This window comes from Castanea sativa, chromosome 8, assembly GCF_040712315.1.
Source record: "Castanea sativa cultivar Marrone di Chiusa Pesio chromosome 8, ASM4071231v1".
NCBI lineage: Eukaryota > Viridiplantae > Streptophyta > Magnoliopsida > Fagales > Fagaceae > Castanea > Castanea sativa.
Window position 1 is genome coordinate 43,212,930 of NC_134020.1, and position 144,179 is coordinate 43,357,108.

General features: G+C 35.8%; 5 protein-coding genes and 1 pseudogene across 21 annotated transcripts in view; 5 read left to right on the plus strand and 1 right to left on the minus strand.

The window, feature by feature from the left end:
- The first annotated feature begins 12,240 nt into the window (after positions 1-12,240).
- Positions 12,241-33,200, plus strand: LOC142606371 (uncharacterized). Its single transcript, XM_075777735.1, has 10 exons — positions 12,241-12,410; positions 22,067-22,409; positions 22,524-22,571; positions 22,775-22,813; positions 22,923-23,004; positions 23,128-23,147; positions 23,282-23,342; positions 31,271-31,533; positions 32,900-33,007; positions 33,138-33,200. The coding sequence occupies exons 1-10, from the start codon at positions 12,241-12,243 to the stop codon at positions 33,198-33,200; spliced, it is 1,197 nt and encodes a 398-aa protein (XP_075633850.1).
- A 3,541-nt stretch (positions 33,201-36,741) lies between these two features.
- Positions 36,742-54,215, plus strand: LOC142607530 (vacuolar protein sorting-associated protein 41 homolog). Of its 2 annotated transcripts, XR_012839344.1 has the most exons (20): positions 36,742-37,205; positions 39,321-39,590; positions 39,679-39,858; positions 40,065-40,325; positions 40,986-41,118; positions 41,208-41,298; positions 41,669-41,771; positions 46,939-47,042; positions 47,116-47,209; positions 47,306-47,461; positions 47,579-47,641; positions 47,854-47,919; positions 49,778-49,978; positions 52,095-52,172; positions 52,248-52,367; positions 52,454-52,534; positions 52,642-52,727; positions 52,900-53,025; positions 53,256-53,337; positions 53,440-53,495. XR_012839344.1 is itself a non-coding variant. In XM_075779068.1 (19 exons), exons 1-19 carry the CDS (start codon positions 36,936-36,938, stop codon positions 53,884-53,886), a joined length of 2,886 nt encoding a protein of 961 aa, XP_075635183.1. In that variant the 5' UTR covers positions 36,742-36,935; the 3' UTR covers positions 53,887-54,215. The 2 variants fall into 2 exon arrangements, 1 of the variants encoding a protein (XP_075635183.1); XM_075779068.1 differs by lacking the exon at positions 52,900-53,025 and having other exon boundaries at positions 53,440-54,215.
- A 9,869-nt stretch (positions 54,216-64,084) lies between these two features.
- LOC142607493 (uncharacterized) lies at positions 64,085-74,479 on the plus strand. Its single transcript, XM_075779008.1, has 9 exons — positions 64,085-64,490; positions 64,909-65,095; positions 65,191-65,324; positions 65,958-66,070; positions 66,194-66,437; positions 72,345-72,497; positions 72,645-72,724; positions 72,822-72,871; positions 73,940-74,479. The coding sequence occupies exons 1-9, from the start codon at positions 64,098-64,100 to the stop codon at positions 74,074-74,076; spliced, it is 1,491 nt and encodes a 496-aa protein (XP_075635123.1). The 5' UTR covers positions 64,085-64,097; the 3' UTR covers positions 74,077-74,479.
- LOC142607494 (uncharacterized) lies at positions 64,455-71,569 on the minus strand. Of its 16 annotated transcripts, XR_012839333.1 has the most exons (8): positions 71,172-71,569; positions 70,962-71,019; positions 69,817-69,905; positions 68,491-68,542; positions 68,278-68,398; positions 67,745-67,809; positions 67,142-67,219; positions 66,715-67,025 (listed from the first exon to the last, which is right to left on the minus strand). XR_012839333.1 is itself a non-coding variant. In XM_075779012.1 (6 exons), exons 1-5 carry the CDS (start codon positions 71,204-71,206, stop codon positions 68,282-68,284), a joined length of 336 nt encoding a protein of 111 aa, XP_075635127.1. In that variant the 5' UTR covers positions 71,207-71,569; the 3' UTR covers positions 66,715-67,809; positions 68,278-68,281. The 16 variants fall into 16 exon arrangements, 3 of the variants coding, with proteins under 3 accessions (XP_075635127.1, XP_075635125.1, XP_075635124.1); XR_012839329.1 differs by lacking the exon at positions 66,715-67,025 and adding an exon at positions 64,455-64,573 and having other exon boundaries at positions 67,142-67,809; XR_012839332.1 differs by lacking the exons at positions 66,715-67,025; positions 67,745-67,809 and adding an exon at positions 64,460-64,573.
- Positions 74,480-100,374: 25,895 nt separating the features above from the next.
- On the plus strand, positions 100,375-114,383 carry LOC142606372 (uncharacterized; annotated as a pseudogene).
- Positions 114,384-143,697: 29,314 nt separating this feature from the next.
- Positions 143,698-144,179, plus strand: part of LOC142607131 (uncharacterized) — a 6,233-nt gene continuing 5,751 nt past the window's right edge. Inside the window, exon 1 of the mRNA XM_075778556.1 lies at positions 143,698-144,103. Coding sequence (XP_075634671.1) covers positions 143,738-144,103 — 366 coding nt within the window. The 5' untranslated portion in view covers positions 143,698-143,737. The remainder of the gene's footprint in view (positions 144,104-144,179) is intronic.

The window sequence follows — 144,179 nt, forward strand, 5'->3', positions numbered from 1 at the left end:
GCTGATAATCCAGAGAGGTTCTTCCAGGTTGGCATACTTTTGCCACACCAAGAGAAGATCGAATTGTTAGAATTTCTGAAGGACAATATTGACGTCTTTGCGTGGGATCCTTACGAAGCTCCAAGCGTCGATCCGAGCTTCATTTGTCATCATTTAAATGTCAACCCAGCTGTTGTTCCGAGAAGGCAGCCACCTCGGCGCTCTTCCAGAGAACATTCCGAGGCTGTGAAGGAAGAGGTGCTTAAACTCAAGAGGGCTGGGGCTATCAAAGAAGTTTTCTACCCCGAGTGGTTGGCCCATACAGTTGTTGTTAAAAAGAAGAATGGAACGTGGAGGGTATGTGTGGACTTTACTGATCTGAACAAGGCCTGTCCCAAAGATTCGTTCCCAATGCCGCGTATTGATCAACTGGTGGACGCCACTGTCGGACATCCTCAGATGAGTTTTTTGGACGCTTTCTAAGGTTACCACCAGATTCCTTTGGCATTGGAGGACCAGGAGAAAACTGCCTTCATTACTCCGATGGGGAATTATCATTATAAGGTCATGCCGTTTGGTTTGAAAAATGCTGGGGCTACTTACCAAAGAATGATGACCAGGATGTTCGAACATCAGTTGGGGAAGACTATTGAGGTGTATGTGGACGATATGGTGGTAAAGAGCAAGACGATACCTTCACACGTGAGAGACCTAGCTGACACCTTTCAAGTGTTAAGAAAGTACAAGTTGCGCCTTAATGCCTCAAAATGCTCTTTTGGCGTTGGATCTGGAAAGTTTTTGGGGTACATGATCACTCATAGAGGCATAGAGGTAAACCCAACACATGTTAAGGCTATTCAGGACTTGCAGCCTCCTCGGAACCCAAAGGAAATCCAGAAATTGACTGGGATGATTGCCGCGTTAAATAGGTTTATCTCTCGGTCAGCTGACCGATGCCGTCCCTTCTTCCAATTGTTGAATAAATGGAAAGGGTTTCAATGGACCGAGGACTGTGTGTTAGCTTTCCAGCAGCTTAAACAATATCTTTCTAGGCCACCCATTTTGTCTCGCCCCGAGGCGGACGAGGTCTTGTTTGCTTATCTGGAGGTGGCCGTACACGCGGTCAGCCTGGTCCTTATCAGGAATGAAAGTGGGGTGCAAAGACCAGTCTATTACGTTAGTAAGTCTTTGAATGAGGCCGAGGTGCGCTACTTGCTCTTGGAGAAAGCGCTTCTGGCCATAGTTCATGCCACGCGGAAGCTCCCTCATTATTTTCAATCTCATACGGTGGTGGTTCTGACCCAATTGCCTCTCAAAGCAGTGTTACGCAGCGCCGACTACACTGGTAGGGTAGCAAAGTGGGGAACCATTTTAGGAGCTTTTGACGTTAAATACAAACCTCACACCTCGGTGAAGGGCCAGGTCCTCGCTGACTTGGTGGCAGAGTTTACTGAACCATTGGCAGAAGAGACTCTAAAAGAAGCACGCATGGATGGAAAATCAGTTGGTGTGATCAAGGCCGCAGGGCCTTCGCCTTGGAAAATGTATGTGGATGGGGCAGCTAATCAGAGAGGGTCTGGTGTGGGACTTGTTCTGATATCCCCGGAGGGAATTATCTTTGAAAAATCTCTAAGGTTATCATTCTCGACCACTAATAATGAAGCCGAATACGAAGCAGTTCTGGTAGGCATGAACATGTTACATAAACTGGGTGGAAAGGAAGTCCATGTGTTCTCGGACTCTTAGTTAGTGGTCGGCCAGGTCGTGGGGACCATGGAGGCTAGAGACCCAAGAATGCAAGAATATCTGGCCCAGGTTAAGCGTCAGCAAGCAGAGTTTGACTCCTTCGTCTTAGCTCACATCCCTATGAGTGGGAACACTCATGCCGATTCCTTGGCTACGTTAGCAACGTCCTCGGCTCAGGACTTGTCCAGGATTATCCTTGTGGAGGATCTGCTAGAGCCCACTCTTATCCCCGCCAGGGCGGCTCGCGTCCATCTAATAAGGCCTGGACCTAGTTGGATGGACCCGGTCGTATCTTTTCTTAAGAACGACATCCTCCTTGAGGACAAGTCTGAAGCAGAGAAGGTGCGTCGGAAGGCGCCACGTTTTTGGCTATCCGAGAATCAGAAGCTATATAAACGATCCTTTTCAGGATCGTACTTGTTGTGTGTGCATCCTGAATCAACGGAAGCATTACTGGAGGAACTGCATGAGGGAATTTGTGGGAGCCACACTGGGGGAAGGTCCTTAGCCCATAGAGCTCTAACTCAGGGTTATTGGTGGCCCAACATGCAGAGAGAGGCCCAGGACTATGCCAGAAAATGTGATCAATGCCAGAGGTTCGCCCCTAATATTCATCAACCTGGTGGGTTTCTTAATCCTCTCTCTAGTTCTTGGCCTTTTGCACAATGGGGATTGGACATAGTGGGGCCATTTTCGAGAGCAGCAGGAAATAAAAGATGGCTTCTTGTGGGAACAGACTATTTCACCAAATGGGTTGAGGCCGAGCCCTTAGCAAATATCAGGGATATTAATTCCAAGAAGTTTGTCTGGAAAAATATTGTCACTAGATTCGGTATACCACACACACTTATCTCCGACAATGGCGTTCAATTTGACAGCAAGGCCTTTAGGCAATATTGTGGTGACATGGGTATCATAAATAGATACTCCACCCTAGCATATCCTCGGGGAAATGGGCAAGCCGAGGCCGTTAACAAGGTCATAGTCAGTGGGCTTAAGAAAAGGTTGGACAATGCGAAGGGCAGATGGGTAGAAGAGCTCCCTCATGTTCTATGGACGTATCAGACCACACCGCGCAGGTCCACGGGAGAAACGCCATTCTCTATGACTTATGGAGCCGAGGCGGTGATACCTCTGGAATCTGGTTTTCCCACCTTAAAGACGAGCTCCTTTAGCCCGGAGAATAACAATGGACTCCTGGAGAAAGATCTTGATTTGCTTGAGGAACGACGTGAGGCAGCTATGGTCCAAATGGCTTATTATCAACAGAAGCTAAAACGGGGATATGACGCCCACGTGAAGCTAAGACCACTTGCACCTGGTGATCTTGTACTAAGGAAAGTTGTAGGCACTTCTAAGAACTCAGCTTGGGGTAAGCTAGGACCCAACTGGGAAGGCCCTTATCGCATTGTTTCAGTAGCAGGCATAGGGTCGTATCGGCTAGCTGACCTAAATGAAAGAATTGTACTACGTCCGTGGAATGTAAATAATCTTAGAAGGTATTATTATTAATAAAAGGGGTTTTTGTCAGTTAATATTTCAAAGTTATGAGTACCTTTGACACTTGCAGTTACTGTTCTTAAGAATCAAACAGAAACTTGGTTAAGTGTAGTCCTCGGACCACAAACCTTGTGGAAATTGATGTCTTGTTATTTGTTAAACAGAACCTTAGTTATGCCGGGTCTTCGGACCTCCTACTTTGGGAAAATTAACATTTGAAGCTACTGTTCTTAAGAATCAAACAGAAACTTGGTTAAGTGTAGTCCTCGGACCACAAACCTTGTGGAAATTGATGTCTTGTCATTTGTTGAACAGAACCTTAGTTATGCCGGGTCTTCGGACCTCCTACTTTGGGGAAATTAACATTTGAAGCTACTATTCTTAAGAATCAAACAGAAACTTGGTTAAGTGTAGTCCTCGGACCACAAACCTTGTGGAAATTGATGTCTTGTCATTTGTTGAACAGAACCTTAGTTATGCCGGGTCTTCGGACCTCCTACTTTGGGAAAATTAACATTTGAAGCTACTGTTCTTAAGAATCAAACAGAAACTTGGTTAATTGTAGTCCTCGGACCACAAACCTTGTGGAAATTGATGTCTTGTTATTTGTTAAACAGAACCGTAGTTATGCCGGGTCTTCGGACCTCCTACTTTGGGAAAATTAACATTTGAAGTTATTGTTCTTAAGAATCAAACAGAAACTTGGTTAAGTGTAGTCCTCGGACCACAAACCTTGTGGAAATTGATGTCTTGTCATTTGTTAAACAGAACCTTAGTTATGCCGGGTCTTCGGACCTCCTACTTTGGGAAAATTAACATTTGAAACTACTGTTCTTAAGAATCAAACAGAAACTTGGTTAAGTGTAGTCCTCGGACCACAAACCTTGTGGAAATTGATGTCTTGTCATTTGTTAAACAGAACCTTAGTTATGCCAGGTCTTCAGACCTCCTACTTTGGGGAAATTAACATTTGAAGTTATTGTTCTTAAGAATCAAACAGAAACTTGGTTAAGTGTAGTCCTCGAACCACAAACCTTGTGGAAATTGATATCTTGTCACTTGTTAAACAGAACCTTAGTTATGCCGGGTCCTCGGACCTCCTACTTTGGGAAAATTGACATCTAAACTTATTGATCTTAAGAACCAAATGGGAAATTGGTTAAGTCTTGTCCTCGGACCACAAACTTGATTAAAGTTAATTTCTTATTGCGCCTGGAAATTAGTGTCTTACTGGTCATTAACTCGGATCTTAAGTTCTATATCTTTAAGCGTTAAGCAAATTTATATAAGGAATGGTCCTCGGATCTTACGTCCTACTAAAAACAATGCTACACATTATAAGGTTTTAATCGTTATATGAGGTCTCTCTTTTTTAACCAAGGGATTGTTTAAACATATTAGCCATATCACTTTTTATTAAGCTTTTAATAACACGCGAATGATTGCGTGGAGGTTATGATTGTGCAAAAGTTGAAGTTAGATTTGTTTGCTCTGCCCCTTTTTGACCATGTACTAATGGCAATCTTTATGACCAATATAACAAGAATAAAGTAAAATGGATGCGACATAAGTAAGAATCAAACGAAATAGTTCTTCATTAATCACTTAAAGGTACATTACATATTTAATCCAGATGTAGAAAAAGAGAAGTCCTAAAGTTAGGTCCTATGCTTTTGGAGGGGGGTCTTGCTGAGAGGTACTGGTGGCCTCGGTCTTTCTCAACTCCAGCTCAAAGGGAGTCAGGACTTACTTTCCTTTGTTTGCTGTCTTCGTTGGAAGGACGTTGGGTTCCGCTTTCTGGCTCAAGTCCTTCTCTGCATCCCCGCCTCCTTCCTTCTCTTTGTTGGAACCTGAAGGTTCTGTAGAATCTGGAATTAGCTGTGGGACCATCGGAGGCAGAGCAGGGAGAGTTGACTCAGGGGTAGGAGTAGCAGCAGCTCTTCAAGCTCCTGTATCTCCGGGGAAGCCAAACGTTCTCGGACTTCCTCAAATCCGAGGATAGAGGAACTCACGACTACGTTTAGGGCTTCCCCCAGGACTTTCGACGCAGTACTCCGGCACGAAGCCGCGAAGGCCTCTGAGGTGCTCCTCGGTGGTTGCTACCCTTCCTCGTAGCTCGTCTCTGTTGGCGGCTGTAAGAGCGATGGAATGAGGGCGCTTCTTCCTTCATCGGCCGCAAGTTCCTTTTCCAAATCCGAGCGTTCCCTTTGGGCTCGGGAGAGCTCATCATCTTTTTCGTGAAGGAGCTTCTTGCGCCCTTCTATTTGGGTCTTCATGGTCTTCAGATTCACCTCGGCCCCATTCTTCTCTCTCTTTAGATCAGCCACCTCCGAGGTAAGCTTCTCGTTCTCAGCAAGGGCTGTGCCCAAGGACTTCTCAGTCTCCATCCTAATCTCCTGCTCAGTTCTGGCATTCTTCCGAGTGTCATCTATGAACTTCTCGGCTACAAAGACCTCCTGAATGGCCTGTAACAAAATATGATGGAATCAGGAATAGTAAAAAACTTATGAGTATTCTTAAAAGTGGAATCTTCCTAAAAGGATTAAACTTACCAGCGCTAGATCCCTTTTTAAAGAGAGGAATAGTTGTGGCTGGCTCATTTTTTCCAAGGTTTCCATGTCCTTGGGCAGCAGAAGAGGGCGCTCCAACACTTCGGCCAAGTGGTGGGCATGGCCTTGTTGAACCGCCCTTATACTGGATTGGCAGGAGATGGGTGCGCCATCTAGTCTTAGGTCGGGGGACCAGGTGGTCGGTGCTCGGCGAACTTCGGCCTCGTCCCTGATTTCCCCGCTTTCAACTGAGCGGGCCCTACCCTTGCCTTTGTCCAGCTTCTGCTGCTGAACCGGTGGGAGTTGTTGTCGTGGTTTCTTGGGGTCCTTGCTGATCGTCCCCTCGGTCTCCCCCTTTCTCTTCTTTTTGGGATCCTTGGCTGGAGGTTTTGGCTCAGCTGGAGGAGGGGGAGGTGGCAAAGGTTAAAGAGCTTGGGACCCCCCCGTCTTTCTCTCCACAACCTTCGCAGCTCTATTGGTTAGGAGACCGCTTCATCCTGTCCATATCCTCCTCGGATTCGTCCTCTGGTTGGGCAACGACTAACCACTGCAATTCCGAAGCCTCGGTGGCTTCTTCTTCCTCGTCGAGTACGACGAACGGTTCCCTCGAGGTCTCGGTGTCTTCAAGTTGGAGCCCCTGTTCTATCTCCTCGTCTAGCGTGTGTGAAGAAGACACACCTGCTCTTACGGAACAACGGTGCACGAGAGTGCACGGCGAGGGGATTGCCGCAATGGGGCTGTCCGTATAAAACGGTGTTAGGGGTGTCAGGGAGATCGTGGTCGTCCAAAAAGTGGGGCCGGGCTACGTTTATCTTCCTTCGCCTTCGGTCACCGGCTACTATGGCGTTTTCTATCTCCTGGAAGTCCGAAGAGATGGGAGTGTACCCTAGAATCAGATGAGCCGCTCTGAGTTGTAGGTCCTCGCTGACAAACACCTCGGAGCGCAGTACTCGGTTAAGATCTGCAACGTTGCAGTGGCTTAAGCGTGGGCGCACGTGTCGCTTATCTGCGAAGGAAAACACCAAATCAAACGAACATGGTCAGATTCACACAACATAGCGTATGCTCTTGATAATAGCTTTTTATCATCATACCAAGACATTAATCAGTTTTTTGTGTAGGTGGAGATTGAACCTTAGATCACTTATACAATCATCAGAGACTTTACCAGTTGAGTTTTTAATTGTCATACATAGTGTGGGGAGTAAAAGGGCCCAAATGGGCATGTGGGCCTTTGGGCTATAACATGAAGGGCCGACCTGCTCCAAGGTTAAACTCTATGAGTCGGCCCATACGCCGAGGGTCTGAGGATACAGCCGAGGACGAGATTCTCCTCGGAAAAGCCCTGGAGAGTTCAAAGTTTCATTATTAAAGTCAAAGCACAACTCTAGAGAGACCAGTGGTTAAAAGGGGACATCCTGAATCTTCTAGATGCACCGGTATTAAAGAAAATATCAAGAATAAAGGCTGCCACCTCCGCATTAAAGGCTCTGCACCTACCTCCTTGGCCGCATTAATGGGGAGGTGACCCCTGAACAGTGAGGTGGAAACTTCTAGTCACTGTTCAAAAAGTATCAGGGAAGGCAGTATAAAAGGGGGGTAAAGGCCAAAGAAAAAAGGGAGAGGGAGGAGAAAAACTAAGAAAAAAATTAAGAACTTGTAATTGTGAAGGAAGAAAGAGAAATAATAAATAAATAGTTCTCGGCTTGAGTCCGAGGAGACCCATTTGTCATTACCGTTCTTTATTTACTTGTGTTTGCTTATAAAAGCCTGTTATCAAGATCCCAACGTTTCTAACATAGGTTTCAAGCCGACACTCTACAAATCTTATTGTTTAAGGCTCATTGGGCCTGAGCCTGTAACTGTTCTTGGGGCCAGGTGCAATTGTGCACTTACACATAGTGTAATACATTGTAAATTGTAATTTATTTAAAAACCTTTGTTAATTTATTGTTAAAAGTATAATAAAATTCCTATAGATTTTTTTTTTAGAATGAAATTCCTATAGAGTTGTATGCCTATATATTCTTCTAGTTATTTAAATTTTAAGTTTATAACAATATTATTAAGTTTATAACAATATGTTCTTCTCCCCTCTCCTCGTGTATGTGTTAAAAATATTTAATATTCTAAAAAAATTGAAAGAGAGAAAAGTGTCAAAATGTTAAATAACAACAAAATTATATTTAAAACAAAATACTCAAGTATAATCCGTTTCATTCATGATGTGGGTATCTTATCTTTTTAGGGTTTTGGCCTAATAGCATGTTTCTAAAATATGTAGAATGAGAAGAGGCAATCACATGGTCACTAAAAGAAAGACAAATATTATAATTTTCAAGACTAAAAACACTCGCACCAACCTGAATAAAGGCTATGTTTAGCCAAAATTTTACATAAGTGAAAAACACCCCACATTAGGCCCAATAAACTAGCCGAAAAAGAAGTTAGCAATGAATAGCACCTCGCCACACTTAGTTTGATATTGTTCATCACCAAACTCATTTTAAATTAATCCCCCTCTCTCTCTGTCTCTCTCTCTCTCTCTCTCTCTCTCTCTCTCTCTCTCTCTCTCTCTCTCTCTCTCTCTCTCTCTCTCTCTCTCTCTCTCTCTCTCTCTCTCTCTCTCTCTCTATACACAAGGTGTCAACAAATATGCAATGTAACTCTTTTTTAAAAAATTTCATTACAAATTAAGAAAGAACACCTATTTAAACAAATTTGTTTGAAGATTCTACCTATATTGTAATAACTATCTAATTTTTTACCAAATGCATGCAACAAGTATGCAACCTAAATTTTTATTTTATTATAATTTTTACTAGTATGTAACCCATGCAAATGCATGGATGTATTTAAAATTAAACATAATTTTTATTATAAAAATATAAATAATTAGTAAAATCTATATATGTGCGTGTGTGTATTAATAGACAAAACTTAGAGAAAATCCAATTAAATTCTACAACTGAAGTTCAATTGAAGTCTAATTTTGCATCTTGTGTCCTAATATTTTTAAAGAGAATTTTATTTCTTAATTTTGGAGTCAAATATGGGACCGCATCTAAAATATCCATTCAATATATATATATATATATATATATATATATATATATATATTAAATTCTACAATTGAAGTCCAATTTTGCGTCATGTGTCCTAAATTATTTATTTTTAAAGAGAGTTTTATTTATTAATTTTGGAGTCAAATGTGGGACTACAACATAAATATCCATCCAAGTGAGTTATTTCATATAAAAGCTATGCAAGCCCAGAATAGTCTCCCTCAAAATAATGGGGTCACAATTTATTTATAAGTGGGATTACTCTCGATCCTACCATTTAGGCCCCAAACATGCCTTAGTTCCTCCCGAATTTTCCTAGTGTATTCTAGTGTTTCGCTCTCTATCTCTCGTATTCTTACCCTCCTTCTCCAAAAATTTTCCCACCTTTTCGTTGACCTCTACCCCTTCTTATAGTCTCTTCCAGTAAGGTGGCCATCATTATCTTCTCCACTTATGCACACATTCCCATGTTCATTAGAATCCTAAGGGATCCTCACAAATTTAAAAAATTCCTTTGGAACTTGTTTTAGACATTGAATAATGCTCGGGAGCGGATCCCTTCTAGAAATATCTGTCCTCGGTTATCGATCTTGTCGAGGCTACATCTTGCCCTGACTACCTTTGTTGTCGGTCAACACCCAGCCAATCTCTTAGGGACCTCTTGAGTGCTGTCCCCCTAACACCCGGTCCTTATTTTGGGGTCAGGCCCACTGTGATAAAGTCCAAGGCTACCCCCCGTGTGTATCAAGCTTAGATTTCTTGATGGGCTTAGGCTTCATGATGAGCCTTATTCAAGTGGGCTGGCACGACTCCCCAGGCTCGACTCCACACACAATAGCCCCCTCACGATCCTATTTTTGCGTAGCGGGGATAGGATCAGGGTCTTACTGCCTTATGGTCGGTGCATTTGCTCTTGTCTACCCTAAGAAGGATGGCGGTTGTATTTCAGGGAGACCAATAGTCTACCTTTTAATGCGATGGACAGGATAGCTTGCTCTGTTCGAAAAGACGTGGCAAGATCTGAGATATCTGACGGCCCAAATGATTTGACGCTTCACTTACCAAGGCCCTCGTGAAGCGAAATGATGGCATGCATTTATTGCCATTGGACAGTTACCATTAATGACTCTCGTTTCTATAGATACCAACCACGACCTCTATTTTTCTTTCTTTTCTTTAGTTTCTGTTCAGTTTAGAGACATACTCCTTTCTTTATTCATGAGCCCTCATCTTCCTTACAAGACTTCTCTCTTCCACAAGAAATCACTCTGTAAGTTTCCTTCCCTTCAATTGTCTTAACTTAGATTCAACAAAATGCTTTTTGCTTACCTTTTGAAAACTAGGGAGAATGTTGAATCATTCAGAGTTAGGTATAATATTCCTCGTGACGTTGAAATCTCGTACTGTCATGAGGAAGACACAATAGACCAAAAGCTCCCCCACATAGTATTCTTCCCTTTGATGTCCATTCTTGAGGGCGGGGTTAAGTTCTCAATAGACCCTTTACTACTTAAGACTCTTAGTTTTTATGGCCTCAGCCTCGACTAGTGTCTGCCCAACTTTTATAGGGTAGTTAACTGCTTGGGTCATCTAAACCGTTTGTATAGCCTGAGCCTTACCTACCACGATATCAATTTCATGTACTCCATTTGGGGGAGTTTAAAGCTCAGGTACTATCTCCAGACCTGAAGCACTATGGTCAAGTTGATATCTTGCCTCCCCGATTCTAATAGGAACTCAGTAGGAGAATATGTGAGGGTGAACTGCAGCTGGTTGAATGGTGAGTTGACTTGCTTGACCTCACCTCATCAAATAGGTCGGTACTTTCTTCTCCCAAGCCCCGAACACATGTGTCTAAGTATCTTTTACTACTCGGATATTATTATCTTATTATTTTTTACTTATTATTATTGTTTATATATATATATATATATATTGAAGCCTTTCCTAATTTTGGTTCTTCTCAATTACAGCTTCCAAGAAGTTTCGACCGGACATTAGCATCATGCGCATCCAAGAACTCAAATTTATCCTTCACTCAGAGATATTCGCACACTTTGACGGGAAATTAAAGGCTTCTCACCTAATCCTACGTTGTGTGCCCCCTACACAAGCTACTAGGACTCGTCGAGCGCCCTTACAGCCGGCAGCTTGCTACTGTCTTATCTAGACGTTTGGCTATCTAGGTTTTTGCTGCAAGGTCTAACTTTCGGGCAAGCCAGGCATCTTGGTCCCCAACTGGTTAGACACAATTCTCTTGAACCTATACAGGACAGTTCGGGGGATACTGTTTCCAAGGTCGGGCAATGCACGTCCCTTTGGAAGTGTCAGTTTCAGGAGATCCTACCAAAGAGGATCCTGTTCGTGAGGTCCTAAGTCCAGAAAAGTCCACCCTATTGACCCCAAATAGTAAAGATGGTTCAAAAACGGTGTATGGCCCTGGACCATTGGTTCCCTACTACACGAGTTTGGGGGGTCAACCCGCCGCACATTCCACTCCTCAGTAAACCACAACTCCTGCCTCCCAGAAATGGAAGAAGCGTTAGAAGGGTGAGAGCGGCGCTACGGTTGGGGGCAACACTTCTCCTACCCAGCTTCCCACTCCAGCCACCAGTCGGGCATCCGTTCAAACAGTCGAGGAGACTCTTTGGGAGACCCAACTCATTACCCAACCAATCATAATCGGCTCTCAAGTTGCGGCCTCTTCTTTGGGCTCTGCGACTGGGTGGGAATGCACTTTCCACCTCAAGGACAAGGTCCTTCCCTCCAATTCCTATGTAAGGACATAGAGGAATGGAGAGGAAGGCCAAGTATCGAACAGCCTCGGTTAGGCTCTACTGCTTCCTATTGATATGGAGCACAACTCGGGCTACCGAAACAATGACTTGGTGCTCAAATTGAAATGGCACACCATAGCGGTAAGTTTTATATCCACCCAAACTTTAATTGTTCCGCAGGCTCAGTCTTTTTTGTTTCTTTTGCACATCTTTACATTCACAAATGTCACCAATCGGACCTGAATAACCCCGTTTTGATTGTCCGTTGATTCAGGCTACTCAATTGACCCACGTGGTGGAAGGTCAACTGAAGGATGCACAGGAGGAGGCTAACAAAAAGAAGGCCCTGAAACAAGTAGCTGAGGCTAGCCTAAATGAAAAGACCCAGGGTTGAACATGATGGAGAGGCGGGCAACTACCGCCGAGAAGGCATTGAAGCTAGCAGAGCTTAAGCTCGCTGAGACTGCTAGCATCCTCTCTACCTGGGATAAAGAGTTCGCCGACCTTAAGGGAGGGGAGAAGGCGCAAAAGCAAATCTACTACAACAGGGGTTTCAAGGACACTGAGAATTTAACTGGTCTGGTAATTTTCCAAGCCCGGCAGTTCGGGTTCATGGAGGGCTAAATGGCTGCGGTCAATGCCATTAGGCTCCTCGATGACTCCCCCTACAGGAGCGCTGACCAAGTCCTACTGCCCGAAAACCCTGTGGTAGAAACTCAAGCCGAAGAGAAGGGCGAGGACAGCATCGATGAGGAGGAAGGCTTGGAGAGCCTTGAATCTAGGGAGCTGTCAAGGCAAATTGACTCCCACGTGTTGGTACTGGACGACGATCAGCACAAACCTTTCGCCAACCAACCCTTCAGCCGATCAAGAAGCCCCTATGTCTCTTCCTCTGAGCACCGATACCCCCAGAGCTTAAACTTCTTAAAAGTAGATCTATTTTTTGCTATTTTGTTTTGTATTATTTTTTGTTTCCCAAGGCAGGTCAGTATCCGTGTATTAAACTATCTTTCCTTTTTAGAATTTGTATAAGACTGATGGTTTTGAAGTTTACCTTGTTTTAATACAATTATATGAGAAGAGACAATGCCCCTTACTTACCTTTATCCCGCTCTTACTAACATGGTGCTGATGTTAATGTTTTAAATTTTATATTGAAAATTACTTAAGTGTAAACGTTGGGTGGCACAAATATCCGAACGTTTAGTAACAAGATTAAATTTGAAATTAACATTTAAAAACTTGTCTAAGTGTCATCCCTCGGTAACGCTGTATGTTGTTTCAATTACTCACGGTACGCCACTTCTCGTGCACCTTTATTAGTCAATATCCGGTGCATGTCTAAAATTTGGGGCATTCCTCGATCATTAGCCAGAAATAAGGACATTCGGCAATTGAAGAACAAGTTTATGTCCTAATTTGTAATCTAGACCGAGTACAGCAAGGTTTCCATCTGGTCGGTGACCGGAGTCAGGTCGAGGCTAGATTTCTGTTCTTATAGATTCGTTGTAAGGTTTCCATCTGGTCGATGACCGAAGTCAGGCCTTAGCCAAATTTCTGTCCTTATAGATTTGTAGTAAGGTTTCTATTTGGTCGATGACCAGAGTTAGGTCGAGGCCAGAGTTCTATCCTTATAGATTTGTAGCAAGGTTTCCATCTGGTCGGTGACCAGAGTCAGGCCGAGACCAGACTTCTGTCCTTGTGGATGTGTGGTAAGGTTTCCATCTGGTTCGTGACCGGAGTCAGGTCGAGGCCAGATTTCTGTCCTTATAGATTTGTAGTAAGGTTTCTATCTGGTCGGTGATCGGAGTCAGGTCGAGGCCAAATTTCTGTCCTTATAGATTTGTAGCAAGGTTTCCATCTAGTTGGTGACCAGAGTCAGGCCGAGGCCAGACTTCTGTCCTTGTGGATGTGTGGTAAGATTTCCATCTGGTTGGTGACCGGAGTCAGGCCGAGGCTAGATTTCTGTCTTTATAGATTTGTAGTAAAGTTTTTATCTGGTCGGTGATCAGAGTCAGGTCGAGGCCAGATTTCTGTCCTTATAGATTTGTAGCAAGGTTTCTATATTGTCAGTGACCGAAGTCGGGCCGAGGTCAGACTTCTGTCCTTATGGATGTGTGGTAAGGTTTCCATCTGGTCGGTGACTGGAGTTAGGCCGAGGCCAAATTTCTATCCTTATAGATTGGTACTAAGTACATGCCTAGACGCGCCTTTGCTCATTCCTACTTTACATAGAGTTATTTAGCTGGAATTCATATGCTTTTACTGTCCTTGTCAGCTTACAAATTAAAACACTAGTTCCATACAATGCGTTACATTTACTAGTATTATTTCTTTAGATTGTAGACATTCCATGGTCGGGGTAGGAGTCTTTCTTCTAAGTTTTCCAAGCAATAGGCTTCTAAGTTTTCCAAGCAATAGGGTCTTTCCCAATTAGGGGCCAAATTTTCAACACTTTGATCTTTTGCACTCCCGATGGCCTTTCGTAAAACGAGATCCCCTGGCATAAACTCCTGAGGCCTGACCCTTCTGTTGTACCCCTGAGCTAGCTTTTGTTAATAATCAGTAAGTCACACAACTACCATGTCTCTCTACTCCTCCAAGGTATCCAGATTCCCGACCATGCATTCATTGTTATATTCCCACACAAAGCCTGCAACCCTAGAACTTGATAAATTAACTTCAACCGGTATAAATACTTCGGCTCTGTAGGTCATGGAAAAGGGCGTCTCTCTTATCAACCTCCTTGGAGTTGTTCAATATGCCTATAGTACGTTCAGTAACTCTTTAACCCAGTTTCCCTTCTCGCCTTCCTGTCTCTTCTTCAAGCCATTCACAATTGCCTTGTTCGTCACCTTAGTCTGTCCATTACTCTGGGGGTATGCTGGCGATGAGTATTTGTTAGTTATCCCGAGGCTAGCACAATACTTTTGAAAAACCTTACTGTCAAACTGCAACCCATTATCGAACAACAATGCCTAGGGGAACTCCAAACCTTGTCACGATGTTCTTACAAACAAATTTCTTTACATCTACATCCTTGATAATCGCCAAGGTCGGCTTCCACCCATTTGGTAAAGTAATCCATGGCCACCACCATATACTATTTCCCGAGGCTCGAGGGAATGGTCCTATTATATTGAGCACCCATTGGGCGAAGGGCCAAGGACTAACAATTGGGTTGAGATTTCCTCCTGGCAGGTGCAACATAGATGCATGTCTCTGGCACCAATCACATCTCTTAATGTATTCAATTACTTCTTATTGCATATTCAGCCACCAGAATCCTTGAGTCATGGCTCGGTGTGTGAGTGACCTACCCCCCGAGTGGCCACCACATACTCCCTTATGAAGCTCGGCCAACAACTTGGCAGTTTTGCTGGGATGAAAACACAAAAGGTATGGTCCTCCAAATGAACACCGGTACAACCTCCCATCTTCGGATAGCCAAAAACGAGCTGTTATTTTCCACACATTCTCAGCTTCTTTCATATCACTCAGTAAGGACCATTGGACAAAAAAGTTGTGTATGGATCCAACCAACTTGGCTCTAGTTCTAATGAAGCGGCTACCACTACTTAGGATTCTATGCTCAGTCGCTCTAGCATCTCAGCAGTAATTATTCGGGGTATGCAATCATCTAAGGAAGACGCCAGTGTGGCTAGAAAATCGGAGTGACTGTTTTGGCTTCTTGGCACTTTAACCACACTAACTTTCTAGAGACCAACCCGTAAACTTTCAAACATCCATAAAATATTACGACATACGGTGATCCCTTGCCTCAAAACTCCCCTCGATTTGACTTACCACAAGCCTTGAGTCTGAGAACATCTCCACCTCCTTTGCTCCAAGACACTTCGCTGCCTGGAGCCCCGCGATAAGGGCTTCATACTCTACTTCGTTGTTCAAGGCTTAGAAGCCTAGCTTGAGCAACCTTTCCAACTTAACTCCTTTGGGCAATATCAACACTATCCCGACCTCCAACCCCCTCACATTAGAGGCTCCATCCACGAATACCTTCCATTGGCCCATTTTGATATGACATATTCCCACCGAGCTCGAAAGAGGGGGTAAACTCAGTCAAAAAGTCTGCAAGCACCTACCCTTTAATGGAATTCCTTGGTTTATAGCTTATGTCAGACACCCCCAGCTTCGTTCCTTACTTTGCTATCCTTCCCATGAAGTCTAATCTTCTCAACAAGGACTGCAAAAGGCCCTCGGTTAGCACCCATATTCTATGAGTTTGGAAGTAATGAGGTAGTTTTCTTGTGGCATGTACCAGGGCCAGAGCCCTTTTTTCCAATGGAAAATATCGAGTTTGTGCATCCACCAGAGTCTTGCTAAGGTAGTACACGGGCTTTTGGATCCCCTCATGCTGCCTAATCAACACTGAATTGACAACGTGGTTAGACATCGCTAGGTACATGTACAAGTCCTCTCCCAGGTTGAGTTGGGCTAGAATAGGCGGGCTGGCAATATAGGATTTCAAATCTTTAAATGCCGAGTTGCACTCTTCTATCCAGTGGAATCCTTTCCGCTTCTTTAGTAGTTGATAGAATGGTCGGCATCTGTCCACCGATTTCGACACAAATCTATTCAGTGCAACGATCAAACCTGTAAGCTTTTGGACCTCCTTTGGATTATTGGGCGGGCGCAACTGTTAGATGGCTGTTATCTGATCGGGGTTCACTTCTATGCCCCGAGTAGTAATCATATACCCCATGAACTTGTCCGATCCCACCCCAAAGGCACACTTCTTTGCATTGAGGCATAACTTGTGCTACTTAAAGATATCGAAAACATCCTGTAAGTCCAATTCCTCCCTCGTCTTTACTACCATGTCATCAATATAAACCTCCATTATCTTACCGATCAATTCCTTGAACATACGTGTGACCATCCGTTGATACGTAGCTAAAGCATTCTTTAACCCAAAAGGCATCACCGTGTAATAATAATCATCTCAGGAGTTATAAAGGCAGTCCTTTCTTGATCCTTAGGGGCCAGAGTTATTTGATGTTAACCTTGGAATGCATCTAAAAAGCTCATCCATCGATACCCGATTGTGGCATCCACTAGTTGATCTATCTTCGGCACCAGGAAGGGGTCTTTTGGACACATTTAGTTCAAATCCATGAAATCAACACAAACCCTCCACTTTCCATTCTTTTTCTTAACTACCACCGTATTAGCCAACCACTTAGGAAAGAACACCTCCCATATGGTCCCCGACAATTAACTTTTCCACTTCCTCCTTTACCGCTTCCACATGGGGTTTTGTGGATCTCTTTGGTCTTTATTTCTTAGGCACAACTTTGGGATCTACATTCAACTTATGCATAATAAAACTCAAGTCTACCCTGGGTACGTCGAATGAGCTCCAAGCAAACACATCCAAGTTCTATACTAGCGTTAACAAAATTTCCACACGATGCTTGGTGGATAAGCTTTCCCCGATTTGGAACCATTTGTCAGCATATGGCAAAACAAGTATTTGGACCAATTCCTCAATGCTGTCACCCCTGCCGAGCTTTCAAGCTTCAATAATTACTATAAAGGCTCACGCTAAACTTGTTTCTTCTGTTTAATTTCATAGTTAATTGCTGCCACCAGGCACTACTTGGCTATCCTCTGATCAGCCCAAACCATTGCGACATCGTCCTTCTTGGGAAATTAAAGTTCCTGGTGTAAGGTCGATGGTACTGCCCCATGGCATGGATCCAAGGTCTCCCTAGGATCACTATGTAGGGTGAAAAGGCATTAACCACGATGAAATTAACATCCACTTCCTTTCCTTCGGTCATTACCGAACAGCTTTATCTGCCCCTCGGGGGTCACAATTTTTTCATCAAACCCCACAAGCGGGTATCATATCTACTCAAATCCTTGGATTTCAGCTCCAATCCCTTGTAAAGATCAAGGTACATTATCTCTACTCCACTCCCTTGATCTACCATGACCCTCTTTACCAAGAAGCCTCCAATCCGGAAAGTTACAATTAAAGCATCATCGTGTGGTTGAGACGTTCCTTTCAAATCTACTTCACCAAAGGTGATCGGTACGGAGGCCATCCAGGGTCTCTTATTAGGTCGGTTCGAGGCCTCTGCTTTAAATGGGGATACCGTGTTAAGTACTCCCTTCAAGTTATTCAAGTTTACACCTCAAGACGTTACATGGATGACCTCAATAATTCCCAATGGAGGTGGGAGGGTTTGGTCGTTTCGACTTCCAGACCCTTGTCCTACGTTCGCTCTTTCCTGACCAACTAAAAACTCCTTAAGATGCTCAACCTTCACCAACTACTCTAGAAGGTCCTTCAGCACACGACATTGCTCGGTAATGTGCCATTTCTCTCGGTGGTACGTGCAATATAAACTATGATTTTTCCTCGTCAAGTATCCACCCATCTTTCCCAGCCACAGAAAATAAGGCTCGTTCTTGATACGCTCAAGAATCTTATATACCGATTCCTTGAATGTAGCATTAACTCTCTCGACGCGCTGTTCCGAGCCTTCCCTAGGGGCCCATGGTTTTCTCTGTTTCTCTGCCAAAAATTTTTAGGGCGATAATCTTTACGATACTACGATGACGCTAAGGCTGAGGCTTTACCTTTACCCTGCAAAAGGTCGTCTTTTAGTCTCTTATACTTCTCGATTTTCCTCATCAACAGGTGCATGTCTTTAGGGGGCCGTATAGTTAGTGAGTCCCTCAACACTGACTCTTCGGGAAGGCCCATTTGGAAAGTGTTGGCTGCCACTTGCTCATTCCCCCCTCCTATCTCATTATAAAGTTCCTAATATTTTTTTGTATATGAATGGAGGGTCTCACCACTTCTCATCCTCATAGACAACAAAGAACCTATTGGTTGAGGAACTTTGCTACATGTTATAAATCGTGCTCCGAACGCTTGAATTAATTCCCCAAAACTACGAATGGACCCCTTACTCAAACCGTTGAACCATCTCATCTTTGTTGGCCCAAGGCTAGACGGGAACACCTTGCACATCAACACATCATTATGAGAATAGAAGGACATCATCTATATATAGTGACTCACGTGCTCCGTTGGGTCTATTTTCCCATCATAGATGGTGAATGGTGATCGCGCGAACCGTCTCAGCATCTCAGTACGTTTGATCTCATTAATGAATGGTGATCTGGTTGCCCTTCTCAATGCCCGACTCATTGCTTCCAAAGTGGCGTTACGATACTTGTGCCTTTAGGATTCTTGATAACACCCCCAGTCTCACGTGTTTGGTCTCTCAATCGTGGCAAACCATTACCTCGAGACGACCTATCTGAAACATAATTTGAATCATCAAACAAGCCCTCCCGATCTTTCCTGTGGTTCCAGCCTCTCAACTCAATCTCCAAATCATTAACCTGCTTTCTTAGATTCTCGAACTCCCTAAAGTGGTCACTGCGATAAGGTCACTCGGAAATATTCTACATAGTTCGCTCCTCGTGGGAAGACCCCTCGTCAGAATCTACCCTCGTTTCCTACCCATCCTGCACGTGTAGCTGTTCCCTACCACACTCCCTTTCCCACCTATTATGACCCCTTGAGGAGGCCCCTGACTAATTCACGCATGCTGATCCCTCGCCCTCATGTGGACCTTCCATGATTAGGAGGCACCAAGCACGTTCAAAGCCTCAGATGGAGTAGGATCCCCATAGATGGCGCCAATTGTGCGAACCCAGAATAGTCCCCCTCAAAATAATGAGGTCATAATTTATTTATAAGTGGGATTACTCTCGATCCTACCATTTACGCCCCAAACATTCCTTAGTTCCTCCCGGATTTTCCTAGTGTATCCTAGTGTTTCCCTTTCTATCTCTTGCACTCTCCTTCCCCCAAATTTTTTCAACCCCCTTTTCTCTGACCTCTAACCTTTCTTATAGTCTCTTCCAGTGGGGTGGCCATCATTATCTACTCCACTTATGCACACATTCTCATGTTCATCAAAATTCCAAGGGATCCTTACGAATTTAGAGGATTCCCTTGGAACTTGTTTCAGACGCCGGATAATGCTCGAGAGCGGTCCCTTCTAGAAAAGTTAGTCCTCAGTTACTAATCTTGCCAGGGCTACGTCTTGCCCTGACTACCTTTGTTGTCGGTTAACACCTAGCTGATCTCTTAGGGACCCCTCGGGTGCCGTCCCCCTAACACCCAGTCCTTATTTTGGGGTCAGGCCCACTGTGATAAAGTCTGGGGCTACCCCCGCGTGTATCAAGCTTAGATTGCTTGATGGGCTTGGGGCTTCATGCTGGGCCTTGTTCAAGTGGGCTGGCACAGATCCCTAGGCTCAGCTCCCCATGTAAAACCAAAGAGTTTAGAATTAATGAACATAAAAAAATTAAAAATTGACAATTTACATTTTCTACTTAATATTATTCTTATAAGACTTTTTAAAAGAGTTAAAAAAATATAAGAATGACTATCAATAATATTTAAATTATATATGTAAGAATTATATTATGTATCTTACTATATATCTTTTAAGTATATCTATGTATATGCATGGGGTTACAAAAAAATATAGTATGTAACACATGCATACATATAGATATATTTAAAATAAAACAAAATTTTTATCATAAAAATATAAAATAATTAGTTAAATTATTTAAAAAAATATAAACATAATTAGTCACATATTAAAATTCTTATCTAGATTTAATACTACTTATGATCATTTTTTTTCTTCTAATTTTTAATAAGATAGAACGTGTGATGATCTTTGTTGTGTTGTGGCTTTTATTGAGTATAAGTGATTGGTTTTTTTAAAATTTAAAATTTTATAGTTCATTAATATTAGATTCTTAGTATTTTGCCCTCATTAATTTACTTAGAACAAAATTTTAAAAACTTAAGTGGACACATGACACAAACTTAAGTGGATAATTATTGTGTGATCTCCACTTAAATTTAGAAATATGGCCCAAAATTGGATTCTAATTTCATATTCAAATTTAAATTCTTGTGAACTTTACCTAAATATATATTACAAATTAAGAAAGAAAATCTATTGTAACAAGTTTGATTGAAGATTCTACATTTATTGTTTAACTATTAATTTTTTTTTTTACAAATAACTACTTTTAGAATTTTTGGAAATAAATTTGTAATTTTTTTATCACACATTTAACATAAAAGTTACAAAGAATTATATATATTTTAATAAACATTATTTTTTTAGGAGAAAATATATTAACTTTATGTAAATAAATTATCGAATATAAATTGAAACCAAAGCTCAAAGGTATCCTAAGTTTTATTTTATTTTATATATTTATTTAAGGAGATTCTTAAATTAATATGTTGATTATAAAATATACACTAGTTGAATATTGAATAGTAAACCCTAAAATGAAAAAACTCCCCCAAAAAGAAAAAACTCCCCTGCGTTTTTTTTTTTTGCATTTAACATTATTTTTGAAATATTTTAATTAGTTGTCATGTTTGCAAAACTATGTAGCAAACTAACATTTCAAGGCTCTAAACTCGAGTTCAATGGTTGAACTTGAGTTTTTAAAACTCGAGTTGCATGTGATGGCAATCTAATGTGGAAAAAAATCCAAGTGAAAATCGAGTATATAAAACTTGAGTTCCCCATTCTCCATGTTCCACAAATAGACCTCTTCTTCTTCTTCCTCAGTTCTTTTTTTCTTCCTTCCAAATCTAATTCTTCTTCTTCCTACCTGATCTAGTCCTTTGTTCTTCTTCCTCTCCTCTTCTTCTTCTTCTTCCTTCCTTCCTTCCTAATCTGGTCCTCTGTTCTAGATCTGATTTGATCTGGTCCTTTGTTCCTCTATTCTTCTTTTTTTGTCTTCTAGATCTTCATCTATAGAAATTGAGTCCTATAGACCCAGGTTTACTTTTTACAAACTCGACTCTATAAGACTCGAGATTAATGTGACAAAAAACCTCCAAATCAGCAAGTGGAACTCGAGTCTTTGAGACTCGAGTTTCATATTGAACTCAAGCCAAAAAACTCGAAATGTTACTTTACTGAATTTTTTCTAACGCATGCTAACTAACTCTATTGTCTCCCATAGGCATGTTAGCCTGCAAATTATCTCCCCTTTCTTTCACGTCACCCGTGCTATACCTAGCTGGCACCACCACCCTCACGTACCATCGTGCCACCCACTAACCACCATCGCAGCCTCTCTCTCCAACTACTCTCTCTTAACCCTGACTGCGTCGTCACCCACTCCACTGCCCAGTAAGTTTTTTTCTCTCTCCGTGATATTTCTAAAAAGCCCTGTTTGATGCACTAAGAATCAAATTTTCTCATCAAAGTAAGGCACTCTTTTTTTGTTTGCTATCTGAAACTGGCTTTAGCTCTGAAAAACATCACTATAGGTGGTTGTTTAAAAATATAAGGAGGTAGGCCATGGCAGTGGAAACCCAAGTGTCATAGCCAATTGTGGTTCCGAGGAACAGAAAGGTAGGGAAGAAGAAGGCCTTTAAGGGTAAGAAAAAACCAAAAGCCATGATGTTAGATGGCATTGTACAAAACAAGCCTAAGAAGATTGATAGGAAAATGAAGAAACGTTTTCGAAAGAGGGCAAGAGATTACAATTCAGATAATGATGAGAGAGATGTAGGTAGTGATGGTGAATCTGAAAAAGAAGAGGAAGAAACAGAGGACATGGATGTGAATGGCGATTATGGGGTTTTTAATGATGAAGAAAGTGGCAAAATTCAACCCGAAATCACTATGTTTTTGGAGGGTTCTAGAGCATTCAAGAGTATTATCATGAGGTATGTGCTTGAGGATGCACTTGTAAGCTAGGCTTGCTGTTTGATTGGTTTGTTAAATAGCTTCTCTTTTTCTTTTTCTTTTTTGTAAATGTTTTAATACATGGGATTTGTATAAAAAGGTTTGCCTACTTTGCAGGGTCTGGTGTTGTCAACACATAAGAAGCTCATTGTGGAGAAAAAATTTGTCAAATAGTATGTTTTTATAAAAAAAATATAGGAAAGTAGCACACGGATGAAGTTAATTAGTTCAATAGACTATTTTTGGAACTCGAGTTTGACAAACTCAAATTCAAAAAACAGTTTACTTAACTAATTAATTTCAGCTGCTTGCTATTCACCAATTTTTTTTTTTCTAAAATGGTATTATTCAGTAGATTTTGCCCCAAGCAAAAAGTCAAGGGGGAGGCCAAGAAGGAAAAACACTTGGTAAGTTAATCTCAAAAACCAATTGGTTATGACAATCATACGTGTGTCTTTTTAATTGTTATCTATCAGATGTCAGTGGTTGCAAATGAGTTTTTAAATTTTAATTTAGGTGGGAGAAAAGGGGCATGTGAAACCTGCAAATTATTTGGATTTGCATAAAAAATTGCTGATAAGGGTTACTACAAAAGGAGGTACTGTGTTTATGTATGTTAATTAAGCTTTATGTGACAAGGGCACTAGTTTTATCTAATTAGTTACGTGCTATATAACACTAACTTTGTTCATGTTTACTATGTGTGTTGCTGGAGTTTCAGTGGTCAAGTTGTTTAATGCTGTAAGTTTTCTATGAATATTTAACCATGTTCCATTTTGTCTTGAGTTTGATTTTTTTTTTCAACACTGTTTTATTTTATTGTTTCTGTGGCTGTTACATTTAGATCTGACCTTCTATCCTTGTATCTTGTGCAGGTCAACAAGGCACAACATGCTCAGAAAGGTTTGGATCCTTTGAGATATAAAGATGCAAAAGGTATGCTGATAGCCTGATAGATAACACAGCTAGACGTTGAGATCCCCCTGTTCCTTTCCCTACCATCTTTCTCAGTTATCTGTGTAAAGAAGGAAAATTGTTGAAGAAACTAAAATCATATTGATGTTTAGAGATTACAAAATGAAATCAGTTACCAAATAATTAACAAACTACTCTATTTATATACTTTGAAAACAAGGGCTTCATTCCCGCCTAAATAACTAACAAACAAACTCCTAACTATTCAACCAATCAAAGCTTGACACTTGTTTCCTCCAATCAATGCTTGACAGTTGTTACTAATTTCTTCTTCTTTTTGGCATGTGCAACAGCTTTGCTACCATCTGTCGTTTTCTTCCTTTCTTCATTATTGCATTTGTCATTTGCTATATCATGTCATTTATTGACTTTTTTATCTTCAACACTCCCCCTCAAGTCCTGAGTTGTAAACTCAGTGACTTGAAGTGAAAAAGTCCCCTTCACTTGCTTTGGCACAAATATATCCTTCAATCCTAGCTTTTCAGACAGTTTTGTAAATGAACTGAAACCTAAAGCTTTGGTGAAGATGTTAGCTACTTGAGCATTTGTAGCTACATGAAAGGTTTTAATCATCCCTTCTAGAATCTTGTCTCGAACCAAGTGGCAATCTACTTCAATATGCTTGGTGCTCTCATGGAAAACTGGAATAACAGCTATATATAGTGTTACTTGATTGTCACAGAACAACATAGCTGGTTTAGGATGTTCAACCTTCAAATCTTTAAGTAATTGCAACACTCAAGTTATCTCACATGCTACACTAGCCATTGCTCTATACTCAACTTCTGCTGAGGACCTTGAGAACACTTCTTGTTTCTTTGATCTCTATGATATCAAGGATTCTCCAAGATAAACTGCATAGCCTGTTAATGATCTTCTTATATCAGGGCAACTAGCCTAGTCTGCATCACAAAAGGATTTAATATGCAAATCAGAGTTACTAGGGAAGAAAATCCCTTTTCCTGGTGACCCTTTTATGTATTGAAGCACTCTGTGGGCTGCAAGTAAGTGAGGTTCCCTTAGCTGTGAAACAAACAGGCTTAACCTATGCACAGAATAGGTAATGTCAGGTCTTGTTAGAGTTAAGTACAACGGCCTTCCAATTAACCTCCTGAATTGACCAGGGTCCTCAAGTGGCTTGCCTTCATACTTAGACAGCCTTAAATTCTGCTCCATAGGAAACTTTACAGGCTTAGAACCAATGAAACCAGTATCCTTCAAAATCTCCAGGGCATATTTTCTTTGGTTCAAACTTATACCTTCATTAGTTCTAGCTACCTCAAGTCCTAAGAATCTTAGTGAACCAAGGTCTTTCAAGCCAAACCTGTCATCAAGCAACTTCTTTAAACTAGCAACACATGCTGGGTTATTCCCAATGAGCAGTATGTCATCCACATAGACTAACAACACTATAAAGGAAGACCCTTGAGTATGAGTGAACAAAGAGTAGTCTAATTTAGAGTGAACAAATCCCATGTGTAGAATAGTGTTTGAAAATTTCTCAAACCATTGCCTTGAAGCTTGCTTAAGGCCATAGAGACTTTTGTTTAATTTGCAAACCATATTCTATTGAAAAGAAGATGAAGAAAAGTCTGAGGCAATGAAAGAAGTAGTAGTATCTGAGGTACAATGAGGGAATATAAAATCATCCAGATAGGAAGCTGAAGACTGAGATGAAATGACATATAGAAAAATATGCTTATAAAAAATTACATCTCTAGAAATGTGAATAGAATTGGATTCAAGATCCAATACCTTGTAGCCTTTTATGCCATAGGCATAGCCTAAGAAGACACACTTCCTGGCCTTAGGTGCAAATTTATTTCTATTGTGAGGTAAGGCAGAAACAAAACACAAGCATCCAAAACATCTAAGATGATGGTAGGAAGGTGGAGAGTGAAAAAGAAGCTCATAAGGGCTTTTATTCCCTAAAGATTTTGAGGGAATTTTGTTGATTAAATGTACTGTTGTTAAAACACAATCTCCCCCAAAACATAAAGGAACCTTGATTTGAAATTTTAAAGCTCTTGCAATATTAAGAATGTGTTGATGCTTCCTCTCAACAACTGCATTTTGTTGAGGAGTATCAACACATGATAATTGGTGTAAAATTCCATTTGAGTGAAATAAATCTTTTAAGTAAAATTCAATACCATTATCACTCCTAATGGTTTGAATTTTGCTATTGAACCATAGTTGCAAATTGCGGAAGGGAAACTTGAGTTTCAAATTTATGTTTAAGAAGATAAACCCAAGTGCATCTAGTGAAATCATCTACAATAGTAAAAAAATATTTAAAAGCATCAATAGTACTAGTAGCAAAAGGACCCCAGAGGTCACAATGAATCAATTCAAAAGGTTTACAAAATACATGAGTACTAAGAGTAAAAGGAAGCCTCTTTTGCTTTGAAAAATGACAAACATCACAACAAGGTTTTTTATTGGAAACATCAGTATGTACAACTTGCTTCAACAAATGAAGTTTTGAATGAGATGGATGACCTAGTCTAATATGCCACAAATTTGAAGGAGAAATGTGACTAACAGCAGCAACAAGAGCAGATGCAGTTGTTCTAGAATCTGAGTCTTTCAGCAAATACAATCCATTGTGTTCCTTACCCAGACTAATCATGCTCCATTGAGCAAGGTCTTGAATAGAACAACAATCACCAAGAAAGATGAGGCAGCAAGAAAGATTCTTGGTGAGTTTGCTAACTAAAATCATATTAAAACTAAAAGAAGGTACACATAAAACATCAGTGAGAGTGAGTGTGGAAGAAACTTGCACTGTGCCTACATGTGTAACTAAAGCTTGTTCTCCATTTGGCAAAAAGACACAAGTTTGGACTATAGAAGTGATTGCAGTGAATTGAGTAACAGAATGCACCACATGATCAATTGCTCCAGTATCAATAATCCAAGCATTAGATTTATATGCATGCCTATTAGCATTGTGTTATAGGCGAGCTTGTTGGCTTATCAGAGCAGAAAAAATGGAATGAGAAAAATTGGGTGGAATCCAATATGGAATACCTGAAAAGTTTGAAGAACAAGAAGGTAAAGTAGAGGTGGAAGTTGAGGGTTGTGGAATGGAAGAATTTGGTTCCATGACAGAAGCAACTTGATGAGCAGTCTGAGCACTATTGCCTGATCCAGGAGCCACATAATTCTTCAGAAAGTTGAGGAATTGCTCACATTGAGCTTGAGAAAGAGGGCATTGAGACAAGGAAGCTTGTGGACTAGCTTGCAAATGAGAACCCCCAAAAGAATGACCAAGAAAACTTTGTGAGGTAGAAACCATGTCAGATTAAGCACTGACATTAGGTAAACCACCAACAGTAGGTAAACCAGCATTTAGTGGTTAAGGAAAACCATCCAATCCAAAGTTTCCTGAGGGAAAAATCATAGAAACTTGATTTGCCATAACTTTGTTACCTCCTTTTGGTTTATAACCTGGAGGATATCCATGAAGTTTATAACATTTATCTGTTATATGACCAGTGAGACCACAGTAAGTGCATACTGGTCTGTCTTTCTTGGAACTACTTCCTTTTCCTCCATGATTGTGACCTTGATTACCATGAAAAACCTTGCTGTTATTAACATACATAGCCCTTGCTGTTATTAACATACATAGCTACAACATCTGAAGATTGAATCATGTTGAAACCATGACCAATACTCCTTTGTTTCTCTTCTTGCAAAATCAAGGAACACATTTTGCTAAGAAAGGGAAAAGGCTCAATTAGCAAAATTTGACTAATGATATTGCCATAGCTATCATTCAATTCCATCAAAAAAGGAAATACATGATCCTTGTATTGAGCATCCAATTGAGAAGCCTTGGATCCACAAGTACAAGCACAAGTGCAAACTGTGAAAGGTTGATAATTGGCAAACTCATCCCACAAGGCCTTGAATTTTGTGAAATAAGAACTCACCGAGAGTGATCCCTGTGAAAGATGAGAGATCTCCTTTTGAAGCTCAAAGAGCCTTGGATTATTGCCTTGAGAAAGCCTATCCTTGAGGTCAATCCATAGATCCTTCACAATATTGATGTACATAACACTTGCTTTAAGCTCCATGCTAAGTGAATTTGTTAACCATGAAAGCACTATGGTGTTGCATCTACTCCAAGAATTGAAAAATGGAGAAGATGGATTTGGCTCAAGAATTGATCCATTCACAAAGCCAAACTTGTTTCTGGCACTCAAAGCCAAGAACACAGACCGTGCCCAACTCATGTAGTTCTTAGGACCAGTTAGAGGTTGTGATGTGAGAACAAGACCAGGATTCTCATTCGTTGGAAGAAAGAACGGATTGTCACAAATTCGTCTGTCATTACTGCACTAGAAGAAGGCATTGAATTTGTAGTTTGAGATTGGTTGTTGTTAGTGGAATCAAAAGCCATGATAAAGTCAACAAACTTTGTTTGGAAACTGAGAAACAAAAAGAAAATTTTCTGAAACAGAGAGAAAATGCTCTGATACCATGTAAAGATGGAAGATTCTTGAAGAAACTAAAATCTTATTGTTTGTTTAGAGCATTACAAAATGAAATCAGTTACCAAATAATTAACAAACTAATCTTTTTATATACACTGAAAACATGGGCTTCATTCCCACCTAAATAACTAATAACAAACTCCTAACTATACAACCAATCAAAGCTTGACACTTGTTTCCTCCAATCAATGCTTGACAGCTGTTACTAATTTTTTCTTCTTTCTGGCACATGCAACAGCTTTGCTACCATTTATCGTTTTCTTCCTTTCTTCATTATTGCCTCTGTTGTTTGCTATATCATGTCGTTTATGGACTCTTTTATCTTTAACAATTTGTCTTGTCTTCACATCAATATGAATGTTTTCTCTAGTTACCTCTAAGCTGTGCACCATAAAAGAAGAATTTGAAGAGAAGCAATTTATCAATTATTACCAAGCCATGTATCTGCGAATGCACATATACTCATCCCATGTTATATACACCAGTGTTTTGTGATTAGTATTTTCATTTTAATTTTTTGATTGTTTTGTCTATACCAAATTGCCTCTCTTTGAACTTCCAAATGAAAGATTTTCAACCTATTCATGGCTTAAAAATATATATATATATATATATATATATATATATATATATGTATGTATGTATGTATGTATGTATTATCATTTGAATAAATTTCCACAATTTTGTCAATCAGCTATTCCTCTAATTACACCTTCTTCCTAATGCAGGACATGCAAGAAGATTTTTATTTAGTATTATTTATGTTTGCAAATCAATTTTATTTTTATATTTTAGGTCCTAGTAGTTTATTAGGCTATTAATATTTTAATTTGGAAGCAAGGTTATTTTCATAATAAGGCAATTAGGGTTTCTTAGCCAATTAGAATTAAGGTTTAGTAATCCTTTATAAGCAACCTATTGTACTCCTTGAGGGGATAGTTGATATTGGGATGAATTAAAAAATGGCGTCCCTTTTGTTGGGCTGGTGTTGACTCCAAGTTTACCCTAGGTGCTGACTCCTAGTAGTTTCCTTGCTTGGCGCTGACTCCAAGCAAGGCCTAGGTGTTAACTTCTAGGTCATATCCTTTTATTTTATTGTTGTTTTAGTTTTTTTCTGGTTATCCTGGGTCAATTTTGGTATCAGAGCAAACCCCGATTTGTTTAAAGCATATCGTGGTCAATCTAGAACCCAAAAAAAAAAAAAACTGTTGAACCACTATCACAACCCATTAGAAATCTCAATCACCGTTGCTTCTTATTGCCACTAGAAGACCCCACAAAAAAAAAAAAAAAAATCCTGCCAGCACCACCATTTACAATTTGACACAAACATCCCAATCACTCCAAGACCCTAACCCCACGGCCACAGATCCTAAACCCATACTCAAATCACCAAACCAATTGCAACCACGAAGATAGAGAGAAGAGAACTAAGAGTCCTTTATTGCAATCGTGCCACACTACCACCAACAAGCCACCATGTTCAGATCGGGTCAAATCCTTTCACGACAGTTGCTAAACATGCCACCACCACCATGAGCCGCCGCTTCAACTGGTTGCCACCACCATCACCATTTTTTCACGCCCCTGAGAACCACCTACGCCAACTCGCTGTCAACACTGCTCCACCATGCCGCTTCATGCTTCGCCGGTTCCATCATCGCGGTTCGACGAGCGAGCTCCGATCTGCACCACCGACCACCGCTAACTGTGACGCCGGTGAGCCCAGGCCCCTCTCTACCGTTGACTCAGCCCACTTCGTGCTTGCTCTGCCGCCCCTTTTCTCTTTTATTTTCGTGGTCTTTCTTTTTTTAGTTGGTAGTTTAAGTTCCTTTTAAAGCCTATCATTTGCTCTTCTTTTGTCTGTAGTTTCTTAAGTCCAACAGTGTATTTCATTATTTAAAAAAAAAAGAAAAGAAGAAAGACCCAGCCCACGAAATCCAAACCTATCAACCAGCCCAGCCCAGTAACTATTTGAGAGAATAGTCTTCGAAGCCTATTCCAACGATTTGTCCCGAGAACATTACAACAACCCAGGTTCTTGTTCCAACTTTCAACTATTTGTTGAAGCACTATTTTAGAGAATTACGGTAATATCCGAAGCACGGTATTTTGATGGTTGTAAAACTAATCCACGAGATTTCGTCAACTGGATGAATGGGATGGAGCAATTCTTTGAGCAAGCAAATTGGGCAGATAACAAGAAGGTTAGGTATGGAAGGTTGAAGTTAAGAGGTGGAGCACAAATGTTTTGGGAGAAGCTTGAATATTTTCACTATCTAAACTATGAACCTGCCATTAGTGTGTGGGAAGATATGAACCTGCCATTTGTCACCATACTTTCGAGCTAAGTATCTACCCCAATCTCAGTGTGGTACTTTTCAAGTTGAAGCAAATACGATGAATTCTCATTCCATTTCATGTCCTCAGCGCACTTTTAAACAATCTATCAAGGAATTATCTACCAAGAAATTAAAAGAATTATCTATAAAGCTTATGAAAGATGTTCATGACAGGATTGCTCAGATGAAGTAAATGAAGACTCAAACCGATCCAATTGGGAAACCAAGGATAATTGATCACAATGAACTTATTGCTGCCCTCATAGAAGACAACATTGATGATGATATCTTGGTCGTGGAGAATCCTCAGGCGACACTAGAGCCTAATGTTGACACAGACGTACATGCATGGACGGAGGTAAACTTTGGCATTGGGGGGCAATGGCCCCCCCTAATTTTTTTTATAAAGAATATTAGTATATATATAGCTACTAATTTTAGCAATTTTGTTATATAAATTACACTTTGCCCCCCTTAATAATATCATTGATTCTTTTAAAAGTAATGCGATAATCACAAACTCTTCTACAATATTTTTACAAACTATTGAAGTTGTAAATTCTTATTGGTTGCATCTAAATGTGCCACTTACATCACTTTTTTACTTACCAATAACTACTCATAACATCAACAATTTGTAAAAAAAAAAATTGTAACTCTAGCATATTTCTCTTTCTAAAGGTCATAAATTTTTTTATAGGTACAAGCCCCAAAAAAAATTAGCCCAACAACAAAAATTACCAATAGTAAAGCTAAAAACAATTAAGTTTAATCAACCAATTTTGCCAAAAACAAATAACCAACCCTTTAAAAAAATTTAAATAAAATAATTTTGTCTTTACCCAACAACAATGCACACATCAAAAGCACAAAAAAATTATAAAAAGAAAATAGAAAATCTCTTAGTAGTTAATTAAGCAGTAGAGTTGGAGGCCAAAATTGTCGCACATAGCCAACAGCAAAACTGCCCCCCCTAACTCTAAGTCCTGGCTCTATCCCTGCGTACATGCCTCAACAAATGTTGCTTTAACATGTGTGTAAGGAAAAGGAAATGAATCTATTGAAGAGCAGCAAGGTGAAGGGATAGTTTCTAAAGAGAGTATTATGTTAGAGGGTGCACATGATGTGATAGTGGAAACTAATGAATCTGCTTTTGATCAACCTTCCATGGTGCATGAAGACAAACATTTTGCTAAAATGGAGAAAGTTGATAACATAATGCTTCCAATGGTACAAGATAAGATTATGTTAATTCCACACATTGATTTTGTTATTCTAGAAGAGTTTGACAGGGTGGAATTCAAGGTTTTCTTTTCCCTGTGCTCCCTAAGGTGATTCCAGACTTGATGCAAGTGTTACTTGTTAGCATCCTAATCTTTAATGCTTTAAAACTTGAGGTCGAGTTTTCTCCAACCAGAGGAGAATGATGCTGGAGACAGAAGCAGATTTTTATTTAGTATTATTTATGTTTGCAAGTCAATTGTATTTTTATGTTTTAGGTCCTAGTAGTTTATTATGCTATTAATATTTTAATTTAAAAGCAAGGTTATTTTCGTAATAAGACAATTAGGGTTTCCTAGCCAATTAGAACTAGAGTTTAGCAATCCTTTATAAGCAATTTATTGTACTCCTTGAGGGGATAGTTGATATTATGATGAATTAAAAAATGGCCTTTTGTCCCTTTCTTTGGTTTAGTGCTAACTCCAGGTCTACCTTAAGTGCTGACTACTAATGATTTCCTCGCTTGGTGTTGACTCTAAGTAAGGCCTAGGTATTGACTCCTAGATCATATCTTTTATTTTATTATTGTTTCAGTTGTCCTGTGTCACTTCCCCTGTAAGAGCAACATGGAGGGAGTTCTAGGTGAGGTCCTGGGTTTAAAACCCACCAGGAGCATGTGTAACTTATCATTAAGAAATTATATTTCCACAGTTTTCCAATTTCTCTCATCCATTTACAAAATTTCATCTAAGTACTCATTCTTTTGGTCATTGTGCCCGAGTGTTCTCCATGACTGGACTTTTGAGAAAGATGCATATATGGTATTGTGATTTCTGTTGGAAGTTGCCATGCAGTCCTCCTATCCATCTTCTGCCAAGAGCTGCAACTTCATGTGGTTTATATGTAATGCATTGTTGTCGTATATTTTGCTGAGTCAGCTATTTAATGCTTATTAAAATGAATTTCTCTTAAATAAAATTCTTCTATTTTTGGGTATAGAAGGGGAAAAGGACTTGGTTCTAGAGGTTCAATTCTCAAAGCAGATTGTCTTGTTTCTATGTTTGAATCCTGGTCACACTTATTTTGAAACTACCATCTGATCATTACTTGGAAAAGAATGTTGTCTGAGACTGCTCAGAAGACCCATGTTTTGCTGTCGTTGATTTCCGGTTTTTTTTTTTTAAATTTTAATTTTAATTTTTACTTCAGATGATTAAATACCATCTTGTCCTGGGAAACTATAAAATGCATTTGCAAACAACATTGATCAGATATCTCACCTGTATCATCTATTTATTATATTTACAAATGCAGTCAAATTTATACTTCATTATTCATATTCCATAAAATTATGCAGTTAGATGTTTGGTGACCTGGGAGCGACAGCAATGCATTTAGGTTATTTTGAGGCTTTAGCAAATTAAAATGTCTACAGTTTTGTGATATGCAGGGCCATTCATCTAAAGGTGAGGAAAATAGAGAAGGGCCTGCCTGGGCTCCATTGCGTGACAATTACATGGTAACGAATTCTAAGTTGAAGAATTGGGATAAGATGCGGGTAAGAACTGTTTTTATATATACCATGTTGAATGTTTATTTAGTAGGGTACTAGCTCTGTCTCTCTGTCTCTCTATCAGCACCCACCCCATCCAGATCCATTTGGAACTTCATTTTTTGGTTGCATGCAGGAAACAACTGTAGCTGATGAATATGGAAGGATTTTAGAAGATAGTAGTTCTGATGGTGATTAATGTTTAGTAATTCAACAAGGGGACTAAGGTAATTATTATTTGTCAGGCAGACTTTCTGACAGGGGAAATTGAAATCTTGTTGTCATGTTATTAGTTTTTTTTTTGATAAGTAACACAAAATTTTGTTAGAAAAAGAAAAACAAACCTAGTACACCGGCGGGTTACATAGAAGTTAAGTAATGTGTGTCATTTATCAATGATCGTATGAATGAATGCTTCACTCAATATATGGGGTTTTTTCCTTCTCTACTTGACTTTCTTCCAGTAGGAAATTTCTTTTTGCAATTAATTTCTTTTTACCATAATTGAAATTTCTTTTTGCAATTAATTTCTTTTTACCATAATTGAGCATAAAAGTTTGTTTTTGGATCAAATAGTAAACAATATTTGATTTGTAAGAAACTTGTGTTAATAGCATAAAGAATATGTAATCAAATAGTGAAATTTTCATACCTAAAGAAAAAGTGGGATTTTCAAAATTTTAATCAAATAAAAAGTTCCTAGGCCGTGTAATGCTAATATTACCTAGAGATATATTAAGGTAGCATTTGACATTAGCTGAAAAAGACGATTTTTTTTTTTATAAAAAAAAATACTATTTAATTTATTTTTGTTACTATTCATAAGTTCCATTGCACTTTTTGTACCATTCATGGATCTCATTGTATTATTTTAATTAACTTTTAGTTTTATCTACAGTATTTTCAGAAAAAAAACAATCTTAATTTAACTAAATAAACTGTTCCTAAACAAACTTTAAGTGTAACTTGATCATGACACACACATATATATAACATTACATGTGAGTCCTGTGCATTAGACCCGTTAAGATCATGAGATGTAATCAAAAGTGGACAAATATCATAATTTTGACAAATTCAATGTATAAAAGCACTTGATCCAAGCCAAATCCTATACATATAGGAATCATCGTTTCCTAAATCTAGAAACTTTTGTATCCACGACGTAGCTCCTTGGACTTTTGAGGGTAATAATTTCTTTGGATCAAACCTCGTATCTTCTCTCCTTAGTTGGGTTTTTACTTGCCACGATGGAGATGGCTAAGATGGAGATGACTAGGCCCAAAGTCTTCATTTCAATAAATTCTTGATTATCTAGAAAGAACAAAAAAAATTTCATTTCTTTTAGGGTCTTAAAATGGCCAGTTTTTTTTTTAAATATATTTTTGAAATGTTTAGTTCAATTTGCCATATATGAAGATTTAAGGTGAAAACACTATTTTGGTTCCTATATTTTAATGTCACAGTCAATTTGGTCTCTATATTTTAGTAATATTTAATTTGATTCCGGTTATTTTCAAATTGCAGTAATTTTAGTCCCTATCGTTAACTCACTAACGAAAAATGCTTACGTAACAAACAATTTATACAGTTAGCATGACTAATATTAAAAAATATAATGAGATGATGATGCGTTTAAATTTTATTGACCTTGTTAGTGCTTATGTCAGTGCTTAGTTAGAAAAAAAAAAAAAAACCACATCAGCCTTTATAAATATATTTCTTTTCTTTTACAATTTTTTCCTTTATTATTTCTTTCAATTTTCAAGCGATTTCTTTAAAAATTCATTTTATTTTCCCACATGGTTCACTGTTCTTTTCATTTCCAGATCTAGCTCTTTAGTGGACCTCCAATTCTAATTCAAAATGGTCTAAAACGATTGCTCTATTCAATTTTCTGGATTTGTCGTCCACTGGTGGAGCTCTATCGCCACTGATTTCACAAACCTCATCTCCAACATTTTCATCATTTCGGACCAAACTCCAAACGACATGTACAAAAACTCCACCTTTGTCATGCACTTGAAAACATCTCCTGAGATCAGGTCCATGTCCTTTCTGTTTAAATAACACTACAGACTCTGGGTTTGGGGGTTTTGTGTTTGTGAGTATCTGTTTGGGTTTCTAGTGGCCTTGGTTGCTATACATACACTTGGTATACAATACAAAACAATACAACACAATAGCTCACAATTATTGAGAGAGAAGGGTTTTTAAATCATGGTCTCCACGGGGTGAAATAGCTATGCATGTTCAATTGTTATTTGCTGGAACAATGATGAAAATTGTCCGAGAATGATATGAAAATTATGTTCAATTAAAGAAAGTTAAAAGAAAAATAAAGAGAGTAAAAAAAGAAAAGAAAAGAAATATATTTGTAAAAGCTAATGTGGCATTTTTTGCCAACTAATTATTGATGTTGCAAATAAAATTTAGACACGTCATCATCTCATTAATTTTTTTATTATTAAACATGTCAACCGTACAAATTGTTTGTCATGTAGACATTTTTCATTAGTAAGTTAATGGTAGAGATCATATTGATTACCGCTCCGTTTGTTTCAATGAAAAACCTTGTGTAAAGATAGTTTTCCTTATTTTCTAATGTTTGGTAGCATAAAAAAATATGAGTCAAAGGAAAACTATTTTTGGTCAATATAAAAAGTATGGCTTATTTTTAGAGATTGTTTTCCATTAAATTTTTTTGGAAAACAACTCTATCTCACAGCAAGCTAAATAAGGGAAGTTAAGAGGTTGTTTTTTAACTTATTTATAGTTGTTACCAAACATTGGAAAATGAGATAATTTTATATAGAATGTTTTTTAGAAAATGACTCATTTTCTAGAAAACATCATTATTGAAACAAACAAAGCGTACATGTTGAAAATAAGAAAGACCAAATTGATAGTTGTTAAAATGTAGGGACCATTTTGACTTTGACATCAAAATGTAAGGATCAAAATAGTGTTTTCACCAAGATTTAAATTCTAAACATTATCATATATATATATATATGTATATTTACGAGGGTCAATTTATTAACGATCTCACTTTATCCCCTTCTTGAGCGATCTCAATAATCCCATCAAAGATTCATTGCCAAGTTGGTTCGTGTCCTCTTCTTTAGGTATATAACTACCATTATTCAAAAGGCACCAATAATGCTCAACCCCCACAAAAGAAGGCAATGCCTAAGGAAACAACATGGTCCCTAACTTCAAATCATCACATATTTTCCAAAAGAAAAATAAATTCCATCCAAATCATACAACATCACACACTCACAAGTCACAATATTATCATTTTATCCAAAAAAAAAAATAATAATAATAACACTCACACTCACACTCACACTCACACTCACACTCACGAGGTCACCCATTTGAAATCTCTCTCAATAACAAGACTTTTCACCATAATTCTTTTCTGTTCTTATTTTTTTTTTGTCAGCAAGAATTAAGCCCTAAAAATACTTCAATCTCATCTTTACGTCTTTATCAGCAATCACACGTTTCAATCCAAGCCATTTAAAATAAAAACTTTGACATACCATGATGGTGATTTTTCAGTACCAACTGGCAACAAAAGCAGTGGCATTCCATTACAATTTCCACAAAGAAGGAAAAAAAGAAGAGAAAAGAATGGAAGCCGGTGAAAAAGTAGTACAGGTGGCATCCTACATCGTCATCACTCCCTTGTCCTCTTGTAAATAAATACATAGATGGCCGAAAAAACTAGTAACTATAACTACAAGGGAAAAATAAAGGACCGTTTTGAATGGGAAAAGAAAACAAAATACCATCACAACTCAGCTGCAACCCGGAAAGCCCCCTCTAAAAAGATCCAAACAGATCTCGCACTTTCTCTTCAATTTTTTTCTCTTTTTCCTTTTCTCTCGGAAACGAAACGAAGACATCAAGACTAACAATTCAAATGGCTCCGATTCCCTCAGAGAACGGCGTCGAAGGAGACGATGAGAGAGAAGAAGACGACGAAGAAGAAGAGGAGGAAGAAGCTGGGGAAGAGGAAGAAGAGGAAGAGGAGGAGGAAGAGGAGCCGAGGCTCAAGTACCAGAGAATGGGAGGGAGTATACCTACGCTTCTCGCCAGCGATACGGCGTCGTGTATCGCCGTCGCGGAGCGCATGATCGCCCTTGGTACTCACGGCGGCACCGTTCATATCCTCGATTTTCTTGGCAACCAGGTGATCCTACCTTTGAGATTTTTTCTCTCTCTCCCTCTCCCTATTTCTTTTTGAATATAAAAGCGTGAAATTGGCTTTTTTGATTGAATTTGGAGCTTGTTAGATCTGAATTTTGATTTGTACGTGTTATTCGAAATTGGAATTGAGCAATGAGTGACAATTGAGCTGGTTCGTTTTGGATTGTAGAGTGAATGGATTTGGGGACTTGCTATACTGAATTGAACTTGCTAATGTTGACTTGCGTTGCGCTTAGAAATTTTTTTTTGATCATTTGCTAACTGTATTGGACTTGAATTAGTGACTTCTCACCTCCATTTCATGAGGCGCGGTCTCTAGCTGATTGTGCTGTCCCTTAGGACTTGTGGTTTTAGCCATTCTTGTTAATGGCTTTGAACATGAACGAAATTGCTTGCATTGTTTTTGGTGGTAAATTTGTTATGTAATAAATTAAAAAGGCTTTGGCAGCAATTTGAGCAGTCATTTCTTTGAAGCATATGCCGTTGTTTTAGTTATTACTATATCCGCTACAATAGTCAGTGTCTCAGTCCATTTTTGAATTTGTAGACTACTTTCTTCAAAAAGCACAAAGTAGCCAAAAGAATTAGTACAAAGGAAAACAAAAAATTATGTAAAATAAGAAAGAGATTCAATAGACATGGGAATGGGGATGTAGATCCCTATGTACAAGAGCAATCAAATAATGTGCGTACAAATAAAATCAAAATCTGGTCCTCCAAGCCCTCTAAATCCTCAAATGTGCGTCTGTTATGCTCCCTCCAAATAATCGAGATCAAATATGACGGCACCAAGTTCCAATTACCGGAGGAGTGCTTCCCGAGCCAATTCCTCCAACCAAACAAAAGATCAATTGCCCTCCTATGTTAAACCCAAGAGACCCCAAATGATCTAAAAGCAAAGCTCCATAGTTGATAGGCTACCTGCAATGGAGCAAAAGGTGATCCGCTGCCTCCCTACTACTCCTGCAAAAACAGCACCAATCCACTAAGGTATAACCTCTCCTCCTAATGTTATCACCAGTGAGAATCTTCCCCCTCGCTGCTGTCCAAACAAAGAAATAATCTCATCTAGGGGCCTTAACACTTCAAATACCTTTCCAACGGAAAATGAAAGGAGTAGATCCCCTCAAAACATAGTAATAAGAATGAATGTTAAACTCCCCATTACTCTTCAACCTTCACCTCACCTGGTTTCCATCTTCATTAGAAGGAATATGAGAGTCCAAAAGATGAGTAAAAGCAGCCACCAACTCCAGCCCCTAATCATTAAAATCCCTGAAAAATCTCACATCTCAACACCTCCTTGTCCCCACATCCGGTCTCACCAACAATTTGTTTTTGATAGGTAATAATACTTTTATTGAAAAAAAACTGAACATCATGTTCACGATGGTGAACACCCTGAACAAGGAACAAATACAACCAAATCAAGAACTAAGAGGAAGGGAAAGTATGAATTTAGAAATTGTAATACAATTCAAACACCCCCAAATACGAAGATATATATATCATAATGTTTGAGAGGAGATCAGTACAAATATCATACAAAACCAGGAAAACCTCTTTTAGTGGTTGATTGCCGCACCAGCCATCATGCCAAAAACGAACTCAATTCCCCACCCAAAATTCAAACTGAGTGTGCTGGTGAAACTTCTCCCAATCCAGCCTAATGCTCTTCCAAAGACCACAACCATGAGAACCCCTTCCAAAATTCATTTATTGTCCTTAGATTTCTAAAATTAAAACCAATTACGTAGTTATTTCCCCTTCAACTTCCAACTGGAGCTAAAACTTGCTTACAAAAACAATCAGAACCATTTATGTAATTGTTTACAATACATTATTCTCCCAATTTTTTTTCTCAATACATTGAACTGTCCAAAGAATATGTCATTAGTATCATCGGTTCAAATTTTTTCTACCAGCTAATTGTATATAGGAGCTCCAAGTTTTTCATCATGAAGTTGAGGCTAGTGTTTTTCATTAACCACGCTTAGTATCCTGGCTTCGGCTGATTGATGGTTGCAGTGGGTTATTTGTTCTAGGCAAAATGACATGCTTTAGGTTTTAAATATGTAGTTCATTTTATTCTTTCCAGGTTAAGGAGTTCCCTGCCCATACTGCTGCTGTCAATGACCTTAGCTTTGACATAGAAGGTGAATATGTAGGAAGCTGTTCTGATGATGGGTCTGTTGTAATAAACAGCCTTTTCACTGATGAGAAACTGAAGTTTGAGTATCATCGTCCAATGAAGGCTATTGCACTGGATCCAGATTACTCAAGAAAAACGTCAAGGAGATTTGTAACTGGTGGTTTAGCAGGTCATTTATATTATAATACTAAGAAATGGCTTGGCTATCGCGACCAGGTTTGTACTAGTCTACTAACCAATAAGATGTGCAAAATACCTAATGCCTTTTGGTTTCTTGAAACTAAAAAATTTATCTGTTTTCTAGGTCTTGCATTCTGGTGAAGGTCCAATTCATGTAGTAAAGTGGAGAACAAGTCTCGTTGCTTGGGCCAATGATGCAGGTGTGAAAGTTTATGATACTGCCAATGATCAGCGTATAACATTTATTGAAAGACCAAGAGGAAGCCCACGTCCTGAGCTTTTGCTTCCTCACTTAGTTTGGCAGGTTAGTCAATGATTAACATGGCTGCAGAATGGGGGCATGCTTATGGATTATGCAAGTACTAGTGCAGTTGTTTCAGGCTTGCAGCAATAGCTTGTACATGTAGAACACCAACACACACATATATGTATTTCCTCTGCATCACGCCATCAACATGAGTGCTTTGCTGTTTCCTAAAATTTTTCCTTTGCTTGTCTCATCACATTCAGGACGATGCTCTCTTGGTCATTGGCTGGGGAACTTCTGTAAAAATTGCATCAATAAGAACAAATCAGAATAGAGCAACTAATGGGACATATAAGCATGTTCCGATGTCAAGTGCGAACAAGGTGGATATAGTGGCATCTTTCCAAACCAGCTATTTCATTTCAGGAGTTTCTCCTTTTGGTGATTCTTTGGTTGTTCTAGCTTATATTCTGGGCGAAGAAGATGGGGAGAAGGAATTTAGTAGCACCATTCCATCACGGCAGGTACTTTCACCCTTGCCTTTTATGAAATACATTGGTGTTCTTTGCCCGCGGTAGACTAAAAGGTGAAGCTGAAAAATTATTATTTTATAAATTTTAAGGGTGTGCCTTCTCTTTAAAACCACTCCTAAAGGAGAGATGTTCATAGGATAAATTTTACACTGGATCTGGGCCACCCATGGTGTTCTTCTTCTTTTTATTTATTTATATCTTTTAAGTCATACAGTTTATTTACCAATTCTTGAACCCCACTTTTTTTTTTTTTTGGTAATGATATATGATATTATTTTTGACCTGTACATTTTAAATTGTATTTTCTTTGACCAAAATTTTAAGTTATAATGTTTTGGCACACATTCACGCCTCTTTTACAACATGGTATTCCTAGTAATTTTTCCATGGAATACAGGAATAGAGGCTTTACCCCCCCCCCCCCCCCCCCTTCCTTTGTTTTGATTTTATTCCTCTTCTGAATATTATGACAGTAAGAGCAGGGTTCTAATTATATGTTGTAAATTCCCTTTGCGGGAAGGTTTTGTTATTGTTAATTTATGGTGGTTCTCATCCACGCATCTTTGGTTTACCCTTCCTGTTATTCTGTTCTGATATATATATTTATTCTTTGCTCATTGTTTCTGACTTGGGAAAATGTTATTTAAGCAGGGAAATGCACAAAGACCAGAAGTACGTATTGTATCATGGAATAATGATGAGCTTTCAACCGATGCCCTACCTGTACATGGCTTTGAGCATTACAAGGCAAAAGACTATTCCCTTGCTCATGCTCCATTCTCAGGTTGATTTATTTGTTATTGAAGTTCATGCTTTATGTATGTCAGGTTTTTAATATATAAATCATTGTAATACTTTTTTGTGCCAATGTAGGTAGCAGCTATGCTGGTGGTCAGTGGGCTGCAGGTGATGAACCACTGTACTATATTGTGTCCCCAAAGGATGTAGTTATTGCAAAACCTAGGTTAGTATGATTGTCTCTTATTTCATAGCTCCTTTATGGAATGAAAAATGCGATAATGTTTCTCTGCAACATTATTAATTAGGCTTGATGTTAGTATATATTCAGTGATCCTGACAAATTAAAGTAAAATTAGCCTATAACTATGTTGATTAATGGGTTTGACATCATAGAGCTTTTTCACTTACAACTGACATCATAGGGCCAAGAAAAATTACATAGGCTAGTTTTTCTTAAAGCTAATTATATTTCCTGCGTACTTGGGTGTCTCTTTTTTGATATCAATAAATCTTTATTACTTATAAAAAAAAAAAAACCTATTTTGAAAATATATTTGTTTTGGAGACTTACATGCATTTATGATTTTTGTTAGGGATGCAGAAGATCATATTGCTTGGCTTCTTCAACATGGCTGGCATGAAAAAGCTTTGGCAGCAGTTGAAGCTGGTCAGGGACGGAGTGAACTCCTGGACGAGGTACTAAAGTTTTTTCTGCTTCAATTTATTTAATTTTTTAATATTATTTACATGAAACATAAAATGAATGTTCTGTGTTCACTACTTGGGGGTGCCTATGATTCTCTTTCTCCTTTTCTTTTTGTTTTCCATTATTATTTAATATCTAAGTTGTTAACTTTTGTAGGCACTTCAAAATTTATTTGTTTGGTTGGTGACATGACATAAGATTGCTATAATTCAAGATGCATGCTCGCAAAAGTTAATGGAAGTTTTTTTTTTTAATAATTAATATAAAAAAAAACACATGCACCCTACGGGTATTAAACCCACAATCTCACACAATACTTTACTAACATTCAAGAGCATGCCTATTAAGGTTAATTAGAGTTTTGTTTTTGGTAATTACACACACACACACACACACACACACCTGGTGGTTCTCTTGCGACCTCACACCTTGCTCTTATAAGGGAGGAGATACCATTTGAGTTAGAGCTCATTAGTTAGGTTAATAAGATGTTTTACGACTTTATCTTAATTGTTCAACAAATGCAATTCTAGCATATTGGCCAACAGGGTGGACTATTTAAACATAGTATGGGCAGTGAGGGAAGGGGTGTGTATTTTTGGAGTATATATATATATATATTTTTTGGGGGGGGGGGGATTTAGGTTGAATGATTTTTCCTTTTTTTTTTTTGATAGGTAAAAAAGATATATATATTCAAGAACACTACCTTATGCAGAAAAACATAAGGCAAAGAGAAAAATACGAAGGGGAAAGAAAGAGTAGAAAGAAAAAGAAAGGAAAAGAAACTAAGTATATAGGAGAGAGTTAAGGAACATAGGGAGATAATCACTAGAGGTGAGTCTCCAAGCCTTAGACCAATCAAACAGTGCCGTTGAAAGAGGCCAATAGCTGGTCATCCGAACTTTCCATGTCCTCGAACGTCCTCCTATTGCGCTCTCTCCAAAGACACCACATCAAGCATAATGGAGCTAAATTTCAAATGCTAGACGAATGCTTTCCAGGCCAATTCCACCAACTGAATAGAATATCCGCAACCGATCCAGGCAAGACCCAAGAAAACCCAAAAGATCTAAACACCAAACTTCACAGCCGATAAGCCTTTCCATAATGTAGTAACAAATGATCCGCTGTCTCCCCATTACTGCGGCACATGATACACCAGTCGACAAAATCCAACCCTCTACCCCTCAAATTATCCCCTGTAAGGATCCTATCCCATACAGCAGTCTGCACAAAGAAGGAAATACGCCGATGAGCCTTAACCTTCCAAACACCTTTCCAAGAAAAAATAATAGGCAAGGGGCTTCTCAACTTATTGTAAAATGAACGAATATCAAAGTCCCCATTCTTTGTCAACTTCCATCGCATACGATCTCCGTTCTTAGTAGGAGGAAGATTAGAGCCCAAGGTACGGAAAAAATCATCCACACCACCCATTTCCCAATCATTTGGTCTCCGAGTAAAATGAACATTCTAGCTTCTCCGCTCCTCTATCCCCAACCGCTCAAGAGAAGAGGCCACCGATGCCTCTTTATTGGATGCAATCCCATACACACTCGGAAAAACCAATTAAAGTGGAGAATCCTCACACCATTGATCTGTCCAAAGCTTCACTCTGTCCCCCACCCCTACCTCAAAGCGAGTATTCTTGCTAAAATCCTCCCATCCCATGTGGATACTTCTCCACAAGCCGCACCCATGCACCCCTCTACCTAGCTTGGATGTCCACCACTCCCCCCCCTCCCCCATTCTTCCCCAAACTTGAGGGCTATAACCCTTCTCCAAAGCCTTGTCTCCTCAATCCTAAACCGCCATAACCAATTCCCTAGTAAGGCTTTATTAAAAGTAGTTAATTTCTTTACTCCTAACCCACCATTTTTCAAAGGTGCACACACCTTGTCCCATCCCACCAAATGAAAGTTGTAGTCCCCCCATAAGAAATCCCTTTGCAACCTCTCAATCTTGTTGGCCATATGCATAGGGATGGTAAAAAGAGACAAAAAATAAGTGGGGGAGACTAGATAATGTGCTTTTAAGCAACGTTAGTCTTCCACCTTTTGACAAATACATCTTTCAACCGGCCAACTTATGCTCAATTTTCTCCAAGATAGGATTCCAAATAGTAGGGGACTTGTAGGACGCCTCCAATGGCATACCAAGATAGGTCATAGGCAAAGACCCAATCCGGCATCCCAAAATCTCTCTCAGGACATGGACATTAAGAACCTCCCCAATGGGAACCATCTCACTTTTCAGCGCATTAACCTTTAAACCTGTCACTGCCTGGAAACAAAGAAGAAACATCTGAACATATAGAATCTGCTCCTCATCAGCATCGTAAAACAAAATCATATCATCTGTGAACAAAAGATGCGATACACATACCCCTCCCCCCCGTCTACCATCGGCCCTAAAGCCTTGAAACAAACCAACCCCTTTAGCTCTTTTCATCATCTTACTGAGGACCTCCATCATAACTAGAAACAACATGGGGGAAAGCGGGTCCCCCTGTCTCAATTCTCTCGAGCTCCCAAAAAAATCAACTGGAGACCCATTAAAGAAGACAGAGAATTGGGCTGTAGATATGCATGTGCAGATCCACCTACACCACTTTACCTCAAATCCCATTCTCTTCAACAAATCAAGAAGAGCCTCCCACTTCACATGATCATAAGTTTTCTCAATATCTAATTTATAAATAACCCCTGGAAGCTTACTCTTCACCCTACTATCAACACACTCATTAGCAACGAGAACTGAATCAAGAATCTGTCTACCACCCACAAAACTGTTCTGAGACTCAGATATAGTTGATCCAAAACCTCTTTCAGGCGGTTTGCCAACACTTTGGCCAAAATCTTGTAGACACTCCCCACCAAACTAATAGGTCTAAAATCTTGAATATTGGAAGTACCATTCTTCTTAGGGATTACGGCTATCAAAGTTGCATTAAGAGATTTTTCAAACTTATTGTGTTGATAAAACTCTTCAAACACGGCTAAGACATCTCTTTCCACAACTCCCCAACAATGGTGTTAGAAAGCCAAAGAGAAACCATCAGGACCTGGAGCTTTATCTCCTTCCATCTCTTTGACAACTTGAAGAACCTCCTCTTGTTCAAACCTCCATTCAAGTTAGTCCCTCTCCAACCCCTCTATCTGATCAAACTCCAATCCTTCCACAAAAGGCCTCCACTCCTCTATCTCCTTGTACAATTTTTTATAAAACTGTATAGCTTGGTCTGCCATCTCGGATTCGTCCTCATAGATAACCCCATTCACTTCCAACATACTAATATGGTTATACCTTCTCTGAGAATTGACCATCTTGTGAAAAAATTTGGTATTGTTATCTCCTTAATGCAAAGCATCCTCGATTTCTATCTCCACAAAACTTCTTCCAAAGAGAGAAGGTTCTGTAATTCAAATCTCAACCCAGCCCTCTCACCTAACTCCACTTCAGCAAGGCCGTACTCCCGTTCCTTAACATCCAATAATTTCAAAGCCTCCAACAATTCTTTTTTCTGACGCTCTACATTTCCAAACTCACTTTGGTTTCACTGAATAATATCTTCCTTCAATGCCTTCAGCTTCTTGGCAAGTACAAAACTGGGGGTACCTGAGAAAGAATATTGATTCCACCAAGAATGAACCCTATCTTTGAACCCATCCGACTTTAGCCACATGTTCTCGAACCTAAAAGGACTTTTCCCCCTTAAAATCCGTCTTGTCTCCACTAATATGGGGAAGTGGTTTGAAATAGGACGAGGTAAAACCCGTTGGGTCACATTCGGATAGTGATCCTCCCAATCATGAGAAACCAGAGCCCTATCTATCCTAGACATCTAGGACTGATCCGAACCACTTGACCATGTATAACTCTCTCATTCCAAAGGCAAATCTATCAAGCTAAGCTCCTCAATGAACTCAGAAAAATTCTCCATAGCCGGGGTAAGTCGTGAACCCCCCAACCGTTCACTTGGGAGCCGAACAATGTTGAAATCCCCTATGTAACACCATGGAACTTTCCTGTTGCCGAACATGATGTGCCTGTAGATGTAATGGTGAGGGTGATGATCATTTTGAGTTGGAAATTGACTCGGAAAGGGGTTTTCGATGTGCACTCTTATTATAATTCTTTGTTCGGTCTTGTTAATGTTTCTTTTCCTTGGAAGTGTATTTGGTGTGTAGCACCTAAAAGAGTGTCTTTCTTTCTATGGACAATAGCTTGGGATAGGATTCTTACCATTAATAATCTTGTTAAGGGGGAATTGTCTCTAGTTAATTGGTGTTGCTTGTGTCGATGTGATGGGGAAACTGTAGATCATCTTTTGCTTCATTGTAAGTTTGCTCATGCTTTGTGGAGTGAAGTTTTTTGATGTTTGGGATTCAGTGGGTGATGCTGAAGGAGGTTGCCTCTTTACTTTTTGCATGGAGGAATTGTTTGGGAAAATAGTTTTCGAATATTTGGAATATGGTACTAGCTTGTATAATGTGGTTAATTTGGTGGGAGCTCGATACCTGTACTTTTGAAGATTTTGAGAGACCTTTAAATCTTTTGAAGTCTTTGCTAGTTGGGACTTGGTTTGAGTGGTCTTGTATTTGGGGCTATACACGTTGTACTTCCATTTTTGAATTCCTAGAATCTATTAGTGTTTCTTTTTGATTTGTTGTTGCGTTTGTTTCAAGTGTAGAGTGTTCATCATTGTGAACATGATGTACTTTTTAATCAATAAAATCTCTATTAACTATAAAAAAAAAATCATTTTCCTTGTATATGGAATTGGAATCACTGGCTGTTAATATTCATTCACTTTTTCAAGCGTTGGCCTTAATGAAAAGAAGAAGCATATCTCTTCCTACTCCCCCCCGCAACACCTGTATTAAGATTATTCAATGATGTCCATATTGAATCAGAAGCTACTAGTTTTGGTTACACATTGGGTAAGCACTCTGGTAAATGGCTAGTCAGTGACCTTGTATGTGACTACGTTACATTATTGTGAGAAATGGTAGAATAGTATTTTGTAGTTGATTACTACCAATTAAAAAAAAGTATTTTGTAGTTGATTACCTTGCTGTCTTAACATTAATAATTTTAATTTTTCATATATACTTTATGGCATGGTTTGATCAATTTGGCCATTACATGCAGGTGGGATCTAGATACCTTGATCATTTGATTGTGGAAAGGAAGTACGCCGAAGCTGCATCTTTGTGTCCCAAATTGCTGCGAGGATCCGCTTCAGCATGGGAGAGGTAGCATCTATCTTTATTTATTACTTTCTGGTGCACTTTCTATAAATAACTGGCAGTGGGCTGCCTTCCACAGATGGGTTTTCCACTTTGCTCATCTTCGTCAGCTTCCTGTGCTAGTTCCGTATATGCCAACAGATAACCCGAGACTGCGTGATACTGCTTATGAGGTTTGTTAGAACAAAATAGTGTGCCTAAATATATTTAATCTCTTTTCTAATGTGCCAACTTGGGATTCAAGGCCTCTTGTTGCCTTTTGGCTACAGGTTGCTCTTGTAGCTTTGGCTACAAATTCTTCTTTCCATAAGGAACTCTTGTCAACAGTCAAATCATGGCCACATGTGATTTATTCTGCATTGCCTGTTATTTCGGCCATAGAACCTCAGCTTAATACTTCATCCATGACTGATGCGCTCAAAGAGGTTTGTCAGGAAAACATGCACACACATTCACATAATTTGGAACCTCATGATAACATTTCCTATTCTATATTCTTGATAATTGCATATTATTATTTATGCATTCTCTTTCTCTGTCAGGCACTAGCGGAGTTGTATGTAATAGATGGGCAATATGAGAAAGCTTTTTCTATCTATGCTGATGTAAGTATTACTGATACTCATGGGAGATTCTTATACAACACAATCCATGTACACAGGGATTGTACTAGAGTTGTTACAAACATAATTTAAAATTACATAAATCCATATTTGACAACATGTCTATGTTAAATGCTTTGGAAAAGAAGCTTTCACATCTCTATTATGTTTCTGACATCAATTTGGATGCTCTTTTTTTGGATTTAATTTTTCAGCTCATGAAGCCGGAAGTATTTGACTTCATAGAAAAACATAACTTGCAAGATGCAATTCAAGAGAAGGTATGTAAATGCAAAATCAGGTGCAATTCTTAGTGTTACAAGCCTTATATGGGTTCCTTTGTGTAAGCATTTTCTGAGTGTTCAAGTCCTTTGATGATTATTCAATGTATTTTTTGCATAAATGTGAGGTCAACCTCTAAAATTTCAGAAACAATGTATCAAGGTCTACTATATATCTTATTTATTTATTTATTCCAATAATCAAGAGATAATTGAAAAACACACTGGGAACATCACAATATACAACAAAGGCTAAAGAGCTCAATTTGAACTACAACTGCACAAGGGTCATTGATCTTATGTTTGGTTAGTGAAATTGGGTTGGAAAGCATTTGTCAGATGTTTGGAAATTCGTTCCATTATTTTTGATGTGGACTATATGGAGGGAATGCAATTGGCACACTTTCGAAGATGCAAAACGTACAAGGATTCAGTTGTTAGCAACCTTCACTAGTTCCTTATATGAGTGGTCTTACGCTCTGGGTTTTACAACTGGCCATTCTATTGCATTGTTTATAATAGCCATTTTGAATATAATTCGTTCTTGTTATTTTTTAGGCTACTTTGTGTCCTTCATACATGAAGTAGTTTCTCTTTAATAAAATAATTCTTACTTATAAAAAACAGAGCCTGACCGAACCACAGCCAACAATTTTGACAGAGCAGAAAACACAGCATAAACCAAACCACAAAGCTAACAAGAGCCGAAATGAACCACACCATAGAGTTTTGCCAAGACCAGCAAAAGCAACAATACAAATCAAATCACTATTAGAATACTTTCTTGAAAATTGAAGAGGAAATGCCTCATCTGCAACAGACCTCCTTGTTGATGGCAGAACCAAGGGTAAAAACCAGCACCTTTAATCCTTGCTTTCACTTGCTTCCGAATGGTTCCAATTAGTTGTTCCTCATACACATTCCCATGATGCAAAATAGCATTTCAAAGCCTCCAAATGTTGTAAACAGCAGCTCCAAGGCTAAGCTGCAGCAATCTGAACTCAACTTGTTTTTCCAATTCTCTGCAGCCCAGGATATCAGACTATCCCAGTTATCAATCAGGTTTCCTTGAGGGAGAGCCCCATAATCACTTTCCGCACCCTTCTAGAAAAGGAGCACTCAAAGATAGATGGTTTCTACTCTCTATACTGGATCTGGCAAATACACACACCATATCACAACCATTTCCCCATCTAACCTATCCTTGATCATTAATCTGTTTTCTTTAGCCAGCATACAAAGGAATGTCTTGGAATGTCTTTGGGAACCAAATAACCTTCCACCATTTAACCAGTTGGGCCTTCTGTCCAATCAGATTGCAAGCCTCTGCACATGAGAATGAGTCTGAAGTAGATGAGACCCATATAGCTTTGTCAAATTCCCCCAACTCAGTTTGCTTTGAATACTCACAAGATCATCATACCTTGCAGGCTTCCAACGCCAAGCTTCATCACATAAAACACTAGCTTCTTCTTCCTTTTTATTTAAAATTATTATTTTTAAATAAGTAATTTAATCTCATAAAACACTGGCTAGCTTAGCATTGACAAAGCTGCAGTGTCATAAACCACAGAATGGCCAAATCTTAAGTATAAATGCCCGCAGGGTCTACTATGTATCATTAATCTGGTTGTCGTTTTCATCCTATGATGCACATACCTCACAACAAAATTGAACTCAATTGAGCTTTATCCCTGGTATCTTGGTTGGGAACATATATTCTGCAAAAGACTTAAAAAGAAAACCGAAGAATTCTTTCCTTTTCTTTGTCCTGGTTTTCATGCTAGTTTTTGTGGTGTTCTTTGCTTATGTCATTACAAAATTCCTGACTACTTTTGTGTTACCTATGCTTATATAGGTTGTGCAACTGATGACGATAGATTGCAAGCATGCAGTTCCATTATTGATCCAAAATAAGGACGTGATTACTCCATCTGATGTTGTTTCACAACTTCTGAATTCCAGCAATAAGTGTGATAGTAGATATTTCCTGCACCTATATCTCCATTCATTATTTGAAGTGAATCCACATTCTGGAAAGGATTTTCATGATATGCAGGTATGTTAAACACTAAAACCGTGCCTTTGAACTCTGTGCTTCTCAGTGACAATACCCATATTTAATTCAGTTATGAATAATGTGTTCACAGTTATATGATAGTTTCCATCTTTAATTGTTTGGATTCTTCGAAATCTGATTGCAGGATGGAAACTATGAACGAATAAACCTAAGTGCATACTTATCAAATTGGTTTAAAAGTATTGGTTGTAGAATCATCTTAATTTATGCTTGTGAGTCAATTAACGTGTAGTATTGAACTAGAATGTGCATTTTCTTCCATTGGTTTTTCATGAGGGTAAAATTCACCTACCACTGTGGTTTGGTCCATGCTTATTGAATTCCCCAAGTTTTTTAATTTTTCTAATAACAGCTTCAATGGTAAACTACTTACATTAAAATCACTAATAAAAATTAGTTGACATGTGGGGGACGTGCATCTCATGTAAATTTTTTTGATAGGTATGTGTCTCATGTAATTAATTTTAGTTAATGATTTTGACAAGAAGTGGATGGGAGTGGTTGATTAGAAGAATTGGATACTAGAAGCGGGTTGTTCCCAGTGCACAAAGCTCCCATTTTTTGCGGGATCTAGGAGAGGTTATGGCAGACAGCCTTACCTTCAATTTGTTTTGGAGAGGTTGATTCCCAAACTCGAACCTGTGACTTGTTACTTCTGGAGAAAGACACTTGCCATTTTGCCAAGGTCCGACCTCTGGATTCTAGAAAAGGGTGTGATTAGGAAAAAGTGGAAATTGTTTAGGGAAAGTCAGTAGAACTGAATCCAGCCACCGGGGGTATAAGCTACAACAAATTTTGAGGTTGGCTATGGATCCTCAACAGATAAGCACAAGGGTATAAGTCTATTTTACCATTCTTTATGAATTTTTAGGGAATCTTACAGCCCGTTGGAGATTTTGAATGACATGTTCCCTTTTTTATTTGCATATGCATATTATGACATTTTGGTCTGTGGAGATATGATAGTAATTGTCTTTGGTGGGTGCTATCACTTTTTTGGTTGAACCTTTATGTAGGGTCTGTAAGAAAATTAATTTCCCTGGTTGGAGTTTTGTTTTCATGAAGTATTAAAGAAATACTCAAAACTAGTTATGAACTGTTTATGATTTGCCTCTCCACTGAGTTGCAGTCTCAAAGAAAGTAGAGTTTCTAAGCTTTCTATTACCAGCGCCAAGTCATCTAGTTAAGGAATTTAAGGAATTTTGTGGTCAAGTAAGCTGTCTGAGGGCATAGTTGTGGAACCAAAACTGTGTGGTCAAGTAAGTTCATAGAGAGATTGTCTTGCAAAGCTTTATGCCATGGATAAGCCCTTTCATTATTCCTTGTTTGCCTAACTTATTGAATTCCTTATTTGCCTAGCTAGATCCTGATGGAAGCACAAAGCAATTCACACTTGCTAGTAGCCAAGAGTTGCTGATACTAATTATTGGTTAGAGTTTTTACCTAATCTGTTCCACAATAATTTACCTTAAAAACGGCCAAAGGAGTTCAAGTACTTGGAACACTACAGGATTTTTAACAAACAAAGATTCCTTATGGATTCTTTGGATGTTATGAACATGTTTATTTTGTGACAATGTTAAATATGGCTCATGAGTCTTCCATTAAAGCTGAGGTGTATGAATCTGCCAATCAAACTGGTTTCAATTTACTTGCATTTCTAATAAATTTGAGCCGTAATATGGTGTTCTTGATTACAGCATGGGTATCTTTATTTTGCTTGGGTTTCTTAACTCTGCAAGAAGGAACTGGTCAGCTTCCTTATGTTTATTCATTAGTTTTGCGGTAATTATGATTTTGTTGCAATCAAATGAATCACTCTGTTTTGTAATCCTTTGTTATTGCTTTGAAATCTTTTTGTTGGTGTTTAAGGAAACTAGGTTGGGATTCTTCTCTTATAATGTTTGTCCTTGATATTGTTTACCAGGTTCATTGCTTATCTAGTTACTATGGCATCTAATTGGGTCTTTTTTTTTCTTTCCCCCTACTTCTAACCTTGTAGCTGGTTATTGCAACACTTGCTTGGTGCATTTAAACTGATTTGGAAACACACATCTTACCTGAAGATTCTTGTCCTTTTTATTTGTGGTGATAGGTGGAGCTTTATGCAGATTATGATCCAAAGATGCTACTTCCTTTTCTTCGTAGTAGTCAACATTATACTCTTGAAAAGGTTTGAGCTGTCAACAAATGATCAATTGTAATAATTTTGTTAAGTGTATACATTAACTTGTTAAAATAATCTCAGGCATATGAAACTTGTATCAGAAGAGATCTTTTAAGGGAGCAAGTCTTCATCCTTGGAAGAATGGGAAATTCAAGGCAAGCCCTGGCTGTCATTATAAATAAATTAGGCGATATAGAGGAGGTACTTTCAGCTTCTGTGAGATTGTATTTGTGTCAGTTTTTTGAAGTTTGGTGGTGGGATCAGATAAGAATTATCATTGTGTGCAGGCTGTAGAGTTTGTGACTATGCAGCATGATGACGACCTTTGGGAAGAATTAATAAAGCAATGTCTTAACAAACCTGAGATGGTATGTAACAAACACTAATATGCGACTGAATGTTTGTATGGGTATGATAGTTGAATATATATTTCTGTCTTGCAAGTTCTTCTAAAATTGCTCAACCTAATTACCAGGTGGGCGTGTTGTTGGAGCACACAGTTGGAAATCTTGATCCTCTTTATATTGTAAATATGGTTCCCAATGGCTTGGAGATACCTCGGTTAGTATGATCAGATTGATACTGAATTGTTTCTCAAAAAAGAAAAAGAAAAAAGATTGATACTGAATTTCTGCTAATAGTTCCTTCTTGCTTTCCTCTTCTATCTGGAAAAGAAAAAAAAGTCATGGTTTTTTTAAACTAGAATTTTAAGAACTGAATAATAACTATGCAGAACACTAAGCTTCATGCTACTAATCCTGCCACCCTGCTCCTCCCTTCACCCCATCTGAAAGAAACTGAAGGAAACAAAGAAGAAAAAGAAAGAAGAGCAGCTTATTAAAACTTATGTTTTTCCTGGGTAAAAAATGCTGTAAAATGCTCTATTTCTGCATGTTAAGTTCTCCTCAAATGTCCTTCTTGACAGTTAATATGGTTAATAACTTAAATACACACCTAAATATACTGGAATTTGATACTTTTTTCCTGAACTTGCATTGTCATCAGTAACAGTGAGACATGTTCTGAAGCATTAAGTTCTTCACTGATAACTTTGTATGTAAATTCTCTCTTTTTGTGTGCATCTGTCAGGCTTAGGGATCGTCTGGTCAAGATCATTACTGACTACAGGACTGAAACTTCTCTTCGACATGGTTGCAATGATATCCTCAAGGTACTCTGTGCTCCACATCATTCTTTCTCTCTTTTATTTTTTATTTTATTTTATTTAATTAAACACTGAAATGCTTGACATTTTGTTGTGATTGTGACACAGGCTGATTGTGTCAACCTTTTGGTTAAATACTACAAAGAGGCAAGACATGGGATTTACTTGAGCAATGAAGAAGAAGAAGCACGAGCAAAACGGAATGACAGTAGTGCTTCTCAGGCGATTGAAAAATCTAGTATGAGAGCCACAGAGGTCAAGTCCAAAACTAGGGGGGGTGGAAGGTGTTGCATGTGTTTTGATCCCTTTTCTATACAAAATGTATCAGTCATCGCTTTCTTTTGCTGTCATGCTTATCACATGACTTGTCTTATGGATTCGACCTCTAATGTTAGTGGCAAGAAAGGGTCTGAAGCCACTTCCCGGGAGCCTTTAGTAGAATATGAGTATGATAATGGTAATGCGGAGGATGATGAGGATGAGGATGATGATGAGGATACCCAGTCAAGTTCGCGTCGTGTGCGTTGTATCTTATGCACTACAGCTTCCAGTTAAAGTTTGTTAATGCGTGTGTGAGATTGTGGCCGTGTGTGTGCACGTGTGTCTGTGCATGTCTGAGTTGTTTGTCATTTATTTGTGTGTGCATATAGTGTCAGTGGGTGCAATCATTTTTTTCTTCTTTTGTGCGTCAATAGTTGTCAATTTTTGTGTTATAGTTATATATTTTTCATGGAAAGAGTCCATTTTTTTCCCGGCTAGTTTTGTAGCCTTCAGAGGCCAGGTTTCTCTCTCTTTTGTGTGTGTGTGTGTGTGTGGCCATAATTGTTTTATTAATATATACTTTCATTAGTAGTGGTGTTGAAAGTCGTGGTTTCTGGGGAAAAGAAGAATTTTCATCCTTTTATTTACATTGTTCTATATTGCTATTTTAGAGTAAATGCTAAAGATGGTTTTCAAGTTGAAAAAGAGACTATCGTTTAAAGCAGGCTCCAAGGCAATGCTATAAGAAGTTTGCCTCATCACGGTTATATAAGGATATAAGAAAATATATTAACATAAGTGGCAGTTAGAAGAATGAGTTAATCTGAATCGATCTTGGCGCGAAATGAAAATTTGGGAAGAGGTGATTTGAATCTTCAAGTATTTGATGGGTAGCTCTATGATGTGCTTGTGTTTTGGTGGCTTTAAACCAATTTTGGATGATTATACAGATGCATATACGGTAGTATGTGACTTTGATGGTAGAAAACCCACTTGGAAGGATTTTATTTACTTATTTTCTTTAGGTAGTGGGGGAGGAGGGGGAGAGAGGGAGTTGTATTACGGCAAATCCAAATTACAAAAGTCTGTTTCCTTATTTCTTATTGAAGACAAGTACATTGTCATGATCAAAGTAAGGAAAAAGATGTCTTGGACGAAACAACTTTGCTAAGTTATGGGTTTGAAGCAAGATGAATAGAAACTTGCACCATTTTCCAACAATTTATATCATAAATTTAAGGGAATAATTCATTGATCTTCCTTGAGAACTTTCATAATTGCACTTGCTATCCATATAGTTTGGAATTAGACACAAATCTAGACATGGCCAAACGGGTCAGAATTTTCTGACCCGACCCAAAGCAAAAATGGGTTGACCAATGACCCGACTCATGTTTTGCGGGCCAACCCGATTCGACCTAAACCTTTTTTTAAAACATTTTTTTTTTGGGTAAAAAAATAAAATAAAATAAAGACAATATTGGTTTAATTGTTTGTTGTGAGTTTTAAGGAAACAATTGATACATTTACGTAACTACATGCAAATTAATTGAAAGATGAATGGTTGAGCATTCTGTAATGAGTAAAAATTTTTAGATATCAAATAGCAAAGTACATGCCAAGATAATTTGGTTACAGGAGAGCTAAAAACATAGATTTAAAATTGTAAATATGCGTGGAAAACATTCACAAATGTGAAAATAGTGAAGTTAAAGTATCAAATTAGCATAAATTATGAATGCTTAGACTTATTTTTTAACAAGTTATGTCCAAAATAAACAGTTTTTAAAATGAATTATAATATTTTTTAGAGTGTGTGTTGCTTAACAATGATATGATATTCATAAAAGAGACCATGTATAAATAAGTAAACAATCAAACTTTAATGTATATCTCAAATTGAAATAGAGTGTCGACCACAATTGATAATGGATAATAAAATTAATTTTCAAGATTGTAAATTTATTATATGTTTTTATTCTTTGTCAAATGAGTTATCCAATAAGTCATTTGTAATTTTGTTTTATATTTTGGGATATTGATATTGTGTAGAAATAAAACTTGTGTATTTGTTTTACTTATCTTTGTGTTATTTTATTTTAAATAGCAATGTTAAGATTTGTATAATTTTAAAATTATTGAATAAGTATTAATAAGTTTAACTAAGTTTATTCTTGATGTAAGTGGTGAATTCAAAGTAATGCATTTTACATCAAGTATTTTGTTGCATGACTTTCCAAATGGTAAATATATGTTATTTTCTTTATAAAAAAAAAAAGTGAAAATACGGGCCAACTCGACCCGCAACTCGATTGATCCAAACCCTTTTTTTAACTCACTTAAAATGACCCGTTTTTTACATACAACCCGTTTGACCCGCAACTAGATTGACCCAACCCAACCCAGTCGTTTTGCCACGTCTACACATACCCCTCCCTTAAAATGAAAACTATTTACATTGGTCTCCTCTAGACTTGTAATGTCATTTAAATAATAGTTAGAAAGTTATTAAAAATGCAAAATTCCATTTTTTACCCTCCCAATGAATGATTACATCTCAAGAACATAGAAGCTAAAATTTCACCTGGTCCTTTTAATCCAAGGGCTATAATATAACCTCCCCAAAAAAGGTTATTTTCCTTTTATTTCATCCCAAGTTTATTGAAGGACTTTAAATGTCACTTTATAGGACTTCAAAATGTCACTTAATTGATTAGAAATTGGAGTTGATAAGGAGACATATACTCAAATCTCCACTTATATTCTCTTTTATTTTTTTGTTCCTAGATTCAGTGAGGATGACTTAGTTATGTGAATGTCATATATTTTAATTAAGTGTCTATTTGGAATAGGCTCTTTTGGATTGCTTACTTTTAAAACCGAGCCATTGAATCAAATGAACGCAATATAAGTGGAATTTTAATTTTACATTCTTTATAGGTATAATTGTTTTTTAACCACTATTTGATTGTCATTTAGGTTAGTTAATAATGTTACACATCTAGCCTAGAGGAGGTAGCGGGTAAATAACTAGTATTGTAAATGGGGTAAGTGTTTATTCCAAACTAGAGGAGGTAGCGAGTACAAATATGACAAATCTTAGGTGATTAGTGTAATTTTTTCTAAAACAAAGATACAAGGATAAAACGAATATTAGATATCCCCATCTTTGTCTATGTAGGTCATGAGGCAAGTATAATATAGAAGTAGTGGCATTGCTAGATTTACTCTCTCTCTCTCTCAATGTCTTAATAGATTCATTGTTGATCTTGTTTCCGGTTTCAACGGCTTATCCTTATACATCAAAGTGACCAGTGCATTTGGATATAACTTTTTGTAAAATATTTATCTATCTATTTAATAAAAGTAGGTTAATTTATAATTGCACTTGTACTGTTGTACCCAAGAAAAATGAGACTTTGAAAGGCCTGTACATAAAGAAATAAACTAAAAACTTTTATTTTGTTTTTTTGAGAAGCAAATAAACTAAAAACTTAAAAGAGCAAATTGTTGCCAAATAGACGCCATTATCATACATGGCTCATTAAATTTAGGTTAACATTAGTCGACTTTTAAATTTTTTAGAGCTGAATTCACACCATTTGCCGGAAAATTTGAATTCTAAGTTTCTAACTCATGGTTCGGGTCTAAACAATACTTTGACTAATGAAAAATAAGTGTGAAAATACCAGTTCATCTTTAGAATTAAAAATTCCACTGAGAAAGTTGTTCGTAATATTCAAAAGCAATAAAGCTTTTTGACATCACCAGCTCCTTTTCCCACCAGAGGGAAAACTTCAAAACTCCTTATTGGGTCTTGCTAGCATCAATCATTGATTGATTGCCTGATGCTTCTGTAGCTTAAAGCCATAAACCATTAGGTTGCCCCCAATGTGGATCACGACATGTTGACTTGGCCCTTAGTATATCTTGCTTGTCTAATTATTAATTATTTTTGTTTTCCTCCCCTTCTTAACAAAGATCTGCAACATCTTGATTTGTGTAATTATGTTAGACCAAACACGTTCTTATCAACGCTTGCGGTATATGATGTTTACATGGAATCTGCTTTCTACATTTCTTCCAAAAAAAGAATCTTCTTAGACATTACAACAAACATGCTTTCCACTTTGCACCTTATTTTCTATATTTTTACAAGTTCGCTTTTGTTTTCTTGTCTATTTTCCGGGATAGAAAACGATAGTTTCTAGAAGGGCTTAGTTACGGAGTTGAATCTCTATATTTACGATTAAAAAAAAAAAAAAAATCAATCTACCGGTATCTTGTCCTTTATGGTTGGTTCTTAATAATAAAAAGGAGACTTGTCTTTAGTGATATAGTTTCGATCATTTTGCTAATTTACTTTATGTTATGTGTTTGTTTGTTTGTTTGTTTTTTTTTTTTTCACGTAATAAAATTCTCTTATTTTCTATATAGGGGTATAAGAATTTTCACCGCTTTAGTTTGAACTTTAAACCAAATTGAAAATGGCATATTAAGAGTTTTTTTTCTTTAAAAAAAAGAGTTTTTTTTTGTTTGAGGGGAGGCATATTAAGAGTTAATTTCTCATTCGACCCTCAATGCTTTTGGAAAAAAAAAATTAACAATCGCATAATATTAATTTTTTGAATTAACTATTATTATTATTTTGGTAGAACAACACATACATTAATTTACATATATAGAGAAAAACATGTTTTAAGTCGGAACCGCCACAAAAAAAAAAAAAAGGATCTTTCTTTATTTTGGCTAAAAAATAACCAATCAAACGCTTAACCCATTCTTCCAACAAAATCACGATGCTGTTGACAACAAATCTAAGAATCCTTCACCTACCATTATCAGTTTGAGTGACGAATTTATATATGTAACCTGACCCGGTCCAACCTGTGATCATCCCTAAATTCTTTCCACTTCACCAAACACCCACGTGAGGCAACTGAGTTAACAAGGAATTTGTGGCTAAAATGGCCAAGTAATATTGTTTGGAAAAATATGTATAGATCTACTACTATTTGTGAAATAATTAGAAATTTACAATTTTTTTAAAATTCAAGTTTCACAAACTTGAGTTACACAGTAACTCGAGTTTCATGGGAAATTTCCACCAATTTTTGATGTAACTTGCGTTCTAGGAATTCGAGTTCCATAAAAAATAGCACGGCAAATTTGAAGGCTACGTACTTTTTTAAAGAATTTGAGTTTTTGAAACTTGAGTTACATGACAAACTCGAAATTTACATACTTGAGTTTTAAAAAGGTAATAAATTACTAAATATTTCACAAATAATGGTATATTGCGAAATATTTTGCCAAACAGCGATATATGACCATTTTTGACCCAATTTTTAGATCCAAATTCGTACGGTTCCATATTTTCCTGTCTATGGAAAACTCCCAAATCATTCGACTTTTCACGCTGGGAACGCATACTCCAAAAGATAGTATACGCGTGAAAAATGAGATCAAAATCTCGAGTGGCTGTCTATTTCAACTTATCATGAATCATGATTCATGAGACTGTCACTGAACACTTTTTTTTGTTTCTTTTTGCTTCCACAGAGAACTGGAATTAGGCAGTGTGTACTCAAAGTGGAATTAGATTTTTTTTCAAACTGTTTGGTGCTTGGGGGAAAAAGGTTATTTAGTTTAAAATTTTAAACTGTAGCCATAGGCAATTTTTCAAAGCAAAATATTGTTTTGGAATTTGACATTGTTGATGTCAAATTTTGCCTGAGATCTGAAATTTAACATTAAGTTCTATGCATATTTTGTCAATTAATTTTTTTTGAAAATTTTGCATAGATCTCAACATTCGAGTTCTATTTAAAAATATAAGACTCGAAATCAACAATTTCAAATTCCAAAACAATAATATATTTTACTGCATAATTTAAAAATGTGACTATTTCACTGCAATCAGCCAATTTTCCTGGTACTTGGTGGTTGGTAGTTGGTACATGAATCATCACAAAACTTCCCACTCTTTTATTGTTATTATTATTTATTTTATTTTATTTTTTAATATGTGGATGGATTCCTCCCTCTAATGAAGTCATGACATGATGGTCAGCTTCACGCGTGGACTCTTTACTTTTTTATTGTTATTATGATTATTTTTTGTTTCTCAAAAAAAGGAAAGAAAGTGAGGACTAAGGAGGAGTCCACCCCAGGACCAAACAGACCTAATCATCTCACGCATGGTGGGTTCATATTACTATTCAATGTTTGATTTTATTGCGAAAAGTATTATTCATTTTTTATGACTACAAGTCATGGATAGGTTAATAAACCAATGAAAAGTATTGTTCATTTAAAAATAATTGGCTTTTATGTGTAATATTAGTTATAAGAATGGATTCTTCTATATAAAAAAATTTATAAGTATAGATTTCGTTGTAATGTATTAAAAAAAAAGAGTAAATAATCCTGCAGTCTTGGGTTAGTGGGTATAGTGCCAATATAGTTATGCCTAGGGGACAGATGCCAACTCAAGTCATCTCTTACCCATTTTTTTGATTATCAAAAAAAGAGAAGAAAAAAAAAGTAAATGAGAAGATTTAGGCCATAGAATCTAAACAATTTTAAACTACAAATGCCTTCTCTCTCTATCTCCCAATCACAAATTTCTATGTGGCATTGGAATTGGGTCTTGGATCTTTTCACTTATATGATTTTTCTCTTGTTGGTGATTTCTAATATAATTAGCTTAGCAATAATCTTTTATTATCCACTTTTTTATTTATTTTAAAAAATAGGAAATATTGCTGCTGTGTTTTACATGTTGGTAATTTTACCTATGCACCTCTTGCTCCTAGTAACTTGCTTTATAGAAAAAGATTTCATGTTAAATTATAGTGACATTTTTATAGGAAAGTTTATTGTAGATTTCTTATTAAGGAGAAATTTTCATTTTAATGACATTATTTTCACGTGCCATTAAAGCATTTACATTGGTTTATATCAAGTTTCACTTTTATTAACTAATTTTCTTGTAGTAAAAAAAGTATAAATTTTAGAAAATATATCAAATTTAGATTTAATTTCTACAATTTGTGCATTTCATCAGAGATTGATATACAACTTGAGAAGACTTCTTGTAGATATTTAGAAATTTGATTTATTTGTAATGGTTCTCTACCTCTTTGAAATTTCACCTAATATGGAGTTGAACTCCAATCTTATCCTTATTTCAAATAATTTTATTTGTAGAAACAAGAAATTTTTTACTACTAATAGTCTAATTGAAAAAATCCCAACAATATATTTATAAATAATTTTAGGATGATTACATTAGTATTAACAAGTCCAGGACTGTTCAATCTCTTGCCCTTGAATTTTAAAAGTAAGAACTAACTCTTTGAAAAATCACCTAATATGGAGTTGAACTCCAATCTTATCCTTATTTCAAATAATCTTATTTGTGGAAACAAGAAAATTTTACTATTAATAGCCTAATTGGAAAAATTTTAACAATATTCATAAATAATTTTGGGACTGTATAATCTCTTGCCCTTGAATTTTAAAAGTAAGAAGACACAACCACTCAAAGAAAAAACCAGCACCAAACGTAGCTAAAAGTCCTACGGGAATTGAGAGTTAGACACTTGATTTGTGGAATTTAATAACCTTATGTTGCTTTTGTGTTTTACATTATTACTAGTTGGAATGGATCTATTTCTTTTGAATTTTATGTGGTAATATTCGAGAAAGTGAGATTCATCTCAACCATTGAATCTATATATGTTAATCACTGAGATCGTGATCCACCATTAAAAGAGATACCGATTCTTCTTTTTTTTAATCGAAGGATACGATTTTTTTTTTTTTTTTTTGTTGAGAAAAAGGGATACGATTTTTCTAAATGCATAATCATGGATATCAATTTTTGTTTTGTTTTGCACACCAATTGTTTATTGGAATAATAATATCCACTCATGCCTGAACTTATCCAATTGTTGAGGTCGTGGTTATAATAATTATTGATGAGGGTAAAACTAACATGACGGTCTGGCTGGTATGATTAAATTAAGGTGACGGGCAATATGGTCTAAAGAGGACGGATCGGTGGTAGACGGACGGAAAGAATTTATGCATCGCTCTCCAGGCTACCTCAAACCACGCCATGAAATTAGGGCTGACATGGCCTTGAGTGTGATTCACGCAAACGTAAGTACGAAGAATTCTTGCGCTACACATTAGCCTTAATTAAAGGAATTTTATAAGGAAAGGAATTCTTGAAGGTACGAGAATGGAAAGAGTTTTGATCACGAAAGGAAAGAGCTTGGTAATCAAGGAAGAAAAGGCCGACTCTACGCCCCTATAAATACATCCAAAACCCCCATGACTAAAGGTACGCACATTTGACTCAACTCTAATACTTTAGGGTTGAAAAGAAATTCTAACTTGACATTCGGAGGGTTTTTGGCCGGCACCACACCGGTGCTCTCTTTTAGGTCTCTTCGTTTTCTTTTTGTAGGTTCGATTCGAGTTGGAGAGTGCTTGCAACTTACTGGTGATATTCTCAACCTCATCAATTATATACAATCATGGACGTCATTTTTGATAAATATTAATTTTTTCAATTCTAGATTCCGAAATTTCTAGTCAACCGTCAACATTTTAATTAATAACATCAAGTTCAAGTAGCCAATAATCCAATCTGATGATAACGACAATGGTGACAATGAATTAAGGCACACAATCATAGGCTTCATTTGTATGTAAAATGAAGATACCAAAGATATTTTTACAATTAAAATTTGTCTTAACCAAGAATCACCAGCTCATTAGTTTTAATCCATCTAATTCAAATTTTCATCACATCAATTTTACTTTATTTTAGGGTAGTGTGAGATTCCTATTCCGAATACCTGTTCTTGGGGTTGGAGGAAACTTTTTCATTAGATTCTGTTTTTCTATGGTTTGATAATTAGCATTTTCAAGGGCCTTTATGCCAGCAGTATGGGCACAGAGTGGTGTATGATACTGGAAGTCAGTTTAATGCTAAGTTTTTTAGTATATTTGCTCACTAGCATACTAGATGGGACTATGTGCATGCACAACTATGACTCATCTGGATCTCCAATTTTTGTAGGCCTGGACCTAGTGGATAAAGTGTCACTATAGTCACACTTAGGTAAAAGACGCCAACTCAAGTTGTCCTCTTACCTGTTTTTTGTTCAAAAAAAAAAAAAAAGTTTTCTAGTATGATTCATAATAAATTAGGCTAGTATGTTCAAATTAAAATTTCTAGCTAGTATGATAATGACAATATTTACATGCTAGTATTGTTGGGCTTGGCCTCCAACAATGTTAGGCTAGTATGTTCAAATTAAAATTTGCTTGAAATTCATATTTCGGATGAGGATTATTAGGTGGTGTGGCTACTGGCTACTTGCTGTTAATAGAATTTTCAAATTTTAATTGATATGATACATGAGAAACTTAGAGCTGAAATGGAAATGATAAATCAATTGTGCGAAATGTTAGATTGATGGAAAAATTATGACTTGATATTGTAGTTTGACTCTAACTTGATGAGCAGTGTGTCCTCGATGTGGTGTTTGAGAATTGACGTAACGAAGGTTAGGAATTGACTCAAGTGAACTTACAAGACTTGAAGCCAATGCATAGTATTGCTGCTATTGCAAATGAATTTGAACGTAATTCAAGTGACTAATAAATTAATTAAGGAAAAGCAATTAATGGATAGTCTAAAGGAATTGGTTTTGGAAATATTTTTAGAAAATTTTGATGAGAAAAGAAAAAAGAAAGTTTTTTCTTGACAGATTTTATACTTCAAAAGCGGTATTAAATTTTTTCTAAATTGATTAATTAACAAATATCCTAAATCATGCATGCATTTAAATTACTATAAAAGAGTAATGTTAGAGATACAAATTTTTTTTTAAAAAATTTACAAACAGAAAACTACAAACGAGTAATGAGTCAACTACAAATGAGGCTAATTATAAACTAAAATGATGATTATAATGATAATCAAATAGAGTTTTTGTATCTTGAAGTGGAGATCCTTTTTCTCTCAAATGAAGGAGAGAATTAATTTTTTACTATAACAGTAACAGTTAAAGAAGAAATTCAGAATTTTAGCTCACTTAGAATTCTTTGATATTTTTGGAAGACCCTATAGAATATGCTGATCAATTGGTTTATGTATTTTATTCGTAGTTGGTGTTTTGAATGTTGTCTTTCTTTGTTTGTTTTATAATTGTGTGTCGTAGTATTGTGGTTTTATCAATGTTGATTGGTGTTTCTGATTGCTTGTAGTTTGAAGCTTTTTGCGTGTTCTAATTGTGGTTTTGTTTCAATAAAATCAAATTCATCGAAAAAAAAGGAAAGTGATGTGAAACTAAAATTACAAGTAAAGACCAGCTATTATATGTCAATTTTCGAAGCTTAATATAATTTACCTTCCCAAGTAGCCATCCCATGCTATATAAAGAAGTGCTTAGTGCTTACTATCATAATATATTGAAACTTCAATGAACTCTCCTATGTTTTCATTTCAATGGCTTCCTTTTGTCTTTCTTATTTTCTTATCCTCTGTCTCTGCAACACTAATAAATATTCCAAGGTTAAGTCCAATTGGAGGAAAATTTCTACACGATCTTGAAACAGTATCTGCATCTATTTCGGATGACTTACAAACATTTTACTATGACCAAACACTTGATCACTTCAACTATAGGCCAGAAAGCTACACAACTTTTCAGCAAAGATATGTGATCAACTCTAGGTACTGGGGAGGTGCAACTAGTAACTCACCAATACTTGCTTATTTTGGAGCAGAAGCACCTTTGGATGGTGACCTTTCTGCCATTGGTTTTCTTGCTGATAACGCCCAGCAGTTTCAGGCTCTCATACTATATATAGAGGTATACATGAAATGTTAAGCAGACACATGAACACACACACAATCAATATTCTTCTCTCCCTCGCTTCCTTGTGTAATTTATTGCTGAAAAATTGAAATGAGAGCCATAATTAATTTAGAGAAGAGATGATGAGCCGTATAGGCAAAAATCATAAACTCAAAACAATTTATATTTTAGCCTTTCCTCCAGAAATAGAATAACAGAAAAGAATAGAAGTGACTAACTCTTATTAGTTCATTGAGGATCAATACTCAAAATACAAAATTTGAGACTGAAGGCTTAGTTTTTCTTCTTGTTATTGTTGTTTGTATCAACCAAATATAATCAGCATGTTTTACTGACTATCTAAGACTTCAAATTCTGAAATTTGGTTGTTAACCAAAATTTTTAATCGGAAATCGTTACTTTTTTTAATCAGCATCGATATTATGGGAAGTCAATACCATTCAGATCAAGGGAAGAAGCACTTAGAAATGCAAGCACTCTTGGGTACTTCAACTCAGCCCAAGCTATAGCAGATTATGCAGAAATCATCACACATGTAAAGGAAACACTACATGCCAATGATTCTCCAGTAATTGTCATTGGAGGATCATATGGAGGAAGTAAGTGATGAAGGTGCTTCTATATTGATTGAAAGATTACGAAGTAAACTCTAATAGGTTGGTATGTGTATATAACTTTTTCTTCATTTGTTCAGTGCTAGCTTCATGGTTTCGGCTAAAATATCCCCATGTTGCCCTTGGTGCCTTGGCCTCCTCAGCTCCAATCCTTTACTTTGATGATATTACGCCACAAAATGGATATTTTTCTGTTGTCAGCAAGGATTTTAAGGTAACAAATTGAATAAATTTAGTTTCTTCTATGGGAAAAATACAAAAAAAAGGCCTTAAGTTTATAAAATATTTCAGATTAAGCCCAAGATTTTAATTTTGTCAATTAAAATTCCAAATTTATGAAATTGTTTAAATTTGAAGCATCTTTCCATCCCCTCTATTCATTTCTTTTATTATGGGCAGTGATTGAACAAAGAAAAGCGGGAAGCCATTGTTTAAACTTTATATTTCACCTATAAGCACGTTTATAAATCAATTTGACAACCATTGAACACAAAGTATGGAGAGAGATAACTTTTGTTTAGAGAGAGAGGGCTTTATTTAGAGTGAGAAAACTATAAACAGAAAATCGAAAACTAATTATTTAGATGGAAGCGTAATATTTTATTAGTAGTTTCCCCTCTTTTCTCTACTCTATTACTTCCTAGAATAACATAAATGAATGAAATAGATGAACAATGGCTTCAAATTGAAGTAGTTGTATAAGTTTGAGAATTTAATTGACAACATTAAAAACTGATGAACTAATCCGAATTTGGGTATAAAATATGGCATTTTAATGTAACTTTCCCTCATTTTTCCTGTTCATTTTAACGAATTTAAAGTTGTCACCTACACTCGAGCGGTGCAGGAAGCTAGTGAGACTTGCTACCAAACTATACAAAAGTCATGGTCTGAAATAGATAAAGCCGCATCTCAGCTTAGTGGTCTTTCAAACCTTGGCAAGGAATTCAAGACTTGTAGGTACATGCACATAGATACCCTTCGCCATAAACTTGTTAGAATCAATAAAGTTAGACAATAATATTAATTAATTATGTTTTTTTTTTAAAAAATTACGTAATTAATCCTTTGCATCTATTTTAGACCCCTAAGCCAATCTTCGGAGCTCAAGAATTACTTGGAGTCTGTGTATTACACTGCAGCCCAATATAATCATCCTCCAGATTATCCGGTTACCATTGTTTGTGGCGGCATAGATGGAGCTCCTTCTGACGCTAGTATTCTTGAAAAAATATTTGCTGGTCTTGTTGCTTATAGAGGAATCAGATCATGCTATGTTAATGAACCCAGAAATATATCTGAAACAACTGTGGGATGGAGATGGCAGGTAAATGATGCATTTATTTATTCTTTATCACTGGTCATAACATTAATGACAAAGAGAGGATAACATATGGAACAATGTACACACCTTGTATAACTGTATTATCAATATATTACCTTAATTAATAATATTAATTTTTAGTTATTTTTTAAACTAGTCGCTAACCCGAAAGCTATTAATAACTTCCCTAATATGAAAAAAAAAAAAAAAATCAACATCATGGTATAAATTATATACCAAACCAATAAAATCTATCACGTACAAAGTAATAAAATCTATCACATAAAATGAGATATCATGAGATCATATTTAGAAAATATATAACTCATATAAGTAAACTCCAATACAATTAATTACACAAATATAGTTAATTCCATACTCATTCAATCAAGTATCTTTCATAAATTACATTAATCATTCTTTATGTCCAAGATGTATCTAAATTCTAACATTGCAAGTAACCAAAGATGCTAGACCTCAATGGGATTGAAAAGGAAACATAATGCCAATTTACACAATTTCTGAAATCATTATTTCCACTAATGAGAGAGAGAGGGGGGTGGCTGTTGTGTTGCATCTCTTAAGAAGAATCTACCATGTACATTTTTTTTTATATGTAATCGAAAAATAACAAAATAGATGTACCCCATTTAGAGTATGCACATTTGGGAGATTAAAAGTAAAGGAAAATGAGAAAATGAACCCACCTAAAGTTTTTTGCTCTCCCTCTTGATGTTGACTTTTCCAACATCTTCCAAAATCAAATTTATGTACTCCACAAATCCCTGTAAGGTGTAAAAATTAATATTTGACCAAATTTACATGTATTGTAAAAACAGGTACATGGAAACAAACCAAATTTTAAAAACAGGTACATGGAAAAAAAAACACAATTAGTGAAACAGAAAATGCTCTAAACCACAAACTAAATTTTTGAAACCGGTTTGAATTTCAAATGAGTAATTACAAAAGCATCAGTATGTAGATTTTCAATTTTCCTTTGTTTCTATATGTCTTTAGTACCAACCTGCATCAGTATGTAGCTTTTCAATTTTCATTTGTTTCAATATGTCTTTAATTAAACCTTCATGACTCTTTTACAATTTTTGCTATATATATAACCAAACTTAGTCATTGATAACATATCATTGATATACGGTTTACTTGTTGCATTATTTAACCAAAAAAAAAAATCACTAAAAACAGTGACTATAATAAAACCAATGGAACTACTAAATACTTTTCTTAATAGGAATTGTTAGTCATGTCATCTAGCTAAAACTTCCATTTAAATTATCATCTCCAATCACCCTTTGAAATCTCATGGTTGCCTTTGCTTCTTGCCTAGTAGGTTTGCACAAATTTATTATCCCACCTGCATCCATATTAAGACACACAGTAAACAAAAGCAAACATACAAAACACGTAATCTTCCATGTAGTTGTTTAATTTCTCTAAACAAATGCCAAGTTAATGTTAATGTCTCAAATTCAATTAGTAAACACTATGATACACACCTATTCCAAACTTAAACACGCAACCAATTCTACCAATACATGTAACCCTGCATAACTCATGTTTGTGTCCATAACTCACAACTTTCTTGGCCCTAAAACCCATCCCAACAATTTGCATCAAACAATCACCGCCCAGAAATATTATCTATTATTACCAAAATTTTTCCATAATTTCTATCTAAAAGATGCTTCCACCATTACCATGTATTTCCAAATATGTTCTCACGCAACTTGTAGGCTTACTAATTAGCAATTAGCTATCTGCATATATCATTGAATACTTACAACCTAGCAACAATGATAACACAAATCATAAGAATTCCTACCTAATTATGCTGCTATTCGAGGGAGTACAGATAGACATAGATCTTGTGTGACTTCCATGGAGAACTTCTTTGCTAGAGTCCTAGCATTCTTCAAAATGGGCTTCCAAATTCTTAGATGTGTCTGTAACATGAACATTACTCTAAATAGGTGAGTAAACAAAGCATCATAAACAATAAACTATACGCAAAGTACACATGATATAGAAAACTAACCATGGCATTGAGATTGACCTCAATCCTGAATTCGAATCTGCCACAAACATCACTACCAGTTTTTTTTCACAACAAAAGTTTCAAATTGAAAGCTTTAAAGGTCCAATGGAAGAACAAATTTTTTCAATTTTTTTTATTTATTATAAAAAAGAAGAAAGCAGTACCAATATAGCATTCACATACTAACTTCAGAATTTTTAAAAAAAATGATTATTTGATAAAATACAAATTGTTCATAGAAGTAATTAAAACAATGGAAATCTTGAGATGAAACAATTAAACCAAACATAAAACCAAGTTTGAGATAGCCAAGAAACTTAAATTTGCAATCATATTCCAATTTCAAAGTCTTTCTACAAACATATTACCAATAAATATGCAATAAACAGTACAGAATAAAGAAAAGACTGGTAAGTTGTATTACCAAATAAGCCAGATATCAAAATGCTAAATCCCTACCTGCAAAACAGTAAGAATCCAATTTTCAGCCAAGAAACATTAATAGAAGAGATATAGTGCAGTGCAGATAGTTTGAAACAGTGCAGTGTAGTGCAGATTTTAATGAAACAGTGCAGTGTAGTGCAAATTTTTCTTTTTTAATCTCCTTCATATCATCAAAAAATTTGATTGTGAGAGCAGGCAGCTTACCCTCATAAAAAAATGATAGATAAGAAACTAAAGTGACTACAATCCTCAAGAGACTAATTTTCAATTTCTAAGTCTAACTCATATTCCAATGCTACTGATTCGAAATAACTTGATTAAAAAAAAACTGACTTGAAGTGAACTATTCCTAAACAGAGTAACTCAAAGTGCACTTATTCAAAGTGAACTAATTCGAAGTAAATTAATTTGAAGTAAACAAAAGCAGATCAGATCCTAAGTCATAATTCTAACATCAAATTGATTGAAAGCAAGCATAAATGCAGACCAACCATAGACTACCACTAAACAAATTCAAACCATAGCTCAGTTTCCACACAAAAAAACAATCACCTGCATCACCATAGTTGCTGCTGTTAGCTAGCTTTAACTCATGTTTTCCATAGTGACCAGTAATTTATAGAGGCAAAGGAACCCAGATATTAAAAGCAAAAGCCTAAACTAAATCCTCTAATTGATTTAAGAATTCCATTTTGTTTTATGCAGTTACTTTCAGTTATAGTCTTGCAGCCTTGCAAGTATTTGAATGTATCTTATCTAATCAATGTGTCAGCTGCATCATACCTTGCATGTCCAAACGTTCATGTGTTTGAAGACAAACATAATGTTGTTGAGCAATACAATACTCAAATCTGAAAAACTAAACAACACTGAAAAACTAACCTCAACGTACTCCACACCAATTTCGCTAAGATTATCAGGAATGTTGTGAGATGAAAGCAAGCTGATAACTCCACCTCGCTCAGTTTCCACTAAGAAAATTCAAACCCATAGCTCAGCTTCCACACAAAAAAAAAATTCAAATTGATTATCACCATTTTAATATCTATTTAAAATATTGAAGATGTAACTCACTTCAAAAAATATTATCGTCAAAACACACTACTAAACTCAGTTACAAAGTTCCAAACCTAAGACTTATCCAAGTGTGTGCACAAACACAATTACAAATACAAAAGAAACACAGCTAAAACAGCACATATTAAAATAATAATGCAACAGTAAACTGTTGAAGTTACACGCTATTATTGCTCTCCGGTATAATGGTGTTTTTGTTAAGGAGTGAAAAGAATTGGAGCAACTATTATGACAAAGAATTCCATTAGTATGATTATAATGAAAGTGGCAGAACCCAAAGTGCTTTAGAAAATACCAGGTCTTGACACATAGTTTGTTTGTATAAAAGGGATGGATATAGGTGGCTAAGAAAGTGAGTCCACTTAGAAGCACTTTGCTTCATGGAATGGGAAATTCTCCAATTACTAATTCTCATGGCCCTTCAAACCCACCCATGGAACAATGAATTTTAGACTCGAATTGGAAACATCGGAAGAAGGAAAGGAAAATCCATAAAGCTATTTCAAGCATAACCTAATCTTTAAAACCTCAATAGTTTTTTTTTTTTTGTTGCTTTTTGCTTGGAAATAGATTGATCATAGTGGATTTCTTTAGGTTTTAACAATTATGCATAAAATAGCATTGTTTAGGAACACAACCTTTTGATTTTACAAATCGAAGTATTTTTTCTGCTAAAACTGATATAACTAAACTAAAATTCAAAAAAAGCTAAGAAATCCAAACTATTCTAAGTCTAAACTTGAAACAGTCAAAACATAAACCTACCAGCTGTATTTTTTTTCTGCAAAAAACTGACATAACTACACTAAAATTTGCGTTTCATGATTTCTTTAAATGTAAACAGAACACTAAAATAGTTAGAAATTAGATGTACATAGATTATCACAGAGGCAAACGTTACAATTCAAATTGAAAGAACACTAAAATAGTTAGAAATTAGAATACCATACCTTTAACCCCTGATTCGATTGGTGGAGATGAATGAAGAGAAAGGCAATAAGAATAAACCTAGAAATTGAACAGCCGTGAAAAAAAAAAAAAAGACTAATAAGAATCAACTATTTATAAGATAATAGTTATAGAGTCCTAATAGATTTAGAGTTCGGATTCAAAAAAATAATAATATTATAGAGTTCTAATTAAATTTGTTTAGTAGTTACCTTTGGGCCGGTTTCGACGGGCTTGATACAGACATAGTTGATGGGCCATGGGCTGGATGAGACCCACGGCAAATGGGGCGCCGTTTCTGGGTTGTAGAGGTTGCATGTGGGTGGTGGGTGGTCTGAGGAAGGAGATCGATTCTGAGGAAGAAGATGTCTGTTGGGTATGGTGGGTATCGTGCGATGCTTTGCTGTTGGTAGAGCTGGTAGAGGAAGGAGATGGTCAGATCTGAGATTTGGGGGAAGTAGTTGATAGCATTTGAGAGATATGAGAAGAGGGATTATCTGAGTTTTGGGTTTTGGGGGAAGGATATGGTAGTGCAAGAGATATGAGAAAGAGAGATTTTTTATTATTGTGTTTTTGGTTTTTTTTCTTACAAGTATCGGTTTTTCAGAGCTTCGGGATATTACAAATTTTTTTTTTTTGGTTTTATTGTTTTGAGTGTCGGGTTTATTACGTTTTTTTTTTTAAAATGTTAGACTGACGTGAAAAATGGTAAAATGTGCCGATTCAACTGCAAAACATTTGACTTATTTTTAAAAATTAATCAATATGATTTTATTATTATTTGGTTTTTTTCCACCTTACACTTTTTGTAAGTGGCGTATTCAAATCCAAATTCTCCTTATTGAGAGAAACAGATAATATAACACTATAAACCTATGAGGTTCTAAGCTAATATAAGTTATCTCTACAATGTACACTCATGGAGAGTTTCATGAACTGTGCCAGATATGTACATAGCTCGAATTTTTCTTAACATTTGCATAATTTGTACTCATACAAGTACAAGTTGCTCACTATGCGACCCCAATGTAAATTACATCCAATGTAAGTTAAATTACATGTTCTTGAAAAGAGAAAACATGTACCTAAGGAGGTCTTTGGTAATGTTGTTCTAGTAATGTTCAACGTTGTTTATATTTTTTAAAAATATGTGTGAGTGAAAAAGTATGTGAAAATACGTGTACTGTTGTTTAAAAACTGAAAATTATTGCTCAAAATCACATACCAAACGCCCCTAAGTTTTTTCCTATACCTTATTTATATATCTAACAATCCTTCCCTTGGCATGAAATTTATATTGCCATTGAAAAATTGTACTCAACTTTTTTTTTTTTTTTAATTTTTAATTTTAGCTTATGTGAAAATGATTGGTGTTGTGCATTTAGACATGTAGTGATATGGTGATACCAATAGGCCGTGGCAATGATACCATGTTTGAACCGGATCCTTTTATCCTAAGCAGCTACATCGAGCAGTGCAAGAGCATCTACGGTGTCCCACCTCGGCCTCATTGGGTCACTTCTTATTATGGAGGCCATGTACGCATTCTTTACTTATCTTCACAAACTATTAATTTTCAGAGCACTTGTAGTACTTTATTAAGTAAATATTTTGTTGGTTGCCGTGTTGTTTTCACTAGTAATACTAAAACAAACATTTCTGAAAATTTTATGGCATATTTTCAGGATATCAAATTGATTCTCCAAAGGTTTGGAAGCAACATCATATTCTCCAATGGGCTGAGAGATCCTTACAGTACTGGCGGGTAACTAGATAATCAAACAATTAGTCAATTATTACCACCACCCAAACTTTTTAGGTTTACTTGATCGGCTATAACAACTTTCTATTTTTGATTCCAGGGTCTTGGACAACATATCAGACACTATTGTTGCAGTTAGTACAGTTAATGGTATGTGCTCAACTCATTTATTTAGTTTATTGATACCATTTAATGGGATACATTATATCTAGAAGTAGAGTAATTGGGCGTCCATAAGCATTTGAGAAATGCTCAATAATGTTTGAACTTGAGGAGATTTCTTAGCTTTTGGCGAAGAATATTTCAAAGCAGGGGCGGAGCCACTTTATACTTGGGGGGGTGGGGGTGGGGGGAAATGTTCAAGAAGTTTTAATAGTTGGTAAAAAATAGGCTCTAAACAATTTTTGTCAGATTTGGCGCCTTCAAATGAAACTGATTGGCCCCCCACCCCCCAAGTCTCCTTGATTCATTCAAATTTATTCAACTAATTTGACATTTGTTAATCTTTCTCCATCTCCTCCCCCAACACGTCATTACACAAGCCCAACTTGTATAAGTTTTACTATTGGGCTATAGCTTCCTTTATAGAAGGTTATTACTTCACCTTTTCAATTTGTATTTTCCATCTTCCTCATCACTCACAGTGAAAGTGTTCCTTAATCTCTCTACTCCTCCATTTCTTCTTCTCCTTTTTCATTTCTATTTTACATCAAATTCAATTCATTTTTATCTAAGTTCAATTTCAATTTCAATTTATATATATTAAAGTTTATAATTTTTATTCTTCCTCTTCTTTATTAATCCAATTGTTAGTCTAATTCATTATTAATATTTAGTATTTCATACTAACATACTAAGACAATCATATTTGAGTAAGTTTTGGTATGACAAACACATCTAATGCTAGATTAGATGCATAAATCTTTATAGTTCAACATATGGTACCACTAATTTTATTTGAAAAATCTCATACACATGCCAAAACTAACAAATTTGTATGTGTTTGACAAATTTGTTCAGTAATGAGTGGGTCACACACACACACACACACACACACACACACACACATATATATATATATATATATATATCTTGTTAATTAATATGATCATTTAGTCTTGGCTAGCCACCTCAAAGGAAAATTTCTAGCTCCACCCCTGTTTTAAAGAGAAATAAATTATAGCTGAGTTCATGCTCAAATCAATTTTCAATTTGCAGGATCTCATTGCTTGGATATACTCTTCGCAAAGGAAAGTGATCCAGATTGGTTGGTCATGCAGCGAAAGGTTGAGGTTAGGATCATCGAACAATGGATCACCAAGTACTATGCTGATCTTCTCGCCTACAAGAAATAAATTGAAGTCACACCAAAGATGAATGAAGCAATAAACGTCGTACATATTAAAACCTTCCACTACAAAAAACGTGGCTAAAACAATATACCTATAACCACGTTTTAAAAAGCACAGCTATGGGGCAATTCTGTAGCCGCGTTTATAATGTTTGCAGCGGTGTTTTATTGGGTAAGGCATATGGCCGCGTTTAAAAAAAGCGGCTATATGTCCAGCCGAATTTTTTTTTAAGATGTCCAATAGCTGTGTTTGGTAAATGCAGCTATAGTGTTGTTTGTAGTTGTGCATCTATGTATTGCAATAAAACATTATGTAATCCGTTCCATAATTTTTTTTTTTGTTTAAACAAAAAACCATTATGTAGTCTGACACTAAAGTTATTAATTTACCACTTGACCTTCAAATCTCCTTACGATGAATAGATTGAATTCTAGTTAACTCAATTAATAAGTTTGTCATCGTGACCTTAGCAGGGTGCTCACGGGGCTCCCATAACTCATTGGCATGCTGCCAAAATTTGTGCATTTCATCAGAGTTTGCTTTACAATTTGAGGAGACTTCTTATGTATATTTATAAATTTGATTTATTTATAATGGTTCTCTACCTCTTGAAAGTTTACCCTAATCTGGGGTTGAACTCCAATCTTATCCTTATTTCAAATAATTTTATTTGCAGAAACTAGAAAGTAGCAACAATAAATTTTTTTATTACTAATAGTCTAATTAGAAAACCCCTAACAACACATTAGTAAATAATTTTGGCAAAACTATATTATTGGTCCTTAAAGTTTCCCTATTATGAGTTTTTGATTTTTAAAGTTTTAAATGAGTACAATTGGTCCTTAAAGTTTAAAAAATGAGCATTGTACTATCGCACACCCTTAGTGTGATGGTCATCGCACTAAGGGTGTGTGATAGTTACTCTACAAGTATGAGTGCTTGTGGGATATGGAGGGTAAAGACCAGAGTTGAAGTCTTCAAGAGAGAGTTTCACTCATATATACACTTAGATTAGGCTAGAGTAGAATTTCTATTTTGTATAAAAAAAACTGTGCACTGTTAGTCCCTCAGTTAATTTCCTTACCTATACATTTAGTGGGGCAAATCATTTCAATATGGGTTTTGCCCCAAATTAAAACCCCGAAAATTCCCTAATTTTTTAAGTTCCTAATCAAGATTAAGCGGCAACACAAATTCAATTGAATTTTTTTTTCTAATAAAAAATTCAAGAACCCAACAACTCATCAATTATATTGTAAAGATGAATCATGAAAAATTTTACAATTGTTAATATGGAAAACAATTCAACTGTGTCCTATTATTAATATCTAAATCCAAGAAACCTAGGGAATTAAAGGATTGAAACCCATGTGGCCCAAAATGATTAGTCTCTAACTTTATTATTCTTCCATTTTGACTAACTGTGCTCATTTTTTAAATTTTAGGGACCAAAGATACTCATTTGAAACTTTAAAGACCAAAATCGCTCAATAGGTTAACTTTAATGATCAATGTCATAGTTTTGTCAAGGGTAAAATACTATTTTGGTGCTTAAACTTTACAAAAAGTTTGTTTTCATCCTTAAACTTTAAAAAGTTCATTTGTTTTTTGTCCTCCCAAACTATTAAAAAGATCATATTTTGCCTTTAAACTATTAAAAATGTTTTATTTAATTTCTTAAACTTTACCAAAAGTTTGTATTTTATTCCTAAACTATTGAATTTTTTTTTTTACAAAATTTAGGGATGAAAAAAGAACTTTTTGAAGTTTAGGTAAAAATAAAATTTTTTTGACAAAGTTTAGATATCAAAATAGTATTTTACCATTTCGTAAATAATTTTGGAAAGATAACATTAATATCAGTATTAACAAGTCCATAACTATTTTTATTTTATTTTAATACAAATTAGAATTTCTACTCTAACATAATCTAAGTGTATATGTGTATGAAGCTCCCTCCTAGAGACTTGAATCTTGACCCTTGCCCCCACACTCCACAAGCATTTATGCTTGTAGAGTGACCACCGCACCAAGGGTGATTGTTTAATACTTCAATCTCTTGCCCTTGAATTCTATAAGTAATTAAGAAGACACAACCATTGAACCAGGCAACCAGCACCAAACCTAGCTAAAAGTCCTATGGGAAATGAGAGTTAGAATTGACGTGTGTAACTCTTAATATTCAAATGTTGTTTTTGTGTTTTACATTATTACTAGTTGGAATGGCTCTATTTCTTTTGGATTTTATGAGGTAATCCATAAGAAAGTGAGATTCATCTCAACTATTGAATTGAATTTTGAAAGCTCGAATTTGTGCTAAAACACAAGAGCTTGTTCAGACCCTCCCAATTAAAACTTACGGCTAGATAGTTTTTACTCTAACTTATACTAAGTGCGAAACAAGAATAAATAAGCGCAAATAACCGTTAACACTACCCTAAATCATATTCATCCATTATTAACAATAAAAGGAAAGCTTAAAGAGTAGAGAAGAAAGATGCAAATACAAGATAACATCGAGACGTGTTATCGAAGAGGAAACCGAAGAACTTGGCGAAAAACCTCTTTGCAACCCTCTAAGTCGAAATCGATCTATTAGAGAATAAAGTTGAAGTATACAAATAACAAAAGACCCTCCAAGCTTAGTCTACCCCACGTATTTGAGCCCTCCAAGCTTCTGCTACCAACTGACTTCTTGGAGTCTTGTCTTCTCTAGCTTTTTGGATCCTACAATTTAGCCCGGTTGCATCTGCCAATGAATAGCTCCTTTCAATGCTTCCCAGTAGCACCAAAATCTCACTTTACACCCAGGATGGGTGTGGAAAGTGTTTGAGCTAGCAACCTCTCAAAGATATAGAGATGGAAATGTAGGAGTTGAGGAAAACCACAAAGAAATGTGTAGATGATTGTAGGTATGACAATCTCTAACTCTCAAGTATATTTTCTAGGGTTTTCTCTTTAAAAAACACTCCTTAAAATTTGTGGGTAATGAGGGTATATATAGTGTGGGTAAAGACATAGTAAAGCAAAACATAACTTTTTGCCAAACAGAGAGTTTTGCGAGTCCTTCGTGGGTTGGTCTTACCTGTGAGATACTCGCGAAAAGTTCAGCCTGACACAACTCTTCATCTTCCAGTCATGTGTTCTACATGTGGTTCTTTTTGCGGGTAAGCTTCTCATGAGACAGTCGCGAGCTTGTTGTGAAATCCACTTTGTTGGGTTAAAATAAATTGACCTCTTACAAATTAATTAATTACCCAAGTTAATTAATTAATCAAATTATATGCAATAGCATGGTAGCACAAACAAATCATGAAATAACTAAATGCAGCGAAAAATAAATTTAATACAGGTGGTTTGTTTACAAATGGGAAAAATCATTGAGGTAAAATCCTACCAGATGAATTTAAGGTCACCACTCTCGAGAATCCACTATTATCAATCACAAGCGGTTACAAGTATAAAGAATCTTACTAAACCCTTTGGCCTATCTCGAAATACCAACCTACAGTTGAACCCTTACCTCAATACCCAGTTAGACTTGTATTGTAGCGGCAATCTCTCCGTTCAATACACAAATCCCAGTACGTGACTAACTCACCATCTTGAAGAAGTTTGTTGGCTGCGAAGTTTGTTGGCTGCAAAGTTCTTCAGTTTATCAATAATGAATATCAGGAATCTCCTTGGTCACAAAACCCTTGGCATACAGATGTAGTAGCTTCTATAGAGAGAATGATGAATTAGGTCACTTTTTGCATTCGGTCACACAATGCATGTATTCTCTTGGCGTCACCTTATGACGACCTTTAAAATAAGCCTTATATATGTTTAGGATTGAGAGAAAATAAACCCTACACAAATACATAGTAATATGTGTGTAATCAGATCTAAAAAATCTGATTTCATAATTCTCGACAGATATATCTTGTGTCGAGCTTGTGTCGAGCTTCAACATTAAATCTCGATAGAAAGGATTCTGTCGAGCTTTAATGAACAGCTCTTCTTTACTTTTTCTTGGTTAGACTTGCATGGCTTCTAAAAGCTCGGATTTATGTTAAAATACAAGAGCTTGTTTAGACCCTAAATTAAAAATTACAGTTAGATTGCTTTTACTCTAACTTATCTAAGTGCGGAAACAAGAGTAAATGAAGCGCAATCAACCGATACTATTCTAGTGCATAAACATGAACAATAAACAATAAAAGTAAAGCACAAGAGTAAGGGAAGAGAGATGCAAACACAAGATAACACAGTAATGTGTTATCAAAGAGGAAACCGAAGAATTCGGCGAAAAACCTCTCCACCGTCCTCCAAGTGGTAAATCAATCCACTAAACAATAAATTGGGATACACGAATAGCAAGAGACCCTCCAAGCCTAATCTACCCAATGTACCTAAGCCCTCCAAGCTCCTACTCCAACAAGGCGTCTCAAAACTGTGTCTTGTCTAGCTTTTCGGATCCCACAGTACACCTGATTGCATCCGCCAAGCCTCACCGGCTTGTTTTGGCAAATCCCTAAAGCTTCCCAAGCTCCAGAACACTCACTACACTCTGAAAAGGTGTGAGTTGTGTTTGGGTACAAATCTCCTTTCAAGGCATGACAATGGGAGAGGGAGGAGAAGATGCTACAATGATTTCTCACTAAGGATGAGTAGCTCTCTCTCTAAAAGATGGGTGTGTGTGTTGTAGAAAACCTATCTAGGGGTTTTTTTTTTCTCTGAATGACCTCTCTTACTCTTGTGGGTAATGAGGGTATATATAGTGTGGGTGAAGGGTAAGAAAGTCACACTTAAAAATCCTCCAGGCAGAGAGTTTCATGGGTATTTCGCGAGAAGACCTTACCCGCGAGACACTTGCGAAATCCTCTAGGCTGGCACGACTTTTCAGCTTCTAACATGTGCTTCTCACGTGGCTCTTTTGTGGGTTAGCTTCTAGCGAGACACTCGCAAAATCCATTGATTCTTCATTTTATGCTCGATTCTTCACCAACTTAATACTAAAGCCAATACAATAAAATCCCACAAAATACAAGGAACAAAATTAAAGCAATTACAACACTTTTTATCATGGAATAAAGCCAACATGAAATATAGTTGTAAATCACAACTTTATAGCTTCAATATTTAACTGGAACACTTATTTCTTGAAGCACTAAACCCATCCTAGATCTACCCAATTACAAGTAAAGTGCATTTTGTTAAAGGATTAGCCAATTACATAAATATGTCCCTAACACTTGTTCATCCTTTGAAGTTTGAGTCTTTACCAATTTCTCACACTCATCCCTTACAATTAAATTCACATACATACAGGGAAATGGTTGAAGAAATTAAAATCAAATTTGGCACGAAATTAAAGCCAACACGACATAGTTGGAAATCATAACTTTACAAATCTAAATGTATTGTGAGACTCATCTCAACCATTGAATTGAATCTAAATGTTGATTGCTAAGATAGTGATCCACCATTAAAAGAGATACTTATTCTTTGTATTTTGGGTAAATTTTAAATTACAAACCTAAAGTTTGGGGGTATTTGAATTTTATACCATGAAATTTCAGAATTTATGGTGTAAAATTCAAACACTTTTAAACTTTAGGAGGTAAAATCTAAATTCTGAAAGTTCAGGATGTAAAATTCAAACACCCCCAAACTTTAGTGTAATTTACAATTTACCTTTTTCCTTTTAATTAAAGAATACGAGTTTCTAAATGCATAATCATGGATGCTATTTTTTTTATGCAACCAATTGTGTATAGGAATAATTTAGGGAAAAAAATTGTGTATAGGAATATCCACTCTTGGCTGAACTTATCCAAATTGTGGACGTCATGGCTATATGCAATCATGGATGTCATCTTTGATAAATAATTTTTTTTAAATAGATCTTAAACCTATTCTCTTAAAACATTCATTAACTTTTTCCTTTTCAAATTATAGATTTCGATTTTTCTAGTCAAAATTTTAATATTTAAGCGTATTTGGTCAAAAACTTCAAGTTCAAGGTAGCCAATAATCCAATTATATATATATATATATATATATATATATATATATGAAAGCCAATAATCCAATTTGGTAATTTGTGCCGGCTTCATTTAAATGATAATGACAATGGTGGTGATGAATTAAGACACAGGCGAAAGTCATAGTAAATGCTCATAATTAAAATTGATTCAATCATCTTCATTTAATGAGTTTTCAATCATTGGAGGTGCAGGCATCATTTGAATGTATTTTTTTTTTTTTGAGAAGGAAACCTGAAATTTATTTCATTAAGGCATATCTACCTGATAAACATTCAAACAATGGCCAGGAATATCCTCCATCCATACATAATAACCTGTGATATGACGTGCATATCTAGCAAGGTTGTAAGCTACTTTGTTGCTTTCTCTACTAGCATATTGGAACCTAAACCCCCTAAACCAATTAGCCAAGCTTTGTGCATCTCGGATCAGCAAGCCATATGCAGTGAAAGGTTGTGAGGGATCAACTAAAGCGTTCATGACTGTTTGACAATCGCCCTCAAAGACAATTCTATCAAAACCGAGCTCGGATGAGAGTTCAATGGCTCGGATGGTTGCCAAAGCTTCCATTTCCACCATGGAAGACATGAGCTAGATGTTCTGTGAAGCTGACGCCATTACCAAACCCCTACTGTCTCACCAAATGACTCCAATTCCTGCTCTTCCCTCTTCTTTAAAAATGGCTGCATCAAAGTTAGCTTTAAGCCAACCATCGTGAGGGGGTGACCACCTAACATCTGTTTGAACATAGGGCATAATGCTACGTGGCTTTCGTTAAGCTGCTCCATACTCCATCAACCCCTCACTAGCTTCCTATGCTACCAAATTCAGGGGGAAACCTGGAGGATCTGTTCTAACCTTATTTCTCCTGAACCACACCGTCCAAGCTTGCATGGCAAAAAGTTCTCCACTACAATCCAACTCGAGGACATGTTGGAGCAATTGTGGGAAGTTATCGAATGTCATTTGGCTTTTGAAACTCCACTGAATATTGTCATTCCACACCTGTGCTAGCTCCGGACAAGACCAAAGTGCATGGAGCACGGTCTCTTCATGTTGAGAACAGAGGGGACAAACCGAGTCATCTACTACACATCGACGCTGCAGATTACTCTTCGTTGGAATGGCATTCCTACAAGCCCTCCACAAAAAGTTTCGGACTTTGCAAGGCAAGGGCGAATTCCAGATTTTTTCCCACAATGGTTTCATCAAGTCGGAGCTGTTTTGTCGCAAAGGAAGGTCTAATTTTGCTTCAGTTTTGAGGAAGAAATACCCAGACTTGACCGAGTACTCACTAGATTGCACGTAAGGCCATAAAAGAGTGTCGTTTGCATTAATTCGGCTGAGTGGGATTTTATGTACCAGCTCTGCTTCTTCTGCAGTAAAAGAATTTTGCAGCAACAAACTTTTCCATTGCCTTGTGACTGGGTTAATGAGAGAACTCACCTTTGCTTCCTGCAAGTTTGCCGTGAGGGGTCCATGGACTGTCGGAGTTTGTAAAGAGGACAACCATTTGTCACCCCAAATTTTGGTACTCTCCCCATCACCAACTCTCCACCTTGCACCCCTCCGGATCACCTCCCTACCCTTCAAAATACTCCTCCATGCGTATGAGCCTCCATGTCCTTCTTTAGCTTCTAAAATTGAGCAATTGGGAAAGAACCTTGATTTAAATACTTTGTAGAACAAAGAATCATGGTTATGCAGCAACCTCCAAGTTTGTTTAGCCAAAAGAGCATCATTAAACAAAGCTAACTCCTTGAATCCCATACCCCCTTCGGATTTTGGTTCACACATTTCCTCCCATTTCACCCAATGAATCTTCCTTCGATCGCCCTTTTGCCCCCACCAAAACCTTCGAATGAGCTTTTCAATTTCATCACAAAGGCCTTTTGGGAGCTTGAAACAACTCATTGTGAAAGTGGGAATCGCTTGCACCACCACCTTTATTAACACCTCCCTCCTCGCTTGAGAAAGCAATTTTTCTTCCCAACCTTGTAGCTTCCTCAACACCTTCTCTTTTATATTATAAAAACTCGCTTTTTTATGTCTCCCCACTAGTGATGGTAAACCAAGATATTTGTCATAATGCAAAATTTCCGGCACCCCCAAAGCTTCCTTGATTTCTATCCTTATGGCCTCGGTAGTGGACTTGCTAAAAAACATGGAGGTTTTTCCTCGGTTAATTTTTTGCCCTGACAAACTTTCATAGTGAGACAAAATATCCAGCAATTGTTGACATTCACTCCTATTAGACCTGCAAAACAATAAGCTGTCATCTGCAAAGAGCAAATGGGTTAGTTTAGGACCTCCCCTGTTAAGGGAGAATCCATGGATAAGCCCCTCCCTTTCTGCCTTCACAATTAGACTGTTGAGTCCTTTTGTGCATAATAAAAATAAAAAGGGAGATAAGGGGTCTCCTTGACGAATACCCCTTGAAGGTTGAATCATCCCTTGTGGCTCCCCATTTACAAGCACGGAATAAGATACTGTTTTTACACAAATCATCATAAGAGTAATCCATTGTTCATTGAAACCCTTCCTCCTCATCACTTCCTCCAAAAAACTCCATTCCACTCTATCATAGGCCTTACTTATATCCAATTTAGCCGCCATATAACCTGAATTTCTTGATTTATGGCTACTTATGCTATGCAAGGTTTCAAATGCTACAAGAATATTATTTGAAATCAAGTGATTTTTGGTAAAAACACTTTGGTGTTCGGTTATTATGGATGGTAAGATTTTCTTTAAGCTATTTGCAAGGACTTTAGAAAAAAATTTGTAAAGAACATTGCATAGGCTAATAGGATGGTATTCAAAAGCAGCCAAGGGGTTCTTTTTTTTGGGATTAAAATTATAAAGGTATGATTTAGGGGATGGGGTATAGTGGCTGAATTTAGCATTGACAAAATTGTTTTTGAGATATCATCACCAACAAGACTCCAAAAATTTTGATAGAAGAGAGGGGGCATAGCATCGGGTCCAGGAGCTTTAAGGGGAGCCATTTGTTTAAGTGCTTCTTCCACCTCCATCTCCGTAAATTCTTGCATAAGCATGGCATTCATGTCATCGGTAACACATCTTTCCATGTGGTTCAAGGCTGCCTCCCCAATTATTGGGTTTGAAGAGGTAAAGAGTTGCTGGTAGGACTCAGTGAATGCTTCAGCAATGTCATGGGGTTGAGTTACCCAATCCCCCAATGAATTTTGAATACCCAAAATCTGATTCCTCTGGTACCTTTGGGTTGCTCGACTATGAAAATATTTCGAGTTCATATCTCCACCCACCAACCAAAAAGATTTAGCCCACTGCCTCCACATTATATTTTCTTTAACCAACAATTCATTAATCTCTAATTTCAGCTCTCTAACCCGAAAATTACACCCTGAATGTCTTTCCTCCAATTCTGCCTTAGCCAACCTCTTCCTTTTCTCCACAATTTCCTTTCTAATATGTCCGAAGTTCCTCCTACTCCATTGTGTAAGTTTTTTTCCACACCTCTCTATTTTTTTCAACACTTGAGCATCGGCCTCATTGCTTGAATTATTTCTCCACACCGCTTCAATTACTTGACCACACCCTTTATCTGACAACCACATTTCTTCAAACTGAAAAGGCCTAGACATAGGGGGAGGTGGTATGTCACTTGGAGTGATCCATAGAGGAGAATGATCTGATGTAGTACATGTGAGATGAGTAACCTTTGTACCCGCAAATTGGGTGAGCCACTCTGGAGTGCATAGAGCTCTATCTAGCCTTTCCCATATCGAATACCCATTACTGTAATGTTTGCTCCATGTAAATTTTGAACCCTAGTACCCAAGATCAATAAAACCACAAGCATCAATTGCATCTCGGAAGAGTTGCATTTGGTTATTACTCCTCCTATTCCCACCCAATTTTTCATCACTTCGAACCAACTCATTAAAATATCCCGTACACAACCATGGTAATCTAAAATTTTGATTTAAATTTCTAAGCAAGTCCCACGATTCCATCCTCTTTTGCTTGTTTGGTTCACCATAGAAACCAGTGAATCTCCACTCATTATCTTTATTTTTATTGATAATGGTATCGATATGGTTCTTGTCAAAGCCCTCCACTGAAACATCCACTGTCTCCCTCCAAAAAAGTACTAAACCTCCACCTCTATTATTCCTCGGTGACACAAACATATTTTCAAACTGAATCTTCCTCTTCACATCTTTTAGCCTTACTTCATCTGCCCATGTTTCGGCTAAAAACACGACAGAGGGATCTTTCGTCTGTACCATTTTAGCAAGCTCGTTCCCTGTACATGGGTTCCCAAGCCCACGACAGTTTCATACTAAGCAACTCATTGTGATTGGTGGGGCTGACTCTCAGCCTCCACCATTGAATAAATTGACTCACCCTTATCTTTTGAAACTCGTTGATGTTTACTTGGTAACTCTAGATGAGACTCTCCCTTCCGCTTACCACAATTTCTGTGTTCCGCTACCAATCCAGCCCCCGACCTCACCCGGACCTCCTGCTTGGTTTTATTTTTTCCTTTTGTTACTGTGTTGAATTTTCTTCCCCGTGTTGCTTTAGTGCTTGCTATGCGTGCCTTCCCCTTTCCTACAGACACGGATTGCCCAGTTGGATATGTTGACTGGACATTACTTGCCTCAGATTGAAAGCCCTTAATTTCAGCATTATTCCCTTGCGCTTTTAATGTCTCATTAACCTCCCTTATTTGTATGTCAATTAAATCAGCCTCTGAGACCGAATTATGCATTGAAATTTCGGTTTCCATATTAATTTCCCCATTAGTAGGAGCATTAATAGGAGAAGATAATGATGATAAAGAGTCCTCCATTTGTTGGATTCCTTGAGTTGGTTGCAATGTATCTTCCACATCCTCATAAATATTTACCAACGCCTCCCCCTCTTTAATACCGTCAATGGACTGTAACGTGTCCCCATTAATGTCCTTTAATGCCTCTCTGTCATTGCCACCCTTTGTTAACCCCTCTGCTAGTTGTATCACCATCGGACCACCCTCCCCTGCTCTCACCGATGAGCTTGGTTGCGACTGGCCTCCATGGAACTCAACACGAGCTTTAGGCTTCACACGCTCATAGAATCCAGGGATGTAAATTACATCCTTTCTTGCAGAAGAATAAGGAGTTGCCCTTAGAGTAGAGCTAAACTGTTGTTGATCTGGTGTAAGAGTGCCTTTGCTCTCTATCCACAATTTACAATTTTTGTCACTATGATCCAAACGCCCACACCAAAAACAAAAATTCGGCAGTCTCTCATATTTAAAACTAATCCAAATTTTCTTTCCATGCTCTGTTGTGATCAACCTCCCCCGACACAGTGGCAGGGAGATATCAATGAGAACACAAACTGTTATAAAATGTCCACCCTCCTCATCAACTGCCCTTGTGGACTTCTGGACCTCCCCAATTGTATCACAAATCTCTTCCGCAACCTTTCTCTTCATGAAGCGCACTGAAATGTCATGGACTTGAACCCAGAACAGCGTTGTCTTGAAAACTAAATCACGTACTGGAATATCTGAATTATACATCTGTAGCATTACTAAATGCTTGTCAAAACTCCAAGGCTGATTCTTCAGAATCCTATCCACATCACCCAAATTATCAAATACAAATAGCACTTGGTTCTCCTTATGATTTCGTATCCTAAATCCATTAGTGGACCTCCATAGTTGTTTGAACGTTCTTGCCATGGCTTCCATGTTAAGGAATCGTGGCGTCAAGAATTGTGCTGTTATGATGAACTCCCCCGTTTGGTGGTCTCTTTGAAGAACAAAACCAGTATTCTCTCTCTCTGATAGAGTTAAGTGACTCTATTTTTCTGCTAATTCCTCCATACTCATGATAGGTGAAGAAACAAAAACCTATTGTGTTTCCCTAAACCCCAAAAAAAAAACCCCACTAGCTCCAAGATAATCTTGTTACCTTAGAGAGACAGACACTCCTTCACTTGAAGGGTCAAAAAACATCTACTGCTTGAGAGAAGAGAGAAAGCTCACTTCCTGAGACAGAGAGACCGAAAAATCTCATTTGTAAGTAAGATGAAGATATCAAAGACATTTTTAAAATTAAAATTCATCTTAACCAAGAATCACCAGCTCATTAGTTTTAATCCATCTAAGTCAAATTTTCTTTATAGCAATTTTACAGTATTTTAGGGTAGTGTGAGATTTCTATTCCTAATACTATTTTTGGGGTTGGAGGAAGCTTTTTCATTAGAAAAATATTGCTGGATGGATCGCTCTTCAAATTTGAGCTAGTGTTGTGATTCTATTTTTCTAAGGTTTGATAATTGGCATATTGAGGGGCCTTTATTCCAGCAGTATAGGCACAGAGTGGTGTATGCTACTGGCAGTCAGTTTAAGTAATGGGCTTGGCCTCTAAGAGCATCCACACCAGCCCCTTCATTTTACACATTCACTTTTACACTAAAAACTCACTTTTTCTATTTTACACATTTAATTTTACAAAACCTCTACATTAGTTCATCTATCCTACTACCCTTTTTAATTAAATAATTAATTTTCTTTAATATTTTATTATTTTCCCCCAACTACCTCTTAAATTACCGCTCTCTCTCTCTCCCAGCTCATTTCTCACTTTTGCTCTCTCTCTCTAAACCCATCTTTCAGACTCTCCCTCTCCCTCTCCATCAACTCCCTTTCCGATCACCAGTTCAGATCACCATCCGCGAGTCCGATCGGCGAGCTCATCACCATCCACGAGCTTCGATCGCGATCTGCGAGCTCCGATCGCGATCCGCGAGCTCCGATCGCTGATCCGCCAGCTCCGATCGCGATCCGCCAGCTCCGATCGCCGATCCGCGAGCTCCGATCCAGCGTCCGTGAGCTCCGATCCACGGCAAGACCCACGAGCTTCGACCAGTCAAGCATCGATCCGTGTTTGTTTGTGTATGCCTGTGTTTTTTTTTTTAGCAAAGTATATCTCTGTATATTCTGAGTTGAGAAAAAGATGAGAGAATGAGTCTGTTGAAAATGGATCAGAGAGAGAAAAAAAGGAGTGAAGGAGAAATGATAAAATATTGTATAAACGAGCTACAGTAACCGTGTAAATATACACGGTACTGTAGCTCGGGGATGGTTTTACACTATTTTACCCAGTTTTAGCTCCACTGATGTAGCTCAAAATGTGTAAAATTGAAAAAATTTTGCATTATACATGATTATCCACCAACTGATGTGGATGCTCTAACAATGTACAAGTCAAAGATTGTAGGCATTAGCGTCAGATTTAATATATATATATATATATCATATTCATCCTAAAGCATGTAGCATAAACTACAAACTCCCAATACAAGACAAATTTTGGGAGCATTCGATTTATGATCACATTAACCACAACAGCAGAAGTGACATCTCTACTCTAATCTTCTCAAATGTCACAGAAAGAAGAAAGATCACAAGTCCTAAAACTCTGTACACAACTTTACATTGCCAAAAGTCACCCATGCAATCAACAAAAATGCGTGAGCGAAAAGAACAAAACATTATAAGGAAGTGGTAGTCTTTCTGCTTTTGTGATAGCCGATGCCCATCAGCTATCAAAGAAACATCTGAAATGCACTAAAAACCAATTATATATATCCTATATGTTATCAGTAAACCACTAAGCACAATGACTATTATAAATAAAAAGCCTTGAAAAAAATCTATTATAACTAAAAAGCCTTGAACAAATTCTATTATAAATAAAAAGCCTTGAACCGTATCTGTACAAATCCTAACCTCTTCCTTCTTCTTCTTCTTTTTTTTTTTTTTTTTTTTTTTGGTATTAAAGAGGATTTTATTGAAAACTAATAAACGTGCAGCACAGAGACATCAACCAAGACATAAAAAAATATTGTCAAAACAAACCACAACTACAAGACAGAGACATCAACATCAACATCAATAACCAGAACACAACAACAAGACAGAATCATAGCACACTACAAATAGAATCCCATTGACTCCCAAAATTAACACTTTCATGTCCTCACTTGAGTTATAGGTTCACATTATTGAGTTCCTGGAACTCAAAATTTTAAAGTACAACAATCTTTTAATTTACATGATTTTTTAAGGTTTGAACTAATAGTAAACCCTAAAAAATTAGTTGAGAGAAACTCCCAAGAATCTTGCTCTAACCCAAAGAAGACAAAAACCTAAAATCTCAATGAGAAAAACTCATGCCTTTTTGGAGAAATTTGTCCAAAAATCTGTCAATAGAGATAACTCCAAGCTGATCCACCCTCCTCACCGGGCTGCAAAACCCCCAAGCCGACCACATTCTTTCCCATGGGGAGGAGAATGAGCAAGAGCAAGAGCTGAGAGAGGCGGAACGAAGAGAGAAGATGAGAGGAAGAGGTCAGGAATGAAACAGGGAGAAAGAGTACTCTTCAGCGTTGGTATTGCTCAGATTAGAGGAGAGAGAAAAAAAGAAGAAGAGTGAAACAAGTTTTTATATCTTAATATAATATATAAGATAATATTAAATTAATATATAAAAAGTTAAAATAACTGTGCATTTATGCCTGTAGCACTTTTGAAAATATACAAACTTATGCGAGCACATGTAAAACTAACATCTTTTTCAATTTTGCAAGCTCTGATATGGTTGATCTTAGGCTACCGTGTTCAAATTAAAATTTGCTTGTTTGAAATTCATATTTCTGAAGAGGATTATTAGGTGGATTGGTTACTTGCTGTTAATAGAAATTTCAAATTTCAGTTGATATGATACAGGAGAGACAGAAGTGGAAATGATTAAATCAATTGTGCGAGAAGTTGGATTGATGGAAAAATTATGACTTGATATTGTAGTTTGACTGGAACTTGATGGGCAGTGTGTCATTGATGTGGTGTTCGAGAATTGGCTAATGTAATGAGGGCTTGGTATTCACTCACTTAAGAGCATTTCTAGTAGCTTCTCTAAATTTTTGTATTGGACACAGATTTCCTCCAAACATGTTTGGAGGAAATGCTACAAACAGGGACACTTGTCAGTTAAGCAAAAAGACACATAGGCTGGGGTCATGTGCGTTATCTGAAGAGCTGTTAACCCTAATGTGGCGTTTGGTACGTGGGAATCCACATTACTCTTGGCATCTAAATTCCTAGGAATGTGATTCCTAGGAATCACATTCCTAAGAATGTAGTTATTCCTATGTTTGGTTTCATTGGGAATATCTTAAGATTCTTAGAAATGTGAGATAATAATATTTGGTTTATTCTCATGAATCTCAAATGAATTATTTATTTTTCCTATTCTATCCTTAGATTTGAATGTGAACTACCAAATCCTTAAAAAAAAAAAAAACTTCCTCTAAATAAATAATGAAAAACCAAATATAAACAATTAATTATGAAAAATTTATTAAAATTATAGTCTAACATTTCAAAATGACAGGTATAATACAAAAATAACTATTTAAATTATCAACTACTTTTATTCTTAATAATAATTTTAAAAGAGTTTAATCCATAATAATTTGTTTTATATTTTAGCTTAATTGATTAAATGATAATGAAAAAGGGTTAAAATTATCAATCTATAAAAAATACAGTTTCCTTTAAGCTTGGGAATCTGGATTCCCACCTGTTTTAAAGGGAATCCACATTCCCACTGAGAGGGGAATCCAGATTCCCCTGGCATCTGATTCCTTAGCGTGATTTGCAACCAAACATGGGAATCTTTAAACATTCCTGGGAATCCTAAAACATTACCCTGTACCAAACGCCACATAACAGTGTTAGCCAAACACCCTCATCTCTCACCCACAGCAGCCTCACGCCTCTCTCCTCTCTCTTTCTCTCTTATCCCTCTTCCCAAACCAGCAAGAAAATCCGGCCACCCACTGCACACGCCGTTCCTCCGCCGATTCTGCCCCACCCATCTCTTTGCCGCCAAGGACCACCGATCCTACCACCCATCTTTTCAAGGCTCCGATTTTTTCCAGGTTTGTTACCAAATCCCTCTGTATTAGAGATTATTTTGGTACGCTTTGTGTGATATGTATGGATGATTTAATTCTAGTATTTTCCTGCTGTGATAATTAGATTTATTGTTTATAATTTTTTAAAAATTACCATTTTTAATTCTAATTTCTGCTTGCTGTGATAATTACATGGTGTCTCCTGGGAGAGCTACAGAGAAAATTGATGTGTTTAGCTATGGAGCTGTGGTTCTTGAAGTGGCTAGTGGAAGAAGACCGATTGAGAAAGATGTTTCTACTGCTGGGAAAGTTGGGGTTTGTAGTAACTTGGTTGAATGGGTTTGGAGTTTACATAGAGAAGGGAAGTTATCTACAGCTGATGCAAGACTTGGGGATGAATTTGATGAGTAGGAAATGATGAGGGTCCTAATGGTTGGATTGGCTTGCTCTCATCCTGACCCATTGGCTAGACCCACAATGAGAGGGGTGGTCCAAATGCTTGTGGGTGAAGCTGAAGTTCCCATTGTCCCAAGAGCAAAGCCTTCTATGAGTTTTGCACTTTACACCTCTTGTTGAGCTTCCACTTAGTTGGTGATTTGTGTACAAGTGCATGGTAGCATTGATGTTTTTCAGCAGATTATCTTGGATGATGTAATGAATGGAAAGTGTTACTGATCGTGTATTTTTTCAAGTTATGTTGTGTTATTGTGAGGCAAATGAGCCTTTTTAAACAAAGCTGCAGAATATTGAAAATTGCAGTAGAATCTTTTATTCTTTTAGTGATGAGTTATGGTATTTTATTAAGAAGATAGACTTCTTGTTGCACACAAAAAATGGACACAAATTAGCAAAAAAAATTATGTAAAAGAAATTTTTTAAGACCACAGACACAAGACCTATAGTACACAAGTTCTAATCATCAATGTTAACACTCATCAATGGTTAGAAGATGAGTGTTTTATCAAAGTGTGAAAATAATCATTGAGAGAGAGAGAGAGGTTGAAATCAATACAAGCAACCATTACATTCCAACACAGGTTGAAATCAATCCTTATCATTATTTTGGTGGTGGAGGTGGACCCATCTATGGGAGCGGCATCGGCTGAGTGAGAAACTGAATGGGGCGGAATCAGCGAAGGGGGAAGCAAGTGAAGAGGAGGAATGGAGATATGGTCTGGTGAGATCGGCGGCTGTTGCATGTGGCCGCCGTCGATTCCGCCTCTGTCTTCTTGCCAGTCTGAGTTTGCTGAGAAAACAGAGGTGGAGGAGATGAGAGAGAGGTGTGAGGTTGGCTTCTTGCCAGTTGCCGGTCTGAGCTTGCTGGGAAAACATAAGTGAAGAGATGAGAGAGGCGTGCGGTTGCTGTGGGTGATAGATGTGTTTGAGGAGATGAGGGTGTTTGGCTAACACTGTTAGGGTTAACAGCTCTTCAGTTAAAATGGGTCATGTGCGTTGCACATGACCCCCAGCCTATGTGTCTTTTTGCTTAACTGACAAGTGTCCCTGTTTGTAGCATTTCCTCCAAACATGTTTGGAGGAAATCTGTGTCCATTTTTGTATTGTTTGATATTTAGCTTTTACCTATCAATTTTTTTAAATACAATTTCCAATAGATTCTCTATCATTTTCTTTATCTCATATAAATATTATTTTTTCATTCATTCATTATTCTTTTTTAATCTTTATTTTTTTTCCTCTATTCATTCTCAATAATTATATTTTTCAACAAAAATTATTACATCCACAATATTTTTTGCAATACTTTCACAAAAATCATAGCAAAATCTCATATAGAAAGTTGTTACTAGTTCTAATTTGAATCAACTACTAAAATTATATTTTTACTCACCAATATTAGCTAATTACTTAAAATTTATTATGAAAATATTGTGAAGATATTGTGGTAGCATTTTTAATATTGTCATTTCTTATTCTTTTCGTTTCTTTCATCCATACGTTGTTGTTGTTGTTGTTTTTTTTTCTCTTGTTTTTTCTCCACCACACACGTATACCCATATATCTCCATCCTCTCCTTTTTTTATCTCTACTTTCCCCTTGATTCCAGAACCTCCCTCTCTCTTTCTCCTCCTCTTGTGGGCTTTCCTTTTTTGTTTTTATTTTCTTTCCTCTTCGGCTCACTTCACACACATAGCTGACCATGATCTTTTGACTTCTCCTCTATGTTTACATTTTTATTTTTTATTTCTCTCTTCTTCACCTCACTTCACTCCCACACACAGCTGACAGAAAGATTGGGCTTCGTCTATCTTTTTTTTTTCTTCATTCTTTTCTTGTTCTAATTCACTTTGTTGTTACAATAGAGAGAATGAGAGAAAAAAAGAAATCCGGAGGAGAGAGAAAGAATTGATATAATAGTAGCTGGTATAATTTTTTAATCAAAGAGATTCAATGGCTAATGTACAGTAGCCCATCAGACTTGATGAGCTACTATTCATAAGCCAAAAAAATTCGGGGTTTAAAGAATCCATTGGAGACCATTTTTATGGTCTCATTCTCTATTATAGAGATTATTTTGCTTTTAGTTACACAGTTGGAGATGCTCTAAGAAGACTTGAAGCCAATGAATAGTATTGTACTAGAAATATATTGAATGTAATTAGAGTGGCTAAATTAATTAAAGAAGAAGTTAACCAATGTCCTAAGATCATTAATTTAGTAATTTGCACTAATGTGACTAGTGTGTAGTGTCATGCATATGCATGAATACAATTAAAAATAATCACATTTATATGGTTCAAATTATATCTTTTTTTTAGAAGATGTTCAAATTATACATGGCATTAACTTACGTTTTTAAAAAAAAAATCATACATTTTAAAAATATATAATCATATATATATATATATATGATTTAAAATGTAATTGGATTTAAAATTTTCGGTTTTAGCACCCAATAATTCACTTGTTACAAAAATTAAAAAAAATTAGATGGACATGTAGTGGAAAATTAGACTCCAATTGAAATTCAATTTAAAATCTAATTGGATTTGGACTCTTTGATTTTTACACTCAATAATTCACATGTTACAAAATTAAGAATTAAATGGGAGACATGGTGCAAAATTAAGAATCCAATTAAAATCTAATTGGATTTTTTCTGAACTTTCATGCATATGCATGGATATACTTAAAAGATATATATTAAGATGTATAGTATAATTTCTACACACAAACACACACACACACACACGATTTAGAATCTAATTGGATCTAGACATTTCGATTTTTGCACCCAATAATTCACTTGTCACAAAAATTAAAAAATTAGATGGGAAACATGATAAAAAATTGAACTTCAATTAAAATTAAATTTAGAATCTAATTGAATTTAGACTCTTTGATTTTTGCACCTAATAATTCACTTGACACGCAAATTTAAAAATTAGATGAGACACGTGACTCAAAATTATACTCCAATTTAGAATTTAATTGGATTTCCTCTCAACTTTGGCTATATATATATATATGATTTAGAATATAGTTGGATCTAGACTTCTCGGTTTTTGCACCCAATAATTCACATGCCACAAAAATTAAAAAAATTAGATGCAACAAATGGCACAAAATTGAACTTCAATTAAAATTCAATTTAGAATTTAATTGAATTTAGACTTTTTGATTTTTGCACCTAATAATTTACTTGACACAAAAATTTAAATATTATATGAGACATATGGCATAAAATTAGACATGATTTAGAATCTAATTGGATCAAGACTCTTTGGTTTTTGCACCCAATAATTCACTTGCCACAAAAATTAAAAAAATTAGATGGGACACATGGCACAAAATCGAACTTCAATTAAAATTCAATTTAGAATCTAATTGAATTTAGACACTTTGATTTTTGCACCTAATAATTCACTTGACACTCAAATTTAAAAATTATATGAGACACTTGAAGCAAAATTAGACATGATTTAGAATTTAATTAGTTCTAGACTTTTCGGTTTATGCACCCAATAATTCACATGCCACAAAAATTAAAAAGTTAGATGGACACATGACACAAAATCGAACTTCAATTAAAATTAAATTTAGAATCTAATTGAGTTTAGACTATTTGATTTTTGCACCTAATAATTCACATGACACACAAATTTATAAATTATATGAGACACATGGCACAAAATTAGACATGATTTAGATTCTAATTGGATTTCTATTTTTTGGTTTTTGTACTAATAATTCATTTTCCATAAAAATTAAAAAAATTAGATGGAATACATGGCACAAAATTGAACTTCAATTAAAATTCAATTTAGTATATAATTGACTTTAGACTCTTGATTTTTGTACCTAATAATAATTCACTTGACATACAAATTTAAAAATTAGAAGAGACACGTGGCGTAAAAGTAGACTCTAATTTAGAATTAAATTGGATTTTCTCTTGGAATATATATATATATATATATATATATGTATATGATACAATTTAGAATCTAATTGAATTTAGACTCTTTGATTTTTGTACCTAATAATTCACTTGACACACAAATTTAAAAATTAGATGAGACACGTGGCACAAAATTAGACTCCAATTTAGAATTTAATTGGATTTTCTCTCAGTTTTGGCTATATATATATATATATATATATAGAGAGAGAGAGAGAGAGAGAGAGAGAGAGAGAGTTACACTTTGTACAAGTGTATTTTTTTTTTGTTAACGTTACCTCACTCATTTTTTAATTGGTTTAATATATTCAAAATTATAACATTGGATTGTACATTTTTGTTGTTTTTAAAATGCATGCTAAATTTTGTGTTTATTGAATGTTATTTACTATTTGATCAAATATCTTACAAATAAAATAGTTTTTGTTCTATAATTATTTTAATATTTTGCAAGTATATAGAATATAAAAATGCAATGTAATATCTGACCAACAATTTACATTTTTAACTCATTTTAGTGACATATAATATATAATCTAAATTAATTTTCCAAATATAATCGAGGACATGTTGTATAAACAAAATGAATTTCCCAAATATTATAACACATAATGAGTATTATACATAAATTAAAAAAATAATTTCTTATTAAATTTATTAAATAAACAAAGTACATCAATGTGAAGGACACAAACTAGTTACTCTCATTTCTTAATGGACAAAAGTTGGCTATAAACTTAATTGTAGTCTAAGGCGACGACTCCACTTAATATCTTTTTATTACATATGAATTTTAAAAAATTCACCATTAAAAAATTTCATCTCATAGTACCCTATAGAATATGCTGATCAAGTGTTGGTTTTCTCAATGCTAATTGGTGTTTCTGATTGTTTGTAGTTTGAAGATTGTTGTGGGTTCTAATTATTGTTTTGGTTCAATAAAATCAAATTCATCCAAAAAAAGAGAAAAAGAAAGTGATGTGAAACTAAGGTGGAGTTTGGATAGCGTTTTTGAGCTTGCATTGTGTGTTTGCGTCTCTGTTAGTGGGTCCTATGCACTGTTCACAGGACCCACAAACATCTTTTTTCAGCAAAATTTTCATTAAACTGGGTCTCACGGCAGTATTCACATGTATAAAAATTATTTTACTACAGTGTTTTCAGTATTCAGTTTTCAATTTTTAGCAATAAGCAGTAACTGTGAAAATATTAAAGGCAAGGTTACTGATGCAATAGTTAATGCTAGCAAGGTGGAGCAAACTGTTAAAGTGAAGTGTAAAATGACCTAAGGAGGTAACTGGTTTGTAGTTTAGACATAAGAGCTAAGTGACTTGTAGTTTAGATAGTTTTGTTATTTATGTTCACACATGAGTGATACGTATGCTGTGTCTGATGTAATCTCTCTGTAATTGTTTAGCGCATAATTTGGTAGATTAGTTTAGGTCATTCTGTTAGTATATAGGTGGAGCTTTGTATAGTGTTTCATTCAATCAATTCAACACAGAAATCACTAAGAAATTCCAGAAGTTTTCTCTCTTTCTCTCAATTTCCATAAGCATTTTCTCTTCTCTGTTCTTTCTTCTCTGTTTTTCAGTCTTTTATGGTATCAGAGCGTGAATCAGAGCTTGAATCTATTTCAATGGCGTCCAATTCTCAACAAACTTTGTCTTCAACCTCACAACGTGAGCTTACACCAATGGAGGATCCTCGTAGCCTGTTCTTCTTACATCATGGTGAATCACTAGGTGCAATCTTGGTTCCACAACCATTAACAGAGGATAACTATCCTACCTTGGCTCGTGCGATGAAGATGGCTTTGGATGCTAAGAGCAAATTAGGTTTTGTTGATGGATCAATTACTGCTTCAATGGCAGTTACTCATTTGGAGAAGAAGGCATGCTCTAAGTGAAATTCAATGATTTCCTCTTGGATTTTGAATTGTGTTTCACCTCATATCACTGCGAGTGTGATTTATAGGGACACAGCTCCTGAGGTTTGGAATGCACTCAAGAATCGCTTTTCTCAAGCTAATAAACCACGAATTTCACAGCTACAGAAGCAAATTTCTACTGTGATGCAAGGTGATTCAACTATTACTACCTACTTCACAGGGCTTTAAGCTTCGTGGGACCAATTGCTGAACTTTAGGCCTTTGCCTTGCTGTTCTTGTGGCAAATGCACTTGTGGTGTGAATGAAAAGATCACTACTCTTCAGCATCAAGATTCACTGATGCAGTTTCTCAATGGGTTGAATGATGCTTATTCTCAAGTATGAACTCAGATTCTCATGATGGAACCTACTCCTTCAATAGATAAGGCATTTTCTTTGGTGATTCAAGAAGAGAGGCAAAGATCCTTGGGTTTCAATCTTGGCTCATCAGTTGAATCGACTGCTTTAGCAATTAGAAATCTGGGCTCTAGTAATGCTAGTAAGAATTTCAAAGGCAACACTGGGAAAAGCATGCCTATGTGTAGTTATTGTGGCAAACTAGGTCACATTCACGAGAAGTGCTACAAGCTGGTTGGTTTTCCACCAGGTTACAAGCAGATTGGAAAGACTCCAATGGCAAACCAGATTAGTCTTGAGGGTGATCAATCTCAATCTCAGTCTGAAGACCGGTGCAGTGGCAATTTTCCTTTTTCTTCTGAGCAGTGTCAACAATTGATCTCTTTGCTCAACACACATGCTTTTGCTTTTGGTTTGTGTGAAGGTGTTCATTTAGCAAAAATCAATCATACTGCTACATCAGGTAATGTTTGTAACTTGTTCCAAGAAAATATGTCAAATATGCAACATTCTGTGTTTTCTGTCAATCCTATGAACATGACTGCCTTCAATAGTGAGACTCGGGTTCTTGATACTGGGGCCACAAACCATATAATTCATTCTATTTCTTTATTCACCAAGATCACTAGTTCTATTTCTACCTTTGTTCAATTGCCTAATGGTGAAAAGGTCACTGTCACTCACATAGGAATAGTTTAAGTAACCTCTACTTTAGTTCTTGACAATGTTCTTTGTGTTCCTTCTTTCACATTCAATCTAATCTCTGTTAGCGAATTAACAAAATCCCTATCTTGTTGTCTTGTTTTCCTTTCAAACTTGTGTTTTATACAAGACCTGTCATGTTGGAAAACGATTGGAGTGGGTAAATTGCACAACAATCTTTACTTGCTGCAAGCTTCATTAGATTGCACATCTTTATCAAGGGTTTCTTCCATTCTACAATCTGTTTTTAGTTCCCTTGTACATTCTATTTCTAGCATTCCTATTGTTTCTAAGCCATATCTTTGGCATCTTAGAATTGGGCATGTTTCTGACAATAAACTTAGTGTATTGCACAATTATAATCCTGATGTAATTCAATTCCAAAGCAATAAAAATTGTGTTCTTTGTCCTATTGCTAAACTGAAAAAGCTCCCCTTTCCATATTTTAATCACATCTCTTATAATGCCTTTGATATTGTCCACTGTGATGTTTGGGGTCCTTTTATTAAGCCTACTCAAGAAGGTTACAAATATTTTTTGACCCTTGTTGATGATGCCATTAGATCAACTTGGGTCTATCTCATGAAATGTAAATCAGATACTAGACCTTTCCTTGTTTCTTTTTATAACATGATATGTACTCAGTTTCACACTAAAATCAAAGTTTTTAGGATTGACAATGCTCCTGAGGTTTTCTTGAAAGACTTCTTTTCTGCTAATGGTATTATCCACTAGCATTCTTGTGTAGCCACTCCACAACAAAATTCAGTTGTGGAGAGGAAACACCAGCATATTTTTAGCATGGCTAGGGCTTTAAAATTTCAATCTAATGTCCCTCTTTATCTTTGGGATGAGTGTGTATTAACTTCTGTACATATCATTAACAGATTACCTTCCCTTATTTTGCATAATCAATCTCCTTTTGAGAAACTCTATGGCAAAATTCCTTCTAATGAACATCTTAAAGTTTTTGGCTGTCTTTGTTTTGCTTCAACTTTGGTTCATCATAGGTCTAAGTTTGATCCTAGATTTGTCCCTTGTGTTTTTCTTGGATACCCTTTTGGGGTTAAAGGTTACAAGCTTCTTAACCTGTTAACTAAAAGGGTTTTTATCTCAAGGGATGTAATTTTTTATGAAACTGTTTTTCCTTTTGTTTCAAATCCATATTCTTCTTTTCCTCATTCCAATATTCCTATACCTTATTTGTTTCCTTCAGTGGCATCACCCCATGATCCTCTGGCTTCTTTTCCCAATTTTGATCCTAATTCTAATAATATACCTACACAGGATCCTGTTACAGATGTGCCCATTCCTATTTCTGATAATATACCTGCACAGGATACTGCTACAGCTGTGCCTATTTCCTTTGTTCCTTCCCCTCTTCTTGTCCTAGACTCTCACTCTCCAAATGAGGTTATTTCTGTGCCTATTTCTACTATTCCCTCTACAGCTATAGATATTGTTCCCTCTCTTGATGTTGCTCCTCTTCCTTCCTCTCCAAGGAGGTCACAAAGGGTTTCTAAGCCCCTTGCCTATTTGCAATCTTACAAATGCAACTCAGTTCATTGTGATCAATCTGCCCACTTCCCATCCTCCATCCGGTCAGGTTCCTTGTCTCCACTTTCAGGTACTAAATATCTTTTGTCTTCTTATCTGTCTACTTCTAAACTATCACTATCTTATGCCAATTTTTGTTCACTTATCACTACCATTCCTGAACCTAAGTCCTACTTTGAGGCTGTCAAACATCCCAAGTGGCAGGAGTCAACAATACTTGGACTCTCACCCCTTTACCTCCTTATAAGAAGGCAGTGGGTTGTAAGTGGGCGTATAGGATGAAATATAGATCAGATGGCAGTGTTGAGAGGTATAAGGCACCTTTGGTTGCTAAAGGGTTTACAAAACAGGAGGGTCTTGACTTTACTAAGACTTTTTTCCCTGTTGCCAAAATGACTACAGCCAAGTCTTTGTTAGCTGTTGCTGCTGTTAGGGGTTGGCATTTGACTCAACTTGATGTCAATAATGCCTTCCTCCATGGTGACTTGCATGAGGATGTATATATGTAGCTTCCACAGGGGTTTCACTGCAAGGGGGGACTGGTTTGTAAGCTAAATAAGTCATTATATGGGCTCAAGCAAGTTTCCAGACAGTGGTACTCCAAGTTTTCATCCACCATTTTGCAGTGTGGTTTCAAACAATCTAAGTCAGACTACTCCTTGTTTACTAAGAAGAATCACAATTCATTTTTGGCTTTATTAGTTTATGTTGATGACATTCTCATTGCCAGTAATGATATCAAGGCTGTAAAAGAACTAAAAGTATTCCTAGATCAGAAGTTCAAACTTAAAGACCTTGTAAATTTGAAATTTTTTCTTGGTCTTGAAGTTGCTAGATCAAAAAAAGGGATAACCTTGTGTCAAAGAAAGTATGCTCTTGAGATACTTAAAGATGCAGGGATGACAGCTTGTAAGCCTTGCAAAATTCCAATGGATCAAAATTTGAAGCTAAGTAAATATAAAGGATAGTTGCTACCTGATCCTGGAGTTTATAGAAGACTAGTTGGTAGATTGTTGTATTTGACTATCACAAGACCAGACTTGGCATATCCAGTGCATAAGCTTAGTCAATTTATGTCTAAGCCTAGAAAACCCCATTTGGATGCAGCCCACAAGGTGCTGTAGTATGTTAAGGGTTGTCCTGGCCAAGGAATCCTATTGTCTTCAAAGTCTGATCTTCATTTAAAAGGGCATACTGATGCAAACTGGGCTGCATGTGTGGACACTAGAAGATCAACAACTGGCTACTATATTTTCCTAGGTAATTCTCTAATTTCATGGAAGTCTAAAAAGTAGTCCACTGTTTCCAGATCATCTGCAGAGGCTAAGTATAGAGCAATGGCTGTGACAGTGTGTGAGATAACCTGGTTACTTGCATTGTTGAAGGATCTTGAAGTCTATCATCCACAACCAGCCTTGATTTTCTGTGACAACCAGGCTGCAATATACATAGGGGAGAATCCTATGTTCCATGAATGAATGAAGCATATTGAAATAGATTGCCACTTGGTTAGAGATAAAGTGCAAGATAGAGTGATCAAACTGTTTTATACTCCCACTCATACTTAGCTAGCAGATATACTTACAAAAGCTCTTAATGCTCACCAATTAGCTTCTTTACTTGACAAGATGAGCATAATCAATATACATGGATCTGATGCTAACCTTGAGGGGGGATGTAAAGATATTAAAGGCAAGGTTACTGATGCAACAGTTAATGCTAGCAAGGTGGAGCAAACTGTTAAAGTGAAGTGTAAAACGACATAAGGAGGTAATTGGTTTGTAGTTTAGACAGAAGAGCTAAGTGACTTGTAGTTTAGATAGTTTTGTTATTTATGTTCACACGTGAGTGATACACGTGCTGTGTCTGATGTAATATCTCTGTAACTGTTTAGCGCATAATTTGGTAGATTAGTTTAGGTCATTCTGTTAGTATATAGGTGGAGCTTTGTACAGTGTTTCATTCAATCAATTCAATACAGAAATGACTGAGAAATTCCAGAAGTTTTCTCTCTTTCTCTCAATTTCCATAAGCATTCTCTCTTCTCTGTTCTTTCTTCTCTATTTTTCAGTCTTTTAGTATCCAAACAGAAAATTACAAGTAAAGATCAGTTATTCTATGTCAGTTTTCCAAGCATAATATAATCAATAATACCTCCCAAGTAACAATCCAATGCTATATAAATAACTGCTTACTATAATATATTGGAGCTTCAACGAAATCTCCAATGTTTTCATTTCAATGGCTTCCTTTTGTCCTCTGTCTCTGCAATACTAATAGATATTCCCAGGTTAAGTCCAATTGGAGGAAAATTTCTACACGATCTTGAAACAGTATCTGCATCTATTTCAGATGACTTCCAAACATTTTACTATGACCAAACACTTGATCACTTCAATTATAGGCCAGAAAGCTACACAACTTTTCAGCAAAGATATGTGATCAACTCTAAGTACTGGGGAGGTGCAACTAGTAACGCACCAATTCTTGCTTATTTTGGAGCAGAAGCACCTTTGGATGGTGACCTTTCTGCTATTGGTTTTCTTGCTGATAACGCCTGGCAGTTTAAGGCTCTCATACTATATATAGAGGTATAAATGAAATGTAAAGCAGACACATGAACACACACAATCAATATTCTTCTCTCCCTCACTTCCTAGTGTAATTAAACATTTTACTATGACCAAACACTTGATCACTTCAATTATAGGCCAGAAAGCTACACAACTTTTCAGCAAAGATATGTGATCAACTCTAAGTACTGGGGAGGTGCAACTAGTAACGCACCAATTCTTGCTTATTTTGGAGCAGAAGCACCTTTGGATGGTGACCTTTTTGCTATTGGTTTTCTTGCTGATAACGCCTGGCAGTTTAAGGCTCTCATACTATATATAGAGGTATAAATGAACTGTAAAGCAGACACATGAACACACACAATCAAAATTCTTCTCTCCCTCGCTTCCTTGTGTAATTAATTGCTGAAAATTTGTAATGAGAGCCATAATTAATTTAGAGGAGATGATGAACCATATATGCAAAAATCATAAACTCAAACAGTTTATATTTTAGTTTTTCCCCTGAAAATAGAATAACAGAAAAGAATAGATGTAACTGACTCTGATTAGTTCATTGAGGATCAATACTCGAAATACAAAAATTTTGTGATTAAAGGCCTAGTTTTTCTTCTTGTTATTGTTGTTTGTATTAACGAAGTATAATCAGTTTGTTTGACATATTATCTAAGACTTCAATTTCTGAAATTTGGTAGTTAACCAAAACTTTTAATCTGAAATTGTTACTCTTTTTCATCAGCATCGATATTATGGGAAGTCAATACCATTCAGATCAAGGGAAGAAGCACTTAGAAATGCAAGCACTCTTGGGTAATTCAACTCAGCCCAAGCTATAGCAGATTATGCAGAAATCATTACGCATGTAAAGGAAACACTACATGCCAACAATTCTCCAGTAATTGTTATTGGAGGATCATATGGAGGAAGTAAGTGATGAAGTTGCTTCTATTTTGATAGACAGATTATGAAGTAAAACTCTAATAGATTGGTATGTGTGTATAACTTTTTCTCTATTTGTTTAGCGCTAGCTTCATGGTTTCGGCTAAAATATCCCCATGTTGCCCTTGGTGCCTTGGCCTCCTCGTCTCCAATCCTTTACTTTGATGATATTACGCCACAAAATGGATATTTTTCCGTTGTCAGGAAGGATTTTAAGGTAACAGATTGAATATTTTCAGTTTCTTCTAGGGAAAATTACATAAAAAAGGCAACGGCGGCTCCAAGATTTTTTTCTGGGAGGGTTAGTAGCGGCGGAGCTAGGAATTTGCCATGTGAGCAATTAAAAAATAAAATGATTAATATTTTTTTTTGTATATACAACTTCCATATTATATACAACAATCTAAAATAAATACAATTTAGTACACAATATAACTATATTGTGTAATAGTCTAAAGAATTTTATTAATAGTTTAAAGAACAGTAAAACAACAACCATTGAATGCATAATAACTTATTCTATTTATATGTAATATTAATTAAATAAAAATATATGATAAAGAAGAATAATAACAAACCTTCTCCTCTCTTTTAAAAATATTTAGTATTCTCAAAAGAAAAAATAGTGGGTTAATTCCACATTGGAAAATGAGTATGACTTAAAGAGGTTTAAAACTTGTGCTGCAAGGGAGTCAATCTTGTACTGGAGGCTGTACCGGTTTGAGTAGTGGAACAATATATTTTGATACCGATTAATACCGGTGTACCATTTTGGGTTTACCATTATTTTTATATTTATAAATATATATATATGTATATGTGTGTGTGTATATATATATTAATAAATATAAAAATTTACCATAAAACATTTCTTCAATTCAGAACAAATTATTCATGGTTTTAGAATTTAACATCAATTAAAAAAAAAAAAACACAATATAAAAAATAGAAAGTTTAATTGTTCATTGTAAACTAAAAAAACAAATAACACTTATAAGTTAATGCAAATAAGTTATCATTGTGCTTTTACAAATATTCAAAAATTAAAAAACTTAAAAAAATGCGATAGGGGCCTTCCCAATTGGGTCCTAGCTTACCCCAAGCTGGGTTCTTAGAAGTGCCTACAACTTTCCTTAGTACAAGATCACCAGGTGCAAGTGGTCTTAGCTTCACGTGGGCATCATATCCCCGTTTTAACTTCTGTTGATAATAAGCCATTTGGACCATAGCTGCCTCGCGTCGTTCCTCGAGTAAATCAAGACCTTTCTCCAGGAGTCCATTGTTATTCTCCGGGCTAAAAGAGCTCGTCTTTAGGGTGGGAAAACCAGATTCCAGAGGTATCACCGCCTCGGCTCCATAAGTCATAGAGAATGGCGTTTCTCCCGTGGACCTGCGCGGTGTGGTCCGATACGTCCATAGAACATGAGGGAGCTCTTCTACCCATCTGTCTTTCGCATCATCCAACCTTTTCTTAAGCCCACTGACTATGACCTTGTTAACGGCCTCAGCTTGCCCATTTCCCTGAGGATAAGCTGGGGTGGAGTATCTGTTTATGATACCCATGTCGCCACAATATTGCCTAAAGGCCTTGTTGTCAAATTGAACGCCATTGTCGGAGATAAGTGTGTGTGGTATACCGAATCTAGTGACAATATTTTTCCAGACAAACTTCTTGGAATCAATATCTCTGATATTTGCTAAGGGCTCGGCCTCAACCCATTTGGTGAAATAGTCTGTTCCCACAAGAAGCCATCTTTTATTCCCTGTTGCTCTCGGAAATCGCCCCACTATGTCCAATCCCCATTGCGCAAAAGGCCACGAACTGGAGAGAGGGTTGAGAACCCCTCCAGGCTGATGAATATTAGGGGCGAACCTCTGGCATTGATCACACTTTTTGGCATAGTCCTGAGCCTCCCTCTGCATGTTGGGCCACCAATAACCCTGAGTCAGGGCCCTATGTACTAAGGACCTTCCCCCAGTGTGGCTTCCACAAATCCCTTCATGCAGTTCTTCGAGAAGTGCTTCCGTTGATTCAGGGTGCACGCACAATAAGTACGGTCCTGAGAAGGATCGTTTGTACAGTTTCTGATCCTCGGATACCCAAAAGCGTGGCGCCTTTCGATGTATCTTGTCCGCTTCAGATTTGTCCTCGGGAAGGATGTCATTCTTAAGAAAAGACACGACAGAGTCCATCCAGCTAGGACCAGGCCTTATCAAATGGATGCGAGGCGGGTTGACAACGATAAGAGAGGGTTCTAGCAAATCCTCAACGAGGATAACCCTAGGTAAACCTTGAGCCGAAGACGTTGCCAGTGTGGCTAAGGAGTCTGCATGGGTGTTTCCGCTCCGAGAGATATGAGTTAAGACGAAGGAGTCAAATTCAGTCTGCTGACGGTTGACCTGGGCCAAATATTCCTGGATCCTTGGATCTCTAGCCTCCATGGTCCCCGTGACCTGGCCGACCACCAGTTGAGAGTCCGAGAACACATGGATTTCCTTTCCTCCCATTCTACGTACCATCTGCATGCCTACCAAGACTGCTTCATACTCGGCCTCATTATTAGTAGCCGAGAAGGCCAATCTTAAAGATTTTTAGAAGACAATTCCTTCAGGAGACATTAGAACAAGTCCAACACCAGACCCTCTCTGATTAGCAGCCCCATCCACATACACTTTCCATGCCGAGGGCACTGCGACCGTGATCACTCCAACTGATTTTCCATCCATGTGTGCTTCTTTTAGAGTTTCTTCTAGCAATGGTTCAGTAAAATCTGCCACCAAGTCAGCGAGGACCTGACCTTTCACCAAGGTGTGAGGCTTGTATTTAACGTCAAAAGCTCCTAAAATGGTTCCCCACTTTGCCACCCTACCAGTGTAATCGGTGCTGCGTAGCACTGCTTTGAGAGGCAATTGGGTCAAAACCACCACAGTGTGAGACTGGAAATAATGAGGAAGTTTGCGCGTGGCGTGGACTACGGCCAGAAGCGCTTTTTCCAAGGGCAGATAGCGCACCTCGGCCTCATTCAAAGACTTACTAACGTAGTAGACCGGTCTTTGCACCCCGCTTTCATTCCTTATAAGGACCAGGCTGACCGCGTGGACAGCCACTGCCAGATAAGCAAACAAGACCTCTTCCGCCTCGGGGCGAGACAAAATGGGCGGCCGAGAAAGATATTGCTTGAGTTGTTGGAAAGCTAACGCGCAGTCCTCGGTCCATTGGAACCCTTTCCATTTATTCAACAATTGGAAGAAAGGACGGCACCGGTCAGCTGACCGAGAGATAAACCTATTCAATGCAGCAATCATTCCGGTCAATTTCTGGATCTCTTTTGGGTTCCGAGGCGGTTACAAATTCTGAATAGCCTTGACCTGTGCTGGGTTCACCTCTATGCCTCTGTGAGTAATCATGTATCCCAAAAACTTTCCGGACCCTACTCCAAAAGAGCATTTTGAAGCGTTAAGGCGCAGCTTATATCTTCTTAGCACTTGGAAGGTGTCGGCTAGATCTTTGACGTGTGAAGGTATCATTTTGCTCTTCACCACCATGTCATCTACATACACCTCAATGGTCTTCCCCAATTGCTGTTCGAACATCCTGGTCATCATTCTTTGGTAAGTAGCCCCAGCATTTTTCAAACCAAATGGCATGACCTTATAATGATAATTCCCCGTCAGAGTAATGAAGGCAATATTTTCTTGATCCTCCAATGCCAAGGGAATCTGGTGGTAACCTTGGAAGGCGTCCAAAAAACTCATCCGAGGATGTCCGACAATGGCATCCACCAGTTGATCAATACGCGGCATGGGGAACGAATCTTTGGGACAGGCCTTGTTCAGATCAGTAAAGTCCACACATACCCTCCACGTTCCATTCTTCTTTTTAACAACGACTGTATGGGCCAACCATTCAGGGTAGAAAACTTCTTTGATAGCCCCAGCCCTTTTAAGTTTAAGCACCTCTTCCTTCACAGCCTCAGAATGTTCTCTGGAAGAACGCCGAGGTGGCTGCCTTCTGGGAACAATGGCTGGGTTGACATTTAAATGATGACAAATGAAGTCCGGATCGACGCCCGGGGCTTCGTAAGGATCCCACGCAAAAACATCAATATTGTCCTTCAGAAATTCTAACAATTCAATCTTCTCTTGGTGTGGCAAAAGTATGCCGACTTGGAAGAACCTCTCTGGGTTATCGGCTATTGGAAACTTCTCTAACTCCTCACAATGTGTCTCTTCTCCTGTCACCATCCCAGATGAACTAGGAGCTGTTAACTGCTATAAGTCCTTGGTGATTAAAGCCGAAGACTCGGCTTCTGTCTGATGCAATACTGCAGCCGATATGCATTGCCTGGCCACCGATTGGCTGCCGAGAACTTTCTCAACATATTCCCCCGAGGGGAATTTAACTTTAACATGCAAAGTAGAGGAGACAGCTCCCAGAGCGTGCAGCCAAGGCCTGGTGAGGATGGCCGTGTATGGAGAGTACGCGTCAACCACGATGAAGTCCACTTCAACCGTTTCTGAGCCGGTTCGAACGGGCAAACGAATCTGTCCCTTCGGTATAACGGCCTTCCCCTCAAAACTTATCAACGACGAGTCGTAAGGGGTAAGATCCTCCAACTTCAACCTCAGCCCCTTAAATAGATCAGGGTACATGATATCTGCACCGCTGCCCTGATCTATCAACACCCTCCTCACATCATAGTTCCCAATCCTAAGCGTAACTACAAGAGCATCGTCATGGGGTTGGATAGTCCCTACTTTATCCTCCTCAGAAAATCCCAAGACGGGCAAATTGAGCTTCAACCTCTTCGGCTTGCAGCCTGTATCCTCGGCCTGGGAATGGGAAACTGCCATTACCCTAGTGGGAGCCGAACCGGTCCTGCCAGGCGCAGCAAAAATAACATTAATTGTTCCTAAAGCCGGCCGAGGTGAATTATTCATCTGATTGTTGAACCAGATCGACTGCCCTGCCTGCTGGGTTGGCACAGGTGCTGCTTCAGTTTTCCTTCACTGACAAGCTGCTCCAAGTGGTTCCAAAGGGTCCGACAGTTCTCAGTAGTGTGACCCACATCCTGATGGTACTGGCAAAAGAGGTTCTGATTCCTCTTTAGGGCTCCTGCCACGATGCCATTTGAAGAAGGGTTCCTTACGAACTTTCTCCAGCCGATGTACCGGTTCTCGGAACACAGTGTTCACGGCCTGAGATGCTGCCGAGGCGTACTGCCCAATGTAATCTCTCCTCGGCCGTTATCGTGGTACTTCTCGATCTTAATCCCTTCTCTCCTACGGGATAACCTTCTCCTTACCCTTTTCTTGCTGTTGGTCTTCCTCCACTCTCTTATACTCGTCAATACGGTCCATGAGGCGACGTACACTGCGGACGGGCTTTTTAGTCAAAGACTTTCTCAGGTCGTGATCAGTAGGAAGGCCTACCTTAAAGGTATTAAGCGCCACCTCATCAAAGTCGCCATCTATTTCATTAAACATCTCCCAGTAACGGTCGGAGTATGCTTTCAACGTCTCCCCTTCCCTCATGGTCATGGATAACAGCGAGTCCAATGGCCGAGGTACTCTGCTACACGTAATGAACCGCGAAGCGAATGCTCTAGTAAGCTCCCCAAACGAACCTATGGACCCCAATTTAAGGCCGTTGAACCACCTCATAGCAACAGGTCCCAGGCTAGAGGGAAAAACTTTACACATCAGGGTCTCGTTGTGAGAGTGCACCGCCATCCTCTGGTTAAAGTGACTCACGTGCTCCACCGGATCAGTCCGGCCATTGTAGATGGTAAAAGTGGGCTGGGTAAACCTTCTGGGAAGCCTTCCTTTCTCAATCCTCCGTGTAAACGGAGATTTGGAGAGTTGGTGCAACGCCCTACTCATAGCATCGTTGCCTAAGCCCCTAGAACGAAGCTTCTTACGTCTACGGGTTGGCTGGTCGTCCTCCTCACCGGAGGACGTTGCACTGGTGGGGGAGCGCGACCTTGAGCTGTAGCCACCTCCCCTATCCTCCTCCGAGGAAGAATTAGACGAGGACGGTGAAAACCTACGTTTAGCACGGCGCAACTTCCTCTTCAAACGATTGATTTCCCTCTGCATGGACTCAAAACCCTCCTCGTGGGTAGTGCTACCCCCACCATGAGCATGGCTAGCCCCTGGGTATTCTGTGTGGACGCTTCCCTCACGATCCCTTCGACGTTCAAGACGCTCGAAATGATCCTCCGGTTGTGATCCCTGTGACTCTGCATGGTGAGCACCTAAGCCTGCCATAGTATCCCTACCTCTTCTAGACTAGATTTCCCACAGACGGCGTCAATTGTAAGTGTACAATTGCACCTGGACCCAAAGACAATCACGGGCTCAGGCTCAGGCTCAATGAGTCTTAAACAATAAAATTTGTAGAGTGTGGGCTTGAAACCTAGGTTAGAAGTACTGGGAGCTCGATAACAGACTTTTATAAACAAATACAAGTAAATAACGAACAATAATTGCAATGGATCTTCTCGGACTCGAGCCGAGGACTACTTCTTTAGTATTTCTCTTTCTTGCTTTAAGATTACAATTTCTTAATTTCTTTCTTCGTTTTTCTCATCCCTCTTTTTCTTTGGCCTTTACCCCCCTTTTATACTTCCTTCCCTGATACATTTTGAACAGTGACTAGAAGGTTCCATCTCACTGTTCAGGGGTCACCTCCCCATTAATGCGGCCAGGGAGGTAGGTACAGAGCCTTTAATGCGGAGGTGGCAGCCTTTGCTCTTGATATTTTCTTTAATACTGGTGCATCTAGAAGATTCAGGATGTCCCCTTTTAACCACTGGTCTTTCTAGAGTTGTGCTTTGACCTTCATAATGAAACTTTGAATTCTCTAGGGCTTGTCCGAGGAGAAACTCGTCCTCGGCTATATCCTCGGACCCTCGGCGTATGGGCCAAATCATAGAGATTAATCCTGGAGCAGGTCGGCCCTCCCTGTTACAGCCCAAAGGCCCATATGCCCATTTGGGTCCTTTTACTCCCCACAATACACATGATCACTCTTTTAGAATCGGAGCAAACAGAGATAAAATCTACGAAAAATACTTGATCAAACAAAGATAAAAGCTAAGAAAACATAGATTGGAGAAAGAGAGATAGAGAAAATGAAGAAAGAAATCACAGATATAAATATAGATCAGTTGGTTGGAATTGTAGTGTAATTTTTTGTTGATAAAGAAGAAAAGTGCAAGGAAAAACAATTACATTTTGTTGTCAACAGAACAGTAAGCCAGAGTCCCAGATAGAAGGTTTATTTATTTATTTATAATGAACGAGCAAACATTTGAAACATTTTTTTCTTTACTATAAAATTAAATATATTAAGAGTAGTGTTGTTGACATAACACTTGCACAAAAATTTCACAACAAAATATAGGTGGTAAGTTGTTAAAGGTAGGTAAAAAAAAAGTGATGTATTAGTAGAAAAGAAAGGTAAAAAAGTGATGTCAATTTAGTGTCAAAATAAAAATTAATTATAACTTGTTACTTACCTTCTATTATATTGTGAAAATAACATTAAAATGATCATATTCAAGTTTATTTTAGCTAGATTTAAACAAAATTTATGATCAGGGTATTCAAATATTTATTTTAGGAGAGTCAACAATTTTTGTAAATATATATATATATATATATATATATATATATATATATATATATATATATATATATATATATAAAATTTTCCAGGTCAAGGGGTTCATTTGAACCCTCTGGCTAGCACGTAATGCGGCCCTTGAAAAAAGGCCTTAAGTTTATAATATATTTTAGATTAGAGCTAGGAAGCTAATTTTGTCAATTAAAATTCCAAATTTATGAAATTGTTTGGATTTGAAGTATCTTTCCATCTCCATTAGTCATTGCTTTTATTACAGGTAGTGTAATTGAACAAAGAAAAATGGGAACCATTGTTTAAAGTTTATATTTCACCTATAAGCATGTTTATCAATCAATTCGACAACTATTGAACACAAAGTGTAGAGAGAAAAACTTTGTTTAGAAAGAGAAAGCTCTACTTAGAGTGAGAAAACTATTAACAGAAAATAAAAACCTGATTATTTAGATGGAAGCATAATATTTTAACAATTTCCCATTTTTTCTCTACTCTATTACTACCTAGAATAACATAAATGAATGACAGTGATGAATAAACTATAGAGAACTTATGAACTAGTCTGAATTTGGGTAATCTGGCATTTTTATTTAATTTTTGCTCCTCTTCCTGTTCATTTTAATGGATTAAAAAGTTGTCACACTCGAGTGGTGTAGGAAGCTAGTGAGACTTGCTACCAAACTATAAAAAAGTCATGGTCTGAAATAGATAAAGCTGCATCTCAGTTTGGTGGTCTTTCAAACCTTAGGAAGGAATTCAAGACTTGCAGGTACGTATAGATACCCTTTGCCATAAACTTATAAGAATCAACTAAGTTACCCAAGAATAGTAATTAATCATGTTCTCAAAAAAAAAAAAAAAAAAAAATTATGTAATGAATCCTTTGTTTCTATTTTAGACCCTTAAGCAAATCTTCAGAGCTCAAGGCATACTTGGGGAGCATGTATGTCGGTGCAGCCCAATATAATCATCCTCCAGATTATCCGGTTACCATTGTTTGCGGCGGCATAGATGGAGCTCCTTATAACGCTAGTATTCTTCAAAAAATATTTGCAGGTCTTGTTGCTTATGGTGGAATTAGTTCATGCTATTTTAATGAACCCAGAAGTATATCTGAAACAACTGTGGGATGGAATTGGCAGGTAAAATGATGTATCTATTTTTCCTTCATCACTAATCATAACATTATTGACAAAGAGAGGATAGCATATGGAACAATATGCACACCTTGTATTATCAATATATTACCTAAATTAATAATATCAATTTTTATTTTTAAAAAAAATTATGAATAATGTACTATTTAAGTAGGGTAAAATATCATTTTTGTTCTTAAACTTTCACAAAATATTATTTTTTGTTCCTAAACTTTATTTATTTTTTTTCATCTCTAAACTTTGCAAAACATTTTATTTTTTGCCTTTCCGTCTATCCATTGGTTTATGTCCTACGTGGCCACTGACTTAGACTAAACAATTTTATTTAAAAAAATATGGACATATGGCTCACAATGATTTGCACAAGTGGATTAAGTATTTAAGTGAGACAAATTTACCCTTACACCCACACAACCGAAACCTCAGCCCATTCTTGCGTTAATCCTGACAAAAATCACCAGACCAATAATCCCATTACCAAATACCAATACCGAACATGAAAACTGAAAACCTCAATGCCCAACACCTCAACCAGCGAGCCCAATTAATGACTCAACGAGTCCAAAACGTAGACCCCAACTAGTCAATGTCAACTTCTCTTCGCCAACGTTGAGGAGAAGAAATATTTGTCTTAAAGATTGTCGAAGCACCCAAAAAAGTGTGCAATCAATAAACCCTAATGTGAGAAGAGAAGAGAAGCTCACATTCTTGAAGAGGAGAAAATACACTATATATCCGGTATATGTTTCCTCTCTGTCACATGAGTCCACCCCATGTGAGGGAAGGGATCATGCACCATATGCATGGTATACCCCTCCTAGAAGAGAAGAAACGGTTGACAATTCCAAAACTTGGAGAGAGAGCTAATAGCTTCATTTTATTTTTTTTATTCACTACAGGGTCACCGCTTCAACTACAAACCCATTTCACAAGAAGTATTGCCGCACACATATTGCTCCAAATCAGGTGAAAGTTTTGAGTCCCAAACTATAAAATTCTTTTCTTTTTCGTCTGTTCAAGAAATTTTTATTTATGCATTTCCAAACTAATCAACTAAATAAGGTAGTGGGCTCCAAGTTATCTTTTCTTTTCAAATCTATGAGCATTTACAGAAAGAAAGGATTTTTTCAACCAAGGGCTCGAGATTTTGTTGGGTTTAGGGGTAATTGGGTTAGTGCACTGGCCTGTATCTTGTTTTTGGTACTGGCGCCGAGATCTCTTTTGAGAGAAGCTAGGTGTAGTTTGCTGTGAGAACAACGGAGAGAAGAATAATTGAGAGGGGTATATTTGTCTCACTAAAATATTTAATCCATGTGTGCGAATCATTGTGAGCCATGTGTTCATATTTTTTTAAACAAAATGGTTTAGTTCAGGTCATTTATCACATCAGTACTCTCTTAAACCATGTAGGACATAAACTAACAAACATAGATGAAATGACGAAAGATAAAAGACATTGCAAAATTTAAAGATGAAAAACAAATTTTTGAAAATTTAGAGATGGAAGAAGAACTCTTGTGAAAGTTTAGGCACAAAATAATATTTTACACATTTAAATACATGACTTGGTTTATTATTATTATTATTAATTTTTTTGTGAGGAGAGGGCAGTTGGGTCAAACCCGTGACATGGAAGACAGAAGTACGTGCCATTGGGGTAGAAGTCCATTGGTGGCTTTAACTATTTCAAGCATGGACGGGGCGTAAATGATCAAGTTAATTGACACAGATTCTTGTTACTTGTTAAGAAAATGCTTATTGTCATAAATATTGCCACTGCTACATCATACATGAATCTATTTTCATGATAACATTTTTTTTAAGATAATGAAAAGCTTTTAGTTTTTATTTTTGGAATTAACCAATATGAGTTTTTTTCCTCTTATATTAAGTGAGACAGGTGGATTTTCAAACCCAAATTCTCCTTATTGAGAGAAGTGGATAATTATATATATTAAGCTATTAGACTCTAAACTAATATAAATTATCTCTACAAGCTTTTAGTTTTCTTAAAAGATAATATGTACCTAAGTTTTACCCTACCTTATTTATATATCTAAAGTCCTTCCCTTGGTATGAAATTTGATATTGCCATTGAAAAATTGTACTTAGCTTGAACTTTTTTATTTTTATTTTAAGTTTTAGTTTATGTGAAAATGATTGGTCTTGTGCATTTAGTCATGTAGTGACTAGTAAGATGGTGATACCTATTGGCTGTGGCAATGATACCATGTTCGAACCAGAACCTTTTATCCTAAGCACCTACATCGAGCAGTGCAAGAGCTTCTACGGTGTCCCACCTCGGCCTCATTGGGTCACTTCTTACTATGGAGGCCATGTACGCATTCTTTACATATATACATTCACCAACTATTAATTTCTATAGCACTTGTAGAAGTACTTTATTATGAAAATATCTTGTTATTGGTTGCCATGTTGTTTTCACTACTAATACTAAAACAAACATTTCTGAAAATTTTATGGTATATTTCCAGGATATCAAATTGATTCTCCACAGGTTTGGAAGCAACATCATATTCTCTAATGGGCTGAGAGATCCTTATAGTATTGGCGGGTAATTAGATAATCAAACAATTACCACCACGCAAACTTTTTAGGTTTACCTGATCGACTATATAATAGCTTTTGATTTCTGATTCCAGGGTATTGGACAACATATCAGACACTATTGTTGTAGTTCATACAGTCAATGGTATGTGCTCAACTCATTTATTTAGTTTATTGATGCCATTAAATGGGATACTATATATCTAGAAGTAGAGTAATTGGGTGTCCATAAGCATTTGAGAAATGCTCAATAATGTTTAAACTTGAGGAGATTTCTTAGCTTTTGGCCAAGAATATTTCAAAAAGAAGAAAATCATAGCCGAATTCATACTCAAATCAATTTTCAATTTGCAGGATCTCATTGCTTGGATATACTCTTTGCAAAGGACACTGATCCAGAGTGGTTAGTCATGCAGCGAAAGGTTGAGGTTCGGATCATCAAATGATGGATCACTAAGTACTAGGCTGATCTTCTCGCCTACAAGAAATGAACTGAAGTCGCAACAAAGATGAAAGAAGCAATAAACGTTGTGCAGATTAAAACCTTCATATGTGCAATAAGCATTATGATAATTTTGTTATTAATTGGCGACTTGAGCTTCAAATCTTCATCTGTAATATGGTCAATGCAATGAAAAACAGCATTTTTTTACTTTTACTCAAATTCTCCAAAAAGTTATTGGTATTTTGGCCTGATGATAAATAAAATGAATTATAGTTAGTTCAACTAGTAAAGTCTATTGTTGTTAAATATGAGATTTGATATTTAAATCCAGCCTACAACAAGTCAGCAAATATTGGAGTTTTTATGTGCTTGAAATTTTGAGGTGCACACAGGAGTCTCAGAACCTAGGTGTCAAGGGAACTTCTCCGATTTGCCTTTTACTTTGTTGCTATTTCAGTAGTCATAAAATATGATGGGCAACTGGTTGTTGATAGCCATGCATGGTGATATATATACTTTTTTTTTTTTTTTTGTAGGTAAAAATAATATTTTTGAAAAGAGACTACATTATGAAAATAAACACAATAACTTAAAGAATTACAATGGGATAATATTTATATATGAGTTAACTCTGCAAATGAGTGAATAGAGTTACTATCATTAGACATGAACTAACTGTCCAAACATGTAGCCTATTTTTAGCTTTTAAAACTAGCCTTGAGGTCTCAAACATAATAGCTGTCCAAAATTTCCCTGCTACCTATTTCTTGAGTTACTTAAAAAAAAAAAATTTAAAGACTTGAGTCCTTTGCTGCAGTTGAAAAGATAATCACACTTTTACATTTTAAACAACTTTACACATATTTTCACACACTTTTTCACCTTTATAAATTTCAAAAAATTACAAAAATCCCATCTCAAACTACTCTACCAAACACCCTCTGAGATTTCTTTGACCTAAGATTGAGTTGCTTTTGGTTGATTTAGCCTCTTCTTAGGACCCATTGGCTCGACCCAATGGAGCCATTGGCTCATTTAGATTCTAGAAGACAAGTAAGATGCACATCAAATTAGAAAATAAATCAAATGAACTTCTATTATAAGTATTAATTTTTTGTGTCATAAACATTTGGTTACAAAATTCACCCATGCCTAATGATCTTTAAGTTAAATGACACTTCTTTGCCTACAATAATGGGATACAATAATGAGAAAGAGGGCGAATTTGTGGGTTCAAAACTACATATTGCAAAATGCTTGCATCGCACCCTAACCCAACCAATCCTAATTCAAGACCCATTAGGTGCTTGCATGGGTCTTTTAAGAAAAAAAAAAAAAAAACTTATTATGGCTTGTACTATTTTATATCTACTTCTTGGCTTCCTTTAAGCTATTATCTATGTTGAGTTATGAGAATATACCAGAAGGCAACATCATAATGGTGCTTAGAATCTTCCATTTTTGACACGTCCTCCCTTTACTTCCTCTTTACGCACGTATTTAGCTCAATATTTGAATCAATACATATTGGTTTATTAATCACTACAATTAAAAAGAATAAAATAGTTTCTTTCCTATTCAATATGGGATTAAACATTTTCACTTAACTCCTCATCTTCCATATTCACACATTTTAATTAATTAATATTAAAATGCTCTAACAATAAATGGGTCAGGTATATATTTAGATAATCTTGTAAGTGTGATAGCATCAAAATACTTCCAACAAGAAGGACATGGCATAACAAAAAATCTTCAAGAAATAGTAAGCTCTCCACCATTTACTGGGTCAATTTTTTGTTAGTTTTATATCAACTTGCGAGATAGTGAATTTTTCTTTTCTTTTTTTGGGTTATGAGGTAGTACGAAACATTTTTTTCGTGGCTTGCAGAATCCAAGTGGAGTAAAACTGGATACATACCATCAATAAATGAGTAACCTGAAGCTGGCATGTCATCCATCGCTACTCATACCACAGTTCTTCCCGTCACGGTTGACCCAAGCGTTTCAGAGGCTTAAAGCAAACCTTCAAATAGAGCCTTCATGTTATCACTTAAATAATATTTAACTAACATTTTTTATAATACTTTTTTAAAAATCCATTCTTTTTACTTTTTAATATGATTTTTTTTTAGAAAATGCTAAAGTTATAACAAATTTTACTACAAACTAGTGCTGTAATGAATGTGATCAATGATATGAGGCTTACAAAAATACTAAAAATATTATAAAATTTACAACATGAGAATTACAAAGATATATCATCGAACAAAAATATTCATTCAAAAATGCATTCAATAATTTGTTGAAATCCACCTATCATATTCATTGCCACATCAAATAATAAAAATTATGGAAACCAACAAGCACCTTGGTGCAGTGATCACTCTATAAGTATAAGTTTTTGTAGAGTGTGGGGGGCAATTACTAAGATTTAAGTCTCTTAAAGAGAGTTTTACACATATATACACTTAGATTAGGTTAGAGTAGAATTTTTATCTTGTATAAAAACAATTAAATAAATAAAAGTTATATAGTAAAATTTATAGTACTTTTAATATTTTCCTATTTGAATTACTTGTGATTAGTAACATGTCTATTTGTAAGATCTGTTCATTTAAATTTGTCTTATCTCTATCTCTAGTATTGCTTAATTCTTTGAGCCTTCTTAATAGTGAAAAAAGATGTAAACTAAAATGTTTTAATATCTTACAAAAATATTTATATATAAAAAATAAAAAAATAAAAAATTTGCCCCCAAATTTGGGGCCTTCTCTAGTGAGGGGGCCTTAGGCAATGGCCTAATTGGCCTAAGCCTAGGGCCGGCTCTACTTCTAGCTTCATGCTTCTTGAAACTGAGGTTACCAGATTCCAAACTCAAGCCAGTGCAATATAAAAACATTTCAAAACTACTCATGGTTATTGCTCGTTTGTTGAATGACATACAAAGCTACCAGGTAACCTAATAGTTCTTCATTGTTGCTTCAATTCCACCAATCCTATATATGATTCCTAGGATCTAATAACCAATGTATACTTGAAAGACAACCCGGAGGTAGACCTTGAAGAGGCAATTGCTTTTACGAGGGCCAAAATAGGCTTTTGCCCTTTTCGCGAAAAAAATCAGCATGTTGCCTCATTTTCCAAACTAATTAGGAAAATGCCCTTCTTTTGAAACTTGATTTTCTCAAAATCGAGTTAAGCCCTATAGTGACGTTTTTAAGGACCTATAGCTACGTTTTTAAGGACCTATAGCGGCGTTTTGTAGCTTGAGCTCCATGAAGTCGAGTTATAGGCAAAAAATAAAAATAAAAACTTGCATGTAACTTGATTTCATAGAGGTTGAGTTATAAAACGCCGCTATAGGTCCTTAAAATGTCACTATAGGCTCCTTAAAACGTCGTTATAGGACATTTGCCCATTTTTTCCCTTTTATGAGAGAAATACTTGATCAAAATAAGAAGGATTTACTTAAACATGTTTTAATTGATGGATTTGTGATTTTCCAAAATCATTCAAGCATCTCCATCTTTCATGCATGAAAGTATTTCAAATGTTCTTCAATTATTCCATTGGTTATGACTCCAACACAGAAATGCATGAAGACATTAAAAAAGCAATCTATATTCCTCTTGAAGTTGATACCTCAAAGCCTGTGAAGCATCTACCTCTTTACTCTGGAGCAAAGATGGTATATCCAACAATGAATTATCAATTCAAACCGTCATTCAAATATCTAGGGGGAAGGGGGGGGGGGGGGGGAGTTTTGCTATAGAACGAGTTTCTATGCCAGCTTTACGAAATTATGGACACGTGAAAATGTTTATGCTACCAAAAATTAGATTCTCTTTTGCTTAAATCAGTTCCAAGAAATCAATATTTGCTAGTTCTCCTTAGCTCCTACACTAGCTATATTATTGAAATAATATTGTCGGGGTAATGTGCATGGCATATGGAGCATGTCCATAAAATTCAGAAATTAAAATTTTCTAGTTGGGAGAATGTTGTTACCATTGTAGGAGCTACAGTTGTACTTGTTATCTATCTATTTGTACTAAGAGAATTCCTCTTTTTAGACTAAACTTTATGTGGTTCAAAAATATTCTTAAACCTTAGGATTAACAATGAAAAAACTTGAAGATAACTTGGTAAAATTATATTTCAAATTTCACTTAAAATGTCTATAAAATATGATACTCTCCTACTAATTCATGTCTTGCAAACAAACTTACCCAAAATTTAAAATCAAAAAAGGAAAATTATGACACTAGATAAAAGAAAAAGCCTCATCATACACGCAAAGCACATGTGATGAAGCTAGTACTATCTATAAGAGGATTTTTATGTGGTTTAGAAATACCTTTTAACTTTAATTTAACTGGAAAAAAACTTGAGGACAACTCGGTAAAAATATATTTCCAACTCCACTTAAAATGCTTACAAAATAGGACATTCTCATAAAAATCCATCTTTTCGAAAAAAAAAAAAACTTATCTAATCTATCAAAAAAAAAAAAAACTTATCCAAAATTTCAAAAAATATCCATATACTAGACAAAAAAAAGTATCATTACATGTGTGATGAGACTAGTGTAGTAATAAAGTCATTACCCAATATGGTTTAATGATCAATATTGCTGCTTAATAGATTTTGGATTGTATTGCTGCTTTGGGGAGATTATGAAATAAATTATGGTGCATTGTGAAATACATAAATATCTAGTGCACGTATTGTGTTGTGTTAAGACTCTATATAGATGTTGTAACTGGGTTAGTAATAACAAGCTATTGGATTGATTGTAACTGATTAGGATTTGTTGTATAGATGAGCTGGTATAGTTAGGAGGTGGTTGAGGGAAGTTAGTTAGGTTGGTTAGTTATAATAACTAACTAAAAGTAACTGACTATAGAATTATCAATTAAAGGACTTGTATCTGGTACATCAGGTTCATAACAGAAATAACAGAAGTTTCATTAATCTTGATTCTCTAATTCTTCTCTCTATCTGTTCTCTATCTTGGAGGACTGTTTCCCTCGAAGCAACCACTCATAATTCCAGGTGGGCGTGTTGTTGGAGCACACAGTTGGAAATCTTGATCCTCTTGTTATTGTAAATATGGTTCCCAATGGCTTGGAGATACCTCGGTTAGTATGATCAGATTGATACTGAATTGTTTATCAAAAAAGAAAAAGAAAAAAGATTGATACTGAACTGCTAATAGTTCCTTCTTGCTTTCCTCTTCTATCTTGAAAAGAAAAAAAGTCATGGTTTTTTTAAACTAGAATTTTAAGAACTGAATAATAACTATGCAGAACACTAATCTTCATGCTAATAATCCTGCCACCCTGCTCCTCCCTTCACCCCATCTGAAACAAACTGAAGGAAACAAAGAAGAAAAAGAAAGAAGAGAAGCTTATTAAAACCTATGTTTTCCCTGGGTAAAAAATGCTGTAAAATGCTCTATTTCTGCATGTTAAGTACTCCTCAAATGTCCTTCTTGACTGCTAATATGGTTAGTAACTTAGATACACACCTAAATATACTGGAATTTGATACTTTTTGCTGAACTTGCATTGTCATCAGTAACAGTGAGACATGTTCTGAAGCATTAAGTTCTTCACTGATAACTTTGTATGTAAATTCTCTCTTTTTGTGTGCATCTGTCAGGCTTAGGGATCGTCTGGTCGAGATCATTACTGGCTACAAGACTGAAACCTCAAGGTACTCTGTGCTCCACATCATTCTTTCTCTCTTTTATTATATTTAATTAAACACTGAAATGCTTGACATTTTGTTGTGATTGTGACACAGGTTGATTGTGTCAACCTTTTGGTTAAATACTACAAAGAGGCAAGACATGGGATTTACTTGAGCAGTGAAGAAGAAGAAACACGAGCAAAACGGAATGGCAGTAGTGCTTCTCAGGCGATTGAAAAGTCAAGTATGAGAACCACAGAGGTCAAGTCCAAAACTAGGGGGGGGGGGGGGAAGGTGTTGCATGTGTTTTGATCCCTATTCTATTCAAAATGTATCAGGCATCGCTTTCTTTTGCTGTCATGCTTATCACATGACTTGTCTTATGGATTCGACCGCTAATGTTAGTTGCTCCCGGGAGCCTTTAGTAGAATATGAGTATGATAATGGTAATGCGGAGGACGATGATGAGGATACCCAGTCAAGTTCGCGTCGTGTGCGTTGTATCTTATGCACTACAGCTTCCAGTTAAAGTTTGTTAATGCGTGTGTGAGCTTGTGGCCGGGTGTGTGCACGTGTGTCTGTGCATGTCTGAGTTGTTTGTCATTTATTTTGTGTGTGCATATAGTGTGAGTGGGTGCAATAATTTTTTTTCTTCTTTTGTGCGTCAATAGTTGTCAATTTTTGTGTTATAGTTATATATTTTTCATGGAAAGAGTCATTTTATTTTTCCGGCTAGTTTTGTAGCCTTCAGAGGCTTTTTTTTTTTTTTTTTTCCCTTCTGTGGCCATGGTTGTTGTATTAATATAAACAATCGTTACTAGTGGTGGGGAAAAGAAGAATTTTCATCCTTTTATTTACATTGTTCTATATTGCGCTATTTTAGAGTAAATGTTAAAGATGGTTTTCAAGTTGAAAAAGAGACTATCGTTTAAATTAAGCAGTCTCCAAGGCAATGCTATAAGAAGTTTGCCTCATCACAGTTATATAAGGATAAATGTAGATCAATGTATGTATATCAAAAGGTTACTTGATGGTAAATTTATTATTCTTTTATTTTATGTAGATGATTATCCTAAGAAAATATATTAACATGAGTGGCAGTTAGAAGAATGAGTTAATCTGAATCGTCTGATATAAAGGATCTTGGCACGAAATGAAAATTTCTGGGAAGAGGTGATTTGAATCTTCAAGTATTTGATGGGTAGCTCTATGATGTGCTTGAGTTTTGGTGGCTTTAAACCAATTTTGGATGATTATATAGATGCATATATGGTAGTAGGTGATGTTGGGCTTTGTGGAGCCTAATTTATGTTTGATCTGGTTGACGACCTGACCCGACCCAAATAATGTTGCTTAGTTTTTAATGGGAGATTTTCTGAGGTTTTTAATGGGAGATTATGGCCGTTTTGTAGCCCATTGTGAATTGTGTGCTCAGGATGTATAAAACGCAGTTTTTTGTGATTAGGGTTTGTGTAGTTGGTTTTGAGAGAGAAAAAGGAATTGTAGTCGCACTCTGTATTTTTCCCTGATAATAGTGAAATTCTTACAACTCCATGGACGTAGGCAAATTGCCGAACCATGTTAATACTATCTAGTGCATGTGATTATTTTTCTTTAGCGTGTATTTTCTCTATTTTTTGTTTCTCACAGGTTTAAGAATTCGTAAAAATTCCCTACAGGTGACTTTGATGGTAGAAAACCTACTTGAAAGGATTTTATTTACATATTTTCTTTAGGTAGCGGGGGAGGAGGGGGAGAGAGGGAGTTGTATTACGGCAAATCAAAATTACGAAAGTGTGTTTCCTTATTTTTTATTGAAGACAAGTACATTGTCATGATCAAAGTAGGGAAAAAGATGTCTTGGACGAAACAACTTTGCTAAGTTTTGGGTTTGAAGCAAGATGAATAGAAACTTGCACCATTTTCCAACAATTTATATCATAAAATTAAGGGAATAATTCATTGATCTTCCTTGAGAACTTTCATAATTTCACTTGCTATCCATTCCTTGAGACCCGTACCTAGACATGGCAAAACGGGTCAGAATTTTCAGACCTGAATCCGAACCCGATTTTTGACTCGAAGCAAAAACAAGTTGGCTCGTGACCCAACCCATGTTTTTGTGGGTCAACTCGATCAGACCCGATCCGAACACGAACCTTTTTTTAAAACTTTTTTTTTTGGGAAAAAAATAAAATAAAATAAAGACAATATTGGTTTAATTGTTTGTTGTTAGCTTTAAAGAAACAATTGAGACATTTAAATAACTGCATGCAAATTAATTAAAAGATGAATGGTTGACCATTCTATAATGAGTAAAGGTTTTTAGATATCAAATAGCAAAATACATGCCAAGATAATCTGGTTACATTTGAGTTAAAAGATTTAAAATTGTAGACATGTGAGAAACATTTACAAGTGTGAAAATAGTGAAGTCAAAGTATCAAATTAGTATAAAATATGAATGCTTAGACCTATTTTTTGACAAGTTATGTCCAAAATAAATAGCTTTTTAAAATAAATTATGATATTTCTTAGATTGTGTGTTGTTTAACAATGATATGATATTCATAAAAGAGGTTATGTATAAATAAGTAAACAATAAAACTTTAATGTATATCTCAAATTGAAATAGAGTGTCAACTACAATTGATAATAGATAATAAAATTAATTTTCAAGATTGTAAATTTATTATATGTTTTTATTCTTTGTCAAATGAGTTATTTAATAAGTCATTTGTAATTTTGTTTTATATTTTGGGAGGTTGATATTGTGTAGAAATAAAACTTGTGTATTTGTTTTACTTATCTTTGTGTTATTTTGTTTTAGATAGCAATGTTAGGAATTGTATAATTTTACAATTATTGAATAAGTATTAATAAGTTTAACTAATCTCATTCTTTATATAAGTGGTGAATTCAAAGTAATGCATTTTACATCAAGTAATTTGTTGCATGACTTTCCAAATGGCAAATACATGTTGTTTTCTTTATAAAATTTTTTTTATGTGAAAATACGAGCCAATCCGACCCGCAACTTGATTGACCCGAACCCGTTTTTTAACCCACTTAAAATGACCTGTTTTTTACCTGTAACCCGTTTGACCCGACCCAGCCGTTTTGCCATGTATACACGTACCCTTCGCTTAAAATGAAAACTACTTACATTGGTCTCCTCTAGACTTGTAATGTCATTTAAATAATAATTAGAAAGTTATTAAAAAAGCAAAATTCCATTTTTTACGCTCCCAATGAATGATTACATCTCAAGAACATAGAAGCTAAAATTTCACCTGGTCCTTTTAATCCAAGGGCTATAATTTAACCTACCCAAAAAAGGTTATTTTCCTTTTATTTCATCCCAAGTTTATTGAAGGACTTTAAATGTCACTTTATAGGACTTCAAAATGTCACTTAATTGATTAGAAATTGGAGTTGATAAAGAGACATATACTCAAATCTCCACTTATATTCTCTTTTATTTTTTTGTTCCTAGATTCAATGAGGATGACTTAGTTATGTGAATGCCATATATTTTAATTAAGTGTCTATTTGGAATAGGTTCTTTTGGATTGCTTACTTTTAAAACCGAGCCATTGAATCAAATGAATGCAATATATCTTTTTAACAACTCCAATAGTTATAAACATTAGATAAAAGGAATATAAGTGGAATTTTAATTTTACATTCTTTATAGGTATAATTGTTTTTTAACCACTATTTGATTGTTATTTAGGTTAGTTAATAATGTTACACATCTAGCCTAGAGGAGGTAGCGGGTAAATAACTAGTATTGTAAGTGGGGTAAGTGTTTAATTTCAAACTAGAGGAGGTAGCAAGTACAAATATGACAAATCTTAGGAGATTAGTATAATTTTTTCTAAAACAAATATACAAGGATAAAGCAAATATTAGATATCCCCATCTTTGTCTATGTAGGTCATGAGGCAAGTATAATATAGAAGTAGTGGCATTGCTAGATTTATTCTCTCTCTCTCTCTCTCTCTCTCTCTCTCTCTCTCTCTCTCTCTCTCTCTCTCTCTCTCTCTCTCTCTCTCTCTCTCTCTCTCTCAATTTCTTAATAGATTCATTGTTGATCTTGTTTCCCGTTTCAACAGCTTATCCTTGTACATCAAAGTGATTAGCAGTGCATTTGGATATAACTTTTTGTAAAATATTTATCTATTTATTTAATGAAAGTTGGTTAAAATATAATTACACTTGTACGGTTGCACCCAAGAAAAATGAGACTTTGAAAGGTCTGTACATAAAGAAATAAACTAAAAACTTAAAAGAGCAAATTGTTGCCAAATAGATGCCATTATCATACATGACTCATTAAATTTAGGTTAATATTAGTCGACTTTTAAGTTTTTTAGAACTGAATTCACACCTTTTGCCGAAAAATTTGAATTCTAACTCATCATTCGGGTCTAAACAATACTGTTAGGTTCTAAGACCTTTAAGTTTAAATGTATTAGAACACTAATTTGTAATGTTGGCAAATCATGATCAAACGTTTTAGTCTTGTTTAGACTGCCCAAAGTATGTGCCTTTTATGTAAAGTTGGAATTGAGTTGCTGCAGGATTTACTGTGCAATTTTGCCTGGCTCGATCGATCGAGAATTAGACTCAACCGATCGAAAGTCGTGCAGATTGTTTTTTTTTATAGAATTTTCCAACTTAGCTCAAGCCCATTTTACGTGTAGGGTTTTATGTTTTGCCTTAAGTGTAAAAGGGAAAACCCTAGCCACGTTTTTAGTAGTTGTTGATGCTGTGTGTGTGAATCTTCTGTGAGATTTAGAGGTGTTTGCATTCACATATACTTAGGGTTATCAAGGATCAAGACTATGTCAAGAACTTAATGATCATTCAGTTGTTGCATTAAGAGCTTAAAGATATACAAGCGGGAGTGCTTGTGCTTGCTGGGAATCCAAGAAAGAAGTAGTCCGTAGACTCGGAGCTGTCATGTGGTCCGGGTAGTAAGTTTTCTACTTGAGGTAGCAATAGGATGTTAGTGGCCTAAGTCACTATTGTGTAAACTTCAATTTCTTTATAGTGGATTTAGTTTTACTTTGAGGATAGCTAAGTTAAATCCTTCCTAGGTTTTTTACCGGTTTGGTTTTTTTAGGTCATCATATCATTGTGTTCTTTTTTTTTCCGTTGCTTTGTATGATATGATATATTTGTGTTAACCTAGATTTGTTTAATTTACCTAAGTTAATTACTTGGATAAATAATTAGGTTAATCTAGTTGTTTTAAGGGGTCTAAAAATGTACAAATACTTTGATTAATGTAAAATAAGTGTGAAAATACCAATTCATCTTTAGAATTAAAAATTCCATTGAGAAAGTTGTTCGTAATATTCAAAAGCAATAAAGCTTTTTGACATCACCAACTTCTTTTCCCACCAGAGGGAAAACTTCACAACTCCTTGTTGGGTCTTGCTAGCATCAATCATTGATTGATTGCTTGATGCTTCTGTAGTTTAAAGCCATAAACTACAAGACATCTATTAGGTTGCCCCCAATGTGGATCACGACATGTTGACTTGGCCCTTAGTATATCTTGTTTGTCTAATTATTAATTATTTTTGTTTTCCTCCCCTTCTTAACAAAGATCTGCAACATCTTGATTTATGTAATTATGTTAGACCAAACACTTTCAACGATTGCGGTATGAGATGTTTACATGGAATCTGCTTTCTACATTTCTTCCAAAAAAAGAATCTTCTTAGACATTACAACAAACATGCTTTCCACTTTGCACCTTATTTTCTATATTTTTACAAGTTCGCTTTTGTTTTCTTGTCTATTTTCCGGTATAGAAAACGATAGTTTTACAAGTTCACTTTGGCTTGAATTAAAAATTAATTTCCACAGACCCCAAAGATCAAAAGATGATATGATGCTGGCTATGCATAATTTTCATAGTTGTGAATGATATCTAGTCCTCGCCAACACTTAAAAAATAATAATAATAATAATAATAAACAGCTTCTGAAGGTTCTAATTCAAAAAGCGTGACTGTGCACATACACTGTAGCACTGTAGCTACAATAGTGCTTTGGTTTAGTGAGTCACTTTTTTTTTTTTTTTTCATTGCTTTCTTTTCTTTTCTTTTTTCTCTATTTTTTTTCTTGGATAATATCTTGTCCACTCTTTTATATATATATATATATATATAACTGTTAATTAACACAATAAACTGTCACAATTCTTTTGCAACTGTAGATATGTTAATTCTTTATAGGTTAAAATAAAATATTATACTAGAATCATCCACAACTAAAACTAAAGGTACTATGAAAAAAAAAGTTCTACATCCACAAAATTTTTCATAATACTTTCACAACATTATTCATTAGGCTTTTTTTTTTTCCCACAAATCACAGTACACCAGTTTTGGTTGTGCTGTTTTTGTCTTTTCTTTTAAATATTTATATGTGTATGTACAGTTATACTGATTTAACAAATTCTTACAATATTTTCATAATTATTGACAATTTGCACTGTTCATTGGCCTTTTTTTTTTCACAATACACTGATTTTGCTTGTACTTTTAAATATTATATGTGCATACACAATTACACTGACGCAACAAATTTTTACAATATTTTCATAATTATTGAGGTGCCAATTTTTTAAAGGTCAAAATAAAATAATAAAATAAGAGACTGAGAACAATCACAACTAAAAATAAATATATTATGAAAATGTTATAACATCTTCTTTTTGTTACAATATTTTCACGATCGCGAGATCTCAGTTCCTTATTGATCAAAACAAAATAAATAAAAAGAAATGTTATGTCTACAACATTTTCACAATAATTTTGTAACAAATTTTATGTAGAAAGGTATTTTTGAAGTATAAAAAAGTGATATCAGTATTGGGTTCAATTTAAAACCAATAACAACTTGTCATTTATAATTTGTTCTAAAAATGTTATAGATGTAGCATTTCTCTCAAATAAAATAAAAATATATCTATTCGGATCCTAAAAATAAAAGTATTGTAAAAATGTTTTAATATTTTTTTATATTCTTAGACTTCTTTTTTAGTATATATAGTCAAATTGGGTGATCCAAAATTCACTGTATGTTTCACACACAATTTTCTTATATTGTCTTTTTGCTTTTTTTTTAATGCATAATTTTAAAGCCAGTAATAATTTTTTACCTAAGATTCATTGTGAAAATGCTATGGATGTAAAAATTAAATAATAAAATATCAAATTGGGACCTCCCACAACTGGAAATAAAAAATATTACGAAAATGTTGTGATGTTTTGTTATATTCCTAAACTTCTTTTTTGTGTGACATTTTGTTGTGTTCCTAGGCTTTTTTTTTTTTTTTTTTGTTCAGTCAAATTTAGTAAGCCAAAACTCATTGTTTTAGGCATAATTTTCTTCGATTGGAATTTTATTTTATTTTTAAATACATAGTTAAAAGTGGTTAGCCTAATTTAAAACTAATAGCAATTTACCACCTAAGATTTATTATGAAAATATTGTGGACATAACATTACTTTAAAATAAAATAATAAAATATCAGACTAGGACCCACAATGGCTAAAAATAAAGGTATTGTAAAAATATTGTGACTTGTTGTTGTGTTTCTAGAATTCTTTTTTGGTTTATTCAATTTGTTGAACTAAAATTCCTTGTTTAATGCATAATTTTTTTAGGTTGATTCTTTTTTACACATTGTTTCAAGTTTTTTTTTTTAAATAAAAATAAAAACATACACACACACGCGCGCGCCCGCGCATATTGTTTTACACACACATAACACATACACACAAATTGACGAAGTAACACTTTTCTCCTTTATGTTCGGGTAGTTGCATTCCCCCCTAAAGTAAAGTTGAATAATTTCATCATTTATATTTTGTAAATGAGCATATACTCCTATTGTTTCCCTCTTAGTTAAATTCTAACAAAATCTTATAATTCCTAAAATATTCCATTGTGCAATGTCTAATATACTTCTACTAAATTTTAATGTCCCAAAAAATTTCTTTGTGCATTTTGAATTTTATATAGTAAACTGGTAGTCATGCTTGGAAAGTTAGAATGATAATATATGGTGTACTATTTGTTACCTAGAGAAAACTAATTTATTAGATTTAAATTTTCTACACTTATAATTTTATCTAATAAAAACTTTGATGACATATGTCTTTCGTTATTTTGTTCTTATTTTAATTTATTTTCTTACTTAAAAGGATATTCATTAAAAATAAGTAAGCTAAACACCGTAGTTAGACTCATAAAATAAGATAATAAAGAATGAAATATGAATAACAAAATCTTCATTGTAAATGATTGCAAATATTTAATTTAATGAAAATCTTCAAAAAATTTGTAGCATATATTATTATTCATTGCAAAAATTTAAATATTGTAGAAAGATGATGACATTAATTATTATTTTTTATAGTATTTTTTGGTGAGTAGATATTACATTTAATAAATAAGTTCTAAGAAATTGTCATAGTACATAGATATTCAAATAGCTATTTTAAATTTAAGTACATGATTTCATACTTCTTCAACAAAAAAAATTTATATTAATTCTCTCACTAAAGGGCCAGCACGTGCTTGCATGTGCAACCCACACTAGTAATTTGAAAAACGATAATATATCTCAATTTGATAAAGTTTCTTACAACTTGGATTGAATATTATCTTCCCAAAAAAAAAAAAAATTAATGTCTTTGTCTTGTGATATTCTTTTTTGATGAATCATAAAAACGAATTATCATGTAACGTATGTCATAGATTTAAATCTTGACATATCTATGGAAACAAAACTCTACAATTAGTCAATAGCTTTATCGTTTACTCGCATCTAATCTTTCTAGAAGAGTTTTTTATTTAAATTTTTTATGGGACTTTCTAGAAGGGCTTAGTTGCGGAGTTGAATCTCTATATTTACAATTTAAAAAAAAAAAAAAAAAATCAATCTACTGGTTTCTTGTTCTTTATGGTTGGTTCTTAATAATAAAAAGGAGACTTGTCTTTAGTGATATAGTTTCGATCATTTTGCTAATTGATTTTATGTTATGTGTTTGTTTGTTTGTTTTTTTTTTTCCATGTAATAAAATTCTCTTCTTTTCTATATAGGGGTATAAGAATTTTCACCACTTTAGTTTAAACTTTAAACCAAGTTGAAAATGGCATATTAAGAGTTTTTTTTTTTTTTTTTTTTGAGGGGAGGCATATTAGGAGTTAATTTCTCATCGACCCTTAATGATTTTGGAAAAAAAAATTAACAATCACATAATATTATTTTTTGAATTAATTATAATTATTATTTTGGTAGAACATCACATACATTAATTTACATATATAGAGAAAATCATGTTTTAAGTCGGACCCGCCACAAAAAAAAAAGGGGATCTTACTTTATTTTGGCTAAAAAATAACCAATCAAACACTTAACCCATTCTTCCAACAAAATCACGATGCTGTTGACAACAAATCTAAGAATCCTTCACCTACCATTATCAGTTTGAGTGACCAATTTATATATGTAACCTGACCCGGTCCAACCTGTGATCATGCATCCCTAAATTCTTTCCACTTCATCAAACACCCACGTGAGGCAACTGAGTTAACAAGGAATTCGTGGCTAAAATGACTAATTACCACTGTTTGTGAAATAATTAGAGATTTGCTATTTTTTTAAAGCTCGAGTTTGTGAAACTCGACTTACTGCGTAACTCGAGTTCTATAGGAAATTTTCACCAATTTTTTATGTAACTTGAGTTTCATAAAAAATAATACGGCAAATTTGAAGACTACTTTTTCAAAGAACTTGAGTTTTTGAAACTTGAGTTAAATGACAAACTCGAATTTTACAAACTTGAGTTTTAAAAAGGTAATAAATTACTAAATATTTTGCTGAACAACAGTATATGACCATTTTTGACCCAATTTTTAGAGCCAAATTCGTACGTTTCCTTATTTTCCTAAAGTCTATGGAAAACTCCCAAATCATTCGACTTTTCATGCTGGGAACGCATACTCTAAAAGATAGTATACGCGTGAAAAATGAGATCAAAATCTCGAGTGGCTGTCTATTTTAATGAATCATGATTCATGAGACTGTCACTAAACACTTTTTTTTGTTTCTTTTTGCTTCTACAGAGAACTGGAATTAGGCAGTGTGTACTGATTAGATTTTTTTTTTCTTTTCAAATTGTTTGGTGCTTGGGGGAAAAAGGTTATTTAGTTTAAAATTTTAAACTGTAGCCAAATAGCAAATTTTTGAAAGCAAAATATTGTTTTGGAATTTGACATTGTTGATGTCAAATTTTGCCTAAAACTCGATATTGCTAATGTCGAGTTTTATCTGAAATTTAACATTAAATTCTATGCATATTTTGCCATCTAAATTTTTTTGAAAATTTTGCATAGATCTCAACATTCGAATTCTACTTAAAAATATACATAGGACTCAACAATGTCAAATTCCAAAACAATGATATATTTTACTAGATAATTTAAAAATGTGACTATTTCACTGCAATCAGCCAATTTTCCTGGTACTTGGTAGTTGGTACATGAATCATCACAAAACTTCCCACTCTTTTATTATTATTATTATTATTATATTTTTTAATATGTGGATGGATTCCTCCCTCTAATGAAGTCATGACATGATGGTCAGCTTCACGCGTGGACTCTTTACTTTTTTATTGTTATTATTATTATTTTTTGTTTCTCAAAAAAGGAAAGAAAGTGAGGACTATGGAACAAGGTTACCGATACCGTACCGGTACCGGTACACTTTTATTTTGTACTGAAAAAAATACCGGCCGTACCGGCCGCGTACCAGCCATACCGGCCAATTTTGGGCAATACCGGCCGGTACCGAGCGTACCGGCCGGTACAGAAAAAAGCTTTTTTTATTATTTATTTTTAGTTTTGTAATTTTTGAATTTTGTAAGGGCATAATGGTAACTTATTTACATTAACTTATTAGTATTATTTGTTTTCTTAGTATGCAATGAACAACTAAGCTTTCTATTTTTTATATTGTGTTTTTTTTTTCCTTTTAATTTATACTAAAGTCTAAAACTATGAATAATTTGTTCTGAATTGAGGTAATATTTTATGATAAACTTTTATATTTACTATAATATAAGTGAAATATTATATGCTTATAAACATAGTTCTAGAGATTTTGGTGTGTGTGTGTATATATATAAAATAGCGGTAAACCCGAAACGGTACACCGGTATTGACCGGTATCCGAAATATATCGTACCGGTGGCCAAACCGGTATAGCCTCCGGTACGGTATTGACTTTCTTGCTATGGAAGGAGTCCACCCCAGGACCAAACGGACCTAATCATCTCACGCATGGTGGGTTCATATTACTATTCAATGTTTGATTTTATTGCGAAAAGTATTATTCATTTTTTATGACTACAAGTCATGGATAGGTTAATAAACCAATGAAACGTATTGTTCATTTAAAAATAATTGGCTTTTATATGTAATATTAATTATAAGAATGAATTCTTCTCTATAAAAAAATTATAAGTATAGATTTCATTGTAATGTATTAAAAAAAAGAGAGTAAATGATCCCGCAGTCCTGGGCCAGCGGGTATAGTGCCAATGTAGTTATGCCTAGGTGAAAAATGCCAACTCAAGTCACCTCCTACCCATTTTTTTTATTATCAAAAAAAAAAAGAGAAGAAAAAAATAAATAAATGAGAAGATGTAGGCCATAGAATCTGAACAATTTAAACTAGAAATGCCTTCTCTCTCTATCTCCCAATCACAAATTTCTATGTGGCATTGGAATTGGGTCTTGAATCTTTTCACTTATATGATTTTTCTCTTGTTGGTGATTTCTAATATAACTAGTGTTGAGGTTTAAAAAAATCATGATAAAAGGCCCAAAGAAATGGTACATTGGGCCAACTCATGGGAGGCAAAAATTGAAGAAAAAAGGATTGGGCTTCCAAAAAAGAGAAGGATGCTAGACCCGATGGACTTGAGGCCCAGGATCCATGAAGAGGTGAGATTCAGAGTCCCTAAAACAAAGGGAGAAAGGAAAGGAGCCAAGCCGCCAAAACCAGAGAACCCAAAGAAAGTCCAGTAAAAGGGGCTGGGCTAGGATCCCGGAGACTGTCTGGGGCCTTTGGGATGTGCAGCATAGCCAAAGTGGGATTAAGACAGCTCAAAAGGAGATCAAAAGAAAAGGAACAAAAGGCAGATGGGTCCTGCTTGAGCATTCAGTGATGTAGCACAAAGCCAGAGGGCTTGGAGAGCAACGACTCAAGAGTAAGAGGCTGGTACCTCGGGGAACCCAAAGAAGAGACCTATGAAAGGAAATAGTTGGGGAAACCTTCGACTTGGCAGAGAAGGATTTGGCTTACTGGGAAAGATGACAAAATGAGAGGGGTGGCTAAATGGGGGCTAAGATTGAAAAGAGAAGATAGAGAAAAAAATTTGGAGGGAGCAAAGTTAAAGGCCAGCTCTCCCAAAGGCACCTCAGAATGGAAGGTTAGCCAGACACTTTTGAAGGAAAAACACCAAAAGAAGAGAACTATGGAAAACAAGGAAAGAATCAGTCGTCAGAAGGGTTGAAACAAACAGGGGCTTTGGTACCTAGGGAGGCAAAGGGGAAGAATTAGTGGTACCCCAGAACCCTAAAGTGACACTATAAAAAGAGAAGCAGCCAATGTTGAAAAACATTCAGCAATAGTGAAATCATATAGAATCATTGAGAAAACTCTGTAAAAACTCAAAGAAAAGTAGGAAAATATCTCCCAGGATCCCAGAAACAGCCACTACAATACATATTTGGATTCAAAATGATTCAAACTTTGCAAGTCTTAGAGGCTTAGATAGTCATCTAAGTCTGTAATTTTTGAGCTTATTTGGACCTTGTATTACGTCTTAGTGAGCGCATTGTAATCCATAACTAAGGAAACTAATGGAATGTTTCTTATTGATTTGAGGATCCCGAACCATTATTTTGTGTTATTTACTAAATCTTGTCTTCCTTTGCTGTTTTCTTGTTGATCAATACATATATTCTCACTTGCTAGTGTGTATAGGTAAGTGTTACTATTGGTTTTTATTTTTTATTTTATTTTTTATATTAATCATGAGTTTATTCACGTTTAAAAGGCTTAGTTAAGTCTAAATTCATATTATTAACCAGAAAATTTCATTAACAAAACTTAGCATTATGTAATTTTTTTACAATTTCAGTTGAGCATACCAACAAACCTTGTATGATATGGCTTATCGACTGGGTCTTTACTTGTAATTGCTTGTAAATAATTGGCATAAGAGTGGTTTGTGTGTGTAGGTGGATTGTACGTTGGGCATATAGGAAATGCTGTTTGTATTGTCTATCTTCTAGCTTAGATGAGTATAGTTTGATAGAATTTGTATAATTGATTTCTGGGAGGTATGTGATATGTGATCAATGGATGGTTTACTTTTATTTTATTATTATTATTATTATTGTGTGGTTTCACATGAGTATGGTTTAGTGTCATCATAGTGACATAAAATACGCTTTGGACAAGAAAGATTGTGCTTTATTATTTAGTAGGTATTGTTTGGTAGATTACATGTATAAATTCGGAGATTTTAAGTTACAAATGATGGTTCTAATTTATAATTTAGCAAACTTTATTAGAAAATGCAGATGATTCAAATTTTATGGTTCTAGCCTGCAACCCCATGCATATACATGGATATACTTAAAAAAAATACACATTAAGATGCATAGTATAATTCCTATATATATATAATTTAAATACTATTGATATATAGTCATTCTTATATTTTGTTAACTCTTTAAAAAATCTTGTAAGAATGTTATTAGTTAGAAAATGTAAATTGTCCATATTGTTTTTTTTTAAATTTATTAATTCTTAATTTTTGATATTGCGAAGCACTTTTTTTAATCTTTTTTTGCTTGCTTATTTTCTAAGTGATAATTGCCTACTTCATAATATTTTTTAATTATTATTTATTTATAGGAAAACTTCATATGATGTAACGAAATTGTTTTATTAATTTGGATTAAAATATTATTGTAAAACCAATTCGTCCTGAGAGGGGGAGAAAGAGAATTGTAGATGATAGAGCTATGAAATCATAAAACATAACAAACAAATTTCAGTTGAATATAACTTTGACAATAATATTGGTTAATTTAGTGGTTCTGAATTCTAACACATAGAACCAAGTCAAACAAATGAATAAATTAACTTGCATAGCATACAAAACTAACAAAAAATTTAAATGGAGCAAATAATGCTTAGCTCGAAAACACATAACAAAAGTTTTTCAGACTCAAACATGCTAGTAGTATAAACTTAAAGACTTTTAGTAAGCAATCAAAAAGGAAGAAGCACCACAAATTAATCTCCCAACCCACTCCTATTTTACATGATAATGATATAATAGGTACATTCAAAACAGGATTGACAGGGAAAGTTCAAAAGGTATATATGTCCCATTTAAACTCGGTTTCTTCATGTGGGCTTTGTTGGAAGAAAAGAAGGAAATCATATGGCCAATAAACATTAACATAAAGGAACCGGAAAAAGAGGGGGTGGGGGATTAATTTGTGGTGCCGGACAAATTTGCCAATAGTAATAATCAAACTAATCAGTTAACACAAATTTTCTATGCGAATTGTCCAAAGCTCAAACCCTATGAATATGACCAGCAATACATGCAACATTAATCATAGAAAAACTAATATATAAATATATAATTCAAAAACAAAATTTTCACAAAAAGAAAGGAAAACGTTTACTCACCTTTTCTTAGGAGTATGTGCTTTGTTTTGTTAATGAAGACTCTGCTTTTTTTATCTTCATCATACCACTAAAAAAAACGATTGCACAAATCCCAGCTCAAATTGGGGAAAAAATAAGAATATGAAAGCAAGGGAGATAGAGAGAAACTACCTTCAATGCCTTTAAAAACTTAGAGCAAAGATTATGCATTTGAGAGATAGACGAAAGTTAAATGTGAAGATTTATGCGAGAGTGAAAGTTTGTGTTAGTTTTAACTTTTAAGTGGTGGAGGTGTAGGAATGTTTTTTTTTTTAATTTTTTTTTTTTGGTGGAAAATGAGGCTGAATGTTTCTGGAAGGTTGTATGTTTATGCTTATATGAACAATGAATGGGATGGTAGGGATTTTATAGTGTGCAAGTTAAATGTTTTTACTTAGGTGAATGAACTTGATTATTGTGGTTCTCTAACTTCCGTGTTAAGTGTTAATGCATGCACAAAAATTTAAAATTTTTGATAAGATACATGATGCAAAATTAACTATCCAACTTAGAATTTAAATTATATTTTCTCTCAGCTTTGATTTTATAAATATATATATATATATATATATATATATATATATATATATATATAAAATTCCTTTGGCACAAATTAAGAAAGGATTTTAGAGTGGTTGGAATTGATGTGAAAAAAAAAAAAAAAACCGTGAAGAGCCAAGAGACAGAGAGAGTCATTAAAGACTCCTACGTGATTTGAGGAAATCTGTATATGTATGTATGGTGTGGTCTTCACTTGACACCTAAATTTATTAAAATATATTGGGACACATGGCTCAAAATTAGAACTCTAATTTAGAATTCTAATTTGAGTTTTTCTCTGCTTCACCTATTATATATATATATATATATATATATATATATATATATATATATATATATATATATATATATATAGATTTCTATATAACTATATATTTGAATTTAATTGAAAAATCTAATGTAATGTACTTAAGATATTTGTACATAAATTTTACCCTATTTAAAAATATTTTAAAAAATCCTTACCATCATCTAATTGATGAAAAATGTTGGCATATATAGTAAATGAAATTCATGAAGCCGAGGTCATTTTGACGATTTGGAGCTTGTAATGTGACAAAAATTCTATCTATCATACCAACATTTTCCATCCATAAGATGATGGTATAAGGACATTTTTAAATGATTTTGAAAGTATGAAGAAATATTTTACTGTATAAGAATGGGTTTGAAATAACAGTAAAGTTGGAAGACCAAATTTTTAATTTTTTAGCATAGAACTAATGGCTTCCTTTTTACTATTAAGTACAAACAAAAAATTGCAATTTATTGCTCAGAGACAATAGTTGTATGTGTATTGTTACTGAATTAATCGCTTGTATTGTTAGTATTCAAACAAAAGTACCAAACATAAGTTCTAAGGCATACCATGTTTGTGAAGGACTCCCTTCTGGGGTAAGAAATGAGACCCAATATCGCCCAATAATTTGTCCATTAACCCAAGCTTCCCCTTTTCCCAAAGGAACCAAGGTTTAATGCAATAGGGTCATTTCCTTTGGGTGCATCAAATTGAGTCTATAAAGACAATCCATGAAGATAAGGTTAGTGTTGATTAAGTATACAAAAATAGTTCAAGCAAGAATAATTAGCATGACAAAGCATTAGCAGAATTTATACCTTGTACCATGTGAGTCTTTGATGATTAGAGTTTCCAAACCTTCTCCATTGAATATTACTTAACCCTTGTTCTGTGTGAATATTTAATTTCTCTCTTGACAGCCCAACCTCCATGAAAGTATTGCATGGAATTAGCTAGTTCGAGATCATAATCTCATTAGTTATAAACTTTGTAGATGAAAAATGGGTTATGACAATCTTTGAGTGAGCACTTGATATGAAAGAATAATATGAAAATATAATTTGTGGATAAATAAAGCATTATAGATTGAAAATACAAATATAGATATAAGAAATGAACCTGGTATCCCCATGTATAGTTTGTGAAATCTTCGACATCATTTTTATTTAGTATCCTTACTCTACGTAATCCAGTAACTCTTCTTTTAAGAAATGATCCTGAGTCCTTCATGCCACAAATAAAAAGTAACTCAATAAAATTTTTGAACTCGAAAGCATATATATAAGATAAATGTTACAAAATATATATTGATGGGGATGAAACAATAAAGGCATGACTAGATGCAATTTTCTGAAAAAATGGAATCTAACAAAAACTTAATTCTCCTCATTTTCCTTTTTCTTGATAAACATATTATTACAATATGTTGCCTTTAAAAACTCAGAGCAAAGATTATGCATTTGAGAGATAGATGAAAGTTAAATGTAAAGATCTATGCGAGAGTGAAAGTTTGTGTTAGTTTTAACTTTTAAATGGTGGAGGCATAGGATTTGTGTGTGTGTGTGGAAAGTGTGGCTGAATGGTTCTGGAAGGTTGTATGTTTATGCTTATATGAACAATGAATGGAATGGTAGGGGTTTTTATAGTGTGCAAGTTAAATGTTTTTGCTTAGGTGAATGAACTTGATTATTGTGGTTTTTTAACTTTCGTGTTAGGTGTTAATGCATGCACGGAAATTTAATATTTTAGATAAGATACATGATGCAAAATTAACTATCCAATTTAGAATTTAAATTATATTTTCTCTTAGCTTTGATTTTATTTATATATATATATATATATACACACACATATAATTCCTTTGGCACACAAATTAAGAAAGGATTTTAGAGTGATTGGGATTGATGTGAAAAAAAAAAAAAAGTGAAGAGCCAAGAGACAGAGAGAGTCATTAAAGACTCCTACGTGATTTGAGGAAATCTGTATCTGTATGTATGGTGTGGTCTTCACTTGACACCTAAATTTAGAAAAATATATTGGGACACATGGCTCAAAATTAGAACTCTAATTTGGAATTCTAATTTGAGTTTCTCTCTGCTTCACCTATTATGTATATATATATATATATACACACACACACACACACATAGAGAGAGAGAGAGAGAGAGAGAGAGAGAGAGATTAGCTTGGCAATAATCTTTTATTATCCACTTTTTTATTTATTTTAAAAAATAGGAAATCTTGCTTCTGTGTTTTACATGTTGGTAATTTTACCTATGCACTTCTTGCTTCTAGTAACTTGCTTTATAGAAAAAGATTTCATGTTAAATTATAGTGACATTTTTATAGGAAAGTTTATTGTAGATTTCTTATTAAGGAGAAATTTTCATTTTAATGACATTATTCTCACGTGCCATTAAAGAATTTACATTGGTTTATATCAAGTTTCACTTTTATTAACTAATTTTCTTGTGGTAAAAAAAGTATAAAGCTTAGAAAATATATCAAATTCAGATTTAATTTCTACAATTTGTGCATTTCATCAGAGATTGATATACAACTTGAGAAGACTTCTTGTAGATATTTAGAAATTTGATTTATTTGTAATGGTTCTCTACCTCTTTGAAATTTCACCGAATATGGAGTTGAACTCCAATCTTATCCTTATTTCAAATAATTTTATTTGTAGAAACAAGAAAAATTTTACTATTAATATTCTAATTGGAAAAATTATAACAATATTCATAAATAATTTAGGGACTGTTCAATCTCTTGCCCTTGAATTTTAAAAGTAAGAAGACACAACCACTCAAAGAAAAACCAGCACCAAACGTAGCTAAAAGTCCTACGGGAATTGAGAGTTAGACACTTGATTTGTGGAATTTAATAACCATATGTTGCTTTTGTGTTTTACATTATTACTAGCTGGAATGGATCTAATACTTTTGAATATTATGAGGTAATATACGATAAAGTGAGATTCATCTCAACCATTGAATCTATATATGTTAATCGCTAAGATTGTGATCCACCATTAAAAGAGATACCGATTCTTCTTTTTAATCGAAGGTGATGATGCCGAAAATCGTCAGTAAGCCACACGGCCCTCATGTGCCCTCGATAAGAACTTGCACAACACAAAAGCTGAAGACCTTAAGAGGGGTACCGGTGTGGTACTAGCCAAATACTCTCTGACGGTCAAGTTAGAGGAATCTCTTATTCACAACTCTAGGGTGCCAGGGTTCGGAGTGAATTTTGCGTACCTTTGTTTATGAAGGTTTTGGGGTATTTATAGTAGCGTAGGGTTGACATCCGTGCCTTGGTTAAGAGGTTCTTTCCTTATAGGAGTGAACCTCCTTAATTCACGTATCTCATGGAGTTCTGTCCTTGTAGGAGTATTCTTGATTAGGTTTAAGCGTGAAGTACAAGATGTTTCCATATACACGCATGCGTAGAGATCAAGCAAGGCCACGTCAGACTTGTTAGAGATTCATATCTCTTCAGTTTACTGTCTTCAACTTACCATCTTCAACTTACTGTGCCCAAGATGCAGCCATCAGGTGTGGGGTGGAGCTGTAGACTTTACAACAAGGTTGCCTCTCATGAGTGAAGTTGACGACCTTGTTATGTCCGTCGCCTTTTGTTTCGTCATGGGTTAATTACAAAATTATCCTTATCAGAAGGATACGATTTTTTTTTTTTTTTTTTTGTTGAGAAAAAGGGATACGATTTTTCTAAATGCATAATCATGGATATCAATTTTTGTTTTGTTTTGCACACCAATTGTGTATTGGAATAATAATATCCACTCATGCCTAAACTTATCCAATTGTTGACGTCGAGGTTATAATAATTATATACAATCATGGACGTCATTTTTGATCAATATTAATTTTTTCAATTCTGGATTCTGATATTTCTGGTCAACCGTCAACATTTTAATTAATAACATCAAGTTCAAGTAGCCAATAATCCAATATGATGATAACGACAATGGTGACAATGAATTAAGACACACAATCATAGTCTTCATTTGTATGTAAGATGAAGATACCAAAGATATTTTTACAAATAAAATTTGTCTTAACCAAGAATCACCAGCTCATTAGTTTTAATCCATCTAATTCAAATTTTCATCAGAGCAATTTTACTTTATTTTAGGGTAGTGTGAGATTCCTATTCCTAATACCTGTTCTTGGGGTTGGAGGAAACTTTTTCATTAGATTCTGTTTTTCTATGGTTTGATAATTAGCATTTTGAAGGGCCTTTATGCCAGCAGTATGGGCATTGAGTGGTGTATGATACTAGAAGTCAGTTTAATGCTAAGTTTTCTAGTATATTTGCTCACTAGCGTACTAGATGGGACTGTGTGCATGCACAACTATGACTCATCTAGATCTCCTGTTCCTGCAGGTCACTATAGTCACACTTAGGTAAAAGATGCCAACTCAGGTTGTTCCCTTACCTATTTTTTGTTCAAAAAAATAAAAGTTTTCTAGTATGATTCATAATAAATTAGACTAGTATGTTCAAATTAAAATTTCTAGCTAGTATGATAATGACAATGGTTACTTTCTAGTATTGTTGGGCTTGGCCTCCAACAATGTTAGGCTATGTTCAAATTAAAATTTGCTTGAAATTCATATTTTTGATTAGGATTATTGGGTGGTGTGGCTACTGGCTACTTTCTGTTAATAGAATTTTCAAATTTTAATTGATATGATACATGAGAAACTTAGAGCTGAAATGGAAATGATTAAATCAATTGTGCGAGATGTTAGATTGATGGAAAAATTATGACTTCATATTGTAGTTTGACTCGAACTTGATGGGCAGTGTGTCCTCGATGTGGTGTTTGAGAATTGACGTAACGAAGGTTAGGTATTGACTCAAGCCAACTAAGAAGACTTGAAGCCAATGCATAGTATTGCCGCTATTGCAAATGAATTTTTTTTGAAAGTTATTGCAAATGAATTTGAACGTAATTCAAGTGACTAAATTAATTAAGGAAAAGCAATTAATGGATAGCCTAAAGGAATTAGTTTTGAAAATATTTTTAGAAAATTTTGATGAGAAAAGAAAAAAGAAAGTTTTTTTGACAGATTTTATACTTTATGTGAAAGCGGTATTAAAAATTTTCTAAGATGATTAATTAACAAATATCCTAAATCATGCTTGCATTTAAATCACTATAAAAGAGTAAAAGTAATGCTAGAGATACAAATTTTTTTACAAAAAAATTTACAAACAAAAAACTACAATGAGTCAACTACAAATGAGGCTAATTATAAACTAAAAGGAAGATTATAATGATAATCAAATAGAGTTTTTTTTTGTCTTGAAGTGGAGATCCTTTTTCTCTTACGCTCTGTTTGTTTCAACATCAACGTTTTCTAAAAAATGGTTCATTTTCAAAGAGCATTTTCTAGAAAACTATATCATTTTCCAGTGTTTGGTAACGACCTTGAAAATGAGTTTGAGAATGTTTTCTGGTGTTTGGTATGCAAATTTTTATTTTTATTTTTTATATTTCTTGTGTAATTTAAAACATGCGTATTATGTAAACTAACTAATGTAATCAATATTATAAAAAAAAAAAAAAAAACAAGAATGAATTTGGTTTTCATACTAAAATTTTGACAATAGATACAATAAAAATTAGTTGTCAAATTTTCATGATCTCTACCACTTATTTTGCTCATATATATGGATAGCAATGTCCACACACACACACACACACACACACACACACACATATATCAACCATTTGTCTATATATATAAAATTAATAGGGGAATACATCTTTAATAAGTACAAAATAATAATAACTTTTCGTTGTTTATTCTTTTTGCTGGTACACTAATTGTCTACTATAGTTAACCAGAAGTCTTTAATATTACTCAAAATTATGTATTTATATAATGTATCTACATAATATATCATCACTATATAGTATCTACATAATGTACCTATCAACAAAAAAGATTATCCTATGTAAAAGCAATTTAGAGCCATATAAGCACTATGTTTAAAATTTTCGTCTTTTACTTCATTCATTCATTCATTCTTCTTTTTTATTTTTTATTTATTTTTTTAGCACTTTTATGTGCAAAAAAAAACTTATACATGGAATCCATCAAACCAAAAGTTTCTTAGAGAAAAAAATAAAATTAAGCTTGAAATTCAAAGTAAAGAATTGGAATTTTGGTAAAGAGGAATGAATAATTACCGCTGCAAATATGTTCTCTTTTGCAAGTTGGTAGAGAGGAATGAAATAATTACTGAGCAATGAGGGAAAAAAAATCTACTCAAAGAACTGTGTTATAAATTGGAAGAGAAATATGGAGAGAGAGAGTGAGGAAGAGAGATCTATGGAAGAAGAGAGATTAGAGTGAGTGACAATGAGGGTGTGAGGAAAGAAAAAGAAAAGGGAAAAGAGAAAGAGTGAGAGTGAGAGAGCGTACTATGAGAGAGAGAGATTGTTTTCCAAATTTTTTTTTTGGAAAATAAGCTATAAAAAACAAGCCTTATTTTTATTAAGATCTTCCATTGACTAAAGATAGTTTTTCGTTGACCATTTTTTTTTGTACTACCAAACACTGGAAAATGTGGAAAACTATCTTTACAGAAAGTTTTTCAGCAAAACAAACAGAGCGTTAAATGAAGGAGAGAATTAATTTTTTACTATAACAATAACAGTTAAAGAAGAAATTCTGAATTTTATCTCATAGTAGAATTCTTTGATATTTTTGGAAGACCCTATAGAATATGCTGATCAATTGGTTTATGTATTTTATTCGTAGTTGTTGTTTTGAATGTTGCCTGTTAGGTTCTAAAATTTTAGAACAATTGGCAAATTGTAAACACACAAGAACATACAAGCTGCAGACAGAAGATTTCAGAATTTGCCTGGTTCGATCAATCGAAAGATAGGCTCGACCGATCGAAAGTCGTATCTGCAGAATTTAATTAAGCCTAAATAGCAGTTCAAGCCCATTAAGGATTAGGGTTTCAGATCTACTTCTTCTAGCATATAAAGGAAACCCTAAGCGCGTTTTTAAAGGCTTCTAAGAGAGAGAAGAGTGTGCCTCTTTTTGTATCTAGGGTTTGTACCCAAAAGCTCTCTAGAGTCTTTTCTGATGCTCTTTATGCTGTGTGTGTAAATCTTTTGTGAGATCTAGAGGTGTTTGCCTTCACATACACTTAGGGTTATCAAGATCTAGATTGATGTCAAGAACTTGGTGATCAATTTAGTTGCAGATTCAAGAGCTTAAAGATATACAAGCGGGAGTGCTTGTACTTGCTGGGAATCCAAGAAAGAAGTAGTCCATGGACTCGAAGCTGTCACGTGGTCGTGGTTGTAAGTTTCTTACTCGAGGCAGCAATAGGATATTAGTGGTCTAAGTCGCTATTGTGTAAACTTTAATTCTTTCATAGTGGATTCGGTTTTACCTTGAGGATAGCTAGGTTAAATCCTCCCCAGGCTTTTTACCAGTTTAGTTTTCCTGGGTCATCATATTATTGTGTTCTTTATATTTCTGCTGCTTTGTATGATACGATTTATATGTGTTAACTTAGATCTGCATAATTTACCTAAGTTAATCACTTAGCTAAATAACTAGGTTAATCTGGTTGTGTTTTAAGGGGTCTAAAAACGTTCATTGTCTTTCTTTGTTTGTTCTATAATTGTGTGTCGTAGTATTGTGGTTTTATCAATGTTGATTGGTGTTTCTGATTGCTTGTAGTTTGAAGCTTTTTGCGTGTTCAAATTGTGGTTTTGTTTCAATAAAATCAAATTCATCCAAAAAAAGGAAAGTGATGTGAAACTAAAATTACAAGTAAAGATCAGCTATTATATGTCAATTTTCGAAGCATAATATAATTTACCTTCCCAAGTAGCAATCTCATGCTCTATAAAGGAGTGCGTAGTGCTTACTATTATAATATATTGAAACTTCAATGAACTCTCCTATGTTTTCATTTCAATGGCTTCCTTTGTCTTTCTTATTTTCTTATCCTCTGTCTCTGCAACACTAATAAATATTCCCAGGTTAAGTCCAATTGGAGGAAAATTTCTACACGATCTTGAAACAGTATCTGCATCTATTTCGGATGACTTACAAACATATTACTATGACCAAACACTTGATCACTTCAACTATAGGCCAGAAAGCTACACAACTTTTCAGCAAAGATATGTGATCAACGCTAAGTACTGGGGAGGTGCAACTAGTAACGCACCAATACTTGCTTATTTTGGAGCAGAAGCACCTTTGGATGGTGACCTTTCTGCTATTGGTTTTCTTGCTGATAACGCCCAGCAGTTTCAGGCTCTCATACTATATATAGAGGTATACATGAAATGTTAAGCAGACACATGAACACACACACAATCAATATTCTTCTCTCCCTCGCTTCCTTGTGTAA

What these genes read in the sequence shown, in the direction of transcription:
- LOC142606371 (XM_075777735.1), top strand. Translation starts at nt 12,241, where the DNA reads ATGGCTGCGGTCAATGCCATTAGGCTCCTCGATGACTCCCCCTACAGG. An exon ending in TCATTGTGGAGAAAAAATTT is followed by an intron (nt 22,572 to 22,774) that starts GTCAAATAGTAT and finishes TTTTGCCCCAAG; the next exon opens with CAAAAAGTCAAGGGGGAGGC. An exon ending in CCAAGAAGGAAAAACACTTG is followed by an intron (nt 22,814 to 22,922) that starts GTAAGTTAATCT and finishes ATTTTAATTTAG; the next exon opens with GTGGGAGAAAAGGGGCATGT.
- LOC142607530 (XM_075779068.1), top strand. Translation starts at nt 36,936, where the DNA reads ATGGCTCCGATTCCCTCAGAGAACGGCGTCGAAGGAGACGATGAGAGA. An exon ending in TTCCTCACTTAGTTTGGCAG is followed by an intron (nt 39,859 to 40,064) that starts GTTAGTCAATGA and finishes CATCACATTCAG; the next exon opens with GACGATGCTCTCTTGGTCAT. An exon ending in TGCGTGATACTGCTTATGAG is followed by an intron (nt 47,210 to 47,305) that starts GTTTGTTAGAAC and finishes TTTTGGCTACAG; the next exon opens with GTTGCTCTTGTAGCTTTGGC.
- LOC142607493 (XM_075779008.1), top strand. Translation starts at nt 64,098, where the DNA reads ATGAACTCTCCTATGTTTTCATTTCAATGGCTTCCTTTTGTCTTTCTT. An exon ending in CTTCTTATTATGGAGGCCAT is followed by an intron (nt 72,498 to 72,644) that starts GTACGCATTCTT and finishes GCATATTTTCAG; the next exon opens with GATATCAAATTGATTCTCCA. An exon ending in TGCAGTTAGTACAGTTAATG is followed by an intron (nt 72,872 to 73,939) that starts GTATGTGCTCAA and finishes TTCAATTTGCAG; the next exon opens with GATCTCATTGCTTGGATATA.
- LOC142607494 (XM_075779010.1), bottom strand. Translation starts at nt 71,206, where the DNA reads ATGTCTGTATCAAGCCCGTCGAAACCGGCCCAAAG. An exon ending in AATCGAATCAGGGGTTAAAG is followed by an intron (nt 69,906 to 70,961) that starts GTATGGTATTCT and finishes GAATTTTCTTAG; the next exon opens with TGGAAACTGAGCGAGGTGGA. An exon ending in TTGGTGTGGAGTACGTTGAG is followed by an intron (nt 68,543 to 69,816) that starts GTTAGTTTTTCA and finishes AAAAACTGGTAG; the next exon opens with TGATGTTTGTGGCAGATTCG.